The sequence below is a fragment of the Molossus molossus genome, unplaced genomic scaffold (assembly GCF_014108415.1).
Source record: "Molossus molossus isolate mMolMol1 unplaced genomic scaffold, mMolMol1.p scaffold_m16_p_6, whole genome shotgun sequence".
In the NCBI taxonomy this organism is placed as follows: domain Eukaryota; kingdom Metazoa; phylum Chordata; class Mammalia; order Chiroptera; family Molossidae; genus Molossus; species Molossus molossus.
The window spans coordinates 62,474,486-62,618,664 of NW_023425399.1; the positions used below are offsets into that span (position 1 = coordinate 62,474,486).

The 144,179-nt window shown below is 39.3% G+C and overlaps 1 protein-coding gene and 1 pseudogene across 5 annotated transcripts; one reads left to right on the top strand and one right to left on the bottom strand.

Annotated features, from left to right (window-relative positions):
* The first annotated feature begins 13,564 nt into the window (after positions 1 to 13,564).
* LOC118619226 lies at positions 13,565 to 14,144 on the top strand (annotated as a pseudogene).
* Positions 14,145 to 56,699: 42,555 nt separating this feature from the next.
* VAPA (VAMP associated protein A) lies at positions 56,700 to 102,543 on the bottom strand. Of its 5 annotated transcripts, none has more exons than XM_036244587.1 (7): positions 102,249 to 102,483; positions 81,851 to 82,003; positions 78,998 to 79,101; positions 78,456 to 78,536; positions 69,317 to 69,451; positions 63,854 to 64,027; positions 56,700 to 59,780 (listed from the first exon to the last, which is right to left on the bottom strand). In XM_036244587.1, exons 1-7 carry the CDS (start codon positions 102,325 to 102,327, stop codon positions 59,622 to 59,624), a joined length of 885 nt encoding a protein of 294 aa, XP_036100480.1. In that variant the 5' UTR covers positions 102,328 to 102,483; the 3' UTR covers positions 56,700 to 59,621. The 5 variants fall into 5 exon arrangements, with proteins under 5 accessions (XP_036100480.1, XP_036100481.1, XP_036100482.1 ...); XM_036244588.1 differs by lacking the exon at positions 102,249 to 102,483 and adding an exon at positions 87,973 to 88,026; XM_036244589.1 differs by lacking the exon at positions 102,249 to 102,483 and adding an exon at positions 87,878 to 87,902.
* Positions 102,544 to 144,179: the final 41,636 nt, after the last annotated feature.

Genomic DNA, 144,179 nt, shown 5'->3' on the forward strand with positions numbered 1-144,179 from the left:
GTCGTGTGGGTGGCAACTACTCGATGTGTCTCTCTCACATTGATGTTTTTCTCTCTCTCTCTTCCTCTCTTTCTACCTCTCACTCTATCTGAAGATAAATGCAAAAAATGTCCTCAGGTGAGGATAAAAAATTAAAAAATAAGATCCAAAATATTACTCAATGGAGTGTCTAAGTTATTTTATTTACTAAAGAAGAAACCATCTATTTCTAAATGAATAAGTTTTCCAAAGTTTTTGGAATTTAGGCATTTATTTCCCCACTAACAGCATCTTCTCCAACTTAAGTTGGATCCCAGACCATCTGAAAACATAGCAGCTAGTTCCAAGGCACAAAACTCTTCTCTCTGGAGTGATTTTTTTCATCCACATTTCTGAAATGCTGCTAACTAAAATTGCCCGGGAGGTGGATTAAATAAGCTGGAACTGTAACCAGAATGATGGGAGAGTGGTAGTCACCTTTCCCTCCACACACACCCCTTGTGTTCATTGTAACCTGTCATTGTAGGAAGGCAGTGAGGCCTGGGGTCCCCAGGGACACAGATGAGCTGTGCCAGGGCCCTTGGGCGAGCCAAGCAAGGAGAAGGACACAGGACCCAGGGGTCATCAGAATTAAGCTTCAAGCTGGGGGTGGGGGTTACTCTATAAGACACTTGTCCTTTTGGTTCTGTGCTACCCATACATCCCTTAATGACCAAATAATAGTCCAGCCACAATAACACCCAACTTCAGGAAACCCCAAGTTTCCTCCGAAAGGGCTTTTGGAAATCCCATGGAAGGTTTACACAGCCAATCCAGGCTTCTGTTGTTGGCCAGCTGTCTTGACTCTAGGAGGAGCTGCAGGCCACCTCCTGCCACATCTCAGTGTTCTTCACCAGCTATACCACACTTCCCATACCCCTCCCCTCAGTATGGATGCAAGCTCTTCCCTCAGTTCCCTCAACTCTAAGATCAGGCTGTAACTTCTACAAAAATGTATTGAAGACTTGGAGAGAACAGGGGAGAATTACAAAAGAGAAAAGAAAGATCTTAAAAGTAAATGCCACATACAACTGTACACAGAGTCCATGGGCCCAGGCTTTCCAGACATGTCAGCTTACCTGGGAGGGACCATCTAGTTATCCCTGGATGTGTCCCAGACTGATCATTACGAGCTTGTCCTTTTCATTCTTTGAGTGTTTCAAAGACAAAGATGAACTACATGATTTATCCAGCCACCACCCCGTTTAGAAGTGATTTATCATGGTTACTCTCCCCAGGGTCCTGGGTCTCTGCTTCCCCGAAGATCAGCAAGAGGGAAAAGATACACCCTATCCTGGATCAGCTTTCTTGTCAGAGTAATAACATGCAGAATACAATTCTGTCCGTCTATGCTATCAGACAGTAAGTTCAACCGGGTTTTTAAAAACTGGGTCATAAACGCACATTTTTCTTCACTTAATAAGGCTTTAACAAAATCTGATTATTGATAAATCAGAATAACTACTCACCACTCCTAAGACAAAATCCAAGCGTTCCCTGAAGGCACAAGCCAAGAGCCAAGAGAGCCGCTCTCACCAGAACTGTTCCCTCACATTGGGCAAGAATGAGGCCAGGGGCCCTTACCCACTGTGTGTGGGAGGCAAAGTTGTCTGGGTGTAGGGCAGTAAATGCACATGGTTCTGGCCCAGATCTGATATGGCTTAGCTTGGTCACAGACAAGAGCTGAACAGAACACCAGGAAAGGGTTCTTTGCCTCTCTGTGGCTGCAAGGTGCTCTCTGATGAACTCTAGGGCAAAATCAAGAAGACTTTTGAAGTCTTTTTTCTTTAAACAAAGATGCAATTGCAAAGAATAATTCAGTCTTTCATCTAGAAAAACAGAAAAGCTGCTGTAAGTTTAGACATAGTCCCTGGGTCCCCCGATCCCACCATCAAGGCTTCCATGGCACTCAGGTTTGGCTCCAGAGCCCCACACACTCCGCAGCCCTTCAGAGCTCCATCTGCTGGCTGTGGGTCACTGCTGCCTTCTTGTTTGCCACCCAGGACAGAGACGTGCTCACTGAGGGGCCCACACTGACTGTGAACTTATTTGGAACACAGCACCTGGAATAAAATGGTTCTGATCTAATCCAGTGCCTTTGGAATCAGGAAAAAAAAAAGTGGATTTGGTTCTCTGGGCTCTTGCCTGATTTATCACATGACTTCAGGCCTGCATCTCATCAGATCCATCTGCTCCTCCTACTCCGGAACCTTAGAATTAAAGGGAGGCCTGAAAGGCACTCAACATTGAGCTGTGTTGTTTTCACATCTGTTACTCCATCAAAGAAGAGCCTGTTCACAGCAAGTGTACCCTAATGCTTCCACTGCACAGTAACCCATCCATTCACCTCAGCAAAAGCCTGGCATTGACTTCAAATCCTAGTTTCAGAAGTTAAGCGCTTGTTCCAATGCTTTCTGTTGTGCAGCATCAAAGGAATTTTAGATCTTGAGCGAAAGGCTGCCTTTGTCCTTGCAAATTTCCATTGGTACAACTTACAAGGGACCCACTGACCCCAAACAAAACTGCCATATCCTGTGAGTGGTTTGCTGTTTGCACCATAAAAACCAAAGTCAGCAGAATTCACCAGCCCAAGAAAGTTCACAGACCAGGAGCCGGAAGGGTACAGGGACACTGGGATAGAAGCCTTGCGGCAAAGAAAATGCACAGAGGACAAATCCAAGAGGAAACGGGCAATAGTTATCCTGATGGAATGAGAGGTGATTATTCTCAAAGAGATCTTTGCTGTTCTCACATTGTTTCCACAATAAAATCAGAAATGGGGGTGGTAAGAGCTCGTTGCACTTCAGTAAGAAAGCTTGAATTATAGCCCTGGCTTAACATCTGTGGTTTTCCAGATAAATCACTGAACTTCTTGGCACCTTGATTTCCACGCCTGAGAAATAGGGACAGTAGTATACAGTGGTACAGATTGGGGGTGGGGGAGGGTGGGGGGGTTGACCCACCAACTTCCATAACTCTTCTCTGGTAAGAGCATCTCAAATCAATTTTGGGGAATAGCCTTCCTCCACTCTGGCCCCAGTGAGACTGTCCCAATTATCATATTGGCAGAATTCTGTCAATGAAGGCAGGGTGGATGGTGCTAACCCAGGCTGAGCCTGTTAGACCCTCAACTCCTAACCAGAGGGGTCCCAAAGGTAGCCACTATGAGCCAGTTTATCTCAGCCTGGTTTTTCAGCTGTTCCTTCAATTATGTAAGCCTTCTTTATCCTCATTATAAATTTACTTTTTGCAGAAATTAGCCAAAATTGGTTCCTATTGCTTGCCACCAAAGAATTCTAATAATATTGCATTTAATAATTGCCCTGGCAACTTCCTGGATTGTTCTGCGAATTAAATAGACTGTGGGTGTGAAAACACTTTACTACCCATAGAGCTCTGTATAGATTTTGACATTTTTACTATGTAGAGTCAAACTCTCAGTGTGTGCACACAGGGAGACACAAGTCCTGGATTCTCTGAAATTTCCATCATGTTGGTATAGTGAAATTTGTGCCAAGGAATCTCCCCTCAGGATGAGAACAGTGTGCACCTGGCTAGGCAGGGTTGGTGGGTGCCCACTCCCAGCAAACGGGGCTGCAGGCATCAGGAGCTAGATTTATAGGCACACAGATTAGTTGGGATAAATTCTCCCTGCCCTCAGAGACCAACTATATAAACAAGGGGAGAACATAATGTCAGCATGAGCTTTATAGCCTAAGGGACCAGACATGGGCAGAATGATGCTAGAGCTATAATTACTTTCATTGCAATGCTTTTTTAAATGTTCAGCAGTTTTGTTGCTGATAATTGAGCCTGCTACTTTCTTGGTCTTCCTTTGTGGCTCTTTCTAGTTATGATATATGTGCCAGAATACTAGATTTGTTCTTTTAAAAGAAAGGGCTTACAGTGAGAGTTCGGGTGGGCTTAAATTCTGCTTAACCAGCTGGAGGATATCAAAATATTATTTCAAAAGGTACATGATTACCCTGGCCGGTTGCTCAGTGGTTAGAGCATCAGGCCTCCGACTAAAGGTTCAATTCCTGGTCAAGGGCACATACCTTGGTTGCAGGTTCAAACCCCAGCCCTGTCAGGGTCGTGCAGGAGACAACTAAAATCAATGTGTCTCTCTCACATTGACGTTTCTCTCTCTGTCTGAGAATCAATGAAAAAATATCCTTGGGTGAGAGTCAAAACCAAAAAAGGTACATGCTTGTCCCAGTGGTTTCTGTTGTGTAGCATCAAGAGGAATTTTAAATCTTAAATAAAAGGCTACCTTGAGTGGACAGAAATTATTATATAAATGAGCCATCTTTGCTCTGGCTGGTTTGGCTCAACATTTAGAGCATCAGCCCACATACCAGAGGGTCTCAGGTTCAATTCCTGGTCACGGGTTGATACCTGGGTTTCAGGTTCGATCCCCAGCCCCAGATGTGCAGGAGGCAGCTGATCAATGTGTCTCTCTCACATCCAAGTTTCTCTCTCACTCTCTCTCTTTCTCTCTCACTCTCTCTCTCTTTCCCTCTCTCTCTCACTCCCTCCCGTCCTCCCTTCTACTCTCTCTAAAAATAAAAATCAATGGAAAAATATCCTCAGGTGAGCATTAAATAAATAAATAAATAAGCCATCCTTGCCTCTTTAGGTTGTCCTTGTGTGGTTGGCAGTTAGAGAGACATGAGCAGAGCAAAGACAATGGGCCAGGACATTATTACCAGGGCAAAAGCCCTAGGTGCCTACCAAGGGGCAAAACTGAGAAAACAAGGACCTCATCCCCAGGGTGCTCATTCCTCCCCTAGCATATTGCTGGTCACATAGTTTAGACCCCTGACCTTTCATAGCACTAGTCAAGTGGTTCAAACCCTCCCCTGACCTTTCCTCCCCTGTCATGTTGCTAGTCATGCAAGTTTGATCCTCTTAAAGGGGGAACTAATAATGGGGCCAGAAAATAACCCTTAAGCATTAAGCCCCAGGAGAATGGGGTTCTGACCTGCATTAAATACATCTAGGCCTCAGTTGTGTAGCATCTGCCAAAAAAAAACAGCAAAATCAGACAAGAGGTGCCAAGGCTGATATCACGATTGACCAATAAGCCCCTCCCCTGGTATCAACCCATCACTGGAGACCACAACCCTGAAAGGCCACACCTGGAAAGCTGATGAATATTCTATTGAGATCCTCTCCAAAAATCTCCTCCTTAGTCAGGACCCAGGAGGACCCAGTGTGCCCTCCCTCCTGGGAGCACACCTGCACCTTTCTCCTCCCCCCCCCCCCAGGGTGCATTACCTTTACTCTCCTCTCCCCTAAGATTCAAGGACCCTTTCTTTGCCTCTGTAACTTGTTTCCTGAGCCCATTTCTTCTACTGCTCACTTCTTCTACCTCTGTGACTTTCTAAATAAACCTTCTCCTATAGCTTGACTCTTGGCTTTGCATTCTTTCCTTGCCAGAACTCAAGTACCAAGATTGCTGAGCCCAGGTCCAGTCCGACCCCGCCGGTCTAACACCAGGTGCCATTCTCACCTCCGCCAACACTTGCACAGGAGAGTTTTGCAGAAGCGGCACTGCATTCCTCTATTTGGTGTCTAGTATGTGCAAGGTATTATGCATGATTCAAAATTCCTCTTCACAGTTCCTGCTGACTAGCAAAATGTAGGCTGGAGGGAGAGATGAGCCCTATGCATAAATAGCTTTAATCAAATGTAGAAAAGTAAAAAAGTGCCATAAGAGAAGCCAAGACATAGGTTTCTGGACGTTTCAAAGAGAACACTGGGGCCCTGGCCGGTTTGGCTCAGCAGTTAGCGCGTCAGCCCATGGACCAATGAGTCACGGGTTCGATTTCCACTAAGGGCACATACCTCGGTTGCAGTTCGTCCTGGCCCTGGTTGGGGTTGTGTGGGAGGCAACCAGTCAATTTGTCCCTCTCACGTTGATGTTTCTCTCTCCTCCTTTCTCTCCCTTTCACTCTATCTGAAGATAAATAGAAAAATATCCTCAGGTAAGGATTAAAACAAAACAAAGAGAACTCTGGGACAACTGAGAGGACTTATACGGGTGTTGCCTCTGTGAACAGAGCCCTAAGGGATGGTGGGATACGTTGAAATAGTAGGGGGTGGGGAGAGGAACTTTAGCTGAGAGGAAAGTTGTGTACAATGGTGTAGCAGCTAAAAATATGAGGCTAGAGCTTAAGTGGGGTAACGTGGGAAATGCACTGTTAATAAGTAGTAAGAGCCAAATCTCAAGCCCAGATCTCTGTAGCACTTCCGTAAACCAGAGAGAAATCAATGGGTACTTCATTTTTGAGAACCTGACACATATATGCAGCACTGCCAAGTCTACAACAGATTGAACCTCGGAGATGGCCTCAGAGGAACCTCGGAGATGGCCTTTGACATCCTGAGCCCTGGATTCCAGCTCAGGAAGCAGGACAGAAATCTACAGTGTGTGCAGAGAAGGCTCCCCCAACCTATGTGTGCAGGCTAGACCTTCAGCAACACTGTTCTAAAGAAACATCCTGCTCACAAGCCAAACTGTCAGCTGCAGCCACCATTTCCTTCTCCTCTCAGGCCCCTCATGTCAATACCCATGACCCTGAAGAGAAGGGGAAGGTTCCCTACCTTGGTACTGCTTACTGTGCCCATGAGAGCACATAGATGTAATTATCCGAACACTATCCCCTGATACTCAAAGCCACCAATCCTCAGGGTGCCAGAGGAGTGCAGACATCTGACAGGTATGTGGAGCCATTTTCTCAAAAGCCCTGTACCCCACATTTTACAAAATCTTCCCTGAAAAAAGCTTCCTTAGCTTCTGACCCCAAATGCACTCTTCCTACAAGAGTCACCCCAGCCCAGAGGGCAGATGCAATAGAAACCATGCCCTCTGTTGCTGTCATCTGTTATCCTTGCTCCTGGCCCCAAAACAAAACAAAGATCACACCTTCTTTGGCCAAACACAAAAGCACCATGCACATTCTCATAGTGATGTGTCCAGAGAGGGCAAAGCATCATTAATCTGCAAATAGCCAAGTTCGGAATTTCAAGTCAATCAAGCTATATAACATAGATAGATGATAGATAGATAGATAGATAGATAGATAGATAGATAGATAGATAGATAGATAAGCAGATATTGTACATAAAAGAATAAGTAAATTTATAAGAATATGACAAATGCCAAAAAAAATAGTACCCTCTGGTGAGAAATCAACCTTAGTAGAATTTCTTTCAGGGAAAGTGAAATTTAAGGAACGACTTAAAGACAAAGAAACAAAGGCTAATTTATGCAAGCTTGCATAACTCCCAACATTCCCCCATCAGAGCACTTCTCACACAATTGTAGTTGTCCACTTGCTGCTCCTTATCCTCCAATGAACTTTAAGATCCATGAGGAAAAATTCTGTGTAGTTTTTATTTATTATTGTAACCCAGAAGCCATTCAGAGTGCCTGAAACATAGTAGGTACACAGTCAATATTGGACAGATGATTGAATGGATAGGTGGATGGATGGATAAATAGGTGAATAGGTGAATGGACTAAAGATGGATGGATGGAAGAATGTATGCCTTGGGTGGGTGCAGGAACAGGAGGGACAGCTATGAGAACTGCATGGGCAAAAGTGTTCTTTGTATGCATCAAGATGGAGCTTTGTTCACTTTCCTTGATAATTTTCTAAAACTGTTTATCTATTTAACATTCCTTGGAGAGTCAAGTGTAACAAAATACATACAATTGTAATCACCATGTAAGGGAGGAATGTAAACAAGGTACAAAGGACAATGTAAGGAGCAGGAACTGGAGAGTCTACACGCAGAGTGATTACTTGGGCAAGAATGATGGAAAATGCCAAAGAGGCCATCTTCATTTTGAAAAATGTTATAGACAGATCACTTATAGAATTTCTCAGGCAACAATATGGCCAGAGGAAAAGCCCCAGATGTAAACTTTAAACATCTGAGTTCAAACCTGCCATTTACTTGCTCTGATATAATGGGCAACTCAATTTCTCTGGTGCTCTAGTTACTTCACTTGCAAAAAGGCAATAATAACAATAGTATCTAGTCAGTCTTCCTGGTGGGTAAAAGGATTATAAGAGATCATGAAAGTGAAAACTCTCTATCAATTAGCAGGCATCTTACAAATGCTAATATTCATAGTCAAACCTTCGACAAACTGTGGACATAGAAATGTCACAAAGGCATCCTCCTTACCTGTTTCCAGATGAAACTGAGACACAAGGTGCCCAGTAAGTTATTTCATGTGTTGGTGCCAGATAAAGCCATGAAGAGCTAGTCATCTCCTGGCCCCTGACCATTAGACTCTAGCCCCATGCCTGCTGAGGCTCCACATGGCAGGAGGCAGCTAGCAAGGACCCTTAAAGAGCACTAGGGCATCCCAGCTCTGGGAGACATGTGCAGCCTCATGGTGATGCTTCTGAAAATGGAAATTTCAGTTACAAACACCACTGCCTTTCAGTGTGTTCATGTGCAGAAGATGGGAGACTGTGTGCTGCCTAACTCAGTGTGGACACCTTCAGCTTTGCAAAGTGTTCACTGGATCTCAGAATTCTCTAAAATAGTCTATATTTTGTCCCAAAAAAAGGACGTTGAAGATAGCCTAATCAAATGCTGTCATTATAGAAATAAGAAAACTAGTGCTAACGAAGTGATATTATTTATTGAATATTCACAGTCTGTTGGCCCTGGGGATTTCAAAGTAGACAGTGCGTTTGGCAACAAAGAAAGTAGAATGTGCATGAAATTCTAATTTATAAATTCTTTTGAGGCCACAGATGGGAAGAAAATGCAAGAGTGCTGTTTATCAAGTGCTGCTGCCCATGGCAACACAATAGTGTCTCTTGACTAATGAGGACTTTGGGGGAAGTTATCCGTTTAAGCTGACACGCAAGTCATGTTCTGCCTTTAGTCTTCAGGCACAATTCCCTTTTGATTTTGCCACAAGGCCAGATGGCAGGATGTGGACGAAGAAAGATTAAAATATACTTTTACTCAATGACAAAGAAACTGTGAGCATCTCAAAGCCCTCTCATTAGGCCCTTCTCTCTATCCCATCTTATCATAAATTACTGCAGATTATTTCAGTGTGTTTAATACACACTTCCGAAGTGCAAACAAAGCCCTGGGACAATGGTCTCGGGCATAACTTCTGACCTTAAACTACCGAGGTAGAAGACAAAGTCCACTGTAGATTGAAATACAACATGGGTAGATTCACTCCCCCCTCAAGACATCTAAAAATAAAGCTCTGGGGATGCAGCACAAAGACTCTGCTGAGGAAGTGAAGGGGCTCTAGGACAGGTGTGGCCTCTTTGTTAGGCGGAGTCCATGACCAGCTAAGTGGAACTGGGTGTCACCAGTCACATATGAAACCAACTCACTCTTGGAGCATTTTAGGAGATAGTAAGGAAATGGAACAGCAAAAGTTTCCATGTGCAAAAATGGAGGGTTCAAAATGTGACATCTGGAGGCCTGACCCTCTCCAATATTTGCATTTTCCTTTGTGTTATGAGCAAATAACACAAAAGAAGAGTGTTACCCTCCACATTCTTATAATTATCATTTTCAGTATTATTATCAACATTAGATTTCTCTCTGTCCCACAAGACAATAGAGTGTGTTTCCTTATGCCCATAAAAATAATAAGCTGAAAGCACTGAGAACATAAAAAGAAAAAAAATTGAACTAAAATCAATGCACAGTATATCACATATTGTGCTAGATATTGGGTATACAAAGGTGATATGAAAATTAATACTTACATTGCATAGCTTAAAAGAATGAGAGAGAGTGAATATAAAGTTCTTGGTTCTCAACAACCAGAAGCTGTTAGGGTGCAGCCTTGCACTTGAGAATGTCACACACTGGACTTCTGGTCAAGATGGCGGCGTAGGTAAACGCGGAGTAGGTAACCACATCAAAGTTACAACTAAACTACAGAACAACCATCATTCAAAACCACCTGAAATCAAGCTGAATGGAAGTCCTACAACTACGGAATTAAAGCAGCAGCCACATCCAGACTGGTAGGAGGGGCGGAGGCGCAACGGGCTGGTCCCACACCCAAGTGTGGTGGATAAAAATCAGGAGGCTACCTCGGCTGGGAAGGTCCTTCCTGAGGACTGAGGGGTCCCCGTCCCACACCAGGCGCCCCGCTCAGGGTTCCAGGGCCAGGAAGAGAAGTCCCCATAACTTCTGGCTGGAAAAACCAGCGGGAACTGAGGCCCAGGGAAGCTGAAGCGGCTGGAGCCCCAGGCAGTTCCTTAAAGGGCCTGCGCACGGACTTATCCGACTCTCTCCCTCTAAGGTTGGAGGGGAGGCAGCTCAAGGGGCACCAGAGACATACAGGGAAGAACTGAGCTGTTTGGCACTAAAGTGAGGGCTGGAGAGGGGGCTTTCTCTGGGACAAACGTGCTGTAAGAGGCCTTTGTTCCTTTGGTGAGCCCTTCCCTGGGGCATAGACAGTCGCCATATCCAGCAACCTGGCTCACACTGGTGGCCCCACCCCACCCAACTTTCAAGCCCACCCAAGCTGTTGCCACTTGCTTAACCATAGGATTGGCCTGTCTTGGATCCTGCTTCAGGTTTTTCCTAAATTCTTTCATACGAGCAGCATCTGGTCTCAGCGAGCCCCATACCTCTCGTTAAGTAATACACTGAAACAAACACAGGAAGGCAGCCGAAATGAGGAGACAAAGAAACAGGTCCCAAATGAAAGAACAGAACAAAACCCCAATAAAAGAACTAAGTGAAATGGAGATAAGCAACCTAACAGATACTGAGTTCAAAATACTGCTTATAAGGTTGCTCAATGAACTTAGTGAAAACCTCAGTGAACTTAGGGAGGGCCTCAAGAGCATAAAAAAGGACCAGTTAGAAATCATGGATACACAGTTAGAATTGAAGGAGGCATTAACTGAAATAAAGAATAATTTACACACCTTCAATAACAGAGTACGTAAATCCAAGGAGCAAACCATCGATTTGAAATATAAGGAAGCAAAAAATGCCCAATCAGAACAGCAAAAAGAAAAAAGAATCCAAAAAAATGAGGATTGTGTAAGGAGCCTCTGGGACAACTTCAAGCGTGCCAACATTTGCATCTTGGGGGTGCCAGAAGGAGAAGAGCGAGTACAAGAAATCAAAAACCTGTTTGAAACAATAATGGCAGAAAACTTTCCTAACTTGGTGAAGGAAACAGACATACAAGTCCAGGAAGCACAGAGAGTCCCAAACAAGATGAACCCCAAGAGGCCCACACCAAGACACATCATCATCAAAATGCAAAAGGTTCAAGACAAAGAGAGAATCTTAAAAGCAGCAAGAGAAAGGCAGCTAGTTACCTACAAGGGAGTTCCCATTAGGCTGTCAGCTAATTTCTCAAAAGAAACTTGGCAGGCCAGAAGGGTGTGGCAGGAAATATTCAGAGTGATGAAAACCAAGAACCTACAACCAAGATGACTCTATCCTGCAAAGCTGTCATTTAGAATCGATGGCCATATAAAAACTTTCCCAGACAAGAAAAAGTTAAAGGAATTCATCACCACCAAACTGTTATTATGTGAAATGATGACGGGTCTTTTTGAAGAAAAAGATAAAATGTATGAACAAACAAATTGGCAATGAATACATATCTATCAACAATGGAATCTACAAACAAAATGAACAGGTAGAACAGAAACATTCTCATAGATACAGAGAACATTTTGTTGGTTGCCAGATGGGAGGGGGTTGGGGGAACGGGTGAAAAAGGTGAAGAGATTAAGAAGCACAAATTCATTGCTAGACTGACAAACCTCAAAGGGAAAGGGGCTGGGGGGTGGGAAGAAATAAACCAAAGAACTTATATGCATAACCAATGGACACAGACAATAGTGTGGGAAAAGGCGGGAGGGGGGCGGGAGTGGGAAGGAGGGGGTCAGTGGGGGAAAATGTGGAACATCTGTAATACATTTTACATCCAACAATAAAGATTTAAAAATAAAAAAAGAGAGAGAGAGAATGTCACACACTGGACCCTCTGCTCTCTGGGTCTTTGTGCAGCCTCCTTCCATGTAAACCTTGGGGAAAGGGCCCTGCACACAGGGCATCCTAGGGCAGCAAGGCTCTGTCCATCTCCTAAAGGACAGTCAGCATCTGCATAGGACCTCAATTGAGGAACTGACGAAGTCTGCTCTGCGTTTGCCATTCTGTGCTGTGTGGAACGTGGGAATCCCCGGGTGGCAGGAAGATGTTGTCTGAGCTGAGCTAAAGAGTGCCACAAAGTGGCCCCCTGTTACCTACAGACCTCCTATCCTCATTGGGGTTAGTGGGCCATTCTCATTATGTAGCTGAACCTCATTTTAATCTCCCCAGCATTACAGCTTCCAATTAATTAGTCAGATGCAATTACAGATCTTAGAACATCACACAGGCAAGAGTTTCAGAACCTTTTCCTTCATTTGTCTGGATAAAGAAATGTTACTGCCTAATGAATGGTCACTTACATATAAATTCACGTAATTTAACATCAACCTGGGCCTAATACGGGAGAGGCACTGGGCTACCGGCTCCACAGGCTGAAAGATCACAAGTGCCATGACTCAAGGAAAGCTACATATAGTGCAAAATAGCTGTGATACCAGGTAAGTGGGAAAGACTTCATGCAGGAGGGGCATTTCATGTTGACTTGGAAGACCAGAGCAATTCCAGTTCTACCAGGATTTGATTTTTTTATTCATTAGATCAGCCACAATTTCCAAGCATATGGTATACTCCCACTAGTTTTAGAGCAGTGGATATTCTTGCAGATGGGATCAGAGAGAAGGAACCTGGGTCTGCAATGGTCATGTGAACACCCCGTTTCTGGAAGATCTCCTGAACAGAGATCTTCTACTGATGCTCCAATCCTGGGCTCATCCCCAGATCCAAAATTCCCTTTAATTTCCTTCTTAGCCCAGATTTCAAGGCCATACATTTTTAAAAGTTCTGTTCTTTAAAATTCCATTTGAAGCACTGGAAGCAAGTACTTGAGCAGATTCAGCTCCTAGCAGTGCTGGGCCCCAGTCCTAAGAACCCCTTGAACTGACAAAATCACCAGTTGTGGTTTCAAACCACATTTGTACAAACCCTCATTTTCCCTTCTCAGGTTTCTAGGTTTTGTTCTCATGCACATGCCAGGCTTATGAAGCTGTGCAAAGCTTAGGAAGTAAATTCCTCTCTAAGAAAGTGACTTACAATGTTACAGCTGTGGGCCCACACGCTGTCAGAATACATCTAATTCAATGTTTCTCCAAGTTCTTCTTCATCATTTATCTCTCCCTTATTCCTTCTCCCTTTCTTGTCCAATCCATCCCAACACTCATGCACACGCATGCACCCACAGCAAACACACGAGGCCCACAGCCCCTCTGCTTCATTCTCATGTCACAGGGCTGTGGTGGGATCCCCACCCCAGGGCCTACGTTCCCACTTCAGTGGTCCCACTCACTGGCTAGCCAAATGCAGGACCTATGGCCTCCAGATTCCAGAGGCGACGAACCAGAGGCCGAGACCAGACATGGACGTGAACATCGCCCTGTTCCCAGCCTGGGACAATTTCTTCCCAGGCTCTCACCGTTTAGCCCGGCCGGACTTCAGGGACATATCCAAATGGAACAACCACGTGGCAAGCAACCTGCTCTATCAGACCCACTACCTGGTGGTGGCTGCCATGATGATTTCAGTTGTGGGGTTCCTGAGCCCCTTCAGCATGATCCCTGGAGGAACGGTGGTGGTGCCGGCGTTCACCTGGTTTGTGTGGGCAGCCCACAATAAAGACATCCTCTGCAGGATGGAGAAGCAGTACCCACGACCTTCGTCATGGTGGTCATGGTGGCTAGCTACTTCCTCATGTCCATGTTTGGGGTCATGGTCTTTGTGTTCGGCATCACTTTTTCCTTTGTTGCTGATGTTTATCCATGCATCTCTCAGACTTCGGAACCTCAAGAACAAAATGGAGAATATAATGGAGGAGGGAATCCGTCAAAGAGGATGCCCGTGGGCATTGTCCTGGACGCCCTGGAGCAATAGGAGGAAATGTCTGCAAGCTCACTGACTACATCAGTCAAGTGAAGGAGCAGACCCTGCCGACCTGGTGAGAGGGCTGCAGAAGAAAGTGAGTTGCAGTTTGCCCCATCCAGATCCACTTTCTGCTTGTATTTTTTAAATCGGAGGAATATATCACCCAACAATTGACAGCCATATACATGTATTGGCCAAACTGTTCATGTCTCGGACATCACAGACAAAAGGCCCAGAAACCAAAGAAACTACCCTCCTAGTGTGTTTTAACTTTCAACTATGTTTATGAAAACGAATAGGAAATGGAGCACACTTATATCTATAGGGGAATAAAAGATAATATAAGGATTGTGAATTGTACAGCAAGAATACTGTTATCTTCTGGGGAAAAAAGTAATTGTAAAGTGCCAAGGCCATTGTGGGTGGACAGACTGTTCAACCAGGTGATGGCAGGCATTCAGCTGTTTCATCCCCAGCAGCCTCCTCAAACATATTCCCCAGCATTATATGTAGGCTATAAATTAGTGCAGTTTTTATTCTTTTAAAATCAAAGATGATCTCTATCACTTTGCCTCCTGTTTGACGTGCAAAGGAAACTGGATAAATCAATTGTTTATATTTTGTTTACAAATACAAAAATAGCTGTTTAGAAAAATATTTTGTCAGATTTTTGTAAAGTTTTGCAATGCTAGTAATGTGTTGTACTAGCAGGTATTTGTTGCAAACTGAATGTCGTCTTCCTTAAGGAGCTTACAGCTATGTAACCTGTATTATTCTTTAGAGTCTTCTTTGAAAAAATAATAAAACAAGTTATGCTTATATTGCAAAAACAAATGCAGGACCTGTGTGGCCCAGCTGGAAAGTCTGGCCTGAAATGTCCACCTCAAAGGGACTCCACATAAAAGTCTTCAAATGAACATTATCCATACATTGGTCAAGCCAAAGGATGTCAGCAGATCCTTTCTGGAAGTCCCTGACAGTCCACGTGGTATTGTAAATAATCAAAAAGGCAGCTAATAAGCAAGCACTGTGTGTTGCTGTGACATAGCAGAAGCAGCACCAGGTATTACATAAACATCCCAAAAACTGCCCAGAGCCACAGTGAAGTCCATCCTAGGAGGGGTGTCTGTGTCTTTAACAGGAGGACAACAATGACTCAGTGTGAGGCCTGGTTATCTGATTTGGTCTGACATTTCTTCCCAACATACAGTGCTGCTTACCTGTTTTAAGCAGGAGAAGACGAGGGCTCTGGTCAAGATGGAAGCATAGGTAAATGCTCCCACAACCACATCAAAATTACAACTATACTACAGAACAACCATTGTTCAGAACTGCCTGAAATCTAGCTGAATTGAAGTCCTACAACTAGGGAATTAAAGAAGCCACATCAAGACTAATAGGAGGGACATAGGAGCAGAGCAGGCTTGTCCCACACCCATGTGTGGTGGTTTTTAATAGGGAGGGATATCTTGGCTGTGGAGGTTGCCCCTGAGGAGCAAGAGGTCCCAGCCCCACACCAGGTTCCCCAGCCCAGGGTTCCAGTGCCAAAGAGAGTCCCTATAACTCCTGGCTATAAAAACCAGCAAGCATTGAGACTGAGGGAGACAGAGGACTGCTGGTCCCAGGCAGTTCCTCTTAAAGGGCCTGTGCACAGACTCACCCAGACTCACTCCCTCTGAGCTCCAGCACTGGGAGAGCAGCTTGAAAGGAACCAAGGACATACAGTGAGGAATTAAATTGTCTGACATCAGGGCAAGAGTTGGGGGGAACAGCTTTCTACCAGGCAAAACTGCTAGCAGAGGCCATTGTTTCTTTGCTGAGACCTCCTGACACAGAGCCAACTGGCAGGCTCCATAGCGAAGTCTCCATCAACCTGGCTCACACTATTCACCCTGCCCTGGTGATTCCCTGAGACCCCATCCTACCCAATTTGCCGTGACAACCCAAGCTGTTTCCAGTGGCTTTCCATATGAATGGCCTATCCTGGCCCATGCTTCAGACTTTCCTAAAATCTCTCAAACAAGCAGCAGCTGGCCTCAGCATACCCCATACCTCTCAATAAGCAGCTCCAGGCCCAGCACTAGCAACAACCAGCCTTGCTTCACAGCTTGGCCTCTTCCGGGCACCTCCAAGCCCAACACAAATAGCAGCCAACTGAAGATTGCTCTGTAGCTCATGCCAGGTGGCCCCAGGCAGGGCACAGGCAGTGGCTGACTCTGCATCTCCCCAGAGGCCCCAGAGCAAGTGTACCTGGTGGTCAGCTTCAGAACACACCAGATTATAACACTACCACATCCACGGGCAACACACTTAAGGAACAGACTCGGTGAGCACCATAGCCCCACTGAAGCAAGTCCCACTCCAAAGGGTAGGCTCCTGCATGGCAGCTCTTTCACTGTAATCACAGCTGGTCCTCACAACCAATTGGCCTGGAGATCAATCCTTCCCAGGGACGCCAAAAGCAAACAAGGCTCAACTACAAAAGGACAGTGCAGCCCTGGCCAGTTTGGCTCAGCAATTAGAGCATCATCCTGTGGTCCAGAGAGACCTGGGTTCAGTTTCCACTAAGGGCATGTACCTTGGTTGCAGTTTGTCCCCAGCCCTGGTTGGCCGTGCGTGTGGCAGCCACTCAATGTGTCCCTTTCACATCGAAGTTTCTCTCTTTCTCTCTTCCTCTCTCTCCCTCCTATTCTATCTGAACAAAAAATGGGAAAAAATGTCCTCAGGTGAGGATAGAAAAAACAAAACAAAAAAACAAAAGGACAGGGGACACAGCACACACAGAGGTACACCTAGAGTGCCCAGCTCATGTGACTGGGGAGGCTGAGCCACTCACTGGGCCCTACAGGACAGCTACTACACAAGGCCACTCTACCAAGTCTGGGAGACATAGAAGCTTTACCTAATACATAGAAACAAACATAGGGAAGCAGCAAAAATGTGAAGACAAAGAAACATGTTGTGAATGAAAGAAAAGAAGAAATCTCCAGAAAAATAACTAAATGAAATGGAAACAAGCAAACTACCAGATACAGCATTCAAAACAGTGGTTCTAAGGATGCTCAAAGAACTTAGTAAGAATTTTAAGGAACTTAGTTAGAACATCAACAACATAAAAAAGGGCCAGTTAGGCCCTGGCCAGTTTGGAGCATCAGCCCACAGACCAAGGAATCACAGATTTAATTCTGGTCAAGGGCACGTACCTTGGTTGCGGTTCGTCTCCAGCCCTGGTCAGGTTATGCGGGAGGCAGCCAGTTGATGTGCCTCTCTTGCATCGATGTTTCTCTCTCTCTCCCTTTCTTTCTCTCCTTTCTCCCAACCCCCTCCCACTCTATCTGATGATAAATAGAAAAATATCCTCGAGTGAGGATTAAAAAATTAAATAAATAAGGGCCAGTTAGAAATGAAGTATACCCTCATTGAAATGAAGAATAATTTACAGGGAATCAACAATAGAGGAGAGGACACTGAGAATAAAATTAGTGATTTGGAATATGGGGAAACAAAAAAACACCCAATCAGAACAGCAAAAAGAAAAAAGAATCCAAAAGTATGAAGATAGTGTAAGGAGCTTCTGGGATAACTTCAAAAGTACCCACATTTGCATCATGGGAGTGCTGGAAAAAGAAGAGAGGGAGCAAGAAATTAAAAACCCATTTGAAAAAATAATGACAGAAAACTTTCCTTACCTGGTGAAAAAAATGGACACACAAGTTTAGGAAGTGCAGAGTTCCAAACAAGATGAACCTAAAGAGGCCCACACCAAAACACATCATAATTAAAATGCCAAAGGTTAAAGACAAAGAGAGAATATTAAAAGCAGCAAGAGAAAAGCAGTTAATTACCCACAAGGGAGTGCCCATAAGACTGTCAGCTGATTTCTCAACAGAAACTTTGCAGGCCAGAAGGGAGTGGCAAGAAATATTCAAAGTGATGAAAAGCAAGGGCCTACAACCAAGATTACTCTACCCACCAAAGTGATCATTTAGAACTGAAGGTCAGATAAAGAGTTTCCCAGACAAGAAAAAACTAAAGGAGTTCATCACCACCAAACCAGTATTACATGAAATGTTAAAAGGTCTTCTTTCAGGAGAAAAAAAAAAATCGATCAAAAATATGAATGACAATAAACACATACCTATCAACAATTGAATCTAAAAATCAGCGAACAAGCAAAACAGAAACAGACTCATGGATACAGAGAACATTTTGATGGTTGCCAGATGGGAGGGGAATTAGGAGGATGGGTGAAAAGGGTGAAGGGATTTAGAAGTACAAATTAGTAGTTATGTCCTGGCCAGTTTGGCTCAGCGGTTAGAATGTTGGTCCGTGGACCAGAGAGTCCCAGGTTTGGTTCCCACTAAGGGCACGTACCTCAGTTGCAGTTTGTCCCCAGCCCCAGTTGGGGTCATGTGGATGGCAACCAGTCGATGTGTCTCTCATGTTGATGTTTCTCTTACTCTCTTCCTCTCTCCCTCTCCCGCTCTATCTGAAGATAAATGCAAAAATGTCCTCGGGTGAGGATAAAAACAAATTAGTAGTTATAGTGTAATCATGGGTGTGTTAATACAGCATAGGGAATATAGTCAATAATATTCTAATAACTATGTATGGTGTCAGACAGGTATGAGATTTTGGGGGTATGATCTCTTAATAAGTTTTATAATGTCTAATCACTATGGTGTACACTGAAACTAATATAATAGTTTATGTCAACTGTAATTTAAAAATTAAAAAATTAAAAAAAAAAAAAACAAGGGAAGAGGTATCTAGTTAATCCCAAGGTAATTTTCTTCCTGTTCCTCCTTTTTTTTTTTTTTGTAGCCTTTTGAAACCATTTGCACTGCCTTCAGAGATGTCCCTAAACAACCACTGAATCTCAGTCTCTGCAAGAAGCCAAAGCAGGAGCATTGCCTACAAACTTGAAATAGGTTGTGTTCTGGCCCCAGATCAGAAACTTGGAATGACTGGGTTTTCAATTCTATCCTGTTTGTTAGAGTTCTTGAAGACTGTTTGGATTTCTCTCCAATGTGTTAGCCAGGAAGGAAGTCTGGCACGCTGTTCTCTCAAATCTTTGTCAGTTCAGATGATGATTTGTCAGTCCTGTCTCTGGCTTTAGCTGGTAAAGGGAAAGGAGAGAAATGTATTGGATTCTGGCCCTACCAATTTTTTATGTCTAACAAATGTTATGAATAATTAATCACCTGCCACCACCAAGTAAATGCCTCATTGGGAATAAACTGGACATGTTGAAGGAGGCACTAGCAAATGGCAGGTTTCTTGGTGAGCAGGCCCCACACTCATCAAAAGATTACCTGAGCAAATCAAGTGCCAAACTGGGGAGTAGTCTCTAACGCATGAGGAGAGTCCAAGCAGCTCTTTCAAAATTACCCTGGAGCATGATTGCTCTTGCCCTACTTATCAAATTTCATTTAACCTATTAAAAATACAGATTTATACATTTCAAAATCATAAACTCTTATGGTTGGACAAGACTTTAAAGTCACCTATTTCAGCTTTCTGATGTTGATGAATAGGGTGGTTATGCAGTATTCCCATAATGAGTTCCTCACTGCCACCCAAAACCCAGTCCCCTTGAAGAGCTCTGTGGGAGGTTCCCCTACACCGAGGTAGCACCCTCAGTGTCCTGGTCCAGCCATGTGAGAATAGTACCCTCACAGTCCAGGGGCCCTTTTCATATCTAGTAGCCCTTCAATTCTCTTTACAAAGATTTGTGCACATATCTCACCCACTTTGCATGCAGCATGGTTTGGGATGCCCATGAGGTTCTGGCTGTTCTCCTTTCACAATGTTCCCATTCAATTATGCCCCCTTCAAAGAGAGGTGTCCTCGAGGAACTTACCCATACTCCACAGGTGGTCCCCTAAGCCAGATCAAGATGGCCACTCCTCTCCTTCTCAGTGCTACACTTGTGTTAACACAGCAGCAGCTCATATTCTTGGCAGGCACAACATACTAGTACTAAATATTACCTTTATTCTCAACCAACCTTTAGCCTGTTTTATTCCTATTTCCACTAAATCCCACTGCCCCACTCTATACTTCTGCAATTTGTTTTCTAGACCCAAGAGCTGAGCCTTTTATTTGCTGGGTATTTTAATTTAAAAGTTGAGAGTTAAACCACAAATCAAAGTTAAGGCACACCCATTCATGTCCTTTTAAAGTTGCTTCAGAACATACCACAAAAATATCCAACAGGAGAATAAAAACTGTCAAGTTGAAATAAAGCCTAGACCACATTTCATTTAGACAATTACTGCCCTATTAGTTTTGGTCAATTATTAATTCAAGCCCCTTGGTATCCAGGCAGCCTGAGAAAAGTGAAGCCATCTATCAAAGCAACTGCTCGGGTGACAATGACAATGGGGCCATCCTCTCCCCTCGCTCTGGAGAACAACCGGGGCCTCGGAAGGCGGAGGGGCCAGGCACACACCACCACCTCCTTCAGGCCTCCTGGTCTCAGGGAGGCTGGCAAAGAGTCAGGCATATCAGTGATCTCCCACTCAGACCAACTTGCCTGCAGACTCACATGCGGTGAGTAGGCTCCCCACCAAATTCCACCACCAGAACACACCAACACCATCTCTGGATTTCCCACTACAAATATTAAGATGTGCAAACTTCCTTCTTTTGCCCCTTGATTTTCAGTCTCTAAATTGCAATGTTAGGAAGAGAGGAAAAGAAGTAAGGAGAAGGCAAGGGAGGAAAAGAAGAGGAGGAAGCTAGTCACAAATAGAAGTTCTGCACTTCTTTTAAAACATGGACAAAACTCCACATGCTCTGACATTGTGTAGGAAAGCAAACTTGTAAGAGGACAACATCCACTGACTGGCTTGGGCGAGGGAATAAGTTGTCCCCTTCCAGCACTGGCAGAAAAGGCTGCCTCTCAGACATCCAGGCCACCAGTAAGGGGGTGAGACACCCTGAACACACAAAGGCAGATAGGAGGGTTACCCACAAACACTCCTGCTAATATGAACCTGAGTTCCTGGAGCAAACATGGTTCTCATTCACTGTCAGGGTGAACCAGAGTTCTCGCCTGCTAACTGGGGTTTATAAATTAATTGATCGCCAGAGATTGTTCTTCCTGATGATCCTCTTTTCTCCTCCTTGGTTCATAAATCACTTTTAATTACCAACCCACAACTCCTCTTTGAACTCATTTCTTTTACATGGCTTTTGGTTAAAAGGAAAATCAAGCACAGTTAGAAGCGCAGTTAGGGTTTGTTTTGTTTTGTTTTTCCTGAACATTCGCATTACTTTGTTGTTGTTATTGCTCTGATGTGGGGTCTTTGTTGGCCAGAGGCACCAACTCCACTTACACACAGCTGGCAAACGAAAACAATATCAGAACATCTCTGTTACACAGCAGGCTTTTATATGGTGATGTTTCATATTTTACTGCGGTTTCCTTTGGAAATGCTCAAAGCAACGACATCTGTTTCCTTTCATTGGGATTTTTATGTTCTTCCAGCCAAAAGAAAAGGATCGAGTTCATTAATTCAGCATAGTAATAATTGCAATATCCACATAGATTTTGTTGGGTTTGGTGTTTTTAAATATTGCAGATCCACCACCCTCTTCCCCTCCGACATTTTTAGTTAAGAAGTGAAGATGACAAGAAAACTGGTAAACCTCAGGGTAAGATGCCAGAGGTCTTGCTGGCTCAAAAGAACTTGCCATAGGCTTTCCAAAAGTAAGGTGTTATTCCCAGCCTGCCACTGTCAAAACCCTCAGGACTACAGAATGAATTGCAGTTGGCCAATCGCCATGGACAAAGAGAGATTTAGACTGCCCACATTTTATTTCTTGAAGAAAGTAAAAAATCTGTCACAGATAAGCAAGGGCAAGAGATGGGAATGGAGGAAGGTGGGGCCAAAACATGAAAATCCACAAAAGCTAAGAAGTTTGAACTTCTTCCTAAAAGCACAGAATCCACTGAAATTTTTAGTCAGAGGACTTGCCTTGATGACATGTGCATTTTAAAAAGATAACTCTAGCTGTAGTTCAAAAAATGTATTGAAAAATAGTAAGACTTGAGACAGAGCAACTTAGGAAGCAGGCTCAGTAACTTGGGCAAGAACTGAAGGCAGCCTGGATATAGGAGCCACAGTGGGCAAAGGAACATATGCACAGATTTGAAAAGAATTTGGGACATAGAATTCACAGGACATGGTCATTGACTGAATGGTGGGGAGGCAAGAACATTATAGCAGTCAAGGGTGACTCTCAGCATTCTGGGTGGGGCCACTGGGTGGAGAGTGGGCTCATTCACTTAAGTTTAGAAACAGGAGAGGAGGAGTGGGTTACAGAGGAAGGATAAGGAGCTCAGTATTGGACATGTTGAGTTTGAGGTGTCCATAAACACCAGGTAGAGATGAACATTCATGGTGAGTTGTAAATATCTGGGGTTCAGGAGAAACAACTAGGCTGGATATTTGGTGTGAGTTGTCAGAGGACACAGTTCAAGCCAGGGGAAGAGTTAGAATTGATCAGCAAAGCATGTAGAATGAGAAGAAAAAGAAACCAAGATATAACCCCCAAGAAGCTTAACACAAAAGGAGATATGAGGAAGATGCCTGCAAAGAGACTGACAGGATCATGTGGAAAAGAAGAAGGAAAAACCAGAAAAGGGTCAAAAGTGTCATAAAATCTAAGACAATGTTTCAGGGACAAGGAGATGATCAGCATTGTCAAATGCTGCCAAGATTCATTGGTGGCCTGTTGAGAGCTGTGTTGGTGGCAACAGAATCTAGAAAGGAATGCATGCGGAGACGAACACCGATCAACACGCAGGTAGTTGCCAGAGGGGGATGTGGAATGTAGGTCAGGAGAGATTTTTTTTAATTTAGGAATGAGACCTGAGTACATTTGAATGTTGATGGGAAGGAACCTATAGAAAGAGCCAGAAGACACAGGTGAGGAAGAAATAACCTTAAAGAGAAGTCCCTGTGGAGATGAAAGGAAAGAGGACCCTAGCACAGGGAGAGTTGGGTTGTGACAAGAGGAGTTGCCTCACTTTCTCTGCAGCAACAGGCTCTGAGGAGAACAGGCAAAGAGGGAAGAAGGAAGGTTGTAGATGTATGTGGTGGCAGAAAGTTCACAAAGTTTTCTCCTGGCCGTTTCTGTTTTCTCTGTGAGAGTGAAAGGGCCACTGGGCAAACACTAGTGGCTGGTAAGTCAGTGCGGCTCCATGGGCGGCACCCCCACCACGACCAGCCCACATGCCCTTCACCTGCTCAGCCTTCCCTTTAACATCTCCAGCATCACCCTTCAGTAAGAACCTCCAGATCTTTCTTTTTTAACATGCTTGTCTGGGCTCTGAGTGTATATTTATCCAAATATATTAGCCTCCTAGTTATTCAGAATTTGAAGAAGCCGAATGACAATGGGCTGATAGACTTTTTTCTTTCCTAAAATCTCAGGAAATTTGCGGGATTAGAGGCCTATGGATTTAGCACACCTAAAATAAGGCCGGTCTCATGGTGACCATCTGCTTCCTTTTTCTGGAGCTGAGTGAGCAGTTTACAAGGAAGGACCTACTGTTTGAATGGGCCACGTCACCTTGCAGCCCCTCCATGCAGTTCCTGGAGCAGAGTCCATTTGGGAGGAAAAGACATGACCTTGCGGTGAAGTGAAGAAGCTAAGTGAAGGGAGTCCTGAAATGTAAAGTGCAAAAGGTAACCCAGCAGACAGACAGACTGGGGCTGCTGTGAGAACTTAGGGGGGCCGACCAGGGCTGACTTATTGGCATGGCCCAGAACCTCACCACAAAGAGATCTATGATAAACAATAGTCTCAGCCCATACTTGTATCATTAAAACATGTGCCTCAGATTTCTCATTTGTGAAATTGGTATTAAAAACAGAATACTTACCACGTGGTTTTGTTGCACAGATTAAATAAGTTACTGTCTCCGTGAAGTGTTTAGACTCTTACCCGGCCCTTTGTAAATACTAAATAAGTAGTATTCTTATTTTTTTATTTCAAAGCAAACTGAAAGTTAGTCAAAGTGACAGGATTATGACTGAAAAAACACCCTCCCTTCTCCCCTCACAGGGTAACTTATGGGGAGTGGAGGAAGTGACTGTGAAATCAGCACTTTCCTTCAACCCCTACACAAAACTATCTCGCACTCAAGTCAGGACCTGCCCCTTAGGGCCCCTGTGTCTAAGGACAGCCTGTGCCACCTCCACTCCCCAAGCTGTTCTACGCACTGTGCGGACCGCTCAGGGACCCTCCAGCACTGCAGTGTGAGTTTTTCTGACAGAAAAGCGGTGGTGACAGGAGTTCCCTGGACATTCGGGAAGAGATTACTGAAATCAAGGGGAAGTTGAAGGAAAGCAACTTTCCAAACCAAAGTAGGGGGATGGAATCTAAAAACAATACAGGAGCCCTGGTCAGTATGTCTCAGAGATTAGAGCATTGGCCTGCTGACCAAAGAGTCTTGGTTTCGATTCCAGTCAAGGATATGTACCTCTGTTGCAGTTCAGTCCCCGGCCCCAGTAGAAGTCATGCAGGAGGCAGCCAGTCAATGTGTGTCTCTCTCACATCAATGCTTCTCTCTCTCTCTCTATCTCTCTCTCTCTCTCTCTCTCTCTCTCTCTCTCGACCCATCTCACTCAATCTGAAGATAAATGGAAAAATATCCTCAGGTGAGGATTAAAAAATTAATAAAAATAAAAATGATACAGAAAACCTGAAATCAAGGCTGCTTCCTAGGTTGAAGGTGTTTAAGGGAGCTCCAGAGGAAAAGTCCAACCCACCCCCTCTGGACCTGGAATCCAGAGTCAGCTCTGCCTTACTTTCTCCAGAGTAACTAAAGCTCCCCCCACGCTCCCCTCATCCTCACCCACAACTCCTCTAGCTTCAAAAGACCTGTACATTAATTCAGGGGGGTACAAAATCACAAACTCCCATTTAAAAGTCATGTTTAAGAAATACAGAAAAACCTCACGAGTGCTCAGACTTGGGAAGGCTCCAGATCAGCTGCCAGGGACAACTTCCCCTTTTCCCCCTCAGTGCCTCAACCTCTGACGGCAAATCGTTTCCCAAAGTGCCTGGGGAGGGCGAGGGGTTGGGTTGCACTTCCCTGATAGCCTACCCAGGGTAATTGGCTATAATATTTTGGTTGATTTTTTTTATCCTCACCCAAGGACATTTTTGCATTTATCTTCAGATAGAGCAGGAAGGAGAGAGGGAGGAAGAGAGAGAGAGAAACATCAATGTGAGAGAGACACATCAACTGGTTGCCACCCACACAACCTCAACTGGGGCCAGGGACAAACTGCAACCGAGGTACATGCCCTTAGCGGGAACTGAACCTGGGACTCTCTGGTCCAAGGGCCGACACTCTAACCACTGAGCCAAACCAGCCAGGGCTAGTTGATATTTTAAACCTCAAAAGAGAAATAGACACCCAGTGGTGTCCAAATTCTCTCATTACACAGTTTAGAAATCTATTCTGCATTTCCACAGCATCAGACCCTGAATATTGGGTTTAGGTGCAGTACAAGAGACCTGCAAATGAATTTATTTTATATTATTACTCATTTCTGGTTTAGGGCAAAAACAGGCAAATGTCAACTGATTAAGTAAGCAGCCAGGACTGGGGACAGGAATGAAGTAAGTGTTCATGGAAGGACAAAGTACTTCTGCATGAAATGAAAGTTGGGCTCCAAAGAGGTCAGTTCATAATCTTGTCACTTTCTACCTGCTCCTATAATCTCAAAGCTGCTTTGCATGACTTACTTTCTGCCAATTCAAAGGACAAGAGAGTTTATGAGAAGGAATTTATTCAAAGTTGTGATAAGCTTTTGCCTTTGACTATTCTCAATAACTTGCATGTGGAAAAATCATATATATGTGTCTGTGCTGGGGGGATGCTATTACTTATCTTGGCCAAGTGGGCTCGAAGACCACACAATTCAAAGTGACTGTCCCTAGGGAATAGAGCCCACTGGCATTTCCCCTGGGTGCCCTAACCCTTGGTGGCCAAGGCCGGGTGTGAAAAGTGAAAAGCAGACTGGCCTTGGGAGGAGCTCAGGTCACACCTGGCCAAAGGTGCAGGGGGAAGGCACCACATGCTTTCATGCCCAGTCAGTGCGTCAGGTCCTCACACGTTCTCAGGACCAGTGAAGCAGAAGGCCTATGTTTGCACCCCAGGGTTTGTTTGTACAGAGAAAAAGTCCCAGTGGATCCTAACAACTTCTCTGTCTGCATTCTCAGGGTTGCAAACACCCTGTGCCTTCAGAGACAAACAGCGAGCACTTTGTAAAGATGGTAAACTGAGGAGGAAATCCGGGTTTATTTTTTCTCCTTGTGTTTAGTCACTTATGTGGTAGGTAAAGAGTGGCAAAAATAATGCTTATAACAAAAGTAAACTTGAACGGCATTAGCTAAGTCAACAAAGCAATGGTGTCAGTGGTCTAGACAATTTTAGAAAGAATAAAGGAAACATTCCCATGTTGGAGTTCTTTTCATACAAAATATACTTGAGAAAGGTGGTGGGTGATACCAGTTCCATGTTCTGAACAGTCCTCGTGTTAGCCTCGTAGGTGTGCGGAACTGTCCCCAAACCCACTTCAGTCAGCTCTTTGCAGGTACTGGAGCCTGGGATCCAGCCTGATGCTGACTGCATAGGCCAGACCTCAGCTGGGCTCACAGGTCACACCTGGCCCACCTTGGCCTGGTACTGGTGGGGATCTAAATTCTCTAAGAATAAGCACATGAGATGACTCTTGCTAAATAAAAATGACCAGAGGTGATGAAGAAGGGATCTGTTTAAATTTGCTGGGTCCCTCCAAGAAGCCTGGTATCCTGGTTGGGGCACAGGACTTGAGGCGAGAAGCCCTGGATGGGCCCCTCACACTGCTTCACCTGAGCAGGCTTAAGGAAATCAGCTTTACTCCTGTGGCCTCAGCCTCCTCGCCCTTGAAATAGAGCCACAAGCTGAGATGAAATGAGGGTAATGCAAAGCACCAAAAACTGGAGCATGGTACAAAGGAGGATTTCCTTTTCCTGTCCACCTGGAGGTAAATCCCTATCCATTTGTTCTTCTCAAGTAGAGGTTGCATATGAAAAGGGAACCAGAGATAAGCCATGAGTTTTGGGGTCCTTACAAATGCATTTTACAATTTATATCAATAAATGTAAATATACTTAATGTCATATATAAATATAATTTTATAAATATAAATTACATTACAAATTATACAATTTATAATAGATGTAGTTATATATAATATTTATAAATATATTTACATATTATGTAATATATACAATTATATTTTATTATATAATTAGATATTAAGTATGTTATAAATATATATTTAATACATTATTACATGTATATACACACATTACACAAATACTTGTAGGCAATGTGCTAAGTGCTTATACTCCTAACAACCTGTCATTATCGCCATTGTGTAGATGAAGAAACTGAGACAGAAGGTTCAGGAACTTGCCTTAAACCATCCAGCCTGACCCCTTTGCAATGAGAACCGCCGGAGAGGGGCCTTGGTGTCAGATCTCACTCTTCCCACCTGAGGAGCTGCCCCCATCACAGAAGGTTTGAATATGAGAAATGACCCTCTGCACAAAACCACAGTTTTTTGTTGAATCCAGAGGTCCTGTGACACCCTTCCCTAGTCCTCCCACAGTGAGTGGAGTCATTGCCCTCTGCTGACAGTGCAGACAGAAATTGGTCTTTCACACTCACCAGAGGACAACCTGGGATCCTCACTGTCCCCAGTTTACACTAAGCTGAATGCTCCTCACCCTTTCCCACCCTATGCACACGCCCTGGAATGCCCTCCTCCCTTTCTTCAACCTAACCAATTCCTACTATCCTTTCAGGCCAGGCTCCATCTCACCCTCCTGGAAAGCCTTAGAAAACCCCTCTCCCTGTCAGACCCCTGCTGCCCTCGGTGCAGCCCTGCACAGCTTGACTTCTCCCACAATTGTGCCACTGCTCCCAAACAGCCTTACAATTCCTTGAAGGCAGTGACTGTGTCATGCATAGTTTATGTTGTCTCCGGTGCTAAACCTGGTGTGGAGCACATAGTCAAGCTGTAACAGATTCTGATGAACTGATCAAATTGATTGATAGGTTTTAATTAAGCAGTAATACTACCAGAAAAAAATGAGGAATAACTGGTGGCATTTGATAATGATACCGGGAAGGCTGGTTATTTGTTATGGGAAGTTTCATAAACATTTAGCATATGCTCCTTTTGTACGGAACAACCTAATTAGTTTTCTCATGAAAGCATCTGGGTGCACATTCTGGGCACTTACCAGGGGAGCAGTCACAGATTTAATAAGAAGTGAGTTCATTTACCATCATTATTGGCCAGTGGCAGCAGCGACCTAAACCACCAGGGCAGGAGTCACGAACACTGCCCCACAGTTTCCCTGCCCGGACTCCTGCAGTCAGCGAAGCTGGAAAAAAGTGATTTCTTATTTGTGTTCCCACCATTCATAATGTTTGCTCTCCTCAGTACATGCAAGCTAGGATGGCCTTACAAGCCATGCCACAAACAGTAGATTGAACTCTCAATTTTTTTATTCTCTCAGTTAACATAAAAGATTTCTTTGTGCTCATTTAAAATACTGGAGCAAAAATAAACAAGTGGGACTACATCAAACTGAAAGCTTCTGCACAGCAAAAGAAACTACCAATAAAATGAAAAGGCAATCTCAGGAATGAGAAAATTTTTGCAAATCATATATATGATAAGGAGTTAATATTCAAAATATCCAAGAACTCATACTACTTCAAAGCAAACTAATAAAATGATAATGATAAAATAATCCAATTTTAAAATGGGCAGAGGAAATAAATAGACTTTTTCTCAAAGACAAACAAATGCCCAACAGGTGCAATAGGTCCTTGAATAATGTTAATGAGGAAAAATATCAATTTCTGGCAGGGGCCACTGTCTGTGTGGAGTTTGCATATTCTCCCCATGTCTGCGTGGGTTTTTCCCCAGGAACTCGTTTCCTCCCACATCCAAAGATGGGCAGTTAGGCGAATTGCCATTTCTACATTGTCCCAGTCTGAGTGAGTGTGTGTGGGGGGGGGGGGTGCCCTGCAGTGGGAGGGTGACCTGCCCAGGATCTGTTCCCGTCTTGTGTCCTAAGCTGCCAGAACAGGCTCCGGCCACCTACGACCCTGAATTGGAATGAGCGGGTTAGAAAAGAATGCACTTACTTGTTTTTACTCATCTTTCTAAAATGTATATATAGTTCACATTTATTTCAATGTTTAATATTAGTAGTGTTTGGAGTCTTGATTTAGAATTTCAGTGATGCTTTATAACCAGAAATATGCCATAGGAACTTAATATCAATTAGCCTATGGTGAAATTGGTTTTGTTATGTTTCATTTAAAGTTAGTTCCAAGAACCTATCAATGATGTTGAGGACTTAATCTATATGAAAAGGTGCTCAACATCACAAATCATCAGGAAAATGCAAATTAAAACTACAATGAGATAATCACCTCACACCTGTCATAATGGCTACCATCAACAAACAAGGGCTGGTGAGCATGTGGAGGAAAAAGACCTTGTGCACTGTTGGTGGGATTGCAAGTTAGTGCAGCCACTGTGGAAAACAGTATAAAAAGTTTCCTCAAAAAGTTAAAAATAGGCCCTGGCTGGTTTTGCTCAGTGGTTAGAGCATCGACCAGCAGACCATAGAGACCCAGGTTCGGTTTCCTGCTAAGGGCACGTACCTCGGTTGCAGTTTGTCCCCCATGGTTGGGGTCGTATGGGTGGCAACCAGTCAATGTGTCTCTCTCACATCAATGTTTCTCTCTCTTTCTCCCTTCCTATCTGAAGATGAATGCAAAAATGTCCTTGGGTGAGGATAAAAACTTTTAAAAAGTTAAAAATAGAACTACCATATGACCCAAAAATTCCACTTCTAGGTGTTTATCCAAAACACTAATTCTAAAAGATATATGCACCCCTATGTTCATTGCATTATTATTTACAGTAGCCAAGATATGGAAGCAACCTAAGTGTCCCTCAGTAGATGAACGGATAAAGAAATATCATACGTATATACAATGGAATATGACTAAGCCACAAAAAATGAAATCTTGCCATTTGCCACAACATGGATAGACCTAGAGGGTACTGTGCTAAGTGAAATAAATAAGCAGACAGCAAAAGATAAAGACCATACAACTTCACTTATATGTGGAATCTAAAAAATAAAACACAAAATAAATGAATAAACAAAACAGAAACAAAGTCATAGATACAGAGAACAAATTGATGGTCGCCATATCAGAAGAAGATTGGGAGATAGGTGGCAAAGGAGAAGGGATTCAGCTGTACAAAATACTAGCTATAAAAACAGCATGTTGAGGTACAGCATAGAAAATATAGTCAATACTATTATAACTACTTATAGTGTCAGACTTCTCAGGTTGATCACTTCATAAGTTATATAAATGTCTAGTCACTATGTCATACACCTGAAAATAATATTGTATATCAATTGTAATTGGAAAAATAAAAAACAGACTTCCCTAGGTGAAAGGTCAACAATTTCCCTCTGAAAGACATGCCAGGGCTAGGTCTTTACCTACTCAGTTTTTACAAAGAATTAGCAATTCTGTGGTCCTAGTGAGCTCAAATACCAGAGTCTCTTGCATTAACTACTTTCCTAGGCAAATTGGACTAGGGCGTATTCTTCCAGCTGCTCCATGCAATTCCTTACCTTGTTTCACTACTAAAATCACCTAATCCAGGACAGACAACTCGATTGGTTGATGAGTAGGATCTTTCTATCATACCCTTGTAGGAAAGCATAGTGGGTCACTAGTGATTTATGCCATTAGTGTATAAAGGAGATTAAGACACTACTGCCATAAATGTGGCATCTTTATGGTTTCATCTCTTCTTTTGTTGTTTTCTTGGGGGGGGGGGGTTGTTTGTAATTTCAAACCATGTATATGTTTTCTGATTAGAGGAATTATACATCATCAATGCATTAAAACCTCTAAAAACACAAGAAAAAATAAAAAATTCAATTGCAAGTCCCCTATCCTGATATAAACACCATTAATAACTTGGCAATCATTCTTTCACACAAACCTTTATGCATACACATATGTACACATAATGTTACCTAACTGAATCATGTCATACATGAAAAAAACCTCTTTAAATATATCTCTGGGTCTTGTGTGCTGGGTTTTGTTTTGTTTTATTTTGTTTACCTCTTTCTCCCTTGCCCCTCTTTCTTATGCTCAATACCATATACTTTTTATTTAGTTGATTTTATAATGCAATCAAGTCACATATACCCCCATTTCATTTTTCAAAAAAATTTTGGCTATTCTTATTTTGTTTTCTAAATATAATTTTGGAAAAATTGACATTCTTATGATATTTAATTTTTTCATCATTAGCTACCTTTCCATTTGTTCAGATTATGTTATTCTTCATATAGGTACTATAGCATTCATTTTAAATGTACTCATAATCATTTCATTGTGTAATTTTTACTACTAATGTGAATACTTTCTATTTTATTATCATGTAAGGTTTTGCTATCAGGTATATATATATATTCACAGGCACATATATGATAATCAACCTTTGTTTTTTGGTTTTGGTTTTTTTAATCTTCACCCGAGGACATTTTTCCATATTTTGTTCAGAGTGGGAGGGAGAGAGAGAGAGAGAAGCATCGACATGAAAGGGATACATCAAGTGGTTGCCACCCGCACGACCCAACCAGGGCCGGGGACAAACTGCAACCGAGGTACATGCCCTTAGTGGGAACCGAACCCGGGTCTCTCTGGACCACAGGCCGATGCTCTAACCGCTGAGCCAAACTGGCCAGGGCAGATGTTACATTTGGGACTCTCTGTGCTTCCTAGACTTGTATGTCTGTTTCCTTCACCAAGTTAGGGAAGTTTTCTGCCATTATTGTTTCAAATAGGACTTCAATTTCTTGTTCTCTTTCTTCTCCTTCCGGCACCCCCAAGATGCAAATGTTGGCACGCTTGAAGTTGTCCCAGAGGCTCCTTACACTATCCTCATTTTTTTGGATTCTTTTTTCCTTTTGCTGTTCTGATTGGATGTTTTTTGCTTCCAAATCGATGGTTTACTTCTTGGCTTTACCTACTCCAGTATTGAATCTGTGTCAATTATTTTTTATTTCAGTTAGTGCCTACTTCATTTCTGACTGTGCATCCTTCATTTCTGATTGGTCCTTTTTTATGCTCTTGAGGCCCTTCCTAAGTTCACTGAGGTTCTCACTAAGTTCATTGAGCAGCCTTATAAGCAGTATTTTGAACTCAGCATCTGTTAGGTTGCTTATCTCCATTTCACTTAGTTCTTTTCCTGGAGTTTTGTTCTATTCTTTCATTTGGGACCTGTTTCTTTGTCTCCTCATTTTGGCTGCCCCCCTGTGTTTGTTTCAGTGTATTACTTAACGAGAGGTATGGGGCTCACTGAGACCAGATGCTGCTTGTTTGAAAGAATTTAGGAAAACCTGAAGCAGGATCCAAGACAGGCCAATCCTATGGTTAAGCAAGTGGCAACAGCTTGGGTGGGCCTGAAAGTTGGGTGGGGCGGGGCCTCAGGGAGTCAGCAGGGCGGGGCTACCAGTGTGAGCCAGGTTGCTGGAGTCCCAGATATGACGGCTCTCTGCCGCCGCAGGGAAGGGTTCACCAAAGGAACAAAGGCCTCTGACAGCATGTCTGTCCCGGAGAAAGCCCCTCTCCAGCCCTCGCTCCAGTGTCAAACAGCTCAGTTCTTCCCTGTATGTCTCTGGTGCCCCTCGAGCTGCCTCCCCTCGGAGCTTAGAGGGAGAGAGTCCGATAAGTTCGTGCGCGGGCCCTTTAAGGAGCTGTCTGGGGCTCCAGCCGCCTCAGCCTCCCTGAGCCTCAGTTCCCACTGGTTTTTCCAGCCAGAAGTGATGGGGACTTCTCTTCCTGGCACTTGAACCCTGAGCGTGGCACCTGGTGTGGGATGGGGACCCCTCAGTCCTCAGAGAGTACCTTCCCAGCCGAGGTGTCCTCCTAATTTTTATCCACCACACTTGGGTGTGGGACCAGCCCGTTGCGCCTCCGCCCCTCCTACCAGTCTGGATGTGGCTGCTGCTTTAATTTTGTAGTTGTAGGACTTCCATTCAGCTTGATTTCAGGTGACTTTGAATGGTGGTTGTTCTGTAGTTTAGTTGTAACTTTGATGTGGTTGTGGGAGGATGCGATACTGTGTTTACCTGTGCCACCATCTTGACTGGAAGTCAATAATCAACCTTTGTATATCTATCATATTCAGTCATTTTACCAAATTATCTTATAAACCCCAATGATTTTTACTAGTGTTTCTTGTATTTTTCTGAGTATATGATTATTTTGTCAGCCAAAAAAAAATCTTTTTGTCCCATTGAAATAATATACCAATTATTTCAACTTTATATTATATTGTATTAACTATACCCTCTAAAATATTATTAAGTGGCAATAGTGAAGACAATTCAGCTTGCTCCTGTTTGTAATTGAAATAGTTTAGGATTTTATTACTTAGAATTATATTTTTAATGAGACAGGCATAGACAAAAACATTAGCCAAAAACAAAGGTCAGCAAACTGTGCTCTGTGGACTAAATTTGCCACCCATTCTTGTAAATAATAGGAACACGGCCATGCTTGTTCATTTACATATTTTCTATGGCTGCTTTTTGCTACAATTGAAGTGTGGAGTATTTGTGACAGAGACCACATAACCCATATTGTCTAAAATATTTACTATCTGGCCCTTTGCAGAAAGTCTCCCAGCAACCTCTGGTCAAGAGAGGTTATGCTGTAGTTACTAACAACTCCAAAATCTCAGTGGCTTAACATTTATTTCTAACTCCAAGAAAGCTAGCTATAGGTCGGAACAACCTCCAGTCCTGTCCCCTGAAGTGACACAAAGTAAGCTGTGTCTTTTGGATCACCATGCTGCAGGAAGAGAGCACACAGTGTTCTCATAGCCCACTCTCCCATGCTGCAGCACAGCCCTTTAGCCAAAACTACTCTAATGACCTCCACCGAGTTAGCTGCAAAAGGTCTGGAAAATATAACCATCTGTGTGCCAGAAGCTAGATATTGGTAAGCATTATCAATATCCACCAGACTTTATTATATTTTATAACTTCTTTTCATTCCTATTTAAAAGTTTTTATTCCATTGTTAAATTTTCAACATCTAATGATACATTCCTATGAATTTTCTCCATAGAAAATGTGATAAATTATACCCATTAACTTTCTGTAAGGAAATCATTCAAGTGTTACTTCAATAAAGTCTATTTAGTTAGAGTCTAATTATTTTTAATAACAGTTGAATTATATATTATTTTGCAGCTATATTTATAAGTGAAATTAAGTTAGTTTCCCTTTTTGTACCACCTTTATCATATTTTATGTTACAGCTGAACTCAATACTCTTTAAAATTACTCAAGGAGGTTCTGCAAAATACTGATGTCCAGGTCCAACTCCAGATCAACTGAGTCATAATCTTCAAGTATGGATTTCAAGCAGCAGAAATTTTTAAAACTCTCTAGTAATTCTAACTGTGCACTAAGATTATATTAACTTGTATTCTTCTTTGTATTTTAGGGCACAAATTATTTAAATTTTCCCACATATAATGTCTGGCTTTCTAGCATAGTAGAAAACAAGAAATCTAACAAAAAGGAAAACCACCCTTTGGATTCTAGATAATTGATATAAAGTATGGAATTAAAAATAGTTATCATTAATATGTGCCACTAGATAAAAGATATTTTTAATTCTTTCAGAGAACTAGAAATTATTTTTTTTTTAATTTTTTTTATTCTCACCCGAGAACATCTTTGCATTTTTATCTTCAGATAGAGCGAGAGGGAGAGAGGAAGAGAGAGAAACATCGATGTGAGAGAGACACATTGACTGGTTGCCACCCACACGACCCCAGCTGGGGCCGGGGACAAACTGCAACCGAGGTACATGCCCTTAGCGGGAACCGAACCCAGGACTCTCTGGTCCAGAGGGCGACACTCTAACCGCTGAGGCAAACCGGCCAGGGCTAGAAACTATTTTTAAAAGAAAATTCTAAAACTGAAACATGCAGCAAAATTAAGAATTGAGTGTAAAGGTCTAACCACAGATTAGATATAGCTGAAAAGAGAAATAATGAAGTAGAGGGCAGAAAATATCCAGAAATAAAGCACAGAAAGACAAAGGAAGTAAAACACAAAAGACAGGGTGAGATACATAGGGAATACAATAAGTAGTTTAACATACAGCCTGGTCAGTGTGGCTCAGTTGGTTGAGCGTCATCCCATGTACCAAGAGGTCACCAGTTCAATCCCCAGTCAGAGCACATACCTCAGTTGCAGGCTCAATTCCCAGTAAAGGGAGTGCAGAAGGCAGCTGATTGACATTTCTCTCTCATTGATGTTTTTCTCTCTCTCTCTCTCTCTCTCTCCCCCCTCTCCCTTCCTCTCACTCTAAAAAATCTGTTTTAAAAAAACCAACATTTTTTTAAAGAAAAAAATAGAAGTTTAACATACAAATAATTGGAAACTCATTATGGGAGAAGAAAGAATTTGGATAGAAGCTATATTAGAAGAGATAATAAAGAAAATTTTTCCAAAATTGGTGAAAAATCTCAAGTCACAAATTCAAGAAATCTTTCAAACCACAAAAAGAATAGACAAACAAACCCATACCTCATTGCATCATTGTAAAACTGACATTTTAAAGAAGCTTGAAAAAAATAGACAATTCCCTTTAAAGAAGCAAAAAAAAAAAAACGAATGGGTGACTTCTTACAAAAAAAGAAAAAGAAAAAAAAAGTGGAAGCCAAAGACAATGAAATGATATTTTTAAAGGACTGGTGGGAAAAATTACTGCAAACCTACAATTGTATACCTAGCAAAAACATCCTTCAAGAATGTAGGTGAAATAGTGACATTTTCAGATAAATGTTTTAGAAGAAAGGGCTGTAGCAAAGGCAGGTTATGGAGCATTAGACTGCTTAGAAACACTCTACAACAGCATCATGTGGTGAGCAACAGACTGGTAGTAGGCAATCAGGTTTTCCTTTCTCTCTCTCTCTGCCTGGTTTTGGAAGCAGAATGGATACTTTTGGTCAACTGTAAAAGGTGGGAAGGGTGATAGGAGAGGAGACCTCATGAGAAAGAGACTAGACTTCCTGCAAATATGAGCACAAGGTAGATAAAGTGTTTTAGTAAGAAAATAAAAGAAGTGTAATTACATTTACATTGGGGAAATGTCATATGTAAGTTAGAAATGCAGAAAATTTAATCACAATTCACTTAAATTAGGGTTATTCTTTTTTTCTTATGCCACATGAAACCCAGGAGTAGGCCAACTGGCATTAGTTCAGCAGCTCAAATATATGATGACTGAGACTTCTGTGATTCTTAGTCTTTACTTCATGGTCTCAAGATGTCTACTAGAGGTAAAGCCAACCAAATTGAAATTCTAATCGAGGGGGGGCAGATAACAAAAGAAAAAAGTAGTAGAGGTCAAAATAAGAAAGTAAAGCATCCCAGAAATATTCAGCAGTGTTCTGTAAACCAAGAAATAGGCCTAAGCTGAAAGAGAAATAAAAAGCATTTATTTGAATACAGAGGTTACAACTGGAAGACACAGATTCAGGTAGCAACCTAAAGTGTACTCCAGAGGAACAAAGAAAGGCAGGCCTTATAAAACTTCCACTTACATGGGTGGTCAGTCCTCAATCTAGTCCTTTCAGGTAAATGAAGGACTCTGGATAGGTTAATTGAGATTAGTTAGTTTGAATATACAAATGAAGAATGCTCGTTGGCAAAACATATTGGCTCTTTCAAAGTAAGGAACTTAGATGACCTGGTTGCCATGGTGAGGAAGAGATTCAAGTCCAGGCAAGACTGACAAGTTCAAAAGTCCATGGAGAAATATGTTGGGTGGAGCATGTATAAGACAAACTTCTTTATGGCCTCCTGGCTCCATTTTAGTTCTCTTGACATAGCAATTTCCATTCTCAGTTCCATTTACTTCTGATTGTTCAGGACAGTATCACATGACCCTCCACCCAACTAATGTCATTTTTTAGTGAAACATAATGCTCCCCAAACAAAAGCAGAGTTCTGTCAGTAAGGAAGAAAGGAGAATGTATACTGGGTAGGCAAGTTCCAGCCACACCAATTACACACAAAGTCCATAATCCCAACTTTGTAAAAATTCATCATAATGGCTGCATGGATTTCCAAAATACCTTTATTTGGAGCAGTAAATGTCTTCATAAAAGTTACATCTTATTCTCCAAAAGTCTGTATGGTGTTTTGTTTTGTTTTGTTTTTTTGGTTTGCTTATTTGCTTTTTACAGATGCTTCTAGGCTGAATTTGTGGAACATGGTTTGGACACCACAAAGATTGTTTTATTTTTATGGTCAATAAAATATGTTCTCTTAGAAGTCAAAGAACATCATTAGAAATGGTATGTTAAGGAGTAAACATAAAACTATTCCCCAAAAAGTTAAAATCAGATTTTTTTAATTGAAAATGTCCGCAAGGCTTCATTCCTTTCTACTGAGGTTGATCGAGGAAATGTATTTATTCATTTTTGGAATAAACTATTTAATCATGCTAATGAACTCCACCTAGCCGTCTGTCCCCCACGGCCTAATGGGAAGCAGACGTCCACAGTGGCACCCCCACTTTTGCTCTCCCTTCTAAGGCAGATAGCTTACAGCAGAGGGAACCACTTCTGGAGAAAGCTAGTAATTCCTTTCTTCCAGGTAAACCATGCCGGCAAAGGGGGAAATGCCCTTTTCATTACAGGAGGGAGGCAGTCCTTCCCCTCCAGATGGTGGCCACAGGACCAGATTTCCTTGCCCAGAGACTTTCCAGCCTGCATCCACCTGCCCAGGAATTATAGGGTCTGACAAGCCTGTTCCTTGAGGACAGAGACCAAGCTCCAATCCCTAGCAATTAGCTTCTGATTTCCAAGACACCCACTTCAAAAACATCCATCATCTCAAAAAAACACACCGCCAGCTACACAACTAGATAAAGAGCCAGGTCACCCCACCATGCAGTTTCCTTTTCAGAAAGCCCTGGGAGACCTCGATAACTGACCACCTAAGTGACCCAACTTTTCCCTTCCCACGCTTTAATTCTCCTTCTTGTGTTTTAAATTCATCAGTAAAGAGTGAACCCTTGACCCAAATTAAAGCAGAACCCTAAGTCCACATGCCCTCCTTCACTTTCTACCTTCAGCCTGGCTGTCGGCCCCAGGCCTGCCGAGTACCCTCCGTGTACCCTCCGTGTACCCTCCGTGTACCCTCGGAGTGGTGAGTAATAAACTTTGTTTTTCAAAGTTCCCTGAAAGTTGTTGCTGAGCTGCATCTTGCCACAACTTTGGCTGAGGTTGGGGTAATGTCTGTGGGGCTGGCACAATTAGGTGAGTGTCTGGCATTCCTAGCTGATAGCATTACTATGGCCAGATTGAGACCCACACAAAACACTCTGCTGCAGAGACATTTACAGCGAACCCGAAAGCACACACTTGAATAGCCCGTTTTAAAACGCATTCCTCTGTAGTCTCCAGATTTATTGCCCCGGGGCGAGAGAAAGCAAGTACTTGGCCCTGTAGGAAGACAAGAGGCCTGAAAAACAGGCTTAGCTATTGGAAAGAGTATTAGAATTTTCTTTAGTTTATAAAGAACCAAAGCCGTAGAACTCAAATCAATTCTACTCCCTGTCTTCATTATGACAGACCAGGAGTTGTGGGTAGAGGGTCAGACTAGTCAGGAGCAGAGAAGGGGGCTGGGCAGTGAGGGAACACAAGGCCCATGGGCCCTGGGACTCTCTGAAAGACCGTCTGAGGGGCACAGACCACTTGAGACAACCCGGCATTCAGGCGACAGGGCCTTTCTGGATCATGGGTGCTATGGACCTGGCTGAAGCAGCATCTGGGGAGCCTGGGCTGGTCCTCCAGGGGAAGAATGTGCAGAGCTTGGGAGAGGCCAAGAGTGCAGGTTCTCCCTATAGGCAGACTGGCTTGACTGCAGGTGATGGAGACAGCGCTGAGCAGCTGCCCACACCAGAGCTGCAGGAGCTCCCCACCCACTGCCACCCCATCACCACACACACACACACACACACACACACACACACTCCTGCAGGAGCTCCCCACCCACTGCCACCCCGTCACCACACACACACACACACACACACACACACTCCTGCAGGAGCTCCCCACCCACTGCCACCCCGTCATCACACACACACACACACACACACACACACACACTCCTGCAGGAGCTCCCCACCCACTGCCACCCCGTCACCACACACACACACACACACACACACACTCCTGCAGGAGCTCCCCACCCACTGCCACCCCGTCATCACACACACACACACACACACACACACACACACACACACACTCCTGCAGGAGCTCCCCACCCACTGCCACCCCGTCATCACACACACACACACACACACACACACACACACACTCCTGCAGGAGCTCCCCACTCACTGCCACCCCATCACCACACACACACACACACACACACACAGACACACACACAGTCCATCAGAACAGAGCAGATGACCAAAGAAACAAAAAGAGTAAACAATTATTGAAAACAAAACACAGCATTGCCTGGAGGTAGTTTTTAAACGACCTGATTAAGACTAAATTTCAAATAGAATAGAACCAAAAGCAAATTTCCCCTAATCTTTTGTTTACCAGGGGAAGGATGGTGAAAACTATCACTTTATCCATAAAACAAGGAAATTCACTTTCTCAATCTTCTGAGCCATGATACAGCTGGACTGACCCTACATAGCATTTGTAACCTGTACTATATAGCACGTTATTAGTTTACTGCGGCTGCTGTATCAAGTTACCACAAATTTAGTAGCTTAAAACAACACACATTTATCCTACAAATCTGGAGGTCAAAAGTCCAAATGGGTCACACTGGATTAAAATCAAAGTGCCCAGGTGATACCCCTGTTGGAGGGTCTAGAGGAGATCTGCTTCTTTGCCTTTTCCAGATCCTAGACGATGTCACATTCCTCCCCCTCAAAGTCAGCAGTGTTGGGCTAAGGCCTTCCCCTACCGTGGTCTTGCTAGTTTTCCCTCTTCCAGCTATAAAGACCTTGTGATGACATTGGGCCCACCTGTATAATCTAGATAATCTCCCTATTTTAAAGTCAGCTGGTTAGTGCCCAGCTGGTGTGGCTCAGTGGATTGAGCGTTGTCCCGTGGACTGAGAGGTTCCAGTTTGATTCCCAGTCAGGGCACATGCCCGAGCTGCGGGTTCAATCTGATGGATGTTATTGTTGATTTCTCATCGATGTTTCTATCTCCCTCTTCCTCTTCCCTTCTCAATCTCTCAAATCAGTAAAAACATATTTAAAAAAAAAAAAAAAAAGCTGATTAGCAACCTTAATTCCACCTGCCACCTTAACCCTCCCCTTGCCATGCACCATTACATACTCACAGTTTCCAGGGATTAGGAAGTAGACATCTTTGAGGGCTGATATTCTTCCTGCCCCGCCTGATCAACTTTTCTCCTCTGTGGGCTTACTGGAAGGACTGCATGAGCTAAGGTAAATTGACAGTCACAGAGTAGATATTCACTCAGTACTTGGGTAATCCCACCCTCGATCTACCCACATTGTTGTGAACCTGTGCACTCACCTGAACACTCAGCCCTTCCTCTATCCTTATGGCTATTTCCTGGCCCAGGTTGGATGGCCTTTTTATCAGATGCAATTCAGCCACGCAACAATCAGGGTTTCATCAAAGCTAATCATCTTCCTGGTAATTGGCTCTTAGCTATGATAGACTATTGAAGCACAGGCATGGTATATATTAAGTGAGATTAACTTCAAACTGGTGTGCACAAAACCTGATGCATATACAATACCTGCCTAAGAGCAAAGAAAAGCCAGAAACAAATCGAATTTCAAAAGTAATAAAGTTAATGAGATTACTCTCATTAGAGTTCCAAAACAGAAAACTCAGAGACAATTATGTATTAACATTATTAATGATGAAAAATTTAGGAGTGTTTGCTTTATAAATTACTGTTATTTTGGAGCCCTCATTCAAGCCTTGCTCACCTCTCCTTGGCCAGAGGTTCCACTGACAACTGATGAATAGGCCAGGTCACTTAGATGTTAAAAGGGGGGGAGATAAGGAACCCAGAATTTAACCATTTAAGTCATTACATCAAAAAGTTATTCAACATTTCAGTGAAGGAGCAGATACAAATAAACACATAACACTTTATGCAAATGTAAGACATTAAATTTTTTTTTAATGCAGCTAAAGAAGTCACACAGATGAAAGTAATTAAATTAAAGGTACTATTCTATAGTATCTTTTCATCAAATATACTACAAGGATAAATCCACATTATTGTTATAATTACCCCAATTTTATGATGGAAAAACAAATTTTATATTAACTATCTGTTATCTAAGGGAGGAGGGAAAGTTTGACATCTATTCTTAGAATCAAGACACACGCTTCCATCAGTTGGTAACTGCAGTTTGAATAAAAAAAATAACAGTTTGATTTTGTTTGACATGTGAACTTTGAAAAGAGATTCACATGTCAGTACAGATGGGATAAACCAGCTTGGGTTTTTCCCTGATTCAGAAAGCTTCGAGACATAATACCATACTGCCCTCTGGTGGCAGAATCAGACTTTGCAATGATTCATTCTAAGAAATCATCAGCCTTTGATTTACTACTTAAAAAGTGAAGTGCTTCAGCTCCAGGCCCAGAAAAGCGGTGAAACCAAGCAATGCCATGGCTGACATCAGGCCAGATGTACTGAGCAGTCACGCCATACCCTAGCACTGACCAATCAGTACAGACCATGACCATGACCACGGTTCTAACTCCCTTAGTCACCACGATTAGTGATTTTTCCCCTATTCAACCCATTCCCTGGAAGCCATCAGGGAGCCAGACCTTGGATCATTAGCTCACCTGTGTCCCCAGGCATGGGCCACTTCCTGAATTAATAACCCCTTACTTTATTTGTTAAAATAAAATAAAAAGTGAAAAGTATGTTTTTCAGATGGTTATCTTTTAAGTTCAAGAAAAATGAAAGGGCCCTGGCTGATGTGGCTCAGAGGTAAGAGCATCAGTCCATGAACCAAAGGGTGGGGCATTCAATTCCTGGTCAAAGGAACTACCTGGGTTGCAGGTTCAATCTCCACCGCAGTTGGGGCGAACCAATCAATGTGTCTCTCACATAGATGTTTCTCTCTCTCTCTCCCCCTCTCACCTTCCCTCCCTTCCATACTCTCTAAAAAAAAAAATCAATGGAAAAATATCCTTGGGTGAGGATTAACAAACACAAAAGAAAGGGTATGAGGAACAGGGTGTCGGTGGTGCCGAATTAAAACAAAACATTCTTTGAGTTCCAAATCTTTTTAGAAAAGCCATCAGCCCAATTCCTTCTGAGGAAAAAAGCCCCCTCCCCCTGACAAGCTGTAACTCCAAGTGAGCTCACTTCAAGTGCTTCTAATGCAGAGGGACCACCAGCACCTCTGAGAACCCTCCTTTGTTTACCTTAAAACTCAGCAGTGCCATTCAGTCCAAATAAAATCAGTAAGGATTTGGAGGTTAGGAAACCAAATACAGTTATTTACCTAGTTTTAGAAAGCATAAAAGAAGCTTCAAGAGTAGATGTTACTTCAATCCTATAAATGCCTGTGGTTCCTTTTCCAAACACATCATGATGGTTAAAAATTGGGGTTGAAATACTAAGGAAAATTTCATAAGATAAATTAATTTAGCACAATAGCCAACATTTTATGGACAAAGAGAGAAGAGCCCCAAGCTACTTTTTCCATGTGATGGCAGAATAGGGGGCATTCTTGAAGGTTAGTGCATGCCTTAGCTATTCCTTACGAAGACAGGAGCTTTATGATCCTGAAAAACTCAATGAAATAATTCCTATTTTAAACCCATACAATTTATGTTTAACTATAGTTGTATAAATTTGACCCGATTATCCAAAATTAAGGCCACAGATATCTTCAAAATCAGTTTACGGAATCAAACACCAAGCTCTGGGGCTCACTCCCTAAATCCTGACAGCAATGGGCTTGCTGACCAGTGCCCAGTCCCCCTTGACTTCACCTATTGCCATGTCCACACAGGGAGTCCCTCCAGCTTTTCCTTAAAAAGCCAATCCCTGCTTGCTGGTCCCCGAACTCCACCTCTGCTCCACTGCCCTTTTCAAACAGGAGCCTGAGACTCATTCGGAGACTCCTTAAAGTAAGAAGGATGAAGTCTGAGGGTTTCCCTCCGCAAAACTGCCAGCTCTTCATGATCTACTCTTCAAATTTTCACACTGACAGCCATTCTCCCCCAAAACTTGCCCATAAACTCTGGTGGCTGATTTAAGAGGTTCTTACCTGAGCCACACACTTCAGGCAGGGAGGAGCCCCAGCTGTCCTCATGCTACTCTCACTGCTCCGAGTGGGGTGGACCAGAACACAAACATGCCTCGTGAGGCTGGAAGGGCCCTCCAGGGGTCTGCCACTACCATCTCCCCTTGCGGGAAGAAACTAAGTTCTGCAAAAGCATAGGCAAATCCTCCACCACCCAAGCTGTACCTGCCTCTCTGTTCTTGGATCTGGACCCAGAGAGCAGAGAAAGTCCCTCCTTCTCCGAGGCCTAAAGATTGCTTCATTTCCAAATAAGCACTTCCCAGAATGACTGATATTGGAAGCACTAATATCTTTCCAGAAAAATCTCAACCCAGTTGTCATAGCCCACTACCCACTATCCTTGGAATTCAATAAAGAAAAACAACTTGTCTTTGAGCTGCCCTAATTAACAGCCTCAGGGACAAGAAGAGAAACTATGGGGATGTTATCGACGGCATTCACTAGGAATTTGAAAAGTAACATCCTTCAGGAAAAGGGAGGACAGAAATGGCCCCAAGGCCAGAATGTCCTGCATACGCTGTAAATAAACTAATAGGGAGAAACTGAAGCTCCCTTTACCCCATAAAACTAACTGTTAAAAATATATGTATTGCACCTAGCTAACCGCTGATATCCGTCTCAAATTTGTTAGTTTTTAAAACTTAGATAATAGAATGAATAGCAGAATAGATGTGTGCTGACCCAGTTCACCCAGTTCCCTTTCGCCTCAGCTCCCTCTTATCTCTGTTCCCTCCTGCTTATCGGCTAACTGCCTCGGCTTCTGTACACGTAGCTTGCTTGCTCTGCTAAACTCTTGAATAACCCGTCCTATATAAGCAACCCTCCCCCTGAGCTCGGGGCTGCAGTTCTCCTCTGCGTAGGTTGGCTGCAGTCCCCTCGCAGGTAATAAAGCTCACCTTTAATTCACCCAACTTTGTGTCCGAGTGAGGTTGACTCTCCTGGGTTACACCAGTCCCCAGAGTCTCAACAATCACTAAGAGGCCAGTATTTCCCAAAGTCAGGGATGTTTGGTCTTCTACCTGCATTCTTAAATTGAATACAAAACTGAAATGAAGGAAAATGTCCTAGCACCTAAAGACCTCTGCATTTTCTAGAGACTTCCCCAGAGCTAAAACATTCCCTGTGAACCCAGAAATGATTGGTGTTTGCTAGATGGGGATGGTGTGTGGACACAATAGAGTTAAAAGTGTTGTCTAGGCAGGGGTTACAATCATGGACAGTGAAAACAAATCTAAATGATACATTTGTCTGTGGAAGAGTTAGGGCAAAAAATTATAGCAATTGGGAATATTTCTGCAACTAAGATGAAAAGATAGAAAGCCATGATTGCAAAATGGTAAATCAGCAGTCAAGATTCCCGAGATATTTCTGTACTGTTGGTGACAACCTTCAGAAAGAGAGCAGGAGAGTGGGGGGCAGACATGGGGAGAAGGACAAGGCCACTGAAGAAGGGAAGTGAAGAATAGACACCCACCCACAGTCACGGGGAGTCACACGGGCAGAGTGGAGAGGAAGGCAGGGAGCCAGGAGCTGCCATGTCACATGAATGGGAAGCAACAAGATTATTACTGGAGAATAGCAGTGCAGCGAGGAGGCAATTGAACTCTAGATGGAGTGTGTTAGACATGAGGAGTGGTTTTTGCAAGAGGAAGAAGAAACACTAATTCAGAATAGGCATGAAAATGAGGAAGGCAACCAGGCTCTCCTCCTCACTCTAAAGTTCCTTCTCCATTTGACATCTAGGCTTCTATCAGTACATTGCTGGTCGAAGGCTATCCCTAGAAGGTGAAGATAGAGGAAGTTTGTTGATCACACACTGTGAATTCCAGAGCTCTGTGCTGAGATCAGGACGAGGACAAGGGTGAGAAATAGGATCAAACTGAGGCAGGTCAGTCAGTTTTCTTTTAGCTAAAACCCACTGTAAGAACGCACTTTATCTTGTTAACCTGTGTGTATGCATGATTGTTCACTCTCCCCCCTCCCACCCAAAGATGTATTGAGCGCCTACTATATACATGCCAGTTGGTTCTAGGCAGAGGGGATACAGCTGTAAACAATACATATACAATCCTGCTCTCGTGGAATTTCCATTCTGGTGGAGGAGCAGACAATAAACAGAGTACGTATATCGCATACTCAGTGGAAGTGAGAGACATAGGGGAACAGACATGGAGGGAGCTAGAGTGTGGAGGGTGGGATGGGACAGGTTTAATTGGGAAAGCCCCTAAGGCCTCCCAGAGTGAAGGCCTGAGAGAGATGAGCAGTGAGCCACACAGACACAGAAGGAAGAACATTTGGACAGAGGTCTCTGGGACCAGGATATGCTGGTATGTTCCACAAATATCCAAAGACAGGCAAGATGGAGTAAAGAAAGGAGAAGGAAATGATTCTAAAGAGGTCAGTGGGGTTGAGGAAGACTGCAGAGCCTTGAAGAACATTGCAGGCTTTAGATTATCTTGAGCATAGGGGAGAGATATGCCCTTAACATGTGCACTCTGATTCCTGGTCTAAGAACAGGCTGAAGGGAGACAGAGGTGGGAGATCTGTTAAAAGACTGTAGAACATGGGGGAAATGAAGGGGACTCAGACCAGGGCAGTAGCAATGGAGGTGGTGCAAAGTAACTGGATTCCAGGAGTATTTTGAAAGTAGAGCCAACAGAAGTTTTCAATAAGATTGGCTGTGGCACATGAAAGAAAGAAAGAAATCAAGGACAACTCCAAGGTCTGTGGCCTGATCAACCAGAAGGATGTCGATGGGGAAGACTTAGATGAAGCACGCGTGGGAGTGAGGACATTTCTAGTTTGAGGTGTTGAATGGATGTCCGAGGTGGATGGGTACATAAGTCTGGAATTCAGAAGAGATGGCTGAGCTGGAGGTTAAATCTTTCCACTAGATAGAGGAAAGAAAAAGCTCTGTTTCCTGTGGAAGACTTTGGAGACCTCTTCACACTGTGCCTCTTCCCAATAGGTGGCAGCCTCAAGGTATGTCCTTAGGAAGAAAGCCAGAGGGGTGACCCATCTCCCGTCAACAATCTGCTATATGGAAGGATCTACAGGTTCCCACTGGGGATTCAGAAAGTAGCCCTGATTTGAGAGCTAGTGGCCCTGCCATGGGGAGGACACAAAGTAGAAGGTGAGGAGATACTAGAGCAGAAATACTATGCAGAATGTTGCTGAGACCCGAGGTCCAGCAGCACTGTGAAATCCAAATTCTTGAGATAAGAATAGTGTTGATAATGACTTGAACCTTCAGTTAATATGCAAAGACTTAACTAATCTGAAATGGACTGACTAAACCAGAAGAAACTGAGATCCATTTAAGGGGTAAAATTTTATTTTGTTTCTTTGGCCCTGAGTCACCTTGCTCTCTGAACCAGTGGAATGTACTAACTGGCTGAGAGCTACATCTTCTCCTTTCCCCTGTGCTGGGGGTGGAGTCCACCTTGAGCCTGAAGATGGAGGAAACAGTGGTGCCTGTGGTCAGCAGAATACTTAAGGGGCCCCAAAGCTGTTCACATCCTAATTCTGGAACTCGTGAATATGTTACCTTACACAAAAGAAACTTTGTAGATGGGATTGATTGAAGGGTCTTACAATGGGGACAGTAGCCCGGATTACCCAGGAGGACCCAGTGTAATTACAGGGTTATTGGAGGAGGAAAGCAGGAGGGTCGTGGTGAGAAATGTGATGCTGGGAGCAGAGAGTAGTAATGTAACTGCTGACTGAGGGCCACAAGTCTAGGAATGTGGGTGGCCTCTGGATGCTGGAAAAGGCAAGAAACAATATCCCATGGAGCCTCCAGAAGGAAGGCAGCCCTGCTCATACTTTAAACCTGGTACTGATTTTAGACTTCTTACCTCCCACAGAACTATAATAAATTTGTGTTGTATCAGCCACGTTTGTGATTTGTTACAGCAGTAATTGGAATAATATAGTCCCTACAAAAAGAAGAGGGAATGAAGCCTGGTTGCAAAAACAAATAAATGACCCATAGCCATCCTTCCTTGTTCAGTTCTTCTGCTAGATAAACAAAGCTTATTGCTCTCCTTTTCCTTCTCTCTACCTTCACTGTCCTAACACCAGGTGGGAAATGGGTGGTGTTCTTGCAGCCTGCTGAGGTACATATTCATGAGCAGGCAGCCTCCCCTCAATTCCACATATTACATCATAAAGACTCTCACCTGTGAAAGGCTTGGTTCTGCTGATATATCTACTTCATCTTTTAGAATAGTTTCTTCTGGCTTTCCCCCTACAAAACCAACAGAATCAAAAATTTTTCCAAAATAAGAAGACTGACATTGATAGAGAGCTAGATGAGTTTTAAGTCTGAGTGTCTAAGAAATAACGGAAGAGAAGAACTCGATCGCCTTTGACATGTTTCCCCTACCTGTTCTAATGCAGAAGGGAAGCCTAGTCAAAAATGACATGAGAAAAAAGTATGCAGGTCCCAAATTATCACAGTTCTGTGCAAATATACTTGTAAAGTCACATAAAGAGAAATTTAAATGATCACAATACCTGGAGCCAATTTGGAGATTAGGACCACTTTTCACTAAAAAGTTCCAAATATTTTCCACAAATATTCGAAGATTTATCAAAATAAAATTAATCTGTTTTATCTGGTGATAGCCACTTAAACCACTATCACTAGATTCCAAGTGAACAGGTTCTGTTCCATTTCTCAAAAGCAGAGCAATAGCAAGAGCATGTGCTTCTCTAGACAGAGGATGGGAAGGACTCCAACCTACTCTCCTAGATATTCAACCGCTATGTGGCATAGAAAATACTCTCCCGGTCTTTCAAACCTATCCTGAAAAAATTCACTGTACTTGCAACGCACCTTGTAAAAACCAGAGGTGTCATGAATAGAGAGAGCTTGGTAGTTAGATTCATAAGATTTAGGATGCTACCTGTACACGCTGAAATAATGTACATAGTATTTTAGCATTTGAAACTAGTCTCTTACTAAACTTGTCAAAATAATGGTAATAATCACATCATTAGAGAATTAAGAATAATAATGGCTAGTACCCATATGGTGTCATTTATGAGTCAGTTTCAGCTCCACATATATGAACTAATTTACTCAACCTTATGAGGTGGGTAGCAGTGAGATTTTTTTGAAATATCATTTTTACAGATGAGGAAGCTGAGGCACACAGCATTAAAGCTTGTCCATGGTTACATGGCAAAGTCAGCATTCAAGCCCAGGCCATCTGATTTTAGAGCCTTAACCACAACGTGCAGTCCCCTTTTCCCACCATTCAGTTGTATCTTTATTCATAAATAAGGGGCAGAACCTCATGTGCCTCTGGGCATGATATCCTGAGGACTGGCCACTTCTGTAGTAGTCCAGTGAAGAATGCATTACTTGAATCTAGTCATAAGGAAACATCAAAGAAAGCCCAAATGAGAAGTATTCTACTTTAAAATGTGGAAGGAGGAGTGACTATATCCTTCAAAAACATCAATGTAATAAAAGACAAAGAAAAGCCGAGGAACTATTTCAGATTAAAGAAGACAAAGAGAAATGAAAACTAAATGCAATGTGTGACCCCAGCCTGGAGGGGGGAAAAGCTATAAATACATTAGTCAATTTGGATGTAAACAATGAATTTAGTAAAAAAAAAAAAAAAAAAAGTGTTACATCAATGTTCAATTTACTTAAGTTTAAACTGTACTATGACTATGTAAGAGAATAACCTTAATTTTAGTACACACTGAAATAGGAACAATACAGGAGTGGGCAAAAGTAGGTTTGTAGTTGTTAAAATGGACAATAATACAATAGTTAATAAATGACAATACAAATATAAACTGTTTCACGTGCTGTTCCACAACTATAAATATACTTTTACCCACCACTGTATATGCATGCTATATGCCATATGCAACTTAGTCTTAATTGGTCTAAAGACAAAATAAAACATGGGTATAGCCCTGGCAGGTTTGGCTCAGCGGTTAGAGCGTCGGCCTGCGGTCCTGAGAGACCAGGGTTCGGTTCCCGCTAAGGGCGCGTACCTCGGTTGCAGTTTGTCCCCGGCCCTGGTTGGTTGTGCGGGTGGCAGCCACTCGATGTGTTCCTTTCACATCGATGTTTCCCTCTCTCTCTTTCTATTCCTCTCTCTCCCTCCCACTCTACCTGAACAAAAAAAATGGAAAAATGTCCTCGGGTGAGGATAAAAACAAAAAACAAAAAAAAAAACATGGGTATATATGTATAGGTATATTTGCACGTGTTAATGTGTAAATATGTGTGTATATGTATGCATATACATTATTAATGCATGCAGGAGCATATATGTATATATGAACATGTGTGCATGCGTATAAACTGTGTATGTATTTTGTGTAGAGAGAGAATATAATGACAAAGCAAACGGGGCAAATGTTAACAACTTATTAATTTGCCTAAAGAGTGTACTGGGCCCTGGCTAGTTTGGCTCAGCGGTTAGAGCACTGGCCCACTGACGAACAGGTTGAGGGTTAGGTTTCAGTCAAGGGCATAACCCTGGGTTACAGGTTCTATCACCGGCCCCAGTCGAGGTCCTGTGGTCTCTCTAAATCAATGGAAAAATATCCTCGGGTGAGGATAAACAAATGAACAAAAAAAGGATGTATGGGTGTTTTTGTAATTGTCTTACAAATAAACTATAAAAAATAATTTTAACAATTTTTTTGTTTTACAAAAACATTCTATTAATATGTATTTACACTAAATATTATATATATTTGACACTTACCCAGGCATTTAGAAAGCTATTAATAAGTTGATCTAGGGAGTGAGATATTGGATTTCTTTTCTTTTTCTGTGATTTCCAAGCCTCTGTAATCAATTACTGTTACCCTCATATTCAGAAAATAAAACACTTTTTAAAAGTGTATCACACTTAACACAGGTTACTTACCTTGAAGAATAAGCTCCTTCTTTAAATTTTAAAGTATTTTTACATTTTCTAACTCAAATCATCCATTACCATTAAGCAGCTATTAAAACTTAAATTCTTGCCCTATTTTTGACATATGATTAAAGGGCAGAGTAAAATTGCAATGTTAGCGTTCATCATTTATTGTGCATCAGAAACTAAGTGAGGTTCTTTAAAATACATCTTATGGTCCTCATCCCAACCCTACAAGGTTACAAGATAGTGTGAAAATCAGTCACTGATGAGGAAGCTCCACTAGAGAGGTTCCACCATGTGTTCAAGGACACACATCTATCTTGTCAAGGGCAGAGCTGAGATCTGAATCCAAGTTTGCCTATCCTCCGAAACCCGCACTGTATACAGACAGCCTGCTGCCTCTCTACAGGTTCTTTTGTTGCATTCGGTCAGATAATGCCTTCAGCTGCAGAACTGTGGATATCTTGTTTTAATTTTTAACTCAAATCAGACAACTGCCCAATTTTCCACCTCATTTGTACATCAATAATAATTGCTAACATTTGCTGAGCATCTGCTTTGTGCCAAGCTCTGCTTTGGGTGCTGTATTCTTCAGGCCCCTTCACAACCAGGGAAGTAGGCATGCTCAGTGTCCTGTCCTAGAGGAGAAAGCTGGAGCAGTGAAATAAAATGCCCAAGGTCATAATTAGTAAAGTACCTGAGGTAAAAGTACAATCCAGTGTCTCTCCAGATCCCAGGTTCATAAGCACTTTGACATGCTTCCTTCTCAAACTACTCATGCTTAATATTTGAAACTATAATGTTAAATACCATTTATATAGCCATTAATCTAAGTTAACTTGTTGAATAGCCAGCTATAAACAGCATGAATTTCAAAATACCTTCAATTGTGGAACCATATTGCAGCCACACCCCAACTTCTACCCACTAATGCAGTGTGTAACAAGCTTTAGATACATTATTCTTGATGCCAAATTTTTGAAAAACAGAAACAATTTAAACTCTCAGTAATCAGAGTGACTGAGTCCAAAGTAAGTTCTCATTGTTAGTGAATCGAACACCACTTAGCCAATTTCACAGTATCATTCCCCATTTTTTCCTCAAAGGCAGCATGGCACAGTGAAGGACCTAAGCTTGGGACCAAGACTTGGCTCTACCAGTAAGCCTGGGCAAATTTATTTCTAGAAGTTCTCATTTGTTAAAAGTTGGAGAGGTTCTTCTGAAAAGGAGATGTGTGTGTGTGTCCTGACATACAATAGGTATTCTGTAAAAGTAGCTTTTAGTGCTCAAACTTTATGCCTACGCTTCAATTGACCATTTTTGGACATTCTGGGCCCAATCATCTATTGACTAGGTATAAGTCTGTAAGTATTTTTTCACCTCCTAACAATAGGATCTCCTTAGATTCCATTGTCCACAGCTAAATTCCCATCTGGTATCATCTTACCCTACCTCCACTGTCACTAGTGTCCAGTACAGGACAAGTACTCAATATTATTAACAGATGATTAGTATCTAAATTGGGGTCACACATTTAGATGAATTCAGGGATTGTGTAGGAACTACTACAGCTATTAACAAGAAATTATGGGAATTGTACATAAAACTGAGATGTTTTTGTTGCTTATGGGAATGCAAGTCCTATGTTCCAAATCTTGAATTTTTCAGAAGTAGGAATTCCAGATTTTTAGGTGATCTCTTCATTTTCGAAACATGCAAGAAAAACCACCTTCACACCCACACTCACAACAGTCTGCAGCACATGCATAAACACGGTAAGCAAGGATGCACAGTAACATGATCTCACGTGTACTCACACAACTCATTTCTTCCCTAGATTTTTACTTCAAAAAGTATGTGTGCATATGTATATATACATATATACAGTCACACATCGCATGCTTTTCGGGCAATATCTGTCAAATCAATTATCCTCTGGCCAGCCTTCATATCTCAGTACTAGAACAAATTGCTACCAGGCGGCTTCAGCAGCAGTGGCAGGGCCCTTACAGCTACTGCTATAATTTTTTCAGTTCTAGCATTGGCAGCAATAGAAAACATCACCACAAAGGGTCCAAGCTCGCAGAGCAGAAAATGGTATATTAGTTTATGAAACTCATATGAAGACACCCCAAGAGATATACTTGGAAGTGTGAGGGCTTCCAAATAAAACTTTTAGGTGACAGTATAGCTATAGAAATAAAATTCTGAGTAAAGGACATTTTAAAACATGCAAAATTCACTATATACATACATGTGTAGTAAACTATTGATGCAGGAACAAGAATGATATGCAGAAATTTTAGATTAGTGGCTTGACAAAGGAAAATGTGATTGGAGAAGGGTATTAAGGGGACTTCAGTTATCATTATTTTTTATTATTTGTTTCTTAAAAGAAACGAAAATAGCCAAAGCAAATACAGAAAAGTACTATCTGTGAAGGCTGGGGAAACTTCATAATTAAAGTAAAAGAAAACAATATTCTGTGGGCACTACAATCCATCTTATCCCCCCACAACCATGGGATGGGAAACACATTATTTAAATGTAAAACTTGCTATCAATATCTGCAATGCAGTTTTAGGGGGGTTAGGAGATCTAAGCATTATTAAATGGAAAGAATTTGCTTAACATAGGTAGTGTGACCATTATTTGTTGGAAACACACAGTTTACTATCTCAACCAAATGCATAGATGTTACAAGACTTATTAAATACTCCGAAACAGTAGCTGTTCGCCTCATATTGCATAACAATGCAAACATAAAGTTTAGCACTTTAACATTCATGCTGAAAATCAGTATACATTCAGTATCTTATCTCCCTGAAATTCCCATTCCACCCACTACTCATCTTACAAAGGAACCACTGTATCCAATTATAAAAATTCTCAAGGCATTTCCTCATTGCATAATGTAGAATATTTTGATAAGAAATCATGGTCTCTTAAAACATGTATAAGTAAATCTCCCAGATGACAAGTTAAATTGGGGGGGGGAGTTCCTCAAAGTGCAAGAGAATTTTTCCTCTGGGGAGATAAGAATTGACTTATTTGCTAAATTAAACATGATCACTAAACTTTTCAAAGAAAATCTGAATTTTATTTCAATAATTTCATAAAACTTGATGGCAAAGTACACAAAAGCATCCTAATGAATCTTTGCAACAAAACTTCTGATTCTCAAAAGTTTAAGTTGCATTTGTAAGTGAAGTATTTCCCTAAATGAATTCAAAGTAGCTGGATACACACCCTCACATATTTATCTACATATTATACCTTTAAGCATATACACTATGGATTAAAATAAAAAGCAAGTTTGCCCTCCAACACTGTATTAAATCTCTTTATATAACTTCCAACAAACCTCTACTTCTTGAAACAAAGAATTTACTAAAATGAGGAATTATATTACTCAGAAATGTGTAACAGTACCTGCAATTTCAACTCTCCGTAACTTGTTTTTAGAACTTAGGTGTCAATAATTTCTAAAAAGTTATGTATTTTTCCTCAAAGTTCTTTATATTATTTGACATCCTTTGTTCTTTATAGGACTATAAACATTATCAGGAATTTAGACCATTTTATCAAAATTGCCTGAAAGGTTACATAACCCATTTTGATAAGTTCTAAAGTCTCCTTGATATAATACATTAATATATTTGCTTACTAATGTTCATGTTGATTTTGTGAATGAGCTGATAAAGGGCAGTTTATTTCTTCTCACTTCTTTGAGAGATAATGACGTGGAAAAAGTCTGAAAATTTAAGACCAAAAGTTTTCAAAGAAATATCAGTTAAGTATTGCCTCTAAAGTGAACTCAAGAGTCACAAAATTACCTTAATAATTTTTGTGGTGACAGTATTTGACTTGAACCAGGGTTTAAGTCATTGCCTTTGCATAGTAGATTATAATGGTTAAGAGCATGGGCTCTAAGATCAGGCCATCGGGATCCAACTTCACATAACTCCTGTCCTGTTACATGAAGCTATGTAAATCTGAGCATGTTTAACCTCTTCAAAGTTGTCTGCCACCCTGCACCCCATACAATACAGGCAAGAACAGTACCCATTTAATAGGATCTAGATGATTAAATAAGTTGACATAAAAGTAACACATAGCATGTAGTAATAAGCATCTTGAGAACCATCTAATACTTTCAAAAAATACATAATGAGCAAAATAAAAATTTTAGGTGGGTCAAGATAATCACTTTGGGTGTCAGCGAAGTGGTAATTAAGACTGAACCCCATAATATTTCTCAAATCATTTATTTTCATGCAGACAGCTCACATTTATTTACAGGTTTAAACCTCACTGGCATTCTAACAATCCTAACTTTACCAAGATAGCTCTTGCATTAAGCAGTAACTGGAGATGACTTCTACAACTTTTATTTTTTTTATCCTCACCCAAGACATTTTTGCGTTTATCTTCAGATAGAGGGAGAGGGAAGGAGAGAGGGAGGGAAACATCGACGTGAGAGAGACACATCGAGTGGTTTGCCATCCACATGACTCCAACTGGGGCCAGGGACAAACTGCAACCAAGGTACATGCCTTTAGCGGAAACAGAACCCAGGAGACTCTGGTCCATGGGCCGACGCTCTAACCGCCGAGCCAAACTGGCCAAGGTTACAACTTATTTTTAAAGATTAATATACAAATAATGCTGAAAATACAGCTTCCCTATACTGTAGGATTAGACTAATGTCTTGCTTAAACCTATTTTGTACCCAGCTTTGACATGTAAAAGCCTATAAAGCAGTTGTCTGGCTGCAGATTAAAATACGTAGTTTTAAAATAAATGGCCATGCCAGGTCTCCAGTCCAGATGAATTAAGTCAGTATCTCTACAGGTATTGTTCAAGCATCATTTAAGCTCATCACATGAGTTAATGTACTGTAGTTGAATACCAATAAAAATAAGTTACCTTAACAGTTTTTCACCTTCTTTCAAGATGGGTATTATATACAGAAACAGGAAAACAAGACCGAGTTTTAAAACAAAAAATGTGGGTATGCATGAAAGAGAATTACCTGGCCAATCAAGCTTTATATTATAAATAAAATATCCATAACCTTAAGGTGAAGTGATTGTGAAAATAAAGCAAAGTATTTTGCAGTCGCTTGTGGTTTTCAATAAACCAGAGAACTGACTAAGTGAAAAAAACAGGACACAAAGTTGTAATCTATGATTATAGTGAAATAAATATCCACAGAAATTGATACTGCTGGATGTCAGGATTTGGCATTATTTTTTATAATGTTCTTTTAAAGTTCTCTAAAATGCAAACAGTATTATTTCTACAATCAGAAACTTAGGAAGACAAAATTGTTTCTTTAAGGATGAATATTCAAACTTCTTCGCACCAATCCCCAACAGGCTGAGCATTGACAAGAGGCCACTGTTCCTGCACAGCACTCTCCAGAAGCATGGCTTCTACTGAACAGTGTAAGCCATCAAATGTGGCACTAAAACACCAGCTGATCACAATTACCTACTAACAAGCACTTATCCTCTAGGTCATCAAGCAAAAGATTTATCTGCCACCAGAACTTAAGTCCTAGTCAATGACTGGCTATTTTAACTTGATAGAACATAAACATACAAACGTCATCATAATCTGTTGAAATCACATTACTTTTTTGTAAAGGAAAATGACACTTAACCACATTTTTAATCAGTTTATTTATTCACGCAACAGTTTAATTTCCTTTGAAAGCTAGAAAATAAAGATCATTTTACCTTCTTAATTTTGTTGATTTTCCATACCATAAACGTTTTCCCCTAACTCTCATAAAGGTCAATTTTAAAAAATCTACCCACACACCAAATCACTGAATAGGAATGTGCAAAGCTCTAGGAAAACCATTACTTGATTGCTTTTAAAGTGGTAAAAGATCAGAATTTGGGAATACAGTCATCCCTCGTTTATTGCGGTTAATTTGTTCCAGACTCTAGCGGTTGCACCAGGTGTTGAAGGATTCCTGGGGTGTCGAACACACAGGCCTACAATCCACATGTAATTTTAACTTTAATTGTAATACAGGGGTGTATAATTGACTCAGACAACCAAGCGTGCGCTGTATCATTTTCACTGTCTCGATTAAGTTTTTAATGAATATATTTGAAAAACCGCGACAGAGTGAAGCCCCGAAAGCAGAAACGTGAAGTGGCAAGGGACGACTGTATACTGTAAAATAACTCTTTTTTTTTTTTTTACCTTCTGATAAAATTTGTTTTTGAAGTGGCATATTTTGAATGATTACAATCCAAAAGTAGTTCCCACAGTAGATAATGTCAATTTTAGAAGTTCTGAGCAAGATACTTGGAGAAATTAATATTACTTTTTCTTTGACCAGAATTTCTGAATTTGGTACATATTTTTTACAAGTGTCATTTTGAAAAAGATAATACACTTAGAATACAACTCTTAAATCTGTTTCTTGTAAATACAAGAATGGGCAAAGTTAAGGTACATTAACTATAGACAGAATGAAGGTAAGTGCATTTAGCATCACATATGAACTTAAGGCCTTAGTTACTTGATTGTGATTTCAGTATTAGCAACAGTGTATTTCCCTCATGCTTACACACACAAGTAAGCAGGCAGACAAAAATTTCTAAACATGTAAGGAACAAAGACAGACAATTTAATCTATATGTTATTAGTCAATACAGTTGGACTCTTTCAAAGTAACCATTGGTAGTAAAATAACCTGATCACATTTCATACAGCAATTAAAAAGAACAGAAATTGAGACTCCTATACAATTGGAGCATCTCCTGATATGTAAAGAAGAAACCCACGTACAGGTTTTTTGCAGATGCTACCCAGACTACAATCTATCTCAAAACCAACCATTGCATAATGCATTTTGTAGAAAGTCTATCTAAAAATACACTGTATTTCATAGTGTTTATTACCAATTGGGGGGGAGGGGGGCATTCTAGCCAAAACACTAAAAGCAAACATATACATGAGACTATTCAACAGTAGCCTGTAATACAAGCTTGTGATAGAAAATTTCACATACACTTATTAAATAGCATCGTATGTTCATTATTTCAGTCATGTCCAATTAATACATTTTTTCCTACAAAGTGACCAGAAAAGACATCAAACTAGAATCAGGAGAGCAGATATCTAGGTCCAGATCTGCTTCTACCTACCTATGAGACACGAGGAAAGTTCTCTTAACTCTCATAAAGGCCTCAGATTTCTCAACTTTAAAACAAAGGGTTTGAACAAAATGAATTCTAAGGAGCATTCCCATAAAACGGGATTTTGTTAAATTTTAAGAACTTCAATTTTTAAAAAGTGAAAGCCATGAAATATCAAGCTTGATACTTTTCACCAATAATGTAGACTATATAGAGAGCTTTAAGCCAAGGAATTAATGATCCTTCATTTATGGGACAAAAATGCAAGACTCTTTCTAGCATGCTTTTCCAGTTATCAGAAAGGGAAGAAAATTTTACAATGACTGTAAAGCATACAACAATGGAAACATTACCTGAAGTAGCATGCTAGTAATGGATAGGTGTTACTTTTGTTTGTTTTTAGTAATTTTTGCACATAAGCAAGAGGTTTTATATAGAAGGTACCATACAGCCAATGACACAATACTTGTGATCTGACAAATCAAAATACACTTAAAATGAAAAGGCAACCAAAATACTTGGAACATTTCACTCATTTATAAAATGTATACACAGACCTGGGCCTAACATAATTCAATGCACCACATTAAGTCCCGAAGTCCAATCTCCTTTTCAGATAGAAGTGTATTTTTCACAAAACCAACACCTATTTTCAGGATCAAAATTCACTTGTATTAGATTGTACTCAGTAAAAAAACTGAATACATTTTCTATGGTTCCAAAATTTTCTATTGCTAATACAAATGAAATAAATTCAAACCCTATCATGTATATTTATACTAAAAATGTGTTTCACATGGTTAATAGAGATTTGCAATGAATAAAGTCATTTTTCATAAAGATTCCCAAGGCTTGCTCAGTAATAACAAATTTCTATAATGGGAATTTACTTTGTCAAATTGGGCAGGTAAAACACCTACTTTTAACTATTATTACGAAATATTGTAAAGGGAATTATTAGGCTCGTTAAAAAGCACTTGACTAGAACAATCAAGAAGAATGAATCTTTCTTGAGAAGATAGTAAAAGAACCTGTTTAAAACGGGGTAAACGCAATAGAGCCACAAGGCATATACATAAACTGACAAAAATTACAGCACTTTTATTCTCATGGTATTTGCTTATTTTCTATTATCTTAAAGACAAACTGATTATGATCTTCCAAAATACTGAAAGTAGTTTGAAATTTATTAATTCCTTTCCTTAACAGTATGAAGATTTTTACCTACAAATACTGTAATATCTGAAAAAGTTTCAATGAAAGATAAAATTATGCATTATAAATTTCAAATTATCAGAGTGGACTCCCTGTTATCCCCATCTAATGACACGACAGACACAAACAAGCTATCGAGCAAGAATCTGTTAACAGTTTTATTTTTTTTTTATGTTAAATACCATGGGACAGGATTGTAAGGATGAAAATCTCAGTCAACAACTGCCTCACAAGGGATAAGAAAAATTCTGCCATGATATTAGCAAAGGTAAAGGAGAAAATTTACACTGTAAGAGGCACCATTTCCCCACAGAATACCTCTTGGCATTTCCTGAATGGTTGGGATTAGCAATCTAAATAAATCATATTTCAAGAGGTAACAGCAACAGATAAAATTTAAAGGGATTATTAAAATAACATTTACAAGACTCTGAACAATTCTTGAACTCTTATTAAAACCACAAAGAAAGAACAATTCTTTATTTATGAATTTCATAAAGGACTGAATGTGCAACTGACATCTGCTAGTGATGATCTGGTAATATACAATTTGTCCAGTAGCCGAACAGTTGGTTTTTATTGTTTTCTAACCGTAAGAGATCTTTAAAGGCAAAGCCTATATGACGCTGTACACACACAAAAAATGGTCACCGTGGGCCATACTACCAATGAAATGGTAGGTAAACAAATCATTTTCTGGTCAAGAGAAAATAAAAGAAATAGCACTCTGCATGCTTCACTCTACAAGATGAATTTCCCTAGAAAGAATCCAATGAAAATGGCTGCAATTACAACAAGAAGTGAAGGAAGAGGACTGGTGACATTATCTCTGAAGGATGCAGCTGAGGTCGATCCAGATTTATCCGAGTGTGCTACCTTTCTGAGCCTTAAGCCTTCATCCTAGAAAAAAATATATGCAAACACACAAAAAAATGATTTTAAATACAAATATGCATATAATAAGACTACTGAGCTAAAAATCAATAGACAGAAAGCAGATCAATGTGCATGTGCCTGGGGATGGAAATAGAACTGCTAACCAGCATAAAAAAACTATTCAGATTCTAGGGTAATGCAAACAACCTAAAACTGGTTTCTAGTGAGGACTGCACAATTCCACAAACTTACTTAAATTACTGAATTGTACAATCACAATCAGTGTCTTTACAGAAAATAAATTATACCTCAATAATGCTGATTTTAAAAATTAGAGCTGAAAAACATACTCCTAAAAACCTGAAAAATCAGATATGGCTGTATTTACATAGAAGAAAAAAAATCACTGGATCTGAACTGCAAAGTAGACACTGAATCCTGTTTCTTCGGAAACTACAAATTACAAGGTGGAATGTTGTGTAAGAAGCCCCCCATCTGAAGCTCTACCACCTGGACTGAACAGGGAGGCTGTGTCTCTGCACCAAATTGACTATGATGCTCCAGACAAGAGTGGCTACTACTTCATTCTTACTGATACGATGGTTTCATACAGCACACTTTCTGGCAGTCTATGATTTTAGGGGACAAGGTTTCTCAGTAAGAAAGCAATAGTTGACCCAGCTGGTGTGGCTCACTCGTTGAGTGTTGACCCATGCACCAAGAGGTTGCCGGTTCGATTCCCGGTCAAGGCACATGCCCAGGTTGTGGGCCCGATTCCCAGTGGGGGACATGCAGGAGGCAGCCAAATGATATTCTCCCTCATCGATGTTTCTCTCTCTCTCCTTCTCCCTTCGTCTCTATCTAGAATCAATAAAGGGGAAGAAAAAAAAAACAGTAGTTTCCCTGGCCTGTTTGGCTCACAGTTAGAGCACTGGCCCATGGACCAAAGAGTGGTAGGTTTGATTCCAGTCAAGGGCATGTACTTTGGTTGCCTGTTCGGTTCCCGGCCCTCTTGCATCAATGTTTCGATTCTCTCTCCACTCCCCACTCCCCCACTCTCTCCTTCCCTCCCACTCCATCTGAAGATAAATGGAAAGATATCCTCAGGTGAGGATTTTAAAAAGAAAAGAAAGCAGGAGTCACTTCAAGTAGGAGGTTGTTATGACACTTTATCTTTTTATTCCTTACCCGAGGATATTTTTCCATTTATCATCAGATAAGGTGGGAGGGGGAGGAAGAGGAGGGAAGAGAGAGAGAGAGAGAGAAAGGAGAGAGAGAGAGAGAGAGAGAGAGAGAAAGAGAAACATCGATAGAGCCACATCAACTGGTTGCCTCCCGCGTGACCCAATCAGGGCCAGGGATGAACAACCACCAAGGTAGAAACCCTTGACCAGAATCGAATTTGCCAACGCTCTTAACCACTGAGCCAAACCAGCCAGGGCTGTTACGACACTTTATCAGCTGCAGTACGACCGTGGGAAAAATACTGGTATCTGTCTGTATCTGGTACATAAGGAGTTTTCTTTGTATGTGTCCATCATCCCAACCAGATGAATGGCAAGGCACATTCTTACTTCCTCAGAGCAAACTAATTTTTATTTTCTCACACTGATTCCTCTAATGTACCAGGCAAAATGTCCACTTGATATCAAAGTGTTTCATCTACATTACTAGATTTTCTGAGTCTTTTTGGTCTAATGCTAATTAGTCCTGTGTGGAGAAGCAATGATTCTCAATTCCAACAAGAACTTGTAAAAAAATACCTAGTGATTCTGATTCACAAGGTCTGGGGAGGGCCTGGCCAGGTGCATTTTTAAACAGTTCTCTGGAAGATTTAGATACAGTCTGGATTAAGAACCACAGGGGGAGACAAATAAAAAAGGGGCAGTGGATCAGACATTCTCAAGAAAGCTAATCTGGAAACAAATTATGATGGGCCTTATGTATGAAATGTTAAAGAACCTGAAAATGATTCTGTTAACCAGTGGTCTTTTATCTTTTAAACAACAGAATGCTTTTTCAAATAACATCTCCTAGAGAACATCAGCCTATAAACAGTTGAGATCAAGAATTAAATCTCACTCACTGATCTCCCTGTACACTCTTATTTTCCAGCCCTGCCCTACCTGTGCCATTCCTACCTACCATTTCCACTTTGCCCCTCTGAGCCAAGTAATAAACTGGTTTTTGAACAAATATACTGAGCATGTAAGGAACACAACTTTCATCAAAGAACACAACAGTGCAAGTCATAGTAGACAAAGTTAAAGTAACACAAACCACATGATGCATGAGTATGAAATGGAGATACTTTTCTACTATCCTGACAGGTGCTTGGGGGGGGGGTCCCCTGACCCAGTACTAAGGAATATGGATAGCCAGAAAAATTATTTCAAGGCAGATCAATTCAAGATATAGTACCTTTGATTCAGAGTGTAGTTCCTATGTACATTTAACCGACAAAATAACCAAATGTAGATTGTCATAATTTAGCTTATTTATTCATATACATTTTTGTATCGTTTATTTGATACCAAAAGCTCAAATAAAGCCTTAAAAATAAATTTAAAGGTTTTCAGATTTGAAGTAATTACTTGTCAGGGCTAATTATTATTAACCTTTATACATATTCAACTTAGTCCTCAATTCACCAATCCATTCATTTATTCAAATCTAATTTATATAAATCATATGCATGTGCTATGAATGCAAAGATGAATCCACACCGTCCTTGCCCCTAAGAGGGAGAAAAACCTCCAACAAGTAAGAAGTATGGCAGACAGTCAGAGAAAGATAACTACCATGTGATTTCACTCTTATGTGGAATTTAATGAACAACTCTGGGGCGGGGCGGGGGAGGGATTGAGCAAAGTAAGAAAAAGAGAGAGAACTCATGGACAACAGTGTGGTGATTGTGGGGGTAGGTAGGTAGACGTGGAAGAGAGCATAGAGGGGATAAATGGTGCAGGAATAAAGTTAAATAAAAATAATTCATTAATTAATTTTAAAAGTCATGTGGTAAAAACAAAGGAAAGAGCATTTCTAAACAATTTTTTTTTTCTTTTTGGAGGGAGAGTATTCTACAAAAGGTTATACTAAAAAGATGACAAAAAACAAGTACCAAGAAATGAATATGCATGTATGTATGTGCTGTGAGGTTAGGAACAAGAATTCAAGGCATTCCAATGAGAGGGAAGAACTTAAGCTACAGCAAAAGAGGAATAATAAAACAAAGAAGCCCTGACCGGTTTGGCTCAGACATTAGAGCATCAGCCCTTGGACCAAAGGGTCACAGGTTCGATCCCCAGCCCTTGTCGGGGTCAATACGAAAGGCAACCAATCGATGTCTCTCTCATGTTGATGTTTCTCTTCCTCTCTTTCTCCCTCCCTGCCTTCCACTCTGCCTGAAAATCAATGGAAAAATATCCTCGGGTGAGGATTAACAAAAAAAATAATAATAGCAAAATAAAATATAAAACAAGAGGATGCTTCAGGAAACTATAGCCCAACACTGTCCAATACAAATATAATATAAACTTCAAATGTGAGCCACAAATGTAATTTAAAATTTCCTAGTAGCATATTATAAAAGTAAAAAGAAACAGGCAAAATTAATTTTAATATATTGTATTCAATACAATATTACCAAAATATTACTTCAATATGCAATACAAAAAAGGATATATATATATATATACATACATACATATACATATATATTTGTACGAAGTCTGCGAAATCAGTGTGTATTCACCACACACAGCACATCTCAAACTATCCGTATTTCAAGCACTCAGCCCCAGATGACGAATGGCTGGTTACTCTATGGGCAGCAGGCAGTTCACATGACTGGGGCACAGAATGTGAAGGGTACAAACAAGAGAGGAAGCTACTAGCAATACCTAGGAAAATCAGAAGTCATGGTAAAACTAAAAAAAGGCTAAGAGTAGGGAGCAAAGGTCAGGACATAATCAAATTGGGGGGTGGGGGAGGGGAATTGACCAAAGATAAATTTTAAAACCAACAGATAAAATGGCCTAATAATAGTCATATATCCTATGCCTTCATTTACATCAACTTATTTTCAAAAAACTTACTCTCAGGTGTCGATTTTCTTCCGATAGCTTCATCATTTCTCCCTGAAGTCTTTTACACTCTTCCATGAGTTTCCTTGTTTCAGTATCATTGAGTGAAATACTATGTGGTTTTGGCATGGGTCCATCTTGTTTAGATGCATTCAATGGAACAGCTTTGCTAGGTTCCATATCATTCTGTATTACAAAGACAGTGAAAATTTTTTTAGCTGACAAAATCTCCTTACAAGTTTTAAACAAAAATGTAAACTTCACATCCTTCTTTTCAAAAAATGACTTAAAAATTTTAACAATTTTCAATTTCAGTAAGAATTTTTTATAACAAATGTTATGGTCACCTGTGAACAATTTTAGAAAGACTAAATCAGTAAATGTGGGTAGTTAGATAAGCAAATAAGCCCACTCCCTCCTCTATTCCCATAACCCTTTGCACTTACCTCTACCAAAGCACTTATCATATGTCATAATAATTTATTTTTGATGTTCTTTCCTACAATACTTCAAAGGCTGGGAGAGCAAGAATAATTTCTCTTTGTATTTACCCCTTAACCCAGCCCTTTGACCAGCAGTAGTTATTCAATGAAAATATGCTGAATGACAACAAACAAAATCCAAATACGAAGGCCATTTTCAGTGCTGATTCTGCAATTCAAATGAGGTTCTGGGAGGGTAGGGGAGATATTATCATAATCATTCCAATAAAACTAGGAAACTACCTATGAAAAACATTTAAAAGAAAACCTAACTGCAAGTAATGGGAAAAAAATGACTGAAGGATATAAACCCTCAAGGGGAGACACTGAACACAAACATATCAAGGCAAAAATAAAAAAGAGGAAGGGAGTTAATTCCATTACCTTAATCTCATACATAAATGATTCTTCAAATCATTAACAGCACTGTTTGTTTTAATTCATCAAATACAGTCTGGAATCATAGTACACAGACACTTTTAAAACTATGAGGACAAACACTTACCCATTTGAAACCAGTGGCAAAAGCATGAAGATAAGTATCTAAGGCAGTACCCTAAGTACTCCTGAGCCTGTGATCTAAAATGCTTCCATGTCCTTCAATCCTAACATCATTTATCCCATCACTACAATAGTACAACAAGTCATCTTTTTTCTATAATCATTTTATTTTTAGAGAGGAAAGGAGGAGGAGGGAGAGAGAAAGAGAAAAAGAACAACACTGATGTGAGAGAAACATCCATCAGCTGCCTCCTACACATACCCCAGATCTGGGATCTGGGATCTGGGATCTGGGATCTGGGATCTGGGATCTGGGATCTGGGATCTGGGATCTGGGATCCGGGATTGAGCCTGAAACCTAGGTATGTGCCCTGACCAGGAATCAAACGGGAGGACACTCAATCCACTAAGCCACACCGGCCAGGGTACAAGTCATCTTTTTAATTAAAATTTTACTTGCTGCCCCCAGCCAGTGTGGCTAAGTGAACTGGGGCATTGTCCCATGGACTGAGAGGTCCAGGTTCAATTCCTAGTCAAGGCACATGCATAGGCTATGGGCTTGATCCCCAGTAGGGGGCACACAGGAGGCAGTCTACGGATGTTTCTCTCTCACATGGATGTTTCTATCTCTTTTTCCCTTCCTCTCTTTTCTATAAAAAATAAATACATACAAAAAAAAATTCAATAAAAACTTTTTTAAAATTCACTTGCTAAAATTTTTAGATAAAATACACTGCTTTATTCATATATAAACATTTAACAAAAATATTTCCACTTTATGGCATTCCGAAGTACTCTAATTAATGAGATTTTAATTAGATTACATACCTATCACATCATCCCAGCTCCTGAATTTATACTAGGTGTAAATAAATTGTTCAAGGGGCAAAACTAGTATTTTCTTATGAAATGAAGGTCATTTTATCATTATGCCTAAATCCATATAAAAAATTGCCCAGCCGGTGTGGCTCAGTGGATTGAGCTTAGTACCATGGACTGAGGTCCCAGTTCAGATCCTGGTTGTGGACTCGATACCCAGTAGGGGGGCGTGCAGGAGGCAGCCAACTGATATAGCTCTCTCACACTGATGCTTCTCTCTCTCCCTTCCATTCTCTCTAAAAAAAAAAAAAAAAATCAATAAAAATATATTTTTTAAATCGAGGTTATAATGAGGTTATAATGTACAACACTATATAGTATTTGACCTAGATTTTTCCATTTTTCTTTAGAAGCTTCACAGTTCTGAAGGGTTTTTTAAGAAGGCTAATTTCAAATTTCTTTCTGAGCTTTTCTCTTGTTAACTCTCTTGTTCTTCACCCTATCCTTCCCCAACCCCAAGTAATTCCATCTCTATTATTAAAAATCTGTTTCAGGTATTTTTTACCCTCCAACAATATTCTTTCATATTCTTTTCCTTAATAGTAATTATATTTCAAAATAATTTTTCAAGTGTGTTCAAATTCTAACCTACAACAAAAACCCAACTACATGTTGCCTTCTTTTGTAAAATAGAGGGGAATAGTCAACAATATGGCAACAGAGGCATCTTTAGGTTTTGGTTAAGAATTGGGGGAAAAAATACCATGCTCACACCAAAAAGTTAACTAAAAAATTAAAAGGAGATACATGGGGCCAACAAGAAAAAAAACATTAAAATCTTCATAACTGGATTTTTATTTTTAAATGAATTCTTGAAATTTCAGAAAATTTATAATTATGAGAGGAAATTACTTCCCATTACCTTATCAACCAAACACAACTATTTATCTTCCAATATTTTTTCATAAGCAAGTTTTGTAAAATCAGCGTACATGTAACATTTCTGTATTCAATTATATGCATATCTTTTTATTATCATTTGAAATGACAAAATATGTCATTAAATAGTCTATTCTGTGCTTTACCAAAATTACTTAAACATTTCATTCTTGTTAAGATACTTAATTGATAGTTTCCCACTCTTTGGGACTTAAGTACCACATCAATCAATATCTTCTTACAGTGGCAAATTAGATTTTTTTGTTGTTAATCCTCAACCAAGGATATTTTCCCATTGATTTTAAGAGAGAGTTTGGGGGGGGGGGGGGAACACTGATGTGAAAGAGACACATCGAATGGTTGCCTCCCACACAACTCCAACAGGGGCCGGGGGTTGAACCTACAACCCAGATAAACGCCCTTAACTGAAATCAAACCCAAGACCCTTCGGTCTTTGGGCCTACACTCTAACTGCTGAGCCAAACCAGCCAGGGCAGATTTTCTTTCTTATTAAAATTTTCCTTAATGTTTTTATATCACTTTTATAACCAAAAGAAAAAATGTTATAATCAACTGTGCAACATAAACATAAGACTAGGAATGCAAAGATAGTGAAGCTTAAACACATTTCAAAAGGGAGCCAAGTAAATCATGAAACAAGTTATATAGAATATAATTATATCATGTACTATATTTAGGGCCCCTACAAACCAGTCAACATACATAGGAGATAAAAAGAAATCTAATTTATTTATGTATATTTAAATTATAAGCATATAACCTAACTTAGTTGGGTGTTAAAGGGGGGAAGGACTGAGTCATGCATGTAGTAACAATCTGAAGAACCTGATGAGAAACACTAAGGCGGCTGTGACTTTAAGTATATGCTTCCATTCAGGAGCTCCATTAGTGGGGTTTGGCTCCAGGAAAACAGCTTGTTCCTTGAGAGTTGCTTCAGATTGATCAAGAAAGTGGAGACTGGTTGTTCTGAGAACCATGAAAAAAGCAAACTAGAGGGATTCAACAACATGCTGCAACACTTTAGGAAACTGATGAATAGTAACATTGTATTTAACACTATAACTTAGAATAAACTAAAAGGTTAAGGCCATGATATCAATTAAGAAAATGTTCTCTACCTTGTACTCTTTCCACTATTTTATATTATTTAGCCTATCTGAAGTAATCCCTTCTAATATTCTAAGTAATTCCTATTGGAGTTAATTAGACAAAAAAAAAAAAAAAAAAGAGCTAGGGATTAGAACTCTGAAAAAGATAAAAAAGTACTAGATTTTTTGCAATGAAGTCCTGGGAAGGACAGAGGAGCCAAAGAATGTAAATATGGAACTTCATTCTTATAACTATTATGAGTAAGGGGTGTAAATATATAAAGGTTAAAGCCAAAAGCTATGGCATCAAATTTTTCAGAGGCATAATTAAGGCCTTACCCTCAGAAAAGACAGTATTTGAATAGTAAGTTTTCTGGAGATTTATTTTCACTCTAAAACACCTTACTGTTACTCTAGGATCATCAATAATTAAACAGACATTTACATAAAGAATCATTTAAAATAAAATGTTATCAGTTTACTGAGTTTATAGAGGGAGGAAAAGGGAGAGAGAAAGAGAGAGAGAGAGAGAGAAAGAAACATCAATGTGAGAGAGAACCTTCTATCAGCTGCCTCCCACACATTCCCCAACCCAGGATCAAACCTAGGTATGTGCCCTGACCAGGAATCAAACCCATAACCTTTTGGTGAACAGGATGATGCGGCAACCAACTGAGCCATCCGGCCAGGCCAGGATCAAAAACTTTTAAACCTTAGTATACCTATTTTCTACAAAGCCAAATCAAAGTATTAGAAACCCATTCAAACTGTGGGGTTCCTAAAGTTTCCAGTAAGCAAGAAATGGTAAAAGGAATCATACAGAAACCATTACACTACCTAAAAGTCAATGGATGCACATGCACACACACACACAGACAATAAATTCAAATACGACTTATGATTTTTAGGGTTTATACAAATTATCCTACCTTTGGGCATTATAAATAACTAACAATGACAGTTGAAGAGGGGTAACTATTATTTATATTTAATAACAAAATATAAAATAGTAATTTCACTTATTTTTTTTTTTTTACATATATAAACACAAATACTTGCCTGGAAAGCAATGTTTGCCAGTTCCTACCTTGACTGCTATGCCTGCTAATATATTCAGATAAGCTCTTAACTTGCTTTTTAGAGCATGCTCCCAATATCTCAGTGACAGGAAAAAAATCATAGCAATTTCATAGCAATGTTCAAACTTATATTTGTTCTGCTCACTACTGAGATTTTACTGTTAAATTTGTTTTTTGGTTTTTTTCTCCCTTTATTGATTTTAGAGAGAGAGGAAGTGAGAGGCAGAGAGAGATAGAACCATCGATTGGCCGCCTCCTGCATGCCCCCACTGGGGACTGGACCCACAACCTGGGCATGTGCCCTGACTGGGAATCGAACTGGCAACCTCTTGGTGCACCACTCAACCACTGAACCACACCAGCTGGACTAAATTAGTGTTTGATTTTTAAGTGAATTGTGGTTCTGTTAATTTTAAACATAGTTGAGTATTTCAATTCTATTTACTTCATATAACACACTCACAATACCGTATGTGCTAGGTAACTAAATTAACATAACCAGTAACTCTAGTAGATTCCTATGTCTGTTAACTCCCTAAAACAAACCTTCTGCTTCTCCTGTTTGAACACATTGAGTCCCCTGGGGTCATTCTTCAAGTTATAACTGGCAGGAGTTGCAACTGTGTTGTTGATGATGCTTATTGAAGTGATAGCCGGAGCAGTCCCTGGTGGAGTTATACCCTGAGGTGGCATGGGAAACATATTCTCAGATTCGCACCAAACTCTGAGTTCTCCTGCATGGTGTGGGGAATGACTAACACAGAAATCATTAGGCTCTAAAATATTCACAAATTTATTCTATAAAATGTGTTATCCATAAGAAATAATAGTAATAAATAAATAGTTATGTTAAAGCAACAAGTACAAAATTTCTTAACTTTTTATATTATTTCCCAAACAAAACTAGCTGTAATCAATTTGTATTATGTTCACAAATTAACTGTTTAAACCTTATTAAATTTATGCTAGCCTCATGTTGTCTTTAAATAACTTTGAACTTTGTGGCTCTGAATTTCTGTTACTAATCAATACTTGTCAATATCTAAACAACACGCATTTCACATTTTCTTACCTTTGATAACACTCAACCTGAACAATTAAGTTAAATGAAAATTTTTTCCCCTGAGGTTCAAAATCTACAAGGATCTATAAACTTCTTCTGTACTCAATGACACCCCTCCCAACACACACACACCCCTCTCCCAGGACCAATAATAAATTTAAAGATGCATATACACTGTATCCATAGTTTTATCTTCTCAAATTCCTCTAATACAGACAAAAATATTACAAAAAAAGGTTAAAACAGACTCTGAAATAATACTATTGAAATCCAGGTCACTGCATATAATAACTAAGAGAACTCTATCTTACTTAATAATGCACTGTCCCCAGTCTGTTCTTTGTCTCAGTAGAAAATAATGTATATTTAATCATAAAAAGTCTGTACATAAGACCTCTGAAATGACCTTTTCTTGACAGCCCTTATTCATTCTTCATTAAGACAAATCACTATTTTTTCCTAGAAAAATGTGTCATTTACAGATGTTATATATGGGGGGCATAAATAAAATCCAATCCATTTTAAAAATTGGCAAAATGTCAAGTAAAGTTGGAAGCCTCAAAAAAATTTTTTTAATGGAACACAAAGAACTGAATAGGTAATAAATATGATAAATAGTAAGTTAACTAAAAACATATTTAATCCCAAAATTACTACTACTAACTGGACATTAGATTTAATACAGAGTTGATAGTAACTTTTTTTTTCTTTATTGATTTTAGAGAGAGAAGGGAGAGGGAGAGAGAGACATTGATGGGAGAGAACATCGATTGGCCACCTCCTGCATGCCCTCCACTGGGGAGCGGGCCCACAACCATGCATGGGCTGATGCTCAACCACTGAGCCACACCAGCCGGGCCTGATAGTTACTGTTAAAAAGAGCTACTAATTCAGAAAGCCCCACTTTGTAAATATAAAGTAGTCAATGCTTTAGTATCATCTGCCTCCAGCTATCAACAACCCTAGAACCATGCTGAATGGCTCTCAGTATTAGCAGTGAACACAATTCAACTGAATTCTATGGGCCATTAAGTTACTGAAATATATATCGTCAAAGCCTGCTGCCCCCTAGGACTAAGGAGACCACACATTTTAGTGAGCTTTAAGGCAGTGAGCTTTAAGGCAGCTAATACTTGTTATCCAAAAATAATAATTATTAATAGTACCTCCTTTTATTCTAAAACCAAAGATTCCCTGGATTCCTAGGTCACTCTATCTATGATCCAAATAAGATAGGTATTTCCTAAAAAGAAGCCCACATTCTAATGATGGTTTAAATTAGAACTGTTTTGTCACAAAAACATGACTCCTTTAAACTATAAAAATAAAAACATGGACTCCGCCACTATACTTCTAAAGCTGGCACCTTCTTATTCTCCAAGATTGACCTCAAAACTTCATTTTATTTATATAATTGTTATCAAGGTCCCAAAGAACTGAAGAAAATAACATACGCTTTTCCACTATTTTTAGAACATGCAAATGTTGAAGAATAGCATAACTAAAAAGATCCAGATCCTCAAACAGGTATACTTATATAATGTACCTAAATGCCTATCTACTTCTTGGAAAGGGGGGGGGGGGTGTTACAGGAGGGTAGGCAAGGAGTTGTAGGCAAAGAGAAGTTTGATAGTGGGATAGAGTGCTTAGAATAAAAAATAAAATCGTAAAGTATAAAACCTGCTTGCTACATCAACTTTGAGAAAAAAATATCAACAACTACAATAGCTACTGTCTATCTACTTATACTAACTAAATTTTTTCTAACTTGAGTACTAAAGATCTTAAATTCTGAAGAACACCTCTTTCAAACAAATGTGTAAGAAACCACTAACTAAATATGGACTTCACTGCTCTGAACACTAAATATGACATCCTGAGTTCTTTTGTATATTAAACCTGAAGTTGTCAAAAACCAAACTGAACTTTACTTCAATTAACATATTTTTTGCAACATATTAACTAAAAAACAAAAGAATAAAGGTCAATCAAATAATTTACTACACAGCAATATCATACTATAAACTAAAAAACCTATTTTTAATATTTGTTAATCTTGCACATTTAGAAACATTATTTTCCTTGATTAAGTGAATATCACCTTTAATCAATTTGGCTAAGTCAGAATTCAGCTTTTATCAATAACAACATTTTATCAATTTATCTGTAGTAAAATTAAACTTTATCTAGACAAAACACTATTCAATAATGCCCTAATTTCCTGATAAGTTTCAGGCTCAAGTGAAGATAAACATACAGAAAAAGGACATTATGTAATTTTGTAATTGTATCTATGCTAGATAAATGCTACATGATTCCTAACAAAATTTCTAGCTGTATACTATAAACGAAGCAATGTCAAAGATATTACAATTTTAAAACAATTTTATCAACCTCAACAGGATCTAATGACCACATGAATGATTATAAAAGATATTTTATATGCATTTTATATATGTTTCATCCTTTATTATAATAAATACAAACTTTATCATATATTTCAAACTATTCTCTAGATTTGGGAACAATGAAGTTTCGTATTTTCTAAAAAGGATGAGTTGTAACATTTAACTACTGACTTGCAAAGTCACATAAACAACTCAAGATAGAACTGGGTCTGTGCCAGGTTGCACCCAATTTAAATACATTTCTTAATAATTAAGATTTCTCGTAGAATCTGTAGATTGGTAGCAACACAAGAATGAATTTAAACAGTAACAGTGTTTCCAAAAGTGATTTTACAGAATACCAGCTATTCCTTGAGAAGTAAATTGCATTATATATATTTTTTAAATGCTGGGTTAAACAGTATTTTCTCATTCAAGACCTATAATGTGCAAATACGCAACGTACTTAATTTTGGGGAAGACACAGTATTTGGAGCATTTTTCCAAACTCATTTAACTATAGAACCCTTCCAACCCAATACACTTCAAGAAAGACTGCCTTACAGAAACACAGCTGTGTTTCAGCCCTGCATTTTAACACGCACATAAATCCATTAAGGCCTCCTCTAGGTTGTAATCTATACAGGATAGATCTATTTTTTTTTTGTACATTTGAATTATGTAAATCTGAAACACTAATATACTGAAATATTAAAAGTCTCATGTGTAAAACTTGAAATGTAAAGTCCAAACACTCAAAAATATCCATCAAGAATCATAATGGCAAAGCTAACAAGCCATATGAGTTGATACATCTGAATAGCACTGCGGAGTACCTGCCCATTCATTCAGGAGATGAATTTTAAGACATTTTGCATTGTCCAAGATCTTTAAGAACATATCCCAACCATAAAATGCATTACTACCACAAGAAATAAAAGGACACACATCTTCCTATGTGCTGCTGACATGATTTTACCATTAAAATTCTGCCATATGAAGAAGTGACTTCAAATAACGATGATATCCAAAAGAATGGTTTGATAGAAATCCTGAAAAATCATTTTCTTATCCCAGTGCTCAAATTAAGGTATTGAAACACCATCTCCCACTAAAAGGAGCCAGAGCTTCTGGAAGAAATGGCTGATTCCAGGTCTAGGTATGAAAATATCTTGTCATGCCCTGGCCAGTTTGGCTCAGCGGTTAGAGCGTCAGCCTGTGGTCCGGAGAGACCCGGGTTCGGTTCCCGCTAAGGGCACGTACTTCGGTTGCAGTTTGTCCCCGGCCCTGGTTGGTCGTGCGGGTGGCAGCCACTCGATGTGTCCCTTCACGTCGATGTTTCTCTCTCTCTCTCCCTCCTACTCTATCTGTACAAAAATGGAAAAATATCCTCGGGTGAGGATAAAAAAAAAAAGAAAATATCTTGTCATATTAGACATCAAGACAGTTACCAAAGACTACTAAGGTAAAAGGACTCAGGAACCCAATGTGATAAGGTTCCTACCAGCCAATTTGAGCACTAATAATGATAACTGCAAGGTGTTGAAATACAGATATGTTTAAGTCTATGAGTTTATAACAAGACAACAAAAGAGGGAGGAAGGCCTTGAAGTTAAAGGGAGGTTGACTGACTACATACATCATATCACAGGGATACTACGACCAACTCACTTTTTGAAAGCCTAGAACTAAAGAGAAATACTTAAGCATTTATCCTGCCTGTATAAACTCTACCACTGAATGAATAGCCAAATAGTACATGGGCACAAGTTTCTCTCTACATAACCAGACACTGATTTAAAGAAGAAGGAATGGCCCTGGCCGATTTGGCTCAGCAGTTAGAGCATCGGCCCACGGACCAATGAGTTGTGGGTTCAATTGTGGTCAAGAGCATGTACCTCAGTTGCAGTTTGTCTGGGGCCCGAGTCGGGGTCATGTGGGAGGCAATCAGGCAATATGTTTCTCTCTTTCTCTCCCTCTCTCTCCCTCCCTCCCACTTTATGTTAACAAAAATGGAAAAATATCCTCGGGTGAGGACTGCTTCTTTTTTTTTAATCCTCACCCGAGGATATTTTTCCAAAGAAGCAGGAATGACAGAATATCAACATTATGCAACCTTAAATAAATTAATAGACCTAAATCACATTATTTTTCAGTTTTGACTCTTCACATGTTGGGGCTGATAATTCTTTGTTGTAGGGGTTGTCCTGTGCATTGTTAGGACATTAAGCAGTATCCCTGGCCTCTCCCCACTAGATGCACCCCCTTCCCTCCCTATTTGTAACAACTAAAATTGCCTCCAGACATTGGCAAATGTCCCCTGGGTGGCCAATCAGCCCTGGTTGAGAACTACTCATCTACATGTTGCACACCAATGGCAGCTAAGTTCACAAACACAAAACTTTATGAGCCTCCTTAAGAGAGTTATGTCACTACTTACAAAGCAGTCTTGCCTCTCTCCACCAGCAAAAATCAATCTCAATTTAATCAAGCCTATAGATCCAATTACAGGAAATACAAAGATAGAAGACAAGTTAAATGACATGACAAGGATGCAGTCAGCAAAAATCTAGTCTGTTGGGAAGTGTATAGGACAAACCTAGTGTGTTTAGTAAATAATATGCAAGAGGAAATCTGTAGATTAAGAGATTTAAGAAACACGGAGTGGAGAGATGGGGAGGAGTGTGTCAATTGGGTAAAAAAAATAATAAAAAGAAAAAGAGAGAGATTTAAGAAACATATCGCCACTGGCTGGTTTGGTGCTGTCCAGAGAGACCCGGCTTCGGTTCCCGCTAAGAAACATATCGCCCAATAGCAGTTTGTGGGCCTTATTTTTAAATCAATTCCAACAAACTGCCAAAGAAAATTTTCAATGCATATGTGAGATTAATTTGAATCCTGCTTGGATTGTTTGATATTAATAATACATTAAGCTTAAAGGCTTAATGGTAGTACTGTCATTAAACTTTCTTCTGTTTTCTTAAAGTCCTTATTTGAATGAAACATACTGAATGAAACAACTATATCACATCTGGGATTTGCCTTAAAACAATGTGAGATGGGAAGCAGTGAGGTTTAGATGCAATAAGATTAACCACAAACTGGTAATTGTTAAAACTGGTCAGAGGTTCACAAGGATTCATTGTACTATCTACTTTTCTAGGTGTTTAAAAGTTTTTCAAAATAAAACATTAAAAAAAATTACCTTCAGCAAATATTCTCTACAACTTAATCAGTCCAATAACTGTACCTCAAGTTCAAGTAGTTCAGTTAATGCAAATATACTCTGCAGCTAGTTCATCCAGGCTCAAAATCATATATTCTCTGGAGTACTTTGAAATTGCTGAACAGACTTCAGGTTACTAATAATACCTGGTCTAAAAATGTTCCAGGTCCAAACTACTTCTGCTCATGTTTCATGGTGTGGGACTCTGGGGACTACATTCGGTATTCATTCAAGCCTTTTAGCAGATCCAAAACCCTTTTCTTGCATTACTATGGGATACACCTATATGTAGATATACTTGCTACTCTCCTCTATGATAAGGTAAAATGCCTAGGTTCAACTATCATAGCCATATCATTTCCATCAACTTCTGATTTGGTTTCCAAAGCACTGAGAACTACTCTTGATCAGCAAGATCAAATACTTCGCTTCCAGCCCTTTCAGACTATAATCTCAAATTTTCCACTAACCAGAGTATAACAGAAGCCTAGATAAAGACAGCTCTAACTATGTTTATTAAATGATTGTTTTAAAAAATGAAATAAATATTGAGAAAATACAAATGTGTTTTAAAATAAGTCAACCTTTATTCCACTGAATTTCACTTTTTGGAATATATCTAAAGGAAACAAAAATACTATGTCAAAGAGCTATCTATCTGCACATCCAAGTTTATATAACAGCATTATCTGTAACAGCAAAGACACGGAAATAACCTAAGTGGTGTTGATAAATAAATGGGTAAAAAAGTTGTTGTGCATATATACACGACAGATTATTCAGCCATTTAAAAAAAAGGGGCCCTAACCTGTTTGGCTCAGCGGTTAGAGGATCGGCCCAGGAACCTGAGAGACCCAGGTTCAGTTCCCGCTAAGGGCACCTACCTTGGTTGCAGTTTGTCCCCGCCCCGGTTGGGGTCGTGCGGGTGGCAACCAATCGATGTATCTCTATCACATTGATGTTTCTATCTCCCTCTTCCTCCTTCTCTCCCTCCCACTCTATATCTCAAGATAAAAAAATGCAAAAATGTCCTAGGGTGAGGATTAAAAAAAAAAATTTTTTTTAAAAGGAAGTAAATCTTGCCATTGGCAACAATATGGATGGACCTTGAGGGCATCATGCTAAGTGAAATAAGTCAAGACAGAGAAAAACACAGTATGATCTCACTTATATGTGGACTCTTAAAAAAAAACATCATAGCCCTGGCCGGTTTGGCTCAAGCGTTGGCCTACGGTCCGGAGAGACCCGGGTTCGGTTCCCGCTAAGGGCATGTACCTCGGTTGCAGTTTGTCCCTAGCCCTGGTTGGGTCGTGTGGGTGGCAACCTCTCTCCCCCTCCCACTCTATCTGAACAAAATATCAAAAAATGTCTTCAGGAGAGGATTTAAAAAAAAAAAAAATCATAGAAAAAGAGATCGGATTTGTGGTTATCAGAGGTGGGGGAGGGGGTGGGGGTGCTGGATGACAGTGGTCAAAAGATACACAAACTTCCAGTTATAAGATAAATAAGAATTAGGGACACGATGTATAACACGATGACTATAGTTAATACTGCTACATGGTATATTTGAAAATTGTTAAATAAATCTTAACAGTTCTTATCACAAGGAAAAAAAATGTTTTCCCTTTTTACATTTGTATGAGATGATGGTAACTAAGCTTATTGCGGCAATTTAACAATATATACAAGGCGAGTCATTATGCTTAAATTTATACACTGCTGTATGTAAATTATATCTCAAACTGAAAAAATGAAATTAGTCAACTCAATGTGCTGTCTGCCATGTTTTCTTGGTTCAAATAATAAGACCTTTGCAAGCTACTGGCTTCCTGGCAGCCTAGGCAAAAAGAAAGTAAAACTCCAAAAGGAAAGCATAAACATGCTAACCTCACTCTCCAGTAAGAATATATGCATTCATGTTTTTTTGCTTTGGGTAAATATCTCAAAATCCCTTTTAAAAGGCAAAAATAAGTAATTTGGTCAACACCTAATAACCATTCAGGGACTTTTTTATTTCAGCTTATCCTGAAAGAGTAACACAATAATTGAGCCTATGTACTTAACCTGCAAGTTTACTTTTCAACAGGGCAGAGTCTTCAGAGCAAGGCAATAGTCATGTCAAACTGTAACCTAATTGTGACAAACAATTCTATTTATTCATATATATATTTGTTAATCCTCACCAAAGGAGGATATTTTTCCATTGATTTTTTAGATACGGGGGGGGGGGGGGGGACGGACATCAACCAGAACCAGGGATAGAACCCTTGACGCTTCAGTCTGCAGGATAAGGCTCTAACCACTGAGCAAAAACAGCCAGGGCTCATATTTTCAACTTACCTTTCAAGTCCCCCCTACAACCACAGACACATTCAGATTTGTATTTTAGAAGAGAAACACAGAAAGTAACCACAACCCATTCTATACATTCAAAGACTACTTTTTAAACTACACATATATATCCCTCTGTTCCCTGAATTATATTTACCTCACATTAATCTATTTACTAGAGAATAAAATCAGATTAAAGACAGCAAGATATTTATAAATTATCTTACAATAAACAACTTACAATAAGAAAAAGAATAAAATCAGATGAGTTTTAACCAAATCAATACTGAGCAAAATAACCCAGGAATAGTCAAACTTGGAATACACTACTTATTCATGTAAATTAAATGTTTTATCCTCTGATTGATGGTTTATAGTTGCCAAAAAGTGGTTTATATCTGTTACTTAATTATATGTATACAAATGTCTCATTATAAAAAAGAAATTAGAATTAAATGATTCTTTTCCAACATGCAGCTTCTATCTAAAAGTATTTTTCTTCTTAAACAAACGTTATTAAAATGAAAAAAAGCATATCAAGTTTTTTTAAAACTAAGCACTGCATCTTATAAAGTGGAATAGCCTTTATTTACAAACTTTGCACTCTGGTCAAAACAAAAGGAATTAATCTCAAAGTAACTGAGAGCTTGTTTAACAGTTTCCAATTTTCTTACTTACCAATTTATCATTTTCACTGGGCATTTCAAAAACACATCTCAATTTAGAATCCATTAATTCATCAGGTTTTGCCTCTTTCCACTAAAAACAAATAAAACCAAACATGAGAAAGAAGAAGTAGGACTGTAAAAAATAGGTTTCACCTCACAGGACAACTAAAGGATTAGTGTAGGTGTGCTTGGAGCATGAGTGCTATCATTGACTCAGCCAAGATACAATGCTGCATTGCACTCTGTACTGATCACCCTGCCATAGTTATCTAGCAATGCCATGGAAATTTCTATATAATCCTAAGAAGAGCTACTATCACCATCCATTAAAATCATCCTAACATCTTTTTGAGATAACAGGACTTTCTTTTTAGTGGCATTTCTAAATTGTTTCTAAAAAATACTATTTCAAAATTCTTTCATTCTTGCAGTCAGGATTACCTGTAATAAACAGATTTACGGATTATTTTTAAATTAGATTTCTCAATCGAGAACACAATCCAGTTTAAACAACATTCCCCAAAACAAATTCTACTCAATTTCTATACTTACCACAGCTTCCATATCTGAAATGTTTGGTGGAGCAAAAATTGTCTGTACCATAAACTTGTGTTTACTCTTTTCATTGGGATCATAGTCAAAAGGCTGCAGCATTACTACATTAAAAGAAAGGACACATTACATTGTATTCTACATTTGTTTGCTTCTTACTCCTATGATGTAATTCACTAACATGCAAATTGAAAGAAAACCAGGAAGGGTTCAAGAAAACAAACACTGGATTATTTACATTTAGGATCCAGAATCAACTTTATGTTTTCCACCTTTCTGATTTGTTAAGTCTTTAACACAAAAAATAAATAAACGGCTATTAAAAAATAGGTATCAATCTATGATTGTCCCCTCTAAATTTATGTTTGGGAAAGTTTTCAAAACTTTGCCAAGATTAACTATTTTCATGCCTGCAAGCTTGGATTAAATCTAGTAAATCTTCTATTAAAAGTAGTTATAAATCCAGGCTTTGTTTTAGTAGAGATATTATCTCTTAAAATTAGACAACTGGGTTATTAAAGGAGAAATTCTAAGTAACTTAAAGACTCACTACCTCGTATTTGTGTTCTAAAATAACTATTTTTTAAAAAATAGTTTTAATCCTCACCAGAGAATTTGTTTTTATTGATCTGAGAAGAGAGGAAGGGGAAGAGGGAGAAAGGGAAACAGGAAAAAAAAGGGAGCGGGGCAAAGAGAGAAAGAGAAATATAGATGTGAGAAACATCAACTGGTTGCCTCCTGTACACACCCCGATGTAACCCAAACGGGAATCAAACCCAAAAAAAACCTTTTAATGTATAGGACAATGCTCAACTAACTGAGTCACCCAGTCAGGGCTAAAAAATAGATTTTAAATAAACAACCATTCAAGAATAATTTGTCAATTTGTTTAAACCTGAGTCTAAGAAAACAAAATACACAAATAAGGAAGTCATATGGTCTCATAAATCCTAAAAGTTTTCTAGTATCCAATTATATTCAAATTTTTTTCTAAGCATTTATGATGGTCAGTAGCCTATAAAAGAGGGAATTTAGAGAATCCATGTGGTTATAAGTCATGCTAAATTATGTAATATGAACGGTGAATGAATGAATCAGCAATTATATAAAATATGTATATAGTACTGTGGAAAATTATTCCACTGCTAATACTTATTTCTAAGACATATATGCATGTCAGCACTTTCAGGAAGACAAATTCAATTAAGCAAACATGAGAAATATCAACTATATAAGAAAATCTTATTTCTAAGCTTTGACTGTGAAGTCCATCTACTTCCATCAGTTTAAAAAAAATTTTTTTAAGCCAAATACTTAGCAGCAGAAAATGCACAGGATAAACACACAGAATCCAAATGAAGCACAATAAATTCCAATGGGAGAAGGATCTCAGGTCAAATAATAGTGTATCTAGAATTTTTAATAAGTCAGGTGTTCAATACAGGGGTTTTATGTGGGAGAAAGTGCTTTGAAAAAGTAAACAATACTTATAGTAAAACTTCAGCAATCTAGAACTCTCAAAGAAAAAAGTCATTCTGAATAGTTTTATGGATTCCTAGGGATATAACTGTTTATACCAAAAACTATTTTTAACCATATGAATAGAAATAGTTGTTTTCTTCCAATTTAGGTGAAGGCTTGAAGATTTAGAGGGCAACTACCAGAATGCAAGTCCTCGTTGCTGTATCTTATTTCTCTATCTATTTTCTCCAGGAATTGACGTCCTAAACAAATATGAAAGCATTCCTCTCAAGTCACCATAGCAGACTGACCAAAAAAATACCTTTTCTAGCACCTCCTTGCTCTAGCTACTGAGGGAGGATTTAGGGTTATTAAGAACTCTGACAATGGCCTGTCCTCTACTGCCTTTGCCATCAGGTCCTACTTCTAAATACTCTCAACGGGTCTGCTCTAGGTTCTCACTCCTTATATAATTTGCTATTTTTAACCTCTGTGGACTTAAAAACCAGGAAGCTGATACAGAATTATTACATATTAGGAATACTTATCAGGAACACCCAGGCATTTTTTTCTTAAAGTATACATGTCTAGGCCATGACCCCAGAGATTCTGATCTGGGAGGGTCCAGGTGTGTTCCTGCTCCCTGTGTTATCACACAAAATAAGCGTTGAGAACCACTACTAAAAAGCCAGAGTAAATGGTCTCTTGTGAGCCCTGGGGAGAGGTTCTCCCATAAGTAAGATACATTCTCATACTTGTTTCCTATTTCTCAGCTATGTTAGATGATATCATTAGAAAGTACTGTCTTGGAAAGTCTGCGGAAAGAAATAAACAATTTATAGAGGGCATTAATTATGGCATCAGCACAGACTCCATGGCAAGAGTAAGCAATCCATATATGGAAGGAACCAAGTACACTCCTTGGACTACAAGTAACACAAATGGGAGTAATAAAAATAAAGTTTTCAAGTGCATGGCACTGTTTACAATGAAAAGCAGAAATACTCATCTAATTTGATGCCACTGGCAAAAAGAGGCATTATGTATTTTAAGATTTAGAGTACTTCTATTATTGCATATAACATGTAACAATAGCTAGATCTGAAAAACAATGATCAATCACAAAAACAATGTAATATTTCAAAGATAAAATAATAAGGGCAGAGAATGTGATAGTGAGCTGTAAAAATAAAGATAAGGGTGAGAAATTTTCTGCAACATTTTGCATATATATAGTAAGAGAATAGGACATCATTTAAATAAAGGCAAAGCCAGAAGAACTTGAAAACTCTGCTCTCACACCAGATAAAACACTATTAATTAAAACCAAATTAAAAATAATCATAAAATATCAAAATTCAAATTACATAAATTCTGGATATGATGTGCTACCTGAAACAGTCACAGTCAACCCCGGGTCAATAATTCCACTGTTGGGCCTCACACAGTACCGACGAGGTGCTGTAGTCTTCACTTTGAAACATACTTTTCTATCCGATGGATTTCGCAACTTAAGATTTGTAGTGACTACATCTGTGAAAGGGCCTGTAAGGTTCAAAAACCAAAAACAGGGAAAAAACATTTTTAATTGATTGTCTCACAAACACACACAAAGCAGAATTCAAAATTAAATGTATATGACCTCAATTTCATTTAAAATATATTATTAAAGTCTGTGTATATAAATATGCCAAATGACTAACAGTACTTTTCTCAAAGTGGTAGACTTACATATGACTTCTACTTTCTTCATTCCTTTCTATATTTTACAAAATTCCTACATGAACATGTATTATTTCTATCAAAGTATTTTGAAAGTTTCAATTTATGAAATAAGTCCACAATTACATTCTTATAGTAGGCTAGTACCACATTACAGGATTTTCCAGTGGTCTGCAAACTAGTGCCAATCCTCACACTCATTTTACTGAGCCAACTGCAAAAATCTCTACATCTGAAGAAACTATATCCAGTGACAACAGTGCTCCTGCTTTCACCTCAATTAGGTTTGATTCATTCACTCACTCATAGTTAAGTATTTACTATGATCACTGTGTCAAATATCAAATACTCTAGGTACAATATTTCTACGTTTTGGTTCTACACCCAATCAACACAAAATTGCAAAACAAAGAATCCAAAAAGGTGACCCAGTTCTGCCTGAATTAAATGAATCCTGAATCATTTTCTTAAAAAGATGTTTTTATTGATTTAGAGAAAGAGAGGAAAGGAGAGGAAGAGAAAGAAACATCCATGTGAGAGAGAAATATCACTGGGCTGCCTCCTCATGCCCCCTACTGGGGATTAAGCCTGCAAATCTGGCATGTGCCCTGACCAGGAATCAACAGACGACTGAGCTGAGCGTGCATGGGACACACTCAACCAACTGAGCCACACCAGCCAGGACCTTAACCGTTTTTTCAAAGGAGGGAAAAAGAAAGATTAAAGCCAATATTTTGCTCTTGGCTAAAAGCCTAAAGACAAATTTAACAGATTAGATAATAAAATTAATACCTGTTAATTTAGAGACAGATGATAAATTTAAAAATATGTCTCAAGAAAGGCGATAAACACACACTTCTACTAATGCAATTTTCAATGGTTTTAAAAACAATCAGTCTTAAGTTACAGTTTTTTAAAAAGCCAGAAGACTGAAATCAAAGACAACTATTATAAAGGCTTTCTTTTATTTAAATAAACAAAATAAGCATCTTTTAAAACTATAAAACAAGGAGATCTGCCTAATGGAATGAGAAAATAAATTTTTTAAAAAAGAATGAAATTTCAAATATATGGCATTTTAAAAGTACTTATTTCAAGTCCTATGAAGGGAAATTATTTTATCCTGTATTTAAAGTTCTAAGTTACAAATTGTTTTCTAATAAATAAAGATTTGAAACTGGGATGTGAGGATGAAGACAGAAATGAGAAAACAGAAGAAAAAATACAAGGGCAGAGAATCAGTTACAGAAAAGAAAAAATTTAACATAAAAAGAGCCAATTAAATCAACAGGTATGCATGTCTTTTGTCATGAAAAGTATATAAACAATGTACAGGGGGGGGGGGGGTTGGTTTACAGTTGTTTGCATGGAAAATGATGCAGTAATTAATAACACAGGCATAAACTCTTTCCTATACTCACAACTATAAACCTAGTCCCTTTATATGGTCAAGTTAATCATTCAATTTGTATATTATTTTACACTCTTTGCTGCTTCTTTAATCCCAAGTGCTTGCATTTTTTAATGAGCAGGTGATTAACAACTCCACCACACATTGGCATGTTGAGTAAAGAAGAAAACTCCAGCCCTAGCCGGGTTGGAGCGTAAGCCTGCGGACCAGAGTCCCGAGTTCGGTTTCTGCTAGGGGCATGTACCAAAAAAAAGAAAAGAAGAAAACTCCAATTTGTCCATTTTGCCACATGAATCCACAAAATGGTTTGCTATTGATACATTTTAAACAACTGATAAAAATAGGACTCTTAAAGACATAGATCTGATTTAACATTCTCCAGTCCAAAAACTATTACACATAACTAAGAATGTATATATTTTTGTAGGACTATTTAAACTAGGGACTTTAACATGGCAAAAGAAGCATTTCACAAAATTTTAATAATGAACAATCCTATATTTTCATAACATAATTATATAAAAGGTCTTACATTTTAAGTTCAACTTTTCTAATTCTCCCAAATTTTAAAGAAAAATACCAATTATCCAAAATAAGGTAAAATAACTGATTTTTAAAACTAATTTAGAAAATAAATGTGTCAATTTTCTCTAATATATGAATTCTGAAATAGTACTTAAATTCTGTATTGCCAGCAGGGCTTATAAATCTTCAGTAACAGACTATGGTCCACTTAGACACAAAAATGCAAACTACCTAAAGATGAAGATGTCAAAAGAAAAAAGCTCCACCAAGTCAAAACAAAATTCTTAACTGGTATGTTAAGTCTTATCAGCAAAATGTAAAAAAATATCTATAATAAATTCACCTAACAAATTATTTTGAGATTTTCTGCTAACCAAGCCTCTTAGTTGCCAGCAAACAATTCAGAGTCTAAGCCATTTTCCTGGTTAAAATGACCATCAGCATAAGAATACCAAAATTTAATAGCTTTAAGAGGTCTTGGAAGAAAGATATAATCTGGTTCACTCTTATGGATCACAAAACCCTTTAAGAATCTGATGAAAGCTATACAGTACCCCAGGAAAAACATACAAATATTCACAATTTTACATTGAATTTTTGGGGGGTAAGAGTGAGGTAAGGAGATTAGGTAGGGATGGGAGGGAGACCTGGACCCCTGAAGCCAGCAGGTTAAAAAGACCTAATAAAAATCTACCTTTACAGACCTTCAAAAACAGAGAAAAAGAAATATTATATAACTCACTATGAAACAATCCCAAATCCCAGGGTGATATAGTACCTGTCAGGTATTTTTGCCTGACATTATAACTGGGTGGTACTGTTGTTGGGGGAAAACAGGAACAAGATGTTAGACATCCTGCAATGCCAGGGCAGACCCATACAGTGAAGTATTTAAAAATTCATACTGATGAAAATCTCTTTCAAAAATTCATCTATTGTGTAAAAAGGGGGGGGGGAAGGTTCTCCTTCCTTTAAAACTTGAAAGCTAAGTTTACCACTACAAAAAATTATTCTAATAGCAATGTCACTCATGATACTTTAATCATCACTACAACATATCTGTATCACTCAGCAGACATTTGTGACATATTCACAAGATTCTACCTATATGCATAAATATTCTTATTTTGCCCTTATTACAAAATGTTAAAGAAAAGCAGTCAGCCCTCTATTCAGATACAATTCTTGCCTTACTTTTTCTTAAATGCAAACTTATTTGTGATAAGCAGGTCACAATCATCGGGCTATTTCATTATATCTTATAGTATATATGTCCTCAAACATTTACACAAAATCCATATTCCGTTAGAAATTTACTTTCTTTTTATTTCTGTTATGTTATAGTTAGGGAATTACATTAAAATTTTAATTAGGTAATTTTCTATATGAATTTCATTTTGGGATGGTAAAAAGGACATTACAAAATATAAAATATTAAAATGAAATATTGTGTCACATAGCGTTTAAAAAAAACTGCATTATAGCCTGGCCGGTGTGGCTCAGTGGTTAAGCATCGACCCATGCACCAAGAAGTCTCCAGTTCAATTCCAGGTTGGGGCACATGCCCAGGTTGTGGGCCAAGTACCCAGTGGGGAGCATGCAGCCGATCAATGTTTCTCTCTCTCTCCCCAAAAATCAATAAAGAAAAACACTGCATTATATTAATAATCTCTTGTTTTACTAATTGGATACTAATCCTCTGCAATGCTTAGGTGGATAAATCATTAAGAAAAACAAGTTAATGGTTACAAATAGCCAGGATAGGGATTAACTTAGCAGAGAAAGAAGAAGGTAGTAACGGAGAGAGAGTACAAGGTGAATTCTGGAATGCTGGCCAAGTTCTATTTCTTGTCCTGAGCAGTGATTACATGAGCATTTACTTTTGATAATTCTTTAAACCGCAAATATTTTTCCTTTATAGAAAACAAAAAAGTTTTACATATTTTTAGAAAAGCAAACTCATAAACATAGACAACAGTGAGGTGATAGCCAGAGGGAAAGAGGGCTGGGTGGAGGTGGGCAAAAGGGGGGAGAGGGTGGCATCAGTAATAACATCAACAATAAAAATAAAGTTAAAAAAAAAACATGTCTGGCTGGTGTGGCTCAGTTGTTGAGCGTTGACCCATGCACCAAGAAGTCACCGGTTCAATTCCCAGCCAGGACACATGCTCAGGTTGTGGGCCCAATCCCCAGTGGGAGGCATGCAGGAGGCAGCCAATCTACGTTCTCTCTCATCGATGTTTCTATCGCTCCCTCTTCCTTCTTTCTCTAAAATCAATAAAGAGAGGGGGAAAGAAAAGGCTGTGGTACATTTACACAATGGAATACTACCCAGCCATAAAGAAGGAACACTTACCTTTTGCAACAGCATGAATGGGCCTGGGTATTATTATGCTAAGCAAAATAAGCCAGTCAGAGAAAGATAAAAACCATATGACCTCACTTATATGTGGAATCTAATGGACAAAATAAACTGACGAAAATAGAATAAGCAAGAATACACAGAAATGACTGACAGCTGTCAGAGGGGAGAAAAGTGGAGGAGGACTGTATGAAAAAAGGTGAAGAGATTAATTAAAGAACATTTATGCATAACCCATAGACACAGACAACAGTGAGATGATGGACAGAGGGAATAGGGGACAGGGGCTAGGTGGAGGAGGGTAAAGGAGAGGAGATGAAGACACCTGTAATAGTGCCAACAATAAAGTTTTTAAAAAGTTATAAAACCTATTATTTAAAAAAACGAATGTGTGGGGGGGGGGGGCGGAATCCTGTCATTTGTCCAATATAAATGCTCACTTTAACATTTAGAAACAATTACTGCAATAATCCATTTTAAGATGATCGGATAGTGAAATATACTAGTCACCGATCACAAGTATCATCTGATATGTACTTCCTATGTCAGAGATAAAATTCTACTGTTTATATGTAATAACAGTCCATATAAAACAAGAAAATTCTACATAATTCAAGTTACATCTATTTGCACTCTTTTACTAGGGGAAAAAAACACTACTATCAAAATAACTCTACCTTTTAATTACGTGGGTTGTCCTTCTTTAGTCTCCCTTTTAAAGGGCCATAAGACCTCCAGTCACTAAGTATTCTGTCATAACTCCACTATACTTGTCATTGCCAATAAGGCAAAATCCTATCCCCAGCCCCAAATTCTAATAATCAGACAGAAATATAACATATATGACTATAGCCTCTGTATAAAAAAAAAGTGGACATATGAAAAAAACTTGAAACCTGAAATTTCAAAAAGGTAGGAAAAGGTTAGGGTAGTTCACCCAGAATGGATTTCCTAAAGTGGGACTGGCCTGTCTTCTCTTGCCTAAAAACATAATTCTGGCATGAAATGCCCTTTATATTCAGACTCTATACCTGGAATTGTAGCATTCAGAGCAATGACTTATTACTAAATAATGGGACCTTTACTGATCAAACCTCCTAATCTTAAAAGAAAGCCCCTTAAACTAAAAACAGCTAACAGTAGAACCACTGTGACTAAACAATTTTTAAATGGTTATCATCCATCAATATTTTGACATAAATTGCCATTAAAGTTTTCTTGAAATGCCAAGTTGAGTTTAGCTGCAAAGAAAATTGACTTGGGAGAGAGAAGGAAAGAGAGATGTTGGCTTTTCTCACAACATTGAAAAATTTCATACAGAGAAGATGATATAACTGTACAGTAAACAATCACATATACATTTACCTAAATTATAAAATTAACATTTTGTTCTAATTACTTTGAGACATAACAATCTATCCGTCTCTGACTGTTCATCTATCCATCTTATTTTTGATGCATTCTAAAGTAAGATGAAGGCATCAGTACACTCACTCCTAAAATCCTCAGCAGGCATTATCAAAACTTGAGTTCAATATGTGCTTTCTGTGGAGAGAATCAAATTTTAATTCAGGATAAAAGTGGTATATAGCATGCAGCATTACAGAAACAGTAAAGGCTTCTGAAATGCAGTTTAAGAATAAACAGGCAATGCACATGAACATTTAATTCATGAACTCTGTGACATCCATTTAGGCTAGCTACTCAGAGGTCTGTTGGGGAGACAATTCTCCATGGGTCTCTAGCATTTCTGTATGTTTTTCAAGTGGAGGTACGGGGAGCTTTTATCCACACTATCTTTTCAAGGATGTATTAAACAGTGGACAGTCTTCAAAGATAATAACTTACTCCTGAGGAGAGGGTAGGTTTGTGTACTGTCTAGTAAAATAAAGATAAGCTTCCTCTGGAAACAAGTCAGGCAGGTTTCCGTGCAGCCCATTATGAAACATTCAGGTTCCCAAGACTCAAGGTTTCTCAGCTATGATAAAAACTCACTACATGAGTAGCATCCACCTAAAATGCAACCCTTTGTGTTGCCACCATGGAACTTGAGGGGGCAATGGAAAACAATACAAATATGAAGCTCATGCTGCTTGCAGTGCCATGAATAACATCCTTTGTGTCTAAACCCAGGAGTCTCATGTCTTCTACCAACACCCATAAGTGGTAGCATGCTAAATTTTCAGATCCTTCAGTTGACAAGGTCTTTCTGAGTTTCTGGCTATGAGGTACAGGCTGAATTAGTGACCTCTAGATAATTAATACCAGAAAGTACAATGCACCAAAGCATGAATATTTTAAGAGAAACATGGCTGGCCGTACAATTCACATGGCACATAATCTATACCTCTCTTGTGGCACTTCTTGCTTTCTTTTATTATTTATGTTCATGTCTTATCTCACCCAACAAAACTATAAGCCCCTTGTGAAGAAACGTTCAATTCATCCCTGAAAGAACTGGAGTAATTAAGCTGCTAACACATTTGTTGAATGAATATACACTGAAGTATGGTTGAATAGATACATGAATTCTTTTTTAACAATATACAACAAAAAGTATCAGAAGTATGCATGTTTTGTTTCAAATGCTATGATTCTAGGTCTTCATAAATCATTTATTCCAATATTATGTGTTTCTTCATCCTATCTTAACTACGACAGAATAATCAAAATATCCTAATGAGGAAGGCTAGGTGCTCAGCTCAAATATATAATAATGTAGTTGTAGCAATGCAGATGATGACTACTTCAATGTTTCCACAAGTTTAAGAAAACCAACAGCTGTATCACTGATTAAAACAATTTCCCAGTTACATTAGGGTTATGTTGCTGAATGGTGTCATGTTATGTTAACTGAAAATAACCATGCATATGAAGTATATGGAATATCTACTAAGAATTTCCACAGCAATAGAATGGCAGCAGCAGTAATAGTAAAAGTAGTGTAACACCAAAAATTTTTATAATAGCTAGCCTTTATTGGGCACTTACCATGTGTCAGCAAATGCATGAATTGACACTTAACCCACTTGTAACAAGCTGATGACAAAGATACTTTTATTATGTATTATCCCCATTTTACAGGTGAGTCAAATTCAGATTCAGAGAAATTAAAAACACTTATCCAAGGTCATATGACTACAAAGCAATGAAAGTAGGAAGTCAAACCAGGTCTGACTCCAGAGCCTGAACGTTCATAAATTCTGTATGTATTTTATGCAAATACATAGCTATATTTATTTCCTAATTCATAAACATTCCAGGTAGATTTCCACATTCTACAACATTCAAGCATGAAATACAGTCAAATCAGTAATACATAAAAAAGATTTTTAAATAGATATTGTATTTCCCTTGGTCCTAGAGGTCAACAATGAACATTTCCTAAAACAAGGATCAAACACTACGAAAATATTTCACATGTTTATATCCAGGAAAGCTAAAACATTTTCAATACAAATTTTGAAAATGAAGTCACCTTAATTTATTTATCTTTTTTAAAATATTGTTTCAAATACACTGAAATCTCAGACTTTAGGTTACTTTTTAAAATCTAGATAGACAGAATGAGAGAGAAGAGAAATGGATATTTTGGGAAAATTTGAAATAAACACTTTTAGCGCCTTTTACAGATCTAAAGGTCTTTGTTAGGTTAGAAGCAAAATATTTATAACATAAAAAACAATCACAATAATATTAACTTAAAAGTTATAGGGTATAAATGTGCCAAGTTACACACAGAAAATATAAAAAGAAATATAGCAAATGTTAACAGCGGTAGGTAGGTGGTAGGTAAACATTAAGTACTGATTTTATAATCAGAAGGAACTTTTAAATGTGTATATAATTAGATTAATTTGTCCATAAAACCTTTTATTGGTAAAGTCCTAGGGGGAAAAAACTGAAAAGATTCTGAAAAACGTATCTTCAAAGAATGTTATTCAATAAATTTTTAGCAATGGAAACAGAACTCAGAAAACAAGACCAAATAATTCATCTTTCCCCTGTAAGTTATAGAAGTAAAATTTTGTCAAACAGAAAATAAACTAAACAAAAAACATTCTATAGTATCAAGGCACTCTATACCTTTAAAGGTATGACAGTCACTACAATTCATGTCATATTACCCAAATACTAAAATAAAAATAAATATGTATGTAAATATAAATATGCATAAATATAAGTACATATGAAGAATTACATATGGACATATATAGCTATAAAATAAAAAGCTGTGAAAATGCAGGCCCATATTATTACATTGCAAACTCTCATATTAATGATTTTTTAAATTGATATCTATTTTTAAGAATTGTAACTGAATCAAATCATGTCCTTATATAGCTTTAATACAAATAACTTCTTGTTCATTTAAATCTAAATTTTGAAAATAGTACCAAATGTTCATCATAACTCTAGTTATAGAGAACATCCCAAGTGCCAAAGAAAAGCCGCTAAGAAGCAAACTATGTTATACTAATGACACTTAAGTCATCAAAAATGATATCTATGTAAATGTTTCTTCTATAAAAATTTAAGACATTGGTCTAGATTATCTTTATAAAGTGAATTATGTGCCAAAATCATGAAGTTGAACATCTTCACAAATCATAAAGTCCAACTTTGTTTAAGCAAGGAATTTTATTATAAAGATTAAAATCATACTTAAGAGATTATAAAAATATAAATAAGCCATCTTAATGACACAGGAAATGAAATATATAGCTGGCCTCACTAGAAGAGAGTATATTCAAGGGAAACTGATTCCTAGGACCACAAGAACCTCTTGCCTGCTTTTCTCTCCTTCTCTCTCAGCTAGTTTGCTTCTGTTTGCACACTGCCCAAATCAGTCATTGTCTACACACCAACCCTATGCGACCTTAAAAGTCTAAACTTTCATCATCTAACTACAGTTGTGTTTAAAGGGGAAGCATCAAAATTTTGACTAGTCAGTCATCAGCATATATACTTGCTGGTGTTGGGTTAGGTGCCCACCAATGAGCCAATCAGCACTGTCTGGCACAAGAGGTGTCCTATAAATGTGTCTGTTGCTTAGACCTCTTTGTTTATTTTTTTTAATCCTCACCCAAGGACATTTTTGCATTTATCTTCAGACATTGCAGGAAGGAGAGGAGGAAGAGAGAAAGAGAAACATCGACCTGAGAAAGACACATCAACTGGTTGCCACACACACAATCCCAACCGGGGCGGGGACAAACTGCAAACCAAGTACATGCCCTTAGTGGACACCGAACAAAGGTCTCTCTGGTCCAAGGGCCGATGCTCTAACCGCTGAGCCAAACCAGTCAGGGCGCTTAGACCTCTTTAATAGTCTATGGGCAGGATCCATTCTCAGAGAAATACTTCCAAACAAATCTACCATACTTCTCACAGAGGCCAACAAAAAGAGCTCAATGAAACTTAACACATGTATGTACAGTTAGGATTTATGAACTGTTACAGGATAGTTATAAATTATATTTACTTTCAGATAAACATGGTTTTCTACTTGTCTTCACAGGGCTTTGATTTGTGAACTGTTACTATATGATCATGAACATTAAACTTGTTTTTTATTTACCTTTATATATCTTCCCTTATTATTTAAAAAAAAAAAAGTCTGATTGGGTAAAAGGCTATTATTAATGAAAAATAAATTACTATAATACAGAAAGGACAAATGAGACCAAAGGCATCAAGTCTAACAGCAAAATAACTTTTTTCTCTTATTTTAAAAAGTGCTGAATGTTCATTGTAAAAACCTTGGAAAACACAGAACAGTAAAAATGTAAAAACAGAAAACACCCAAACCCTAAAATAAAGTTAATGCTTGCTAACATTATTTTCTTTCCAATTTTTTTCTTGCACATATACCATAAATGGGCTCGTATTTATGCAACTTTTCAATGGAGGGAAAAGGCTATCACAACCAGTCAACATCACTAACTGTGAGACAATCAGACATTATTCATACATTACTCATGTGACACAATTCTATCTATGAAGTGTTTTGTTTTGTTTTGTTTTAAATCCTCACCTGAGGACATGTTTTCACTGATTTCAGAGAGAACGGAAAGGAGAGGGGGAGAGAGGGAAAGAGAAATTTCAATCAGTTGCCTCCCGTATGCACCCTGACCGGGAATTCAATTCCCAAACTTTTAGTGTACGGGATAACACTCCAACCAACCAGCCAGGGCTCTATGAAGTATTTTTACTAAAAAATGTCAAAACCTGAATGAATAAAGCCCTTAAAACTAACTCCAAATTTACAAGGAATACATATCAGAAATATCAGTAATATGGAGCACTCTCTAGGATAACACCTTGGTCTTTCACCAAGTAAATGGCATGATTTGAAAAAAAATAGGGGAGGCACTGTTTAAGATTAAGAAGACTTGGATACAATATACAGACTAAACAAGCCAACAACAACAAAACAGGAATAAATTGGGAAAACTTCAATAGATTAAATATTAGATGATATTAAAGAATTATTTTGGGGCCTTGGCTCGTGTGGCTCAGTGGTCAGAGCATCAGCCTGCAGACCAAAGGTTGGTGGGAGGCAACCAATCAATGTGTCTCTCTCACACTGATGTTTCTTTCTCTTTCTCTCCCTCTCTCTATTTCCCTCCCTCCCTTCCATTCTAACTAAAAATCAATAAAAAAATATATATATATCCTCAGGTGAGGATTAACAAAAAAAAAAGCAAATATGGTAAAATGCTAATATTAAACAAGTATATGAAGTTGTTAAATTTAAGTGCATTTAAGTTACATTTCAGTTATAATAAACCCAGTAAGAAAGCATTTGCAAATAATAGCCCCCCTCTTACATTTGATTTTTTACAAGGATTTTTCTTTAATAAACAAAGTAATACTGTATTTTATTGTCTGTATACTATAATAAATGAGCAAACATTTCTTGGATGTTGTTCTGGCCCTAAAGGTTTGTGAATAATGTATGACAGTTGAGTACCTAAAGAAAACATTTTTATGTGAAGTAGAAAAATATCATAAAGAATTGGGAAACCTAGATTAAGTTCTTTAATGATATTGTTATTGTTATTGTCAGTGTTGGTAATTTTGTTGTTGGTTTACTGTACTAAGCTACCTTTTAAATTTCCTTTAAGACTTTCCTTAACCATGCAGAGAAGGTCTCTGAAGAGTCTAGTCTGTTAGCAAGTAACCTTTTATTTTCTGAGGCACTTTCTAACCTCTCTTTTTTTTCAATTTATCTTTATTGGTGAAAGTATTATAGATGTTCCCCCATTGACCTTCTCCTCCCTGCTCCTGCCTTCCCCACACTATTGTCTGTGTCCATTGCTTATGCACATATGCATGTAAAATTCTTTGGTTTATCTCTTCCCATGGCCTTCCCCCTTCCTTCTGAGGTTCATCAGTCTAACAACCAATTTGCACTTCTTAATCCCTTCAACTTTTTTGTCCATTTCCCAACCCCTCTCCCATATGGCACCCAATAAAAAGTTCTCTGTATCTGAGTGTGTTTCTGTTCTGCTTGTTCATTTGGTTTGTAGATTCAACTGTTGATAGGTATGTATTTATTGCTATTTTAGTATTCATATTTTTGATCATCTATAATACTGGTTTGGTGATGAACTCCTTTAGCTTTTCCTTGTCTAGGAAACTCTTTATATATGGCTATCGATTCTAAATGATAGCTTTGCAGGATAGAGTAATCTTGGTTGTAGATTCTCGCTTTTCATCACTCTGAATATTTCTTCTGGCCTGCAAAGTTTCTTTTGAGAAATCAGCTGACAGTGTCATTGGAGCTCCCTTGTAGGTAACTAACTGCTTTTCTCTTGCTGCTTTTAAGATTCTCTCTTTGTTTTTAACCTTTTGCATTTTAATTACGAATGTCTTGGTGTAGGCCTCTCTGTTTGAGATTCTTGTGCTTCCTGGACTTGTATGTTTCCTTTCCAACTTAGGGCAGTTTTCTGTAATTATTTTTTCAAATAGGTTTTCAAATTTTTGCTCTCTCTTTTTTTTTCTTGTTGCTTTTGTAGCTTATCTTGACTGACCAATGAAGTCTTATCTGCCTTTTGGAGAGGATGGTAGTTAATCTAGGATGGACTTTGCTTTCCTTCAACCATAAAAAAAGTTGTTTTAAAAAAAAATTAAACATTTGCACATTTATTATAGTGTATAGACAACAAAATGTAGTATTATATTTTGTATAACTACTAAAGAAAAATCCTTGTAAAAAAAATCAAATGTAAGAAGGAGGCTATTATTGCAAATGCTTTCTCACTGGGTTTATTATAACTGAAATGTAACTCAAATTATTTGATAAAAAAATTTAAATTTCTTAAAAAAACTTTCAAATATTCATAAAAACAGATTCTAATGAAACTGTATGCACTTAAACTTAACTTCATATACTTAAGTTTAATATTAGCATTTTATCATATGTGCTGCTTTTTTGCTGCAGTATTTTAAAACAAATTCTGGCTATCATAACATTTCGAGCCTAAATACTTGAGCTTGCATTTCTAGGAAACCAAAAAGGAACATTAAAAATATAAGCATGACACCATTATCACTTAATAAGACCAAAAATAATTATTTAATATCATCTAATATTTAATCTATTGAAATTTTCCCATTGTACTCATGTTTCTGGCGGTTTGTTCAATCTGTGGGTTATACCCAGGTCTTCTTAATCTTAAACAGGACCTCTCCCACCTTTTTTTATTTTATCATGCCACTTACTTGGTGAAAAACCCCATTAGATGATAGCCAAGACTAAAAACATGGGAATTACAGGAGAAATCACCTGAGTCTTATTAATGCAATCAATGTTTATTGGGCCATCAATCATTCCATGCCAGATCTTGTTACTATGGGTTTCAAAAGAAAAGAAATGGGTATATCCTCAAGTAGTTCATAGCACAGTTTGGGAGAGAAAAATATGTAAGCATAAATACTATGTAATGTGATAAGTGCTGTCATTACAGGTAAGCACAAGCTTCGATAGTAGCATGAGGAAGGCAGTGACCAATTTGGAATGGGAGAATCATAAATTTCACAAGAGAAAGTGATTCTTAAACTGGGTAGACTGCCGGAAAGATATGAAGGATGACAATATTCTGAACAGAGCAGGTGAAAGTCTTCCAACAGCTTCAAGTGTTTGGGAAAATGGTTTCATATAACCAAAGCTATGGATAGAAGAGAAATGGAGAGGTAGCGGAGTGGATGTGGGGACTTAAAATGTCAAGCACATAATGAAAAAATATTGCAGGCTCTTTAAACAAGGGAATGATTTTCAAGTTTTCATTTTTCAAAGGGTAGTTCTAGCAGCAGTGTGGAAGACAGGCTGAAGAGACAGAGAGGGACACTCAAAATAAAGGAAACCAGTCTTGTGTCTAGCAGAGAAAAGATAATTACTTGAAATGAAGACATTATCCAAATCCCAGAACTCTGAGCAACACATCTCTATAACCAAATGCCTACTAGTCACCTCTTAATATATTGAAAGGACCTAAACATATCTAACAAGATCATGACCTTCCTCCTACCACTCTCCCACACACCCCCAAACAGAACAAATGATTTGGTCCTTATCCAGATATACAATGTTTCTTCACTCAGTGCATAACACCATCATTCCTCCAATTATCTCAGAAATCTCCAAGACATCCAAGATACCTCTACTTTCATTGCACATATCAAATAGATCATCGAGTCTCACTGGTTTGTACCTCTACCTTTTCATCATCTCCACCATTCTCTCAGTCCAAGTTGTCACCTCATGCCTGGATTGCAGCAATGCCTAATTCATCTCTATCTCCCCTCTAATATTACTTCATATTGCTATTATAAACATATATATAAATATATATGTGTGTATATTATATATATATATATGAATGCAAATGTGATGTCACTCCATTCCCTCTACCTTTAACACCCTCGTCCCCCCAACACACACTTAAAAATCCCTCAGAGGATTAGGATAAAAACTGAACTCCTTACTTTGCTTACTAAACCACCACCACACTCATCTTGGCTGTTTCCACTACTGCCAAACTTACCCTTTCAGCCTTGTAAATAATGAGATGTTACTTAACCTGTTCAATTTTATGTTAAATAACATGTAAATGTTTCATGTTCCCTCCTGTCACAGGATCTTTCTACTGCATTTTCTTTTCTCCCTCACCCAAGTAACTTCTACTCCTTCTTAGGAAATAGTAATCCAATTGTGACAGCCTTCCCGGACCAGATCAAAGTCCACTATTTTATATTCTCATAGCACTACATACCTCTTCACAGCTACATTTTCTTCTTCTGACTATCTGATTAGTGTCTAACCCAATGGAATTGCTTCATGAAAAAAGATTTTATTTTACTCAAAACTGTAGTTACAACATTTATTCACCACACATTACATACCGCTAAAACTCAAATCTTTATTGTGTAATTGAATAAATTAAAAAAAAAAATTTAAGTAGATACACATTAAAGGAGACAGGTTCAAGAGTTACCTCTGGGGTGTAGAAATACAGATTTTAATTATTAGATGTGCAGAGTTGTTTCTGGTATGTGTAATGATGATGCCACTAAAAAATATGGGAAGAGTAGGCTTGGGCAGTAAAAAACCAGTTTGATATGAGTTTGAGGTGTTTGAATAACATTCAAATCTAGATAGTCAACAATTAGTATGTATTTTCAAAACTGACTGTAAAGTCTGAATTAAAATACAGATTAGCGTGTGTAACAACATGTACAAGAAAGGAAGAGAAAGAGAACCCCTCAAAACAATGAGATTGAATAGGAAAGTCTAGAGAGAGAAAACTGAAACCAAATCAGAATCTCAGAAATATTAGCATTTAAGAAAAAGAAAAAAAAAGGCAATAAAGGGAGCAAAGAAAAAAAATCAGAAGACAACTTTATCATAGAATCAAAAGAACTGAATTTTTAAACAGATGAGCTGCTGTCCTGGCCAGTTTTGCTCAGCGGTTAAAGCGTTGGCCCGCAGGCCAAAGAGTCAGTCACTGGGTCAATTCCCAGTCAGGGGCACATACCTCAGTTGCAGGTTCGATCCCCAGCCCTGTGTCTCTCTGACACTGGCATTTCTCTCTCCCTCCCTCTGTCCCACATGATCTAAAAAAAAAAAAAAATCAATGGAAAAATACCCTTGGGTGAGGATTAAAAATAAATAATAAAACAAAAAGACAAACTGTCAAAGAGAGGTAAGTGAGAGAAAAATTGGAAATGATCAGTGCAGTTAGCAATCAATAAATAGTAAGGATAGGAGCTGGAGACCGTGAAGATGACTGTTTTTCCAATTACGTCTGACTACAAAGGAAATAAAGGTCAGGGAGGAACATATACCTGGACTTGGGGGTCAAGGATATATTTTGTTTGCTTCTGAAACAAGAGACAGGTGTATTTATATGTTTAAAGGAAGAAACCAGAGGTTGAAAACATCAGATGGAACATGGTCTAACTATGAATCATAAGGGTTTTTACCTTAACCAGCAAAAACAGTAAACAAACAAGCTTGACTATGACAAGGGTTTTTCTTTCTCAGAGAAGAAAGTATGGATGTGTGCAAATAAACAGGTGTTACGAGAGGAGACAGCACATCATGGAAGGGCTTGTACGACATACTTATAAAAAATAAATAAAAAATAAAAATCAGGCTTTTATCCAGTCGGCAATCTAGAGCTATTTGAAAGCTTTTAAGGAATAGAGTAATAAGATGACATCTATACCCCACACACACACACACAACCCCCACAATCACTCCAGGGATTTGCTAGCCACTGTGAAATAGAAGCTGTTCTGAAACACCTAAAAATGTGCCAGATATTCAAGAGTAGGAGTAATCTATATCTTCATTTGTGCTTTGTCTTAGTGATGCCCAGCTATTCAAAGATGTTCTGGCTAACATATCACAGGTCCCATGGTCCCTCATAGACCTAACTTTCTTTATTGATTTATTGTTATGGGCCACCCTCAACACAATGGTTTTAGTCTAGCTGCTTCTTTTTATGATCATAAAGGGAAAGAATAAATTTGCCATTTATTTTAGCATTTTCTAGACATTCTTCTTCAAACTTTCCTCCAAAACTATGAATAGGTAGGAAAAATAAAATGTTATATAATTAAGAAGAAGAAATTTAAACAGTAAAATTTTATAGACCAAAAAAAGCAAAACAGTCTCTCAGGTGTAATACATTTCCAACCTGAATTCTAGGTCAAATTACTGCCAGGGTTTTAACAATAGAATTTGAAAAATCTACCTTTTCTTTACTAATGTAACAAAAACGAAGTACTTTTGAATTAATTACATCACTTTAATAGCACTTTCATATATTAATTATATAAAACAAAATTTTTTAAATATTGAGATATGTAGAAAATGTATTAAACCTGTATCTGCTTCTCCACAACTGTGCTAAGTGCTGATAATTCATATCATGATGATTATTTTACCCACATAACAGAAAATAAATTCATCACCCAATCTCAGATTGGTTAAATGAGTAACACTTGGAGAAACCACATTAATGAAATGTAGAGTCAAAATAATTCAAATAAACCTACTTGAAGATGACATTCTGCAAAACTATCCTTTAACAGACTTTAACTTAAATTAAAAAATATAGGTGATGTAGGGCAAGTCAGAGTTTAATGATTTTTTTATATCATCTTACTAAGCATAAGGAGACTGTTGATTCTAAATCAATCTCTCTTCACTTAGTGTTGAACTGTACATTAGAATACAAAAAGAATTCCATCAAAGCAAACTACCTTCTGAATTAAAGAATAACATTAAGGAGGAAGGAATCAAATGACATCAAATGTCACCTCCTAATTCATCCTACCCTCCACTTTCCCAATCCTCCCCATAACCACACCTTTGAGCAGAAGCACACAGGAAACCATTAGGGTATCTAAGTACAAGCCATACATTCTCTCACTTGGCTGGTAGAGCAAACCATCATCACTTCCTTGCCCAACACTGAGGCTCCCCAGTTGAAAACAAGCTTCTTCCTAGAAAGTTTCCTAAAGGAATGGGGATGGGTACAGGAAGGAAGGGCCTTCTTTCCTCATATTTGTTTTGCCTCCATCTATTTGCCTTCTGTCTCCCTCATTTGTCTTAGAGTTCTTCAAGGGCAAAGATAACTTAATGCATTTTAGTGTTGTTTAACTGTATGTTTTTTCCATTGAACCACAAACTATGAATTTTTTTCCCACCTTGCTTACCACTGAATCTCAAAATATAAGCTAATACCTGTTGAATAAATTATTTATTGTTTAATACTCCTATATATATAGGAATAGCACAAAGCTTTCAGGAAGTGTTCACTAAATAAGTGACCCAACTGAATGTGTCCCTATAAACTTTTCAATGAAACACTTTTTAAACTTATCTTTATTGTTGAATGTATTACAGATGTTCCCCCTTTTAATGAAACTCTTTTTTAAAGTCAGTCTTGCCCTGGCCGGTTTGGCTCAGCGGTTAGAGCAACGACCTGCGGTCCAGAGAGACCTGGGTTCGGTTCCCGCTAGGGGCACGTATCTTGGTTGCAGTTTGTCCCCGGCCCTGGTTGGGTTGTGCGGGTGGCAACCACTCGATGTGTCCCTTTCACATCGATGTTTCTCTCTCTCTCTCTCTCTTCCTCTCTCTCCCTCCCACTCTATCAGAACAAAAAATGGAAAAATGTCCTTGGGTGAGGATAAAAAAATAAATAAATAAATAAAGTCAGTCTTAAAAGTTAGTCATTGATGTATAAACTTTTTAACATGGGTCTTGTGAATTACTTTCATCCATAACACTAGAACCTGTTCTATAATCATGGCTAGTAATTCTTCAATACCTAAAATAAGTGAAATACACAGATAAATAATTTTGTAGGAATTGTGATTGTTTAACTTGCTTCTTCTCTATTATTAGTCTCTTACTATGGCAACATTACAACTTCTCTAGGGAAAATGCTTCAAACTCTGGAAATTTCCTGGCCTAAAACTAGTTTTAAAAGCTTCTGAGTCTTTAATAGCAATACACACATAGTTATCCAGTGGAGGAAATTTCCTCTGTAAACTCAGCCTGTCAAAATATAAAAGCAAAATAATTAAGTTCTGGAAGAAATTTAATGATTACCCAAAGGCTATTTTTTCTTTTAGCTAAAAGTATATAAAATCATGCCACACACGTAAACGATGCAATAAAACGCACTTAGTGCCCCTCAAAATATTTTGTAATCTTAAAACGAAATATTTACCTAACAATCAGCTCACAGACATTTCCATTCAAAGAAATTTGCAAATGTACTTAAAAGCTTACGAAATAAAGGAATTATATATAGTATTACTCTCACATAACACCTGAATACAATGTTTTAAAATTTCTAAAACTATTTAAAACTTTTCCTATGCAAAACAATTTAATTGTTTTTCTTTGGGACTCATTCTTGTACAAGAATAAAAATTTTAACTTTTCTAAGCAATGTAATGGCTATACATTTCACAAAAATTGTTCTTATCATAGCTACTGAAACTGAAATGCACTATACTGAATGCCTCATATGGGGATTCATCTAATACTTAACTGAAGATAGGAAAGAACCTGCTTTCTATTTGGGATCTTCTTCACACACTTTCAAGACTCCTAAAAAGAAACCTGTTAAGTTTAACACACTTGCCTAAAGAATCCTACATAATAAAAAGCAAATGGGCCAGTCAGCCCCTTGGATTTCTCAAGGATCGCCAGGTCAGATCATTTATCGCAGACATTGCTGCATAAATCTATGGTGCTCCAGAACCGAGTGACACCTTATCAGCCTTCTGTGGGAGGAGTGGTGTTGAAAAAAGTCACAAACACTGAAGAGCTCAATTAAAGGGCTCAACAAGAGCAGACTAACACCAGGTCTGCCCTACGCGGAAGGTAAGCTGAAATATCATACCAAAGGACCAGGAATACATCCACTATTAACCTGCTACTATCAATCCTCGGACTGACTCAGAGCTTTCCTGCCCGAACGCGCTTGGGTCTCTGCCAACACAACTGGGTAATAGCCAGGAGACTTCATGGGCTTCTCCGCCTCCCTAGCTCTCGATGTACCTTACAGACAACTAATAAACGGGGTTCAAAAAGGTAGCTAGGTAGCAACATCCTCGGCGAGGACTAAGGGCGGGCTCCACCCAGCCCTTCCTCGGAGGCGGAGGGACGGAGCAGGGGGCCAAAGGTGGTTCCCTCTCGAACCGCGCGTCCAAGGGCCAAGGGCCGCGGCGCCGCTGCTCGCCTCACTTCCCACCTCCTCTTACAACCCGCGCAGGCGACGGACGTACTTGCGCCAGCCCCAGAGCCCCGCTTTCCACTGCAGACCAGAGCACACGCTCTAAGGTCACCACCCACCCACACCCTCCCAGACAACGCCCGTCAGCCGGCGGGGGCCAAGGACAAGTGCCAGGCGCGGGCAGCAGCGCGGGCAGCACCAGGAGGCGCCCCCGCGGGACCGCAAGATGGCGGCGGCGGCGGCGCTAGGGCCGGGCCCCTCCGCCTCGCCCAGGCCGGAGCGCGCACCGGGGCGCGGGCTGGCAAGAGAGGGAGAGGACCCCGGCGCGGGGCAGGCCTGCCGAGGGCCCGCGAGCCCCCGCCTGAAAATGAAAGTGCTGGGCGTGGGGGGAGGGGACGCTCACGGGGCCCCGGCCGCAGACATTCCCTCCACACCCGTCATCCACTACAAATCCAGCCCTCTGCCCGCCGCACCCCAGTCAGGGGCTGCCTTCTTCCTGTCTACCTTTGAATTTGAGGTCTGTGGGAGGGTCGAGGACCAGGATCTGCTCGTGCTTCGCCATGGCCCCAGAGGCGGACGCCATCGGAGAGACAGCGCAGAGCGGGGGCGCGCCCGCAGCGGAGGTTTGCTGGCTGGGGACGATGGCGGCGACGGCTCGGCCGAGCTCTACGATGGGGCCAGTTCACGGCTCCCGCACCCCAACGCCTGCGGCGAGCCGGTTGTTAAGTAGTCCGCTGGGTCAGCAGCTCGGGGTCTCACAACTGACTCAACCCCACACCAGTCGCCCGGCCACGCGCACTGCGATCCTCAGTGTCCCACGTGACTACTTCAGCGTGCCTACGTGCGCGCCCCAGCTATCGGGAGCCACTAGCGCTTGTCCCGCCCTCAAGTTCGGCCCTACAGGGCGGAGGCTGCTGCGCCTGCGTGCTCCCTGCCTCGCCTCCGCTAGGAGTACAGTACAACCCAGCTGTCAAGGGAACGGGTGTGGAGAGGGGGCGGAGCAAAGCTCCTTGGGACCGATGCGGTGCGCACTGCAGGGTAAGAGGGCGCAATCCTCGGTCACGTTTCAGCTCCTATTACGAAACTGGAGAACCCGCTATAGCAATGCATCGCCATCTTCCAAGTGGGAATGCCTAATAAAGAGGAAGTAGTCAGATTCATTCACAACAATTCCCGGCATGCTCTTTGCGTGGGGCGGGGCCGCCGCCCAGGGCCTGGTCCCTTTGCAGCACTGCGCAATGGTTGCTGGGAATTGTAGTAGGGGTTGTTTGTGGGCGGAGGGGAATGAGTTCCGTTGGAGGCGAATCGGGTGGGGCGCGCACACACTCATTCTAGGTCTCAGGGAGCGTCTTGTTTGCAGTAAGAGAGAGAAAACTTTTGGGAGACTGATCCGAGGTCCTCTGGTTAGAGATAAAAACATACTCTGTGGAAAACATGACGGGATTTTTCGGTTTCTTCTTTAATTCTGTCTGTCCCTCTTTTGGTAGAGGTAAATTCTCAGTCGTATTCCAATCCAACGAGGAAACACACCTCGTTTAAAAAGCAAACGCGTCGTTGGGGAAATCTGAGGAGGCACACGTATCAAGCTAGAAATAAAAATCAAAATCTACAGCGTTCAGTTGCTGTAGTCTATTCTCAGTTTTGGTTAATGACAGACCCACACCAAAACATATTGGAAATGAATTTCATCTGCATCGTTTACAGTAGCATGTAGTACCCGGAGTCAAATGAGAAAAATCCCAGCAGCAAAGTTGCTGACAAATCTTTAACCGATTGCCAAGGTAATCGGGGACAGGATTATTAAATGGGGGGGGGGGGGGTGTGAATGATGTGCTGTACGTAAACCTTTATATACCACCTGAATTCACATCCCCAGAAGCACCACGAAATAAAGGACATAATGGTGCTCCTGCCATGAAAGAGCAGACCAATTTGTTCAGAAAATAAATGGAACAATAGCCTAGGCGTACGTACAAAGTACAAGTTTTCACGTTCAATCCAGATAGCAGAGCCCATCTGGGAACAGCTCTCCGGAATAGCTAACCTAGCATTCTCAGACGACGGTGCAGCACAAGAGTAATGTATCTTCAGACATGAAAAACCTCGGAGGACAGAAATGGTTAAATAATTTGAAAAGCATATTCTAGATTTACCTTTACTTTGATTTCATTTATTCACAAACTTTATTTGGAAATTTCTGTTATTATTAAAAGATAATGCAGAAATTGTATGTTTACAAAAGGGAGCTTAAGATTTTTTTTGAAGTTGAGGTTGACATTCATGCCACAGGATGGTGTCCCACATATGTTTAGTTGTAACCTGACAACTTTAAAAATGACACAAACTCCTTTTTTTTTTTTTTTTTTTTTTTGCTTGCCTAAGAACTCTTATCCATAGGCAAGTTAGCCTTGGCTGACTGACTCCTCCACAGCTAGATGGACACTTCTCTTACCTGAGGCATAAGGGAATCTGCAAACAGCCAAATAGCAGGTATAGCATGCAGAGAAAGTTTCCAGTTATCCTTCTGTAAGACAGTGGCTGCCCATTCACCCTGAGTTCAATTGGAAGCTGAAATTGGATGTATTCCAGTTTCCCATTTTATATATCACTAAGAAACCTCTGCTTATTGAAGTTGTCACCTTTGGAATCAACTGTCTTTCTCTTCTCAGTATTGCTGCAAAAATCATATAAGTATAGACTTATAGTCTACATAAATTTAAATATGTGGTAGTCTAAGAATACATTAAATGTTTTTGTAATAATTCTCCTATTCTATTTTAGAGCATTGCATTAATAATGACTCAGAGCCTTCCTAGATCATCGACCCCTCATTAAATAGTGCTCTAGTTCAGAGGTTTGTGCTTGGGTATTTACTAATATCTTTCTTCTAACAGTTCAAAGAACTTTATAAACATTGTCATACACTATTCAGAACAAACTTATAACAGCAAGTGTTGCTTTTATTGTTAAATATGAAAATGAATATACAGGTCAGAGCATCTCATGTCAGTAATAGAGCTAAACTATGGGGAGAAAGTCACCCAATTTTTCATTCTGTGTATTTTTCTCTTCCCAAGGCCACAATAAAATGACAACCAAGAGTGATTAAGACAACAATTTACAATGTAATTGACTTCTCTATTGTTTAAGAGTTAAGATGAGAATAGAGAAACATGGGGCCTAATGTTCATTTTTACATTGTGGTTTCCTGAAGTATTAGCATAAGAATATATACTCAAGTCCTGGCCAGTTTGGCTCAGGGGTTAAAGCGTCAGTCCATGGTCCAGAGAGACCCGGGTTTGGTTCCCACTAAGGGCACGTACCTCGGTTGCAGTTTGTCCCCGGCCTCGATTGGAGTTGTGTGGGTGGCAACTACTCGATGTGTTCCTTTCACGTCGATGTTTCTCTCTGTCTCTCTCTTCCTCTCTTTCCCTCCCACTCTGTCTGAGCAAAAAATGGAAAAATGTCCTCGGGTGAGGATAAAAATATATATATACTCAAGCATATTTCTCTAACTCCCAACTTTTCCTGAGTCTAAGAGTTATGAAGGCTTTGGATATTACTTCTACCTACTTGAATTACTAATAGTATTCACCTTTGAACAGATTATCTCTTATGGCTTTGGCAAGGACAAATAAAACACCAGTTTCCAATACAAATGATAACAAAGTATACAATCTTCTTATTCATAGTCAAACATGTTAAACTTTACTAATGAGGTTCTCTATATTTATGAATATGTTTATAATCAGTTCTCTGCATATCAGTTTAGGAAACATTTAAATGGGCATACTTTCAATAAACATTGAGGCAGTAAAAGAGTACAGGTTTTGGTTCTGAACTGCTAGACTCAAACCCTGTTCTCCTCTATGCGGTCGTTGCAACATATTTCACTCCTCTGTGCATGTTCTACATTTGTCAACTGAGGAGAAAAATACCTACAACCAAGGTTTGTTATGAGAATTAAATGAATTAATACACAGGAAGAACTTAGAATAGTGCCTAGTTCCAGGACTGTTACCTTATTAATGTTAAATGTTAAATTATTGCTATGTGCCCAGCACAATGGTAGGTGATATTGTAGTGAGCCAATAGACATGGTTTCAGCTCTTACAGTCTTACATTCAAGCAGGAGAAATAAATGTGAATGCTCCTTTACAGCTATGATTCTATTCTTGAAATAAGTTCAACTTATGAGTTACACTCATGCAACATTGGAAAGTTATAAGTGAGACAGAAGAGACCAGTTTTCTGTTCCTTCTGGCTGTTTTTCTGCTGAGGTAAGAACACAGAGACTTGAGGTTTTCTGCCTAGCATTCCAGCACCCATGTACTAGCTTCCAGGATATCAAGAGGCAGTTAGTTGTTGCAGAGTCAGCAGAAGCAGTGGCTCCTTCTTGAGTCCAGCTTCCTGTTCCTGGGTCAGAAGTATGAGGTGCAGCATCAAAGGCAGCAGCTGCCCTGGGTGCAGTTCAGTCTTGCACAGGGTGTCATTCCTAGAGAGCCTCGTCTAGAACCTGCTCTTTTACCCCTCCCCAAAATTTTATAAGGACCTAATTTCCTTTATTTTATTGCTTCCTGCTTCTGATATCAGAGTGCTACAGAGTCAGGTGTCAGAGAAGCCAAGAGTGGATCAAGAAGGAGGTCAATGGTGTAGAAATCTGCTGAATTGTACTGTAAGGTGAGGACTGGAAACCTTTCACCTGACAGAGTAACAGGATGCTGGGGGCAAAACGTAATTGAAACAGTCACTCCACACAAAGGGCTCTTTCTCAAACAGATAGATATGCTAGAGAGTGATAACCAACTGAAATATGTACAAGGTCAGCATGTATCACATGCTTGTATAAGTGTGGTTATGTTGATGATGCTTATTGTAGCATATTTGTCAGATTTCTATGAAAAATACAGATTCCAAGAGGAGGCAGATGGAAGCTTCACCAGATAAAATCAAGTCTGGAAGAAGAGTTAGAAAAAGACTTATCCTGAGGATGTTCGTTTGTATGAACACTTAAATCAATTAAAACTATAAATCATGTTTGTATAGAAAAGTAATTTGAATAATGTGTGTTTTCTCAATCTTTTATATTGTAAAAGCAATATGTGCTTACTATTATAACAAGTGACATGATCCAAAAGCAAATGAATTAAGTTTCCTCTTATACTTCCCAATTTCAACTCCACTGAGGGTAACAAATGTTAATTGCCTGGATTGTATATCACTCCCCAACTTTTTCCATACTTATACAAATATTGCTAGTTTGTTGTTGTTTTTCCCCAAGAAGTCTAATGTATTACTGTCCACTTGCTTTATTGACTTAACAGTATATTATGAATATCTGACCAGGTCAATTGGCATTGATCAAACTCAGTCTTATTTTTGTTTTTTTTTAATTCTCATCCGAGGATATATTTTTATTGATTTTTTTTTTTTTTTTTTTTAGAGAAATGAAGAGGGAGAGAGAGAGAAACATCAATTGGTTGCTTCCTGTATGTGCCCCGACAGGGACTAGAAATAGAACCTTTACCTTTTGGTGTATAGGGTGATGATCCAACCAATGGAGCCACCTGACCAGGGCCAAAATTGTACATTTTTATTGAATGCATCTTCTGTTACTCATTCCATTTTCCTTCTCTAGATTGCAAAGATCACAGCATCTGTAAGCAACCAGATTCTCTGTAGCTAATAATGTGTTTCTCCACAGATACAATTATTCTTAAAGGAAACCAAACAAGAAGAAATCTAAAGATGCCTAAGAACACTAAATCCACATTTTACACCTTGACTGACTTCTCATAGTCTCTGAACACACAGGCTTCCTTGTATAGCCCTAAGAAAATGTAGAGTGGATGTGGGTGAAGAGCACAGATTTGAACATCAGACAGGCTAAACTCTAGGCTCCATCACTTTTTGACCTGTTGTTCAGTTAAACTCTATGGCCTTACCTATAAAATGACAATTCAGCCTATATTTAATATTGGTTATGAGTACAAAATCATATGATGTGAATAAAGTGCTTAGCATAGTGCTTAGCAAATAGTAAGCTTTTAAAAATAATATTAAAAATTTGACATCACCTTTGAAATATAAGTCATGTATATGTAAAGTGTAGACACTTACATTTTTTAATGGATACTTAATAAACAAGATAATTTTCTAGGGTTTTCTGAAAATGAGGACTGGTTTTGTTTGTATTTATTTTTTACCATTTGTTAGTTGATGACCAGTTTTGGACTAACCTGCTAGGGCAGACACAAAGAAGTCTATCTAATTTTAGTTCTGAAGAACTTGCTGCTCTAAATGGATTTAAACATGCATAATCCAATATATAATGTGTGTTTTTTTAAAAAGCAACCAAAAAAAATGATGGAAGAATGAGAACAGGGGTGCTTGCCTCCGAAGGAGTTGGGAAATGCTCTGTAGATATTCAATCATTTCAAGATCATGGCACTTTTTATGTCCAAGTACACACACACATACACACTCCTGCCTAAGATTTTCTACTAAAACATTTAATTTATTTTTCTGGAGGGTTTTTTGTTTGCATTCTTTGGTTTTTGTTTTGTTTTGTTTTGTTTTGTTTTTGGTTAAGAACAAAAACATTTCATGTTCATAGCAGCATTATTCACAAAGGGCAAAAGCTAGAAGCAACCAACGTGTCCATCGACAGATGCATGGAAAATAAAATGTAGTAGATACATACACTAGAATATTATTCATACTTAAAAAAGAAATTTTGGCCCCTGCCAGGTGGCTTAGTTAGTTTGAGTGTTATCCCATACATCAATAAGTTTTCAGGTTCAATTCCTGGTCAGGGCATACACCTAGGCTACAGGTTTGATGCCCCGTTGGGGCAAATGTGGGAGGCAACCAATCAAGGTTTCTCTCTCATATTGATGTCTCTCTCTCTCTCAAAATCAATAAACATGTCCTCAAGAGAGGATTTTAAAAAAGGAAATTCTGACACAGGTTACATTATGAATACGATGAATGAATCTTGAGGACATTATGCTAAGTGAAATAAGCCAAACACAAAAGAACAAATACTGGGAGGATTCCAAAATGGCGGCAGAGTGAACAGAAGCTGCACAGACCGACTCCCAGAACCAAACTGGAATTACAACTATAACACAGACAAATCGACAGGAAAAAACAACAGAAAAGCAGCTTGCGAAGACCATATAACCAGGAACACTGACTCGATCCTGGTAGGCTTGCGAAGGCACTAGACGGGGGCTGGGAGCCCACAGTCAGCAGCTCGGCAGCAGCCTTAGCTGGGAGCAGTGCCCTCGGTTACACTCCCAAGCGGCTCCACAGCACAGAGCTGGGACAGAGGCTAAAAAAGCCATAGCCACTCACCTTGGGGTCCGGCAGAGGAAGGGCAGACTGGACTGGAACTGTGTCGGGACACTCGGGATTTGGAGGGCACTCAGCTTTTGCTGAGTTGCTGCCACGCAGGACGGTGGCCATATTGCTCCTTCCCAGGGCTCTGGGGAGAGGCAGCAGCCCCTCTCTTGGAGATCCAACCCAACCCTGTGGGCCATTGAAGTGCTAATTGAAGCTCATTAACAACCAGCATCTGCCCCACCCTCGTGAAATGCCTTATGCTGAGCACCTGAGGGAGTTTTGCAATCAACTGACAACCCAAAACCCATCAAGTAACCTCAACTACTAGCCTCCAGAGGATAACAGTACCTTTCCTGGGCTAGCAACTTTAACCAGGAAAGCAAGACTTGACAGTGGTGTTTAACATGGGTCCTCCCTCGCTCATGTAAACCCAGGAGAGGGAGCCACAAACAGCAGAACACCAACACCCACAGGGAAAACTTGACAGGCTCCAAAGGCCACTGTGATAGCCAAAATGTTGAAACACAGAAACAGAAGCCAAATGAAAGAGTAAGAAACCTCCACCGAAGATGAGATCAATGTGGAGCAGTTAGGCATGTTAACAGAGCTAGAATTCAGAGCCATGATCTTGAGAAAGCTCAACAGCATGAGTAAGAACATAGAGACGCTGGAAATAAGCCAATTGGAAATTAAAAACCATCAAGAAGAGATAAAAAATGACATATCAGAAATGAAAAACACATTGGAAGGTTTAAAAAGCAGAATAGAGGGAGCTGAGGACCGGATCAGTGAATTAGAAGACAGGGTAGAAAAAAATCAATCAATCAGAAAACCAAAAGGAAAAAACGATTAAAAAACAGGAAGACAGCTTAAGAGAACTGTGGGACAACTGGAAACGTAATAATATTCGCATCATAGGAGTCCCCGAAGAAGAAGAAAATGAGCAAGGGATAGAGAATATATTCAAAAAAATAGTGAGAGAAAACTTCCCTAATTTGGTGAAGGAAGAAGGCATTCAAGTTCAAGAAGCACAGAGAGACCCAAGTAAGAAGAACCCAAACAGGCCCACACCAAGACACATAGTAATTAAAATGCCAAAAATTAAAGACAAAGAGAGATTCCTAAAAGCAGCAAGAGATAAGCAACAGATTACCTACAAAGTAAACCCCATAAGGCTCTCAGCTGATTTCTCATAAGAAACATTACAGGCCAGACGGGAATGGCATGAAGTAAACAAGGTCATGAAAAACAAGGATCTGAATCCAAGACTACTCTACCCAGCAAGGCTATTATTCAAAATAGAAGGTCAAATAAAGAGCTTCCCAGACAAAAAAAGGCTAACGGAATACATTAGCACTAAACCAGCACTGCAAGAAATGTTAAAAGGACTGCAGTAATTAGCAGGAGAAATGGGAAGAAAAATAGAACCGCACTAAACAAAAATGGCAATAAATAAGTACATATCAATAATCACCTTAAATGTAAATGTATTGAATGCTCCCATAAAAAGACACAGAGTAGCTGATTGGATAAGAAAGCATGACTCGCCCTGGCCGGTTTGGCTCAGCGGTTAGAGCATCAGCCTGTGGTCCAGAGAGACCCGGGTTCAGTACTCGCTAAGGGCACATACATCGGTTGCAGTTTGTCCCCGGCCCTGGTTGGTTGTGCGGGTGGCAACCACTCGATGTGTCCCTTTCACATCGATGTTTCTCTCTCTCTCTGTTCCTCTCTCTCCCTCCCACTCTACCTGAACAAAAAATGGAAAAATGTCCTCGGGTGAGGATGATAAAAAAAAAAGAAAGCATGACTCATCTATCTGGTGTTAACAAGAGACCCACCTCACAACAAAAGACTCACATAGGTTGAAAGTGAAGGGATAGAAAAAAATTTTCCAAGCAAATGGAAAGTAAAAAAAAGCTGGGGTAGCAATACTCATATCTGATAAAATAGATTTCAAAATGAAGACCATAACTAGAGACAAAGAAGGCCACTACATAATAGTGAAAGGATCTATCCAACAGGAAGATATAACCTTGGTAAACATATATGCACCCAACATAGGAGCACCAAAATATATTAAAAATCTTCTGGAGGATTTCCAAGGAGAAATCGACAGCAATGCAATCATAGCAGGGGACGTCAACACCCCGTTGACACCACTGGATAGATCCTCTAGACAAAAAATTAGCAAGGAAACAGAGACTCTAAATGAAGCACTAGACCAAATGGATTTAATAGATATCTACAGAGAATTACACCCCAAAACTACAGAATTCACATTCTTCTCAAGTGTACATGGGACATTCTCAAAGATAGACCACATGATAGGACATAAACTAAATCTCTACAAGTTCAAGAAGATTGAAATCATATCAAGCATCTTCTCAGATTACAATGGCATGAAACTAGAAATCAATTGCAACAAGAACATGCAAAGACATTTCAACACATGGACACTAAATAGCATGTTATTAAACATGAATGGGTTACCACAGAGATCAAGGAAGAAATTAAAAACTTCCTGGAAAACAATGAAAACGAACACACAACAACACAAAATCTATGGGATGCAGCGAAAGCAGTTCTGAGAGGGAAGTTCATAGCACTACAGGCCTACCTCAAGAAACAAGAAAAATTTCCAATTGACTGTCTAACCTCACAACTTAAAGAATTAGAAAGCAAACAAAAAGAAAACCCCAGAGCAAGTAGAAGAAAGGAAATAGTGAAGATCAGAGCAGAAATAAATGACATAGACACCAAAAAAAAAAAAAAAAATTCAAAGGATCAATGAAACAAAGAGCTGGTTTTTCGAAAAGATAAACAAGATTGGTGGACCCTTAGCTAGACTCATCAAGAAACAAAGAGAGAGAACCCAAATACACAAAATCAGAAATGAAAGAAAAGAAATAATAACTGGCACCACAGAAATACAAAGGATTGTTAACAGCTACAATGAACAACTATATGGCAACAAATTCAACAATCTAAGTGAAATGGACAAATTTTAGAAACACACAGTCTCCCAAAACTGGACCGGGAAGAGATAGAAAACTTGAACAGACCAATAATAACTAAGGAAATTGAAGAGGTAATCAAGACTCTCCTAGCAAACAAAAGCCCAGGCGCAGATGGCTTCACAGGGGAGTTTTACCGAACATTCAAAAAAGAACTAACACCCATTCTCCACAAACTATTTCAAAAAATTCAAGAAGAAGGAAGACTTCCAAACACATTCTATGAGGCCAGTATAATTCTAATTCCAAAACCAGAAAAAGACACTACAAAGAAAGAAAACTACAGGCCAATATCCCTGATGAACATAGACGCCAAAATCCTGAACAAAATACCGGCAAATCAGATCCAGCAATACATCAAAAAAATTATTCACCATGACCAAGTGGGATCCATTCCAGGGATGCAAGGCTGGTACAATATTCGCAAATCAATAAATGTGATACACCACATAAACAAAATGAAGAATAAAAACCACATGATAATATCAATAGATGCTGAAAAGGCATTCGACAAAATCCAGCATCCATTTCTTATAAAAACGCTCAGCAATGTGGGAATAGAGGGATCATATCTCGACATAATAAAGGCCATATATGAAAGACCTACAGCCAACATCATACTCAATGGGCAGAAACTAAAAACACTTCCATTAAGAACAGGAACAAGACAGGGATGTCCACTTTCACCACTCTTATTTAACATAGTACTGGAAGTCTTAGCCACAGCAATCAGACATGAGGAAAAAATAAAAGGGATCCAAGTTGGAAAGGAGGAAGCGAAACTGTCATTATTTGCAGATGACATGATATTATACATAGAAAACCCTAAAGACTCCATCAAATATCTACTAGACTTAATAAATGAATTTGGAAAAGTAGCAGGATACCAAATTAACGTCAAGAAATCGACGGCATTAATATGCACCAATGATGAACCCACAGAAAGAGAAACCGAAAAAACATTCCATTTACCATCGCGGCAAAAAAAATTAAGATACCTAGGAATAAACTTAACCAAAGAAGTAAAGGACCTATTTGCAGAAAACTACAGAACATTGAAAAAAGAAATAGCGGAAGATATAAAAAAGTGGAAGCACATACCTTGTTCATGGATTGGAAGAATTAACATCATTAAAATGTCCCTACTACCCAAAGCAACCTATAGATTCAATGCAATCCCCATCAAAATACCAATGACATATTTCACAGAACTAGAACAAATACTTCAAAAGTTCATATGGAACCCAAAAAGTCGCCGGATAGCCACAGCAATTTTGAAAAAAAAAAAGGACAAAGTAGGTGGGATCACAATACCAGACATCAGGTTATACTACAAAGTGACTGTAATCAAAACAGCCTGGTACTGGCACAAGAACAGGTATATAGACCATTGGAGCAGAACTGAAAACCCAGAAATGGACCCAAGGCAATATGCTCAATTAATATTTGACAAAGGTGGCAAGAGCATACAGTGAAGTAAAGACAGCCTCTTTAATAAATGGTGTTGGGAAAATTGGACAGCTACATGTAAAAAAAAATGAAACTAGACCATCAACTTACTCCATACACAAAAATAAACTCAAAATGGATAAAAGACTTAAATGTGACCCGTGAATCCATAAAAATTCTAGAAGAAAATGTGGGCAACAAAATTTCAGACATATGGAACAGAATTTTCACTGATAAATCACCTAAGGCAACTGAAACAAAGGAAAAAATGATCACATGGGACTGTATCAAACTAAAAAGCTTCTGCACAGCAAAGGAAACAATCATCAAAATGGAAAGGCAACCCACTGTATGGGAGAACATCATTGCCAATGATGTATCAGATAAGGGGTTAATTTCCAATATATATAGAGTGCTCATACAACTCAACAAAAGGAAGACAAAGAACCCAATTATAAAATGGGCAGAGGAGCTGAATAGACACCTCTCCAAACAGGACATACAAATGGCCAAGAGACATATGAAGAAATGCTCAACATCACTAATCATCGGAGAGATGCAAATTAAAACAACAATGAGGTATCACCTCACATCTGTCAGAATGGCCGCTATCAACAAATCATCGAACAACAAATGTTGGCGAGGGTGTGGAGAAAAGGGGACTCTAGTACACTGCTGGTGGGAATGCAGACTGTCTTTCATTTAGCCAAATGAAGGTTGGGTGACATCATGATTAAATAGATACTCAAACTAGTGAGATGCAACCAATTGCCTGTCAGAAACCTGAACCATTTAGTCTAAACATGGATATGATGGGTTTACTCACCACAGTAAAAGCACCTGTGAGGTGGGGTGGGACTGGGGGCCATGGAGTCAACAGTTCACTCAAGTGTGCCGGGATTCCACTGATTCATTCCTTTGGAGAGTTTGTGCCATGATATACGTAAGTCAAGTTGATAGCACAATGTGATAGAGGGAGTGTTCAACATTGTAAATGTTCCTAGTACTTTACTTAGTACAATGTTCTTAGTAATTTACTTAGTACAATGGTGTTAGCCACTGTACATTTGTAATATGTTTGAAAGAATTGAAGTATGTAGTTTTAATTTTACTTAGTTGCAATTACACAGTCATTTCATGGAAACTTGAAGGAATTCATTGAGCTGCTTCCTCATATTGAGGAACTTTCTTTGGAATTAAAAGGCTCTGAGAAATTTAATTTATCATAGCTTCAGTGGTTCACAAGATTTTACTTCTTTGCAGATGTGATGAAAATACTTGAACCCTTGAAAATATACACACATTGCCTTTTTTCCACATATTATTTATATCCTCTCATCTCACTTTAAAAGACTGATCAGGCCCTGGCCGGTTTGGCCCAGCAGTTAGAGTGTTGGCCTGCGGTCCCGAGAGACCAGGATTCGGTTCCCGTTAAGGGCATGTACCTCAGTTGCAGTTTGTCCCCGGCCCTGGTTGGGTTGTGCGGGTGGCAGCCACTCGATGTGTCCCTTTCACATCAATGTTTCTCTCGCTCTTCCTCTCTTTCCCTTCCACTCTATCTGAACAAAAGAAATGGAAAAATGTCCTCGGGTGAGGATAAAAAAATAAAAGACTAATCAGCCATTGCTGGAGCATGCTGGCAAAGAAAAGTCCGACTCCAGAATTGTAGCATCAATCCCCTCCTCTGACTGGTTTCACCTTTCATTGTTTCTCCAATACACCTGCAACTGCACTCTGGTCAGGGACGAGTCAGCATGAGGACTGACCTGCCAGGCTGTCCTTTGCTCGGTTTTCTCACCCAGAGAAGATAATTTGACACAGCTCAAACAAATATATTGAGCACATGGCAAGCAGGATACAATCATTTCTATTTTAAATCTGGTTGAAGATTAATAAAATCACAGATTTTGAATAATTGTAAAACCAAACAATGGAAATGAAATCACAATTCAGGTGGGAGCCATGGCTTTTAATGTGTATTAATCGTTCTTTAAGGTTCTATAGCTACATAAAAAGTGCAATCTAGATAATGTGTGGTTTATCAAGCATCAATCGTACCAGAAGAGTTCAATTTCAGAAGAAATACATAAGCTGAAATTAGACTATGCTCACCAAGAATACTTAGTATTGCAGTTTTAGAAATGAGTATATAAATTACAGAACTGTTTGACAATGTAGTAAATGATGCTTGGTCCCCGATTGGTATATTCTCTTTTGCTAAACTATTGAGATGGAAGTTGAGTGTCACAGCAGTCTCCAAAGATTCTAATTTTTATTGTCTTTATTACAAATGGTCAGTGATTAACATGAGGCCTGACAGCAGGGACCTCATGTTGTTCACTTTGGATCTCCAGCATCTAGAACAGCTCCTAAGATACAGAAGGTTCTCAACATACATTTTTTATTATTTTCTAATTTTTATTTTGAAATAATTTTACACTTACAAAAATGTTGCAAAAATTGTTGAGATAGTTCCACTATACCATCCTCCTGCTATAAGTTAAATCTTATATAAGCATAGAACTGTTGTTGAAAAAAGGAAACTAATACTGATTCAATATTACAATAAACCCTCAATTTCACAGACCTTGATTTAACTAAGAAAATTTCTGGTCTGTATGTCAAATGTGAAAATTAACACCCTGTTAATTTTAAAATGCTTTTAACCAAGTAATTAACTAACAGGTTTTTTTTTTTTTTATTAATTCACTGTTATTTTTAACAAATTTTAGCAAATAGGCATGTCTTGGAAAAAGCACTGTAGTAATTTTGCCAACATAAATAAATATTACATATCTATAACTATAGTCTACATATCTAAATCCAAGAGTCACTGCTTGTAAACAATGCTTGGGGAATGATTAGCACATGATCACACCACATTGTGTGCAGTAATTGGTTGTGTTGTCACGTGGCATGACTTTTTTTTTTTTTATCCTCACCTGAGGACATTTTTCCATTTTTTTGTTCAGATACAGTGGGAGGGAGAAAGAGAGAGAGAAACATCGACGTGAAAGGGACACATCGAGTGGTTGCCACCCGCACTGCCCTGGGGTACATGCCCGAACCTGGGTCTCTCTGAACTGCAGGCTGACGTTCTAACCGCTGAGACAAACTGGCCAGGGCACGTGGCGTGACTTTCAACAGCAGTTTTAACACTGGCAAGCTGATGCTCTAACATGCGCTAAGCCATGCCCCAGCCACGTGCATTTGTTTATTCATGATGACTGATGAATGCATGCATTTACTAGACCTATTCAGTATAAATTTAAAATTATTGTGATACAGATAGAAACCTTTTCTGTGAAATTAAATTTTTCATACATACTTATTTACACAAACATGTCTACATAAGAAAAAATAGGTAAACTAGGTAATGTCAATTTTTTTAAAAAATTTTATTTATTTTTTATCCTCACTTGAGGACTTTTTTTTTTTTGCATTTATCTTCAGATAGAGCGGGAGGGAGAGAGGGAAGAAGAGAGAGAGAGAAGCACTGACATGAAAGAGACACATCGAGTGGTTGCCACCCCCATGACCCCAACCAGGCCTGGGGACAAACTGCAACCGAGGTACGTGCCCTTAGCAGGGACCGAACCTGGGATCTCTGGTCCGTGAGCTGACGCTTTAACCGCTGAGCCAAACTGGCCAGGGCAATAATGTCAATTTTTTAAACATATGCATTCGAAAAAACCTATTTTATTATATAACAAACTTTCAGCTTTAATGGACACCCCCTCACCTGAATTAGTCTTTATAGCAAGGTTTTACTGCACTTACTAACCCATAGAACTTCTTAGAATTTCTCCTATTTTCCCACTAATGTTCTTTGATTTGTCCAGAATACAAACCAGAATCCCATCTTGCATTTAGTTGTCATGTCTCCTTAGTATCTTCCAACCTTTGACAGGTCCTCAGTCTGTTCTGTCTTTCATGACCTTAATATTCTTGAAGGGTATTGGCCAGTTATTTTGTACAATGCCCCAATCATTCTACATTTTTCCTGCCAGATCATTGAGGGCCCTGGTTCTTTAATTTGATAACAGTATTTGGAAACCAAATTGGCTACTAGATGTTCTTATGCTAGTGGAATGTCATCACCTTTATACCTGTTCAGTGGACAAAGCCAGGAAAAACATATAATACATATAAAATAATCTCAATTGCTAACCCATATCCTTGAAAAACAGATTTACTGTCTAGAGGATGACATTTGTATATAGTTCATTTTGTCTTTAACTTTATGGTATACAGTCAAAATACTGTTTTCCAAAGTTACTTAGGTTAGTGTTTTTCTTCCCCACCCCCTTCACTGCAATTGTTATTCACTTGTAATATCATTCAAATAGATTTTTACTTTCTGTATTCCATTTTGCCCCTTCCCTTTGTTTTAAGTCATTGTTTGGGGCATATGCGAAGCATTAACATGGTTGTAATAATCAGAAATATACATTTTTTTCCTTTGGCTCAAATGAGCAGATACATGTATTTATTTATTTTTTTTAATCTAATCCTCATTTTTACTCGAAGGCTAGAATGTACTATTCTTTTTTCTCTTTGTTTTTTCTTCACTTGGTATCCCCTGGAAATCACTTTATATTAGTTCATAAAGTACTTCCTCATTCTCTTTCACAGTTGCATAGTACTCCATTGTGTGGCATTATTTCACTACAGTTGTCCCTTGAATAATGCAGGAGTTGGGGTTGCCAGCTCCTTACACAGCCAAAAATCCATGTATAACTTTTTTTTTTATCATCACCCAAAGATATTTTTCAATATTTTGTTCAGATAGAGTGGGAGGGAGAGAGAGGAAGAGAGAGAGAGAGACATCGACGTGAAAGGGACACATTGAATGGTTGCCACCCACACTACCCAACCAGGGCTGGGGACAAACTGCAGCTGAGGTACATGCTCTTAGCAGGAACCGAACTCGGGTCTCTCTGGACTGCAGGCTGACGCTCTAACCACTGAGCAAAATCAACCAGGTCTATGTATAACTTTTGACTCCCCCCAAAACTTAACTACTAATAGCATACTCTTGACTGGACGCCTAACCGATAACATATATAGCACGTATTCTGTATGGTGTATGTAGTATATACTGTATTCTTATAATAAAGTAAGCTAGAGAAAAGAAAGTGTTACTAAGAAAATCATAGAAAAGAGAACATACATTTACAATCTTTATTGAAAATATCTGCATATAAATGGACCTTCCCAGTTCAAACTCATGTTGTTCAAGGGTCAACTGTGCTTTCTCTATGTATGAGCATTTAGGCTGTTTCCAACATTTTGCAATGATTAACCAATGCTCCAGTGAATAATCTTGAACATAGTATTTTCACTTTGTTGCAGGTGTACATGTAGGATAATCCCTAACAGTGGGATTTGTAGACCAAAAGATAACTGTATATGTAGTTTTAGGTATTGACAAATTTCCTTCCATTTTGCTTTGTTTTTTAACCCACCAGAAGCTATGTGTTGCAGATATTATTCCATCAAAATAAGCATATTTTAAATTTCCTTGTCCATATTCTGAACTCAAGACACTATTTTACTAGTTTCCGACTTAGAAGAACTTGGTCTTTTCAGCAGAGGGTTTAGATCAACTTTTGACCCTATTGCTAACTCCCTTCACCTTCTTTCTCTGCAGTTTTTCTCATCTGTCTTTGCTACCACAAAGCCTTGCAGCCCAGGAATATGAGAGACTCCCCTGGGATTTTTATCTCTGATTTTTATTATTCACTCTTAAATATGGCTGGAATACAACCACCCACCTGTTTTTCACCTTGCCTCCGTATACTGAGCTGACATCTATAAACCAAGCTTGAGCTCTTTTCTCTTTCTTCGGCTGGTTATACAGAACCTCCACATGGGAAGGACATAAGCTGGGGGAAGGGTTCTGGGGCAACCACCATGGGTGACATAGCGTTGGCTTACCTGTTCCTGCATGTAGTTTACATGTGCTCTCTTTTCCTGTTTAGGCTCAATCCCAAATATATTGTTTCCATCTCATGATGAACTGCTGTGGCATCTGTCTGACTATGACTTGGTGGGTCTGACAGAAATTCTTATGATGGGGGCTCATAAGGAGCAACTTCCACATGCATAGTCTCTTGATGCCCCAGTAACACCAGGAACTGTTTTTCAAAAGGTGTCTATTTTTCTGCAGCAAGTGATATGGTCATGCTCCAGAACACCAGAGCTTGCCATCAACATCAACAAGATGCTACTGTATCTTTTCCCACCACAGACACCTTTAACACCATGGACTCTGCTGGATTTTATGGGCCACATAGAAAAGCTCATATCTCCACTCAAAGTTGGCAACCTTCCTTCTGTGTCAGCTGAGTTAGAACAGTATTCCCAGTGTGGAATGTGTTACATCCAGAAACCAAAAAGACCTACCAGATATGGTACTTCCTTCTTGTGGTAGGGGATGCAAGAGCAAGAATTTGGAGAAGATATCTTGCCACACCTCTGATCACTGGACCTCTAAACACTTTCCTGAAGAGGCAAGTTTCTGAATCTCCACTGTTCCCCCAAAGCCTCCAGTACACTAATCCATCTTGTTGTCCTGCTTGATCAGCATGATGTCATCAATGGATCACTGTGATATACCACAGGATGTCCAGGCAGTCCCAATTTCTTCATGCTGTAATGTAACAGAAGATGTAAAAGTTCACAATGCCCTGGAGGGAAACAGTAAATTAATATTGTTGTCTGTTCAACATGAATACAAATTGTTTCTCTTCAGAATAGAAAAGAACACATTTGCCAAGTCACATGTATAATAAGGCCTTATTAACCTGTTTTTGCAACAATGCTGCTCTGTTCAGCAGCTGCAATGGGTTACAGCTTGGTTAAGCTTGTGGTATTCTACCATTTGCTATCTGCAGGTTCCAGACCAGCTAGTCAAAAGGAGACATGATAGGAGGAACCACCACCCTGTATCCTTTCCCGTTTTAATAGAGGCACTAATCACTATCATGCAATAGTGCTTTAATTTACTGTTTTGACTTGTAAAGTGGGAACAGTTTACAGGCTGGTACCTTACCTTCTCCACTATGATAGCTCTTACCCACAAGCCAAAGACCCAAAGAGGGTATTACTCTTATATACTCAGGGGGCCAACTATAATCCAAGCTTTAATCAGGACTCGAAGGAAGAAGAACACACAATATGACATTTCAAATCTCCAGGTGTCCATCTCAACAAGACTCTGTATCTAATAATCCTTGAAAAGTCTGGATATTCCCTTTCCCCCAGTGTATAGTGATCTAAACAAATAGCCAAAGTTCTCTTTGGGGTTGTCTTGAGAGAATCCTATAAAATGTTTGGTTTGGTGTTGCTGTATCCTTCCTTCTGTGGACTTAGCCATCTCTTCAGTCAGTGGATTCTGAATGTAAAATTGGGTTAGCTCTGGGAACTGAGCAATGGAACATGATATTTTTATTGAAACAACTCCCGTTGGTTTACTGCTCTTCCTGTATTCCTACACATATTCTTTCTCCCATTCAGAGTGAAATTCCAGATTATCTCTCACTTTAATCCTTGGAAATGCCCTCTGCTGAAAAATCATCTTACCATCTCTTATTTTTCTCAAGCTTTTTGTTTTCCTTCCAGTGAATTTGTTACTATTCATAGGCCATCTTTCAAATGTCCTACAATATTTGCCTCTTTGTTCAGAACACTAGTGTAGGAGCTAAAGAAAAAGAAATACAATAAAGTGTACAATTGGTTTTTGCATGCTGTGCTTTATAGACTATTTAAAATAACCAACTTTTGCCCTGGCCGGTTTGGCTCAGCAGTTAGAGTGTTGGCCTGTGGTCCAGAGAGATCTGGGTTTGGTTCCCACTAAGGGCACATACCTCGGTTGCAGTTTGTCCCCGGCCCTGGGGTTGAGTTGTGTGGGTGGCAACCACTCGATGTGTCCCTTTCATGTCGATGGCTCTCTCTCTCTCTCTCTCTCTCTCTCTCCCCCCTCCCTCCCTCCCTCCCTCCCCCTCTACCTGAACAAAAAAATGGAAAAATGTTCTCGGGTGAGGATAAAAAAAAATAATAATAATAAATAAAATAACCAACTTTCTATACTACCCGATCGTAGATAAATGAAAAGAATTAAAATATTTGTGTAAATAATAATCTCATAATATAAACTTCTTAGGCCATTAAAGAAAACATCATACTAAAAATGCTTATTTCATATGCTGAAACACATTACCCTTAAGTATATCCTAGCAATAATGTATCATTTCTCCTCAATATTTACACCATTTTGAAAAAATATTTTATTTGTCAATATAGGGTGTCCCCCAAAAATGTATACACTCTTTGAAAAATTATAAAGCCAGTGTTTATTAAAATACATTTCATTTCATAGTACCTCAAAATGAGACTGTGTTCGAAGGAAGAATCTTTAAAGAGGTAATTAAGTTAAAATGAGGTCATTAGATGGACCCCAATCCAATAAGCCCAATGTCTTTATAAGAAGAGATTAAGACACAGGCACACATAGAGGGAGAGTGTCATGTGAACATGAAAACGGCCATCTGTAAGCCGAGGAGCTAAGCCCCAGAAGAGACCAACCCTGCCCACACCTTGATCTCAGAATTATTGCCTCCTGAACTGTGAGAAATGAATTTCTGAGCCCCCAGTCTGTGGTACTTTGTTATGCCAGACTTAGCAATCTAATATACATCTCTCTTTTTTTTTTATCCTCACCCGAGGACATTTTTTGATATTTTATTCAGATAGAGTGGGAGGGAGAGAGAGAGAAAAACATCGACGTGAAAGTGACACATCGAGTGGTCGTTACCCACACGACCCAACCAGGACCAGGGACAAACTGCAACCGAGGTACATGCCCTTAGCGGGAACCGAAGCCAGCTCTCTCCAGACCGCAGGCCGACGCTCTAACCACTGAGCAACTGGCCAGGGCTAATATACCTCTCTTAATCAAATAAAAAAAGAAATGACTTTGGCATTATCTTATTTAAAAAATGTTTCGTCGATGCATTTTCAAACTGATGTTCATTCTGGTCCAGGCACTGCAAAGCAATGGAATAGCAAACATCAAGAATCATTTCATTCGGTATTTGTGCACATTCTCTTTCAATAGCTGCCCTCAATTCATCGGCTGTTGCTGGTTTTGTACTGTAAACTTTATCTTTTATGTATCCCCATAAAAAAGTCTAAAGGATAAATTTTCTTTGTTAAAGCTTAGTTTGGCTTCACCCACTATTTCAAATCAGTTAAATCTGAAAAGGAGTGAGAATTGAGTCATCAGCTGTTAAAGTGTGTATACATTTTGGGGGATATTCTATATATTAGTTTTCTGTGCCAGCTGTAAAAAAATTACTGCAAATCATTGCTCAAAACAACAGATATTTCTCTTCCCACAGCTCTGGAGACCAGAAGACTAAAATCAAGGTGTGGGCAGGGCTGTGCTTTCTCTGGAGGCTCCAGAGGAGAATCTGTTCTTTGCTTCTTTCATCTTCTGGTGCTTCTGGCCGTCCTTCACTTGTGGCCACATCACTCTAACCTCTGCCTCGGTCTTCACATTGCCTTGTCCTCTGTGTTTGTGTGTGTTTAGTCTCCTTCTATCTCTCTTGTATATGGACATTTGTGATGGTATTTAGGCTTCACCCAAATAATCCAGGATTATTCTCTAATTTTAAGAGCCTAACCTTAGGCACATCTGCAAAGACAATTTTTTCAAATAAGGTAACTTTTACAAGTTCCTGGGGTTAGGACCTCATATCTCTTGGGCTACCACTCAGATCTCTACAGTTGGTAGTAATAATCTTCACATCAGTTTAAGATCTTGGTTAAAATCATCTCAGACAAATAACCCAACATAGAGAAATATAATATAAAGAAGTGCCTATATAACTACTACTAGTTAAAATATATTGTTTTACATAAAGTAAAAATTATTTTTTGTTTCTAATTCTCTTATAAAAATGACTGAGGCACTGTGAAAAATAATATCTACCTAAATTATGTGTACATTTGCCAGTGGTTACTATGCAAATCTAGCTATCTTTTTTTTTTTGGTAATAGAGTTGAAAATTATCAAAAGTTTAAGTACAAAGAATACCAAAGTCGATCTCAGACTCAAACACTCAATTTTTCCCCATACACATATTGAATTTCGTTTTGTCTTTTATCAAGTGACCCCAAACCCATTATGGAAATAAATATCTTGTATTTCAGGTAGACTTTTTAGCCACCCATCCTATTAATTAATTTACAGTGAGACTGGTAAGCATCATCTAGTTACAGCTATCCAGTTGCTGAAAATTCCATAAGCAATATGATTTTAGATTTCTGGTATAACCGAATGATCTACTTAGAAAAGAAACACCAAGGGTACTGCTAGGGCATATAGATATTCCTTCTCACCCTGACCTTGAAGTCAGGGTGACCCAACTTGGTATCGTACCTCTGCCCCCTTCATCCATGGTTGTCCTAGGAAACAACTTCCTTCTTTTCCCACATCTTCACCACATCATCTCACTAAGCTCATTTTGTCTCCACACCCATTAACCAGATTCTTACTTTTATATGCACTGCTCACCCCTATGGTTTGGCAACTGCTGTATCCCCCTTCCGATTTCTTGGGTCTCATCCTCAGTGCTTCATTTTCAGGTTTGTTGGCTTCTATACTACTTGATATGAGAAAGACCTCTACTCTCAGCCCTTGACTTTCAGGAATTCCCCATTCCCTGCTGGCCAGCTGAACTCCTATTCCTCCTGGAGAGGCAGCATTCGGAGAAGTTTCACTTGAATTGTTGAAAAGGCATCTGATCTCTATCTAAGAGGATCAACTAGGGTTGTCAAGATCTGGTATTTAAGCAAGTCAGTAAAGAATAGAAAAATCCTAAGAATTAGAAGCTAACATATCAATTTAATTAAAAACAGAAGCATTTTCAGTTCCATATATACCTCTAAACAGTTTTCCTAGAGGACAACCTGTGGATTCTGAATATTCACTTTGTTCAAACAGTTTATTTATCAGCTCTGACTATAGCTCATTCCTAACATATATGTACCTATCTTTCTGCCTTCAACTTGAATATCAATAATAAACATGTGTATTATATGAACCACACATCACAAATGTTGGTCTTTTTATAAGCACTCAAGGACCAAATTAGTACCATTGTTAGGGCCTGAAGAAGATAAATGACAAACTTTATTTTAGCATTTTTATATCTGTCATACATATATATATGAAAATAGCAATGCAAAATGAAGTGGGATTGTCATTTGTATTTATAAATATTTTTATAAACCTCAGATGCCAAAACAGAATTTATTTTTTTAAATTAATTAATTTATTTTTGTTACAGATGTTTCTCCTTTTTCCCCCATTGACACACTCCTCCCCCTCCCTCCCTCCCCTGTCCCCAGCTTTGTTGTCCATGTCCATTGGTTACGCATACATGCATATAAGTTCTGTGGTTTATCTCCCCCCACCCCTCTTCTGGGGATTGACAGTCTGTACCCCACTCCCACGTCCAAAACAGAGAATTTAAAAGCAAGCATCTTTATCATATGAGTAATTTCAAGGTCACAGAAAGAGATTAAGTTTATTAGGGAAATGAACATAGGAGGACATCAAAATCCATTAATGTTAAATTGTTTCTTTAAGATATTGCTCCAGTTATTTGGCTTTTTCTGATAGCATGACAACACACTACAGTCTAGCTATTGTTAACTGGTATGATTTAAAGGAACACTCTTTAAAGCTTTGTCTGGGAGATGACTAGCCTCATTTGCCATTCCTAAACTAAGAATCATTAGCTAACTGGTTGGTGACTTCCTCCTGTATCTTCTCAATGTCAGTGCCAAATATTTATCTATGAGTCATTAAACTTGCATTTAGCTTTGTCTTTCAAACACCAAGGCTTTGTGACCTTCCTGGGGTAAACAATCCTTCTATCTTTCTCAAGCCTTGCCAGTAAGATGACTTTCCAGAGACCAGTGACATTTAGTGAAAACAGCAATAAGTCCTGGAGGTGTGTTCTGAGTGAGAACAACCCTGCTCTTCTCCTTCTTCCCCATACCAGATCTCATTTTGAAATAGCCATCTTAACCTAAAAGAAGATAATTCTCAACTTTCAGTCAAGATGGCGGCATAGGTAAACGCGGTATCATGTCCTCCCACAACCTCATCAGAGTTACAACAAAACTACAGAACAACCATCATTCAAAACTGCCTGAAATCAAGCTAAATGGAAGTCCTACAACTACAAAATTAAAGAAGAAGCCACATGAAGACTGGTAGGAGGGGTGGAGGCTGTGAGGCTGGTCCCACACCCACGTGTGGCAGATAAAAATTAGGAGGATACCTTGGCTGGGAAGGTCCTCCCTGAGGACTGAGGGGTACTTGTCCCACACCAGGCACCCAGTTCAGGGTTCAAGTGCCAGGAAGAGAAGTCCCCATAACTTCTGGCTAGAAAAACCAGCAAGAACTGAGGTTGAGGGAGGCTGAGGCGGCTGGAACCCCAGGCAGCTCCTCTTAAAGGGCCTGTGCACGAACTTACTCAGACTTGCACCCTCCAGGACCCCAGGGTGGGGGAGGCAGCTTGAAAGACACCAGAGTCATATGGGGAAGAGCTGAGTTGTTTGGCATTGGAGAGGCGGCTTTCTCCTGGACAGATGTGCTGTCAGAGGCCTTTGTTCCTTTGGTGAGCCCTTCCCTGCGGCGGCAGAGAGCCTCATATCTGGGACTCCAGCAACCTGGTTCACACTGGTAGCCCCGCCCTGCTGACTCCCTGAGGCCCCGCCCCACCCAACTTTCAGGCCCACCCAAGCTGTTGCCACTTGCTTAACCATAGGATTGGCTTGTCTTGGATCCTGCTTCAGGTTTTTCCTAAATTCTTTCAAACGAGCAGCATCTGGTCTCAGCGAGCCCCATACCTCTCATTAATACACTGAAACAAACACAGGGAGGCAGCCAAAATGAGGAGACAAAGAAACAGGTCCCAAATGAAAGAACAGAACAAAACTCCAGGAAAAGAACTAAGTGAAATGGACATAAGCAACCTAAAGATGCTGAGTTCAAAATACTGCTTATAAGGATGCTCAATGGACTTAGTGAGAACCTCAGTGAACTTAGTGAGGGCCTCAAGTGCATAAAAAAAGGACCAATCAGAAATGAAGGAGGCATTAACTAAAATAAAAAATAATTTACACAGATTCAATAGTAGAGTAGGAAAAGCCAAGAAGCAAACCATTGATTTGGAATATAAGGAAGCAAAAAACACCCAATCAGAACAGCAAAAAGAAAAAAGAGTTAAAAAAAAATGATAGTGTAAGGAGCCTCTGGGACAACTTCAAGTGTGCCAACATTCGCATCTTGGGGATGCCAGAAGGAGAAGAGAGAGAACAAGAAATTGAAAACCTGTTTGAAATAATAATGGCAGAAAAATTCCCTAACTTGGTGAAGGAAACAGACATACAAGTCCAGGAAGCACAGAGAGTCCCAAACAAGATGAACCCCAGGAGGCCCACACATCATCATCAAAATGCAAAAGTTTCAAGACAAAAAGAGAATCTTAAAAGCAGCAAGAGAAAGGCAGCTAGTTACCTACAAGGGAGTTCCCATAAGACTGTCAGCTGATTTCTCAAAAGAAACTTTGCAGACCAGAAGGGAATGGGGAGAAATATTCAGAGTGATGAAAAGCAAGAACCTACAACCAAGATGACTCTATTCTGCAAAGCTGTCATTTAGAATCCATGGCCATATAAAGAGTTTCCAAGACGAGGAATAGCTAAAGGAGTTCATCACCACTAAACTATTATTATATGAAATGTTGAAGGGTCTTCTTGAAGAAAAAGCTAAAAAATATGAACAAACAAAATGGCAATGAATACATATCTATCGACAATTGAATCTACAAACAAAATGAACAAACAGAACAGAAACATTCTCACAGATACAGAGAACATTTTGTTGGTTGCCAGATGGGAGGGGGGTTGGGGGAATGGGTGAAAATGGTGAAGGGAATAAGAAGTACAAATTGGTTGTTAGACTGACAAACCTCAAAGGGAAGGGGGGTTGGGGGGTGTGAAGAAATAAACCAAAGAACTTATATGTATATATGCATAACCAATGGACACAGAAAACAGTGTGGGGAAAGGCAGGAGGGGGGCAGAAATGGGAGGAGGCTGTCAATGGGGGGAAAATGAGGAACATCTGTAATACATTCAACAATAAAGATAAGTTAAAAAAAAGATAATTCTCAACTTGAATGCATAATAGTAATACACTTCTAATCAACATGTAATAGAATGATCATGTTTTCTTTCTGTTTTCATGCTCGCCTTTCTTCCATTCAATCACTGCCTCTCTTTTTCAACCTTATCAGTTTTATGTTTATCATTTTTTATTATCAGCTTTTTCATATTCAAATAAATTGTTTTTTTTTCATTCTGGAATGTGAAAAATCTTGATTTTTTTTTTTAAACCTTGAAGTTACAGCCTTGGGCTTTCTCTAACTTCACACTATCTTGATCCAAATTTTTGTTACTGTTGCAGTGGGCAATTATTTTCACTGTGGTTGTTAAAGGATCTCCTGATTAACATGCCACTATTATTTCAAAATTTGCATCCTAATTTTTCCTTGTACCTTTTGGTTTATTCTGAATTTTAGTTAATTTCTATCTCCATAGAATAGACCATTTCATGGTTCCCTTTTGAAATCTGAGAAAGTTAAAAATCTTCCAAAAATCACATTGGAATTCTCTAGGCAACAATAGACCACAACTTTCAAATATTTGCTGAAAATAATTTATTTGAAATACACATTTCTGCCTCAAAAAGTCAGAAATAATAATCACCCAAAGAGTATTCTATATAGATCCCTACTACTTTTTTTTTGGTACGTGCCCCTAGCGGGAACCAAACCCAGGACTCTCTGGTCAGCAGGCCGACGCTCCAACCACTGAGCAAAACTGCCCGGGGCCATAGATCACTACTATTAAATCAACTGGATCATGCTTAGAGAAAAATAAATTTCAAAAACATCATTTAGAAGGTCATATTCCAAAACTATCTTACCCTGTTCATATCCTTTGCATCCTCCTGAGTATTTATTTCCTAAGTGTTTCATATGTTTTTGATTCATGTGTCATCTTTAGCAAAACATGTTATCCTAAGATAATTTACCATTTGAATAAAGCACAGAGTATTATTTAGTTTTAAGGCCATATAGTTACAGACTAAATAAATTAGATAGGAATTAAAATGAAATGAGATGTGTTTAAAATGAATTTGATAAGTGCACAGGTTGGATTTTCCATAGGAATTGCCAAGTGGGGACAATGGTGATTCTGACCATATTCTTAGTGTAACCCTTGATCTGATGCAGTGGTGCCAAATGTGACCCCTGTAGTGGATATGCTTGTTTGCATAGCAGTTCTTCCTACCTCCCACTTCCCATGTAAGTCAGCTTAGCTCATATGGTTTGATGGCTCCAGGGGTGCAAAGTGATCCAGGCCTGTCCAATCAGAGCACCCCATCTCCCCCAGATACACAGGTTCGGGGGTTGGCATGTGACCCAGTCAATCAGAGTCATTCCAGGGACTTTCGATGAAATTATAAGGAAACAGACTCACTTTTTATCTGTGATAATGAGCCATGGAAGCAATAGAAGATAAAATCAAGATGGGCAGCAATGTTGAGAGGTGAAAAATATCAGTGTCCTGATGAAGTTGGTTGAATCCTCATATCCGCCTGAAGCAGTTTGTCCCCTTAGAATTCCCAGTTTCAAGATTCAATACACTCTGTATTTTTGCTGAAACAGGTTTGAGATGGGTTTCTGTCACTTGCCACTAAAAAAAAAGAATATATATCACCTACCCAATGACACTCACAATAACTTAGGCAGTTCATCTTCGAACAGAAGAACTACAACTGATTTACTCTCTAGTATTGTTTTTAATATAAAGCTAGGAAGGCCCAGAATGCGCAACTAAAACACAGACCCTCGGGTTAAGTTCGGCATTTAAAGACTGCCAGAACATGCTTGACCTTAAGCCATTATACGCACACTCCCTTGCTTCTGACCTCACAGACACTGCTTTTCCTAGCAGTTTCTAGGCACTTGCGGTCTTGAAAGTATTCCAGTTATTGTTTTTTCTTTTCATTATATAAGTAAGCAGAAAAAAATAGAATGAAAGAAAAAATATCCATATATAGAGATAGTCAATGATAACACTTTATGATTTTTATTTTTTATTCATGTCTAAAGGCTTTACTGAACCTCTCCCCTGTATTTGGGGAGACTTTTCAGTGATTCATAGATTTTTTTTTCGTCCATTTATCCCCCCTATTCCCTCCTTCCCCTTCACTGCTCCCACCCCCACAATCACCACACTGTTATCTGCGTCCATGAGTTCTCTCTTTTTTTCTTTTTTGTTAAATCCCTCTAACATCCTCCAGCCCTACCCCCAACAGCTGTCAGTCTGCTCTCTATCTATGAGTCTGTCTTTATTTTGCTTCTTAGTTCAGTTTGTTAGTTAGATTCCATATATAAGTGAAATCACATGAATCACATGGTACTTGTCTTTCTCTGACTGGCTTATTTCACTTAGCATAATGTTCTCTAGGTCCATCCATGATGTTGCAAAAGGTAGAATTGTCTTATTTTTCACAGCCTCGAAGTATTTCCATTGTGTAAATGTACCAAAACTGTTTTATCCACTCATCTACTGATCAAATAGGGATTGTTCTGTTTTTAGCATTTTTACTTCTAATTCTCTTTCTCTTTTTTTCTCAGCAAATTTGGAAGAGCAAATGACTCCTTTCCTCATTCCTCACTCACACTACATTGACTGGGAGAAGAAAGGCCCTCCATCTAATAAATGAAGTTCAGAAATCTGGTCAGATTATTTTTTTTGTTTTGTTTTGGTTTTTTTTATCCTCACCCGAGGACATTTTTCCATTTTTTGTTCAGGTAGAGTTGGGGGAAGAGAGAGGAACAGAGAGAGAGAGAAACATCGATGTGAAAGGGACACATCGAGTGGCTGCCACCCGCACAACCGACCAGGGCCGGGGACAAACTGCAACCGAGGTACGCGCCCTTAGCGGGAACCGAACCCGGGTCTCTCAGGACCGCAGGCCGACGCTCTAACCGCTGAGCCAAACCGGCCAGGGCAAATTTTTTTTTTTTTTTTTTAATCCTCACCCGAGGACATTTTTCCATTTTTTGTACAGAGTGGGAGGGAGAGAGAGGGAAACATCGATGTGAAAGGGACACATCGAGTGGCTGCCACCCGCACGACCAACCAGGGCCGGGGACAAACTGCAACCAAGGTACATGCCCTTAGCGGGAACCGAACCCGGGTCTCTCCGGACCGCAGGCGGACGCTCTAACCGCTGAGCCAAACCGGCCAGGGCTGGTCAGATTATTAAGAGGCATGTAATCAAGACCCCCCACAGCTTCACTCCAGGATAATTCAGTGGGCTGTAACCCTTCTTAAATTAATTAGATAAGGAGTCTATTAGGCTGAAGTAACCCCAATACCTTGGTGGCCAATATAAGCAAGCCAAAACCTAAGCCCATAATGCCTTAAGATTAAAAAAAAAAAAAACCTAAGGATAACCAATTACAAACAGCCAACTAGGCTTTAGGCTCTAGTCAGTCAGATGATTTCCTTCTTTTCCTTCCATAACTTCTCCTTATAAACCCCTGCCCTAGTTCCTGTCAGCAGAGCACTCGTGACCATTTCCAGTTTAGCACTGCCTGATTGGAATCAATTTTTGTTCAAAAAAACTCTTAAATTTTTTAATATGCCTCAATTTATCTTTTAACACCCTGTAAATAGGACTCAGCAATGAACCCATTTTCTTATCTTTGACAGGACTGCAAGGCCAATTTGAGAGAAAGAGGATGAAGTAGGGATGCTTCCCATATAGTAATGTGAAGTCCTAACTCCACTAGAAAACCTGCAGCCTTGCAAATAATAGGGACAGTTAGGAGGAGGTTCCTATAGGTGGAAGGTCCTTCTGGGGGTTAACAACTCAGTTACTTAGATGTGATTATTTCATGGAAGTATCTTTGTTCAACAGTTATGCTCTGAATTATCAGAAAAATAAGAGGCATTCTATGGGGTTCATACTAGTTGGGGATCACAGAGGAGATGGACTCACCAAAGCTCTGACCTCTTGTATGAAATTTGGACCACAAAGACCATGCCCGCCCTCCCCCCATCCCTCAGGCCTTGTGGCCCTACCTCTGGTGGTGATATTATTCCAAACTGAGTAGCTGAGACTTAAGAAGGAAATGCTGCTGAGAAGGTGACCAGTTCTAGGATAATACAGTACAACTCTTGTGGGTTTCTAGAAAGGTGGGTGGAGCTAAAATAAAAGTGATGCTGTCTTGGAGAGTAATTGTCCTGAGAGCAAGGACACACATTTAGCAGCTGCAGTGTACACAGGATAGGAGACTGTGGGGGATTTACCTTGTTGGATAATTTTCCTTGGACTATGGGGAGACATTTCTAGGCCTTAGCCTACAACTCCTGAATCTGATTTTTCAAGTACAGAGGTCAAGAAATCTAAATGTTTAACAAGTACCCCATGTGATTTCTATAACCACTAGTTTGAGAAACCCTGATTTAATAGAATTCCTGAACCATTTTTTGTTTGCTCATTCCTCTCCTGCATGGGAGAACAGAAGAGAATTCAACAGACTCTGCATTCCTGACCATCCAACCTGCTTAAGGAGGAGCAGGGGAGTCTATGAAATGCAGTTTTCCCTGGAGTACAAGAGTTTGGTGATAGACCCCCTTACCCCTGAGACCTCTTCCAAGGCAGAAGGATCACTTGGAAAAACGGACAATTGGCTTCACTGCCATCTGAGGCCTTGACATTACGATTTCTTGGTTTATGCTTGAAGGTATCTGTTCAACGAAGACTGTAGACACTTCTAGCACAGTTTTCTTTTTGGCCTTTGGAGAAGCCTTTGTTTTCACTTTGGGGATTTACTCAATAGAGCCCCAAGGCAGCATTTCCTAGGGTACCACCCCTCAGCTTTTCTGGTAAGCTACTGGAGATCCTAAACCTTTCTTAGAAATTATTTTTTCTGTGATGCTCCCCCAGAGGATTCTTTAGACCCAGACTCTGAGCCTCATCTTAAACTGTTAGGAGCTAAGCTGAGTCCCTCCCAAAATTTGTATGTTGAAGCCCTAACTCCCAGTACCTCAGACCATGACTGTATTTGGAGATAGGGTTTTTAAAGAAATGATTAAGTTAAAATGAAACTGTTAGGGTGGATCCTAATCCAATCTCACTGGTCTTTTTAAGATAAAGTTTGGACACACAGACACCAGGAACATGTGCACACAGAATGGCAACTATATGGAGACAAAACAGCGAGAAGGAACCATGTGTAAGCCCAAAAGAGAGGCCTCAGGAGAAACCAACCTGCTGACACCTGCAGACTTCCACCTTCATGAAAACTACATTTCTGCTGTTTAAGCCCCCGAGTCTATGATACTTTATTATGGCAGCCCTAGCAGACTAATACAAAAGCTAAAGTTCACAAAGTTGTCTGCACCTTTGTTACACTGCTATATTCCAGAATGGTTTGTAGCAATCTTAACACTCATCAGTAGCACTATTTTCCTACATTTTTGCTGGCTGTACTATCAAAGTCTGGTTGACTTTTATTTATATTTCCTATCTATCAGCAAAAACTTTTTATGTTTATTATCAATTTTTACTTACTCTAATATTTCATTTTTGTAACTGATTTATAGGAGTACTTTCTATAATAAATTTACTGAATCTCAAGTCATCCATTTGCAAATATTTTTTTCAGTTTTCTGTTTCTTATTAACTTTGTTTATATTTTGACATGAAAAAACTTAAATTTTTAGAAGATGATGGCGGGCAGGACCAAAGGGAGGGTGAGTGTGTGAGAGAGTGAGTGAGTGTGTGAGAGAGTGTGAGTGGACGTGAAGGTGGATGATCAAACCCCAGCAGTGGAGAGCCACAGAGCAGAAGGATTCTGTGCTGTGGAGAGGAGCAGCCGGCTACCTCGGTGAGCAGCTCTTCAGGGTGCTTCTCCCTGCACTGCGGGGAGGCCCCACCGGTTTGGAAGATCCCGGGTCTTCCCTGGAAGGAAGCAGTAAGAGTGGATAGGGCCCAGCAACCTGAGCCCACCAGCGCACCTGCACCATCGGACCAGTGGACACTCTGTATCAACACAGACCGGTGCACAGTAGTGAAGCTCCCAAAGGGCTGGTCACAGAATCCGGAGCCCAGCACCATCCCCCATAGAAGTAGCCCGATCAGAGTCGAGATATACCCCCAGCAACAGAGGCTGGGGAGCATACATCCATCCCCAGGCAACAGAAGCACAGACCAGCAGCTGAGACCCATCCCCACAAACTACAGCAAAAGCTGAGCAGGAGTTGAACCCCAGGGGCAGCAGCACTCCCCAGCCGCCAGTGGCGGGACCTGGGGCTCCACAGAGGCCTGTGCGGTCCATCAGCTCACAAGAGCAGTGGGAAGCCGGAGCCCAAGAGAGACTGGTGAGATCCAGCTGCCTGCCCATGGGAACTGCAGAGTGCGGGGGCACCAGAGAGGCCTGTGCTACCCAGCAGGGACTGTGCGATCCAGTTACCTGCGGCCTGCGGGGTGCTGAGGCAACAGAGAGACCTGTGCGACCCAGCAGCCCATAACATAGGCATAGAGCCAGGTCTCCAAAGGGACTGTGTGATCCAGTTACCCGCGGGACCTGCAGGGTGTGGGGGCACCAGAAAGGCATGTGCTATCCAGCTGTGCACAAGATAGTTATAGAGGATGTGAAAATGGAGGCAGAGTGAATAGAAGCTACACAGACGATCTCCCACAACCAAACAGAAATTACAACTAAAACAAATCCTCGGAAAAGAGCAACAAAGAAGCAGCAGGACAGAACCATATAACCAGGGACACTGGTAGGATCTGTGGAGGCACCAGAGGGTGGCGGGCTGGGAGCCCACAGACAGCAGCAGTCTTAGCTGTGAGCAGTGCCCTTGGGGAATAAAGACCAAGCCCGCTCCACAGTGCAGAGAGTTGTGACAGAGTGCAAAAATAGCCAGAGTCACTCACCTGGGGGCTACAGCAGAGGGAGGGCAGACAGGGCGGGAAATCTGTGGGGACACCTGAGATTTGGAGGGCACTCAGAGTTTTTGCTGCGTTGTGGCCACAAAAGACAGTGGCCAGTGTGCTCCTTCCCCGAGCTGTGGGGAAAAGAAGTAGTCCCCTCCCTCTCGGAGATTCAGCCTTTCCCAGGTGAGGCAAAGAAATGCAAATTGAGGTTCATTAATAACCAGCATCTATCCCACCCTCTGGAAATCTTCTTATGCAGAACACCAGGGCTACATTCCAAAACACTGAGTATCTGAGACTACTAGCCACCAGGAAAAAGCTAGAGGATAATTGAACCTTTCCTGGGCTTGCCAATCTACCCAGGAAAGTAAGACTTGACAGAGGTGTTTAACGTGGGTCCACCCAGGCTCATCCAATCCCAGTAGAGGAAGCCACAAACAGCAGAACAGCAACACCCACAGGAAAAATTTGGCAGGCTCCAAAACCCACTGAGATAGCCAAAATGGTGAAACAAAGAAACAAATCCCAAATGAAAGACCAAGAGAACTCTGTTGAAGATGAGATCAATGAAATGCAGCTAAGCAAATTATCAGAGGTAGAGTTCAGAGCCATGATCTTGAGGGAGCTCAACAGCATGAGTAAGGACATTAGGACCATGAGTAAAGATATAGAAACATTGAAAACCAATCAAGTGGAAATGAAGAATGACATTGCAGAAATTAAGAACAGATTGGAAGAACTAAACAGAAGAGTAGAGGAAGCTGAGGACTGGATCAGTGAATTAGAAGACAGGTAGAAAAAATCAACCAATCAGAAAACCAAAGGAAAAAAACAATTAAAAAACAGGAAGACAGCTTAAGAGAACTGTGGAAGAACTGGAAACGTAATAGCATTTGCATCATAAGAGTCCCCGAAGAGGAAGAAAATGGGCAAGGGTTAGAGAATATATTTGAAGACATAATGACAGAAAACTTTCCTAACTTGGTAAAGGAAGAAGGCATTCAAGTTCAAGAAAAACAGAGAGCCCCAAGAAAGAAGAACCCAAACAGGCCCACACCAAGACACATAGTAATTAAAAATGCCAAAAATTAAAGACAAAGAGAAAATTCTAAAGGTAGCAAGAGATAAGCAACAGGTAACCTACAAAGGAAATCCCATAAGGCTCTCAGCTGACTTCTCACAAGAAACACTACAGACCAGAAGGGAGTGGCATGAAGTATTCAAGGTCATGAAAAACAAGGATCTGAATCCAAGACTACTCTATCCAGCAAGGCTATCATTCAAAATAGAAAGTAAAATAAAGAGCTTTCCAGGCTAAAAATGGCTTGGGAATATATTAACACCAAACCAGCACTGCAAGATATGCTAAAAGGACTGCTGTAATTAGTAGAAGAAATAGGAAGAAAAATAGAACCACATAAACAAAAATGGCAATAAATAAGTACATATAAATTACCACCTTAAATGTGAATGGTTTGAATGAGCCAATAAAAAGACACAGTGTAGACTTCCGGTCAAGATGGCCGTGTAGGTAAACACAGTGTCGCGTCCTCCCACAACCACATCAAAGTTACAACTAAACTACAGAACAACCATCATTCAAAACCGCCTGAAATCAAGCTGAATGGAAGTCCTACAACTACGAAATTAAAGTAGCAGCCACATCCAGACTGGTTGGAGGGGCGGAGGGGCAGAGGCGCTAGTGGCGGGGCAGCGGCGGTGGCGGTGGAACGGGCTGGTCCCACACACACGTGTGGTGGATAAAAATCAGGAGTCTCCCGTGGCTGGGAAGGTCCTTCCTGAGGACTGAGGGGTCCCCGTCCCACACCAGGTGCCCTGCTCAGGGTTCCAGTGCCAGGAAAAGAATCCCCATAACTTCTGGCTGGAAAAACCAGCGGGAACTGAGGCTCAGGGAGGCTGAAGCGGCTGGAGCCCCAGGCAGCTCCCTAAAGGGCCCGCGCACGGACTTATCGGACTCACTCCCTCTAAGCTTGGAGGGGAGGCAGCTCGAGGGGCACCAGAGACATACAGGGAAGAACTGAGCTGTTTGTCACTGGAGCGAGGGTTGGAGAGGGGGCTTTCTCCGGGACAGACATGCTGTCAGAGGCCTTTGTTCCTTTGGTGAGCCCTTCCCTGGGGCGCAGACAGTTGCCATATCTGGGACTCCAGCAACCTGGCTCACACTGGTAGCCCCACCCTGTTGACTCCTTGAGGCCCCGCCCCACCCCACCCAACTTTCAAGCCCACCCAAGCTGTTGCCACTTGCTTAACCATAGGATTGGCCGGTCTTGGATCCTGCTTCAGGTTTTTCCTAAATTCTTTCAAACGAGCAGCATCTGGTCTCAGTGAGCCCCATACCTCTCATTAAGTAATACACTGAAACAAACACAGGGAGGCAGCCAAAATGAGGAGACAAAGAAACAGGTCCCAAGTGAAAGAACAGAACAAAACCCCAATAAAAGAAATAAGCGAAATGGAGATAAGCAACCTAACAGATACTGAGTTCAAAATACTGCTTATAAGGATGCTCAATGAAGTTAGTGAGAACCTCAGTGAATTTAGGGAGGGCTTCAAGAGCATAAAAAAGAGCAGCTAGAAATCATGGATACACAGTTAGAATTGAAGGAGGCATTAACTGAAATAAAGAATAATTTACACAGCTTCAATAATAGAGTACGTAAATCCAAGGAGCAAAACATCGATTTGGAATATAAGGAAGCAAAAAATGCCCAATCAGAACAGCAAAAAGAAAAAAGAACCCAAAAAAATGAGGATAGTGTAAGGAGCCTCTGGGACAACTTCAAGCGTGCCAACATTTGCATCTTGGGGGTGCCAGAAGGAGAAGAGCGAGTACAAGAAATCAAAAACCTGTTTGAAACAATAATGGCAGAAAACTTTCCTAACTTGGTGAAGGAAACAGACATACAAGTCCAGGAAGCACAGAGAGTCCCAAACAAGATGAACCCCAAAAGGCCCACACCAAGACACATCATCATCAAAATGCAAAAGGTTCAAGACAAAGAGAAAATCTGAAAAGCAGCAAGAGAAAGGCAGCTAGTTACCTACAAGGGAGTTCCCATTAGGCTGTGAGCTGATTTCTCAAAAGAAACTTTGCAGGCCAGAAGGGAGTGGCAAGAAATATTCAGAGTGATGAAAAGCAAGAACCTACAACCAAAATTACTCTATCCTGCAAAGCTGTCATTTAGAATTGATGGCCATATAAAGAGTTTCCCAGACAAGAAAAAGTTAAAGGAGTTCATCACCACCAAACCATTATTATGTGAAATGTTGAAGGGTTTTTTTGAAGAAAAAGATGAAATATATGAACAAACAAAATGGCAATGAATACATATCTATCAACAATGGAATCTACAAACAAAATGAACAGGTAGAACAGAAACATTCTCATAGATACAGAGAACATTTTGTTGGTTGGCAGTTGGGAGGGGGGTTGGGGGAATGGGTGAAAAAGGTAAAGAGATTAAGAAGCACAAATTCATTGCTAGACTGACAAACCTCAAAGGGAAAGGGGTTGGGGGGGTGGGAAGAAATAAACCAAAGAACTTATATGCATAACCAATGGACACAGACAATAGTGTGGGAAAAGGTGGGAGGGGGGCGGCGGGAGTGGAGAGGAGGGGGTTAATGGGGGGAAAATTTGGAACATCTGTAATACATTTTAAATCCAACAATAAAGATTAAAAAAAAATAAAAAATAAAAAGACACAGTGTAGCTGACTGGATAAGAAAGCATGACTCACATATATTTTGTTTAAAAGTAACCCGCCTCACAACAAAAGACTCACATAGGTTGAAAGTGAAGGGATGGAAAAAAATCTTTTAAGCAAACGGAAAGCAAAAAACAAACAAAAAAAAGCTGAGGTATCAATACTCATATCTGATAAAGTAGATTTCAAAATGAAGGCCATAACTACAGACAAAGAAGGCCACTACATAATAGTGAAAGGATCTATCCAACAGGAAGATATAGCCTTGGTAAACATATATGCACCCAATATAAGAGCACCAACAGATATTAAAAATCTTTTGGAGGACTTCAAAGGAGAAATCAACAGCAATGCAATCAGAGCAGGGGCCTTCAATACCCCCATGACATCACTGGATAGATCTTCTAGACAAAAACTTAACAAGGAAACACAGACTCTAAATGAAGCATTATATCAAATAGATAGCTACAGAGAATTATAATCCAAAACTGCAGCATTCACATTCTTCTCAAGTGCACATCGGACATTCTCAAAGATAGACCACATGTTAAGGCACAAACTAAGTCTCTACAAGTTCAAGAAGACTGAAATCATATCAAGCATCTTCTCAGATCACAATGACATGCAACTAGAAATCAATTGCAACAAGAACATGCAAAGACATTTGAACACATGGAGGCTAAATAGCCTGTTATTGAACAATGAAAGGGTTACCATGGAAATCAAGGAAGAAATTAATGACTTCCTGGAAACCAATGAAAATGAACACACAACAACACAAAATCTATGGGATGCAGCAAAAGCAGTTCTGAGAGGGAAGTTCATAGCACTACAAGCCTACCCCAAGAAGCAAGAAAAATTTCTAATAGATTATCTAACCTCACAACTTAAAGAACTAGAAATCAAACAAAAAGAAAACCCCAGAGCAAGTAGAAGAAAGGAAATAGTAAAGATCAGAGCAGAAATAAATGAAAAAAAACAAAACAAAAAACAATTGAAAGGATCAATGAAACAAAGTGCTGGCTCTTTGAAAAGATAAACAAAATTGATGGTCCCTTAGCTAGACTCACCAAGAAACAAAGGGAGAGAACCCAAATACACAAAATCAGAAACGAAAGGGGAGAAATAATAACTGACACCACAGAAATACAAAGGATTGTGAACAAATATTGTAAACAATTATATGGCAACAAATTTGACAATCTAAGCAAAATGGACACATCTCCCAAAACTGAATCAAGAAGAGATAGAAAACTTCAACAGACCAATAACAACAAAAGAAATTGAAGATGTAATCAAGACTCTCCCAGCAAACAAAAGCCCAGACCCGGACGGCTTCACGGGAGAATTTTACCGAACATTCAAAAAAGAACTAATACCCATTCTCCACAAACTATTTCAAAAAATTCAAGAAGAAGGAAGACTTTCAAACTCATTTTATGAGGCCAGCATAATTCTAATCCCAAAACCAGAAAGACACTAAAAGAAAGAAAACCACAGACCCATATCCCTGATGAATGTAGATGCCCAAATCCTGAACAAAATACTATCAAATCGAATCCAGCAGTACATCAAAAAAATTATTCACCATGACCAAGTGTGATTCATCCCAGGAATGCAAGGCTGGTATAATATTTGTAAATCAATAAACGTTATACACCACATAAAAAAAATGAAAGAAATAATCATATGATCAGATCAATAGATGCTGAAAAAGCATTCAACAAAACCCAGCACCCATTTCTGTTAAAAATGCTCAGCAATCTGGAAATAGAGGGATCATATCTCAACATAATAAAGGCCATATATGAAAGACCTACATCCAACATCATGCTCACAGGGCAAAAATTAAAAGCATTTTCCTTAAGAACAGGAACAAGACAGGGATGCCCACTTTCGCTACTCATATTTAACATAGTACTGGAAGTCTTAGCCACAGCAATTAGACAGGAAGAAAAAATAAAAGGCATCCAAATGGGAAAGGAGGAAGTAAAAGTCTCATTATTTGCAGATGACATGATACTATACGTAGAAAACCCCAAAGACTCCATCAAAAATTTACTAGACTTAATAGATGAATTTGGCAAAGTAGCAGAATACAAAATTAACGTCAAGAAATTGATGGCATTCTTATACACTAATGATGAACTCACAGAAAGAGAAACTGAAAAAAACAATCCCATTTATCATCGCAGCAAAAAATTAAGATACCTAGGAATAAACTTACCCAAAGAAATAAAGGACCTATTCACTAAAAACTACAGGTCATTGAAGAAAGAAATAGAGGAAGATATAAAAAAGTGGAAGCACATACCTTGTTCATTGATTGGAAGAATTAACATCATTAAAATGTCCATAACTACCCACAGCAATCTATAGATTTAATGCAATCCCCATCAAAATACCAATGGCATCCTTCACAAAACTAAAACAATACTTCAAACGTTCATATGGAACCAAAAAAGACCTCAAATACCCACAGCAATATTGAAAAAAAAAAGAACAAAGTAGGATGGATTATATTACCAGATTTCAGGTTATACTACAAAGCCACTGTAATCAAAACAGCCTGGTACTGGCACAAGAACAGTCACATAGATCAATGGAACAGAATAGAGAACCCAGAAATTGACCCAAGTCATTATGCTCAATTAATATTTGACAAAGGGAGCAAGAGCATACAGTGGAGTAAAGACAGCCTCTTTAATAAATGGTGTTGGAAAAATAGCTACATTAAATTGCATTAAATCTATAGCTACATGCAAAAAAAATGAAACTAGATCATCAACTTACACCATACACAAAAATAAACTCAAAATGGATAAAAGACTTAAATGTGACTCATGAATCCATAAAAATCCTAGACAAAAATGTAGGCAATAAAATTTTGGACATCATACGCAGCAGAATTTTCACTGATATATCTCCTAAGTTAACAGAAACAAAAGAGAAAATGAACACATGGGACCACATCAAATTCAAAAGCTTCTGCACATTAAAAGATACAACCACCAAAATGGAAAGGCAACCCACTGTATGGGAGAGCATAATTGCCAATGATATATCAGATAAAGGGTTAATTTCCAATATATATAGAGTGCTCATATAACTCAACAAAAGGAAGACAAAGAACCAAATTATAAAATGGGCAGAGGAACTAAATAGACATCTCTCCAAACAGGACATACAAATGGCTGAGACATATGAAGAATGTTCAACATCACTAATCATTAGAGAGATGCAAATTAAAACAACTATGAGGTATCACCTCACACCTGCCAGAATGGCTACCATCAACAAATCATCAAACAAGTGCTGGCGAGGGTGTGGAGAAAAGGGGACTCTAGTACACTGCGGATGGGAATGCAGACTGGTACAGCCACTATGGAAAACAATATGGTGTTTCCTCAAAAAATTAAAAATTGAACTGCCATTTGACCCAGTGATCCCACTTCTAGTAATATACCCTAAGAAGCCTGAAACACCACTCAGAAAGAATATATGTACCCCCATGTTCATAGCAGCACTATTTACAATAACTAAGATCTGGAAACAGCCCAAGTGTCCATCAGTAGACGAATGGATAAAAAAGCAGTGGTTCATATGCACAATGGAGTACTATGCAGCTGTAAGAAAGAAAAATCTTTTATCCTTTGAGACGACATGAAGGGACCTGGAAAGTATTATCCTAAGCAAAACAAGCCAAACAGAGAAAGACAAGTGTCATATGATCTCACTTATTTGTGGAATATAATGAACATTACAGTCTGAGGAATGGGGTAGTCCCAGAGACATGGAAGTGGGGTACAGACTGACAATCCCCAGAAGAGGGGGTGATGGGAGAGAGATAAACCACAGAACTTATATACATCTATGCATGAACAATGGACATGGAAAAAAAAGCTGGGGACGGGGGGATGAGGGGGGAATCAGTGGGGGAGAAAAGAGAAACATTAGTAACAAAAATAAATTAATAAATTTTTAAAAATTAAAAGAAATAAAAAATTTTAAAAACTTAAATTTTTAATATACGCAAATCTATTCCTTTAATTGTATTTTTATTTAGAAAATTCCTTTTCCATCTATGAATCAGATTAATATTTAATTAAATCTTTAATTTTTAAAATAATTCATATTTTATATTTTATTCTTTAATACAACTTTTATTTATTTTAGTGTCTGGCATGGAAACAGAATGTAAATAATCCACTCATATTCCATCAAATTGAAATGTTTCCTTTTTCATATATTACTACTTACATACCAAAGTTTGATTCTTGGTTGCTATTATGTTTCATTGATTTTTTTTCCCTCCATCAATACTATTATTGGTGTCACTACACTTACTATATAATTACTAAAGTAATTATACATTTTTACTATCTGATAGGACAAATGGATGTTCATTGCTTATCAATCAAGACTTTTTTTACCTACTTTTAGCTATGATTTTCAGTGAATTTTAAAGTATCTTGTCAAGTTCTCCCAATGATCTCATTGAAATGTGGGTTTGTAATTACATTATGTCTACTAAATTAAGTGAAAAGAATCAACATCTTTCTGTTTTTTTCTCCAATGGGGAAAATTAACTGTGTCTTATTCATTCAGAGTTTCTTGTTTTATACCTCTCAGAATTTTTACATTTAAACTTAATAATCCTTACTGTTCTGAGTACTATTGCTAGATATTTTATTTTAATTATCTTTTATTTTCACTATTGTGAATGAAACCTTCTCCACAATGATTTCCAGTTATTTGTCACTGAGGCAAGAGGAAACTATTGATTTTTGGCTATTACTCTGAATACTATCACTTCGTTGAGTTCTCTTATCAATTCAAATTGTTTTTCCATTGATTCTAATTAAGGCTCTTTTTAAATTATCATCCTTCACAGCCAGTATGATTATCTGGAATCTTCTTTCTCTTTAAAAATGCTTATATCTCCTTCATGTTAAATATCAGAGGTGATAACAATTGCTTGGCTCATTTAAGTTCATGATTTTTCTCTTAATTAGCAAAATAGAATGTCCTTATTTAAACTTTCTGCCAGAGAACATAACTTTGACATAGTTACTGTTTGACTGTTACCCCAATAGTTAAGAGAAATGGTGCTTATGGTGAGTGGTTTGAAGAACATAAATTGATGCTCTGGTAGTGTAGATTTTGTCCCTGGATCAAACTACGTCACCAGAGAGCCACACTGTTTGCTCCACATTTTCTTGACACAACAGAATTCACTTTGCAAAGTTGTGCTTTGCTTTCTTCCTTTGACGTATACCAGGAATGGTATAAAATATCATGAAAAACCTGTTACAACTATTTTCAAGGATTTTTTTTAGGTCATTGTCCATGTCATCACTTAGTAACATATATATATATATATATATATATATATATATATATATATATATATATATATATATTACAGTCCCAGAAAAAAACAGTTGGTGTAATTCATTCATGTTAGGTTTCAGGGTCCCTGGTCCTTCAAATTACACAATCTAGTGTTGTGGAGCTCACTAAGTTGTCCAAATGGGGCTCTGGTAGCAGAGGACTTGGGTTAATTTATTGAAGCCTGGGACTAAATGTCTAAGCAGATAGTTTTATATCAAAACCAGACTTATTCAATATGGAAAATAGGAACAAATCTGAATGAGAAAGTCAGGGTAAGTTCTCTCTACAAAACAAAACAACAGCTATAGGAATCACTAGTAAAACTTCATATATATGAAAATATATACTTATATACCTTGAATCCAGAATCCTCTCATGAGAAAGTGCT

Excerpts from the sequence above, each read along its gene's own strand:
- VAPA (XM_036244587.1), bottom strand. The coding sequence starts at position 102,327 with ATGGCGTCCGCCTCTGGGGCCATGGCGAAGCACGAGCAGATCCTGGTC. Across the intron at positions 82,004-102,248 it reads CACAGACCTCAAATTCAAAG|GCCCTTTCACAGATGTAGTC; the intron begins GTAGACAGGAAG and ends TGAACCTTACAG. Across the intron at positions 79,102-81,850 it reads GTTGACTGTGACTGTTTCAG|TAATGCTGCAGCCTTTTGAC; the intron begins GTAGCACATCAT and ends CTTTTAATGTAG.